Source organism: Manis pentadactyla, chromosome 2, assembly GCF_030020395.1.
Source record: "Manis pentadactyla isolate mManPen7 chromosome 2, mManPen7.hap1, whole genome shotgun sequence".
Classification (NCBI taxonomy): Eukaryota; Metazoa; Chordata; class Mammalia; order Pholidota; family Manidae; genus Manis; species Manis pentadactyla.
The window spans coordinates 76,452,997-76,576,229 of record NC_080020.1 but is presented as its reverse complement, the minus strand read 5'-3'; the positions used below and the strand labels follow the sequence as shown (position 1 = coordinate 76,576,229).

Below are 123,233 nucleotides of genomic sequence, written 5' to 3'. Positions count from 1 at the left end.
TGGAGCCTTCTGGAGGTAATTTTAGACTTAGATTTGGTCATGAATGTGGACCCCATGAAGGGATTAGTGTCCTTCTAAGAAGAGGGAGAGAACAGAGCTTTCTCTCTTTCTCTCCACCATATGAGGGCACAGCAAGGTGGCAGCCATCTGAGAGCCAGGAAAGGATCCCCAGTAAGAGCTGAACCTGCAGGCACGTTGAGCTTAGACTTGCCAGCCTCCAGAACCGTGTGAGAGAAATGTCTGTTGTGTAAGCTGCGCCTGTGGTATTTTGCTGTAGCAGCCCGAGCTCACTAAGACAGCAGGCATTTGAAAACACAGGAGAATGTTTACTAGACAGCCCGTTTGGATCAAAAACATCACTTCAGGATACAATGATGGCTTCAGAAATAAGGGAGAAAACGTTGTAGAATAGGCCATTATCCCTCTATTGTTCCTGTCACATTCCCTCACACCTCTCCTTCCAGCACTCCAATTATACAGATATATACCTTTTATTATGCCTCAACATGTCTTTTGCTTTCTACTTGTTTCTTCAATTTTTTTTGATGCTTCATTTTTGCCTATTCTTATTCACCTGCCTACCAGTGCATCAGTCCTGTCTTGTACTGTGTTCAGTCTGCAATAAAACCCACCCAATGATTTCTTAATTTCAAAGAGTGTATTTTTCCATTTCAAAACATCTGTTTGATTTTTTTTATATATTCCAGTGTTTTGCTTAATTATCAATCTTCCTCAATCTTAAATTCTCAATTAATGTGTTTTGCTTTATTTCTCAATTCCCTTTGACCAACTTTTTCTCCTAGACTTGAATCACTGATGGATTTTTCTCTCTGTGGGTTCTTAGTAAACCTAGTGTGTCCTGTGTATTGGCATGCCTCATAAATTTGGAATATTGTGGATTAAAAAAAAAAGAACTGTAGAGGCTCTGTTGATTTCTTTCAAAGAAGTCTAGTTGCATTCTTTTGTTTATTTTTTTGGCAGGCAGATATATCCTGCTGAGGTGTGATTTTGGCCTTTGTTAAGGCTAGACTATTAAATTTCTTACCTTAATTGACCTCACTCTGCAGACCTTACTGCCTGAGGGTTTCCCTCTTGCCTAGGTCATGTGCCTTCTGAGGTCTTGACTAAAATTTTGCAGTGTTTACAGACGCATCTCTTCTGGCAGGGCTTAAACTCTAACTCCTGTTTCCTCAGTACTGCAAACTTCTGGAATCTGCGATCAGCTTATTAGCTCTCCAGCTGCTGTTTTCGTCTGGTTTTACTGAGTCTCACGTGACCCAAGCACAGCTCGGGCTTAGTTCAGCAATCTGGGAAATGTGTACACAGGTTCTAGGCACCTTTTTTGTATTTCTGTCCTGCTGCAGAGATTTGCTCCTGGAGTGCTTTACCCTGACAAGGCTGCCACTTTCTACTTGGGCCCTATTTCCTCATGCTTGAATGTGGAAAACTACTTTTGAGAAAAAGCCAGGGGGAATGTGGAGCTTGTCATCTATGTTTCCTTCTCTCAAGGATTATAGCATCTGGATTGCCAACTCTCCAGTGTCAAGCAGTTGTTTCGTATATTTTACCTGGTTCCTCTAATAGTGAAGTCATAGTATTAATCCAATATAAGATACTTTGCCGTGGCTGGAACTGGTTCCCCTTTACTCTTTAATTTACTGTAATATAATTTCCATCTTACAACTCTGTTGAGACTTTCCAGTTCTTTCTAGGGTCACCAATGCCTTCCGTGGTGACTTCTTTTCACTCCTTATCCTCCTTTATCTCTTCGTAGAATGTGGCACAGGACCCCTCTCTGTCTTTGGCTGGCAGACCATATACTCCTGGAATTCCTTCTACCTCTGTGGCCACTTTTTCTCAATGTCCTTTGTCGACTTCATTCCCCTTTACCCAGCCTCAATGCTGGAGCTCCCAGGCCCTCTGCAGTCACAGATGCTCCTTTCTCTTCACTCCGTGAGCCCTCTGTGGGTGATGTCAGGCAAATATGACTACCACAGTATGCTGGGAACCTCCGAATTTTTATTTCCAGTACAGGCCCCACTTCTCAGCCTCACAACTTAGATCTAATGGCTTACCTAGGATCACCACTTGGATAACTCACAAGGATTACCAAATCTAGTATGTCTAAAATTGGACTATCTTTGTGCCATACGCTGACCTTCCCCCTCTTCCCAAATTCTTCATCTCAGCAAAGGACATAACTCTCCCCACCCTCCACACTGTATGTAACTCTTGCCAGACACTTGGGAATAACCTTGATTCTTCCCACTCATGTTAATACACCAGGTTTTGGTCAGACTTTCAGCCTGTGGGTGTCATATCTCTGTGCTGATTGGTGAACTTCGCTTTGTGTGGCCAAGTGCATAGTTCTGGAGCCCATTGGAGTCATGTTTAAGTTAAGGTGTTTGAGAGCATTGGGACCAAACCCTGAAATCTCACTGTATTGCAGCATAGGTGAAATACAGAGGTTCATAAGCAAGACCAAATTCATCAAATAAGATTAACTTATATTTTTCATGCTTTATTTTAGATTTTTAGAACATCTGTGATTAATTTTGAAATAATTTCTAGGAATATAAGAATTTGGAGGCTAAAGAGGTGGCATATAAGGTAAATTTTGTAAGGCTGGTCTTATGAAAAATAATTAACATCTCAAAGAACTGCTCTTGCAATTTGTGCAATTGCTATTAGCTGGATGAACTATCAATTTATGTTACACAGGCTGAATTTTAGGTCTTCTTTAGTCATGAATAATGGAGTTTTAGATTTATGCATGCTATCTAATCTATTAGGTGTTTTTAAAAATTAAAATACTTAAAAAAACATATTTTAGCTCATAAGTTTCTGAAGAAATGATCTAAATAAAATGATACTCTTATTTTTTGTAAACTTGCTTCAGAACCCCTAGACACAGCACAGTACCTTCTGACCCTGGGTGACCTGTGCAAGTCACTTACCTTCTCCGTCTTTATTTTCCCCATTTATAGAATGGTGCTGATAATAGTGCCTGCTGCATCAGTTGCTCTGTGGCTTAAATGACTCAGTATTTATAAAGTGCCTGGCACAGGGTAAACATGATAATTGTTTGTTAAATAAATTAAGTATCCCTGGCTTTTCCTTTTGAATTTCTCTATTACTCTGTGAAAGAACTAAGGAGTCAGGAACCCTGGATCTCACCTCAGAGGTATCCTTGTTTAGCTCTGTGGTCTTCGTACCACTTAATTTTTGTATCACTGAGCTTTGGCTCTGCATCTGTAATAGAATATTAAAAAACAAAATTCAACCAAGTAAATGTAAAGATGTAATTGGCTTTATTAAGTGATTCATGAATCTAGCAGCATCCCATTTAGCAAGCAGAGAGATGTTCTCTTGGACTGCAGAAACAGAAAGGTGTTTTAAAGGCATAGAGTGAGCAAAGAAAAGAAAATTATTAGCAAGAGATCTATTGTTTAAGACAAAGTCACCCTCTTAAGGGAACGGAAGGGGTCTATCAGTGAATTTCCTAGTGCTGACCAGGAAATGCCATGTCGACTGGTTTAAGATTATACTGTGGGGGGCAGAAGGCTGGAACTGCGGTTAGGTTGGGTGTTAAGTTCTGGAATGCTGACATAGGGCTGTTAGCATGAGAGACTCCATCTTTGTACCCGTGGTCTTCTTTTTAACAATAAAAAGTAAACACTTGTTGGGTACTTTCCCTCTGCTTCTGTGAAGCACCTGGCCTATATCATCTCATTTAACTCTCACAACTACACCTCTAGATAGGTGGTAAAATAATAATCTCCATTTTAATTGAGGCTTAGACTAGATGGTAACTCACCTGAAGTCACACAGCTAGTAAATGTGGCATCTGGGCAGCCTGCCTGTCTTCAGAGCTCAAGCTCTGGATTCAGAGCCTTGCTCCTAAATCTTTCCCAGTTGCTGCTTGTTCCTTACTTAAGAGATTCTAGACACTGAAAAGCATCCCAGACTTCAGTCAGGTCTCTGCCGGTGAAACCTGTCTTGCAGTTTCATCTGTGAGAGTCCATGAGATTGTGTCCCTGTTGAAGCAAGACACCTCCGTTGCCTCCTGGTGTAGACGAGTGTCCAGTCCACTTGGGCAGCTCACTGGTTCTCTCTGGGGATGAACAGTAGGAGCCTGGGGCAGCCTTTGTTCTTTGGCTTTTGGTTGTCCTCTGTCATTGCTTTCTTTCTAGGATGCATTTGCAATTATAACAAAGAATTCATGCAGACCTGTGTTGCCTCCTTAGCATTTTCTGCTCTAAATCATGTCCTAGTTTCCCTGGCTCAACCTCTCACAAAGCAGGTTTCCCTGTAGTTCTGGTATTTCAGAACTGATTCCTGTTGTTGATATAATTGTTATCCAGAATCCAGATGATCCTCTCAGTGGCCCTCAAGAGATATTTGTCTATATGTCATTTAATGTCTTTGTGACATTAATGGTGAGAAAAGCAGGCCAGGAAGGAAGGAACGGTCAAAAGGTGGCAGGGTGGAGTGTTTTCAGACCTGCAGAATCTTGTGATACTTCTTAACACCACCTTCTTAAACCTCATCTACCCCTCTACTCAGGACCAGTGGAATCATTAAATGTCAGTGCTAGAAAGGATCATAGACAACCTTCCAGCCACCTTAGAGATGAGGAAATTAAGACCGCTGGAGGCTAATTGTCTGTTCAAGGTCCCATGTCACCTTATCATTGGACCAGGACTGGCTCTCCTGACACCAGTGCTCTTAATTCTGTGTGATGTCATCACTTCCACACCAAGCTCGTGTGTGTAGCAGGTATGGATCGCAGACCACAGATTCAGGTGTGCAGTGGGTTGAACTGTGTCCCCTCAAATAGATGCTCAAGTCCTAACCCCTGGTATCTATGAATATAAACTTGTTTGGAAATGGTTCTTTCCAGATGTGACCATGTTAAAATAAGGTCATATTGGTTAGGGTGAGCCCTAACGCCAGTGCCTGGTGTCCTTACAAGAAGAGAGGGCACAAAGGGACACAGCAGAGCCAAGAAGGCCACATGATGATGAAGGTGGAGGCGTCAGTGGTACAGGGATGCTGAGGATTGCTGGAGAAGGGGAGCAGCATACACCACCCCAAGATAGGGCTCTTTGGCAGAAGGGTTATTTTAGTCTGATTATTCTTAAGCCAACAAAAATAGGAGCAGATCTGAAAACTAGGTGGAAGTTACCCTGTCGTAAGAGACATTTATGTTTATAAGGGGAATTTCCAGTTGTAAAGATGTCTCCCTCTCTGTACCAGGAAGAGGAGGACTAAATCTCTAGAAACTCTTAACCAATGGAGAAGGCAACTGATTTAAATCCGCAGTGCCAGCTGACCCTCGTTTACTGCCTTGTGCCTGGGAACCTCCCTAACCGGCTCCCTTCTCCCACATAACATCCTCTTTTGTTTTTAGCTGAACATGGTATTTAAGGGGGGGGGCTTGGACCATTTGGGGAAGTTACTCAGTTTGCCTGGGTCTCTCCCATCATATGGGAGAGCTTCTATTAACATATTATTAAGCTTCTATTTGATTTTCCCCTGTTAATATGTCTTTTTATTACAAGGTTTCACAGCCAAGAACCTAGAAGGGTAGAGGGAAATCAATTTTCCTTTCCTCTACTGGCAACCAACCGAAGCTAGAAGAGGCAAGGAAAAGAGATTTCCCTGAAATTTTCAAAGGGAGCAGAGTGCTGCTGTCACCTGCATTTTGTACTTTGCAGCTTCCAGAACTGAAAGAATACATGTCTGTTGTTCTGAGCCACCCACTCTGCGGTAATTCACTGTAGCAGTCCTAGGAAAATAATGCAAGGAGGCTGTTAAATATAACTTTATTTAATTCAACATGACGTTTGTTTTGTGCTTCGGTTCTTCCGGGGTGTAAACACTTAATCCCAGTGAATTTAGGCTCCCCCACCCCATAGGGCTGTGTCTAAGCTCCAACGTGTGCGCATCTGTCCAACCCCGTTGTCTGGGGACATGCCTTGCTCCTGTGCCCATGGCCTCTGCAGATCTGACGGCTCCGGCTTCCAGCCTCCGCAGGGCACGAACTCCGCAGACCGCAGCGTGCACTCTGGCGCCCCCAGTGGACGGGTTGTAGCATTGCTCCTGCGGGTGCTTTGTCATGACAGCTTTGCCAGGAGAGAAGCTTCAGGGCTTTTCTTCCCAAGACCCACTTTGTCTCCTCTCCATTTTTCCTCCACCTCTGCAGTCATTGAAAAAGAATTAGACCCATTTTCATCCATCCCATGTCTTGGCGCTCTTTCTATACTCTTTTTATTTATGCCCTGAGTCCTCTAACTTCCTAACTTAGACTTTTGGGATACAAACCCCCAAATACTTGCTGGCTTTTTCAGCTCCCTTCTTGCTACAGCCCTGCCTTGGGGCAAAGAACCCAGAATATTTGCTACAGGGGAAAGGGCAGGGAAAGTGGACGATGCTGGTCGGAAAATAAAGAATATTAGCCAGTTCATCAAAACTATTATCTGAATGAATGTAATATGGGACAAAAATATACTCCTGAAGCCAAAGACACATAGAAACTGATACCAGCAACTCCACTTTCTAGCTGTAACTAGGGCAAGCTATATTTTGTCTCTCTGAGTCTTTGCACTCTCCCTTACCAAAATAGGGAATTAGAAGACCTACCTTTTAGAGCTGCTATGAGGATTAAATTTAGTGAGATAATATATGCAACGCCATACCAACTCCATTTATCAAAGCACAAAGAGGACACCAAACAGCAAGTCAACACTGTCCCATAAATGATATAAGGCTGAGTTGATCCCTAGTTCTTTCCTAAGGAACCAGCATAAGACACCAGTTATTTAGCCTGAAGGTTCATTCTGAATGTGGCCTCCCATTACCGTGCAAGAAGCCACTGTGGAGAAGGCTGGCTCCTTGATTGTCTCTCTTGTGCTAAGGAACAGCTTGAGGATGGAAGTGGGTTTTCAGTTCTCCCCTATCATCATTATTTTCCAGCTTCAGGACACTTTGGTTTTTGTGCTTTCCTGGATTCAGATAAATACTCTGCAGATGGACAAGCACCTTATATTTTAATGTTCTTGACTTTTTAACTGGAACACTGCTGAACTCTTCTGGAGGAATAGAAATGCTTTAGTGTGTTTTCAGGAATTGGTGAAACCTGGGTAGAGCCACTGTTGATTTTTTACATATTTTCCTCTCTAAGAGGCTGTCATTCAGGTGCAGAGCCACTAGATGTCACAAATGGGAAAGTGTTCTGTCCTGATCTCTGGTTTCTCCTTCAAGAAGAGAGTGGTGACTATGATCTTCCTTAAAAAAAAAATTGCTTTAAAGGACAAATTTTTAGAGCAGTTTTAGGTTTATAAAAAAACAGAAAGTACAGAGTTTCCCATATATCCTTTGTCCCCACACATACATAACTTCCCCTTTAATAACGTCTCTCACCAGAATTGCAAACTTTTTGCCAAGAAAAACCTACACTGACACATTATCATCACCCATAGTTCATAGTTTATCTTACGGTTCACTCTTGCTGTGGTATGTTGTATGGATTTGAACAAATATGTAATGACATATAGTCATCATTACAATATCATTGTAATGGCCTGAATGTATATGAGCCCCCCAAATTCATATGTTGAAATCCTACTTTCCAAAGGCTATGGTGTTGGTAGGTGGGGCTTCTGGGAGGTGTTAGATCATAAGGCTGGAGCCCTTATGAATGGGACTACTGCTTACATAAAAGAGACTCCAGAGAGATCCCTGGCCCCTTCTGCCAGGTGAGCATACAGTGAGAATTCAGCCCCTCAGAAGGGAGATTAGCAGGAGAAAAAAACCAAGTTTAATTACCTACGTATGGGGAAGCCATAGACATGGGTTCCAATCATGGTCAGGGTCAGTGAGGAATATGTCATCCTGCACTGCAGAGAAGGGGGTAGGAGTCTGAGACTACAAAGGAAAAGGGAGGTCATTCACAGGAATATGAAAGGAGTTAACATTTGATAAACAAATGTTTGATGGGTCACACAGAAACACTGGCACACAGAGAGAAATTTTAACAAACTTAGCTACATCCCTCTCTGTCCACCCCTAGTTCACATTATAACATAGCTGTCTAAGGTGATAGTTCACCTCCTGGACTAGATCCTCCACCTAAATTTTTTCTATGCATTTGGGGGTGGGAAAAGTTGAAGACTTTCTGAGTCTTTTAGGCCTTATGGCTTTTAGCTCAAAATAATCTGCAAGTCACAATAGCACATTTTGGGGAGGCCTGCCCTTGGTTCCTATGGTGTCTTCACTTAGTAATAGTATTTAAGTTTCCTCCATATCTTTTCATGGCTTAGTAGCTCATTTTATTTTAGCATTGAATAATACTCCACTGTCTGGATGTACCAAAGTTTATTCATCTATTCACTTACTGAAGGACATATTGATTACTTCCAAATTTTGGCAATTATGAATAAAGCTGCTATAAACATCTGTGTGTAGGTTTTTGTGTAGACAATAGTTTGCAAAACACTTGCATAAATATCAAAGAACATGATTGCTAGATCATTGGTAAGAGCATGTTCAGTTTTGTAAGAAACTGCTAAACTGTCTTCCAAAGCGGCTTTACCACTTTCCATCCCCACCAGCAATGAATGAGAGTTCCTGTTGCTCCACATCCTTGCTAGCATTTGATTTTGTCACTATTTCAAATTTTGGCTGTTCTAATACATGTGTAGTGCTGTCTCATGGTTGTTTTAATGTGCATTTCCCTGATGCCATATGATGTACAGCATCTTTTTATATGCTTATTTTCATCCATATATTGTCTTTGGTGAGGAAAATAAAAAATTTGGGCCCATTTTTAATCAAGTTGTTTATTTTTTCATTATTGAGTTTAAAGAGCCCTTTATATACTTTGAATAAAAGTCCTTTATCAGATATGTCTTTCATAAGTATTTTCTCCAGCCTGTGGCTTGTCTTCTCATTCCTTTGACATGGTCTTTCACAGAGCAAAAATTTCAAACTATAATGAAGTCCAGCTTTGCAATTATTTCTTTAACAGATCATGTTTTTCATGTTGTATCTAAAAAGATATCACCATAACCAAGGTCATCTAGGTTTTCTCTAAACCAGTCAAGATCTCTAAAACAAAGAAGCCTGGGGAGGGGGCATGGAGTGGAGAAAGTGGCCTGGCTCTTTATCTAGTCCTTTGGTCCTACAAATGCTGAATAAGTCAAGAATATGTTTAAATGAGGACAAAAGGCTCTTTTCTCTAGAATGGCAACAGGGCAGCAGGTGGGGAAGGACTGAGACTCTCAGGGCTGATCCTGGCTACCGCTAGATATTGCCACCTTGTCCAAGAACACACCTTCCCAGGGGACTGGAACACATCCAATGACCAGGTGGTACATTTCAGTGCCATATGGGACAACTTTGAAGGGCAATTTTAACTGCTGAACTTCTACAGGATCAGCTGAAGCAGCTTACTAGGAGTGTGTCACAGCCTAACTTCTTCCCCAGCTAATCCTGCTTCCTTCTCCTGCTCTCCACAGGCAGGAGTCTCATGAATGGACATATTACACATTAACCTCTGCCTCAGGCACAGCTTCTTGGCAAACGTAACTTGTTCAGGGTGCATGGAAAGACAGAAGCTCATGAGTCACATTCAGGGTTCGCTTCAGCTCTTGAAGCAAAACTAGGTGTAAGAAGGCAGAGTGAGCAAAATGACTTATTATATTGAAGAATAGTATTGATAGCTCTTAGCTGATTATGGTTGGAGGTAGTAACTGGTTACAAGTGTGTAACTCTGGGAAGAAAATATGTTCCAAGCCCAGGGAAAATAGCCTTTGAAGCTGAAATAAGTCAAACAGAGAAATAAAGTGGGAGAGACTTGTTTATTGCTTACAAGCAGTCGTTCACTTCTGCTTGCCCATGTCTCTTGTGATCAGGCTGCAAAATGGGACCCCACCAGACATCTCTGGCCCAGATATACCCTTACTTCCCCCAGTCTTGTAATGAACTATTGATATGGAGATGGAGTACTTCTATCCACCCTTGGAAACACCTACTGATATGGAGATGCACTAAGGCCAGGTGAGAGATGCTGGAAATACTGTAATTTCACCCACAGTGTAAATGAATATTGTTACTCCACACTGGTGATGGTGGTGATGGTGATGCTGGTGATGGTGATAGAGGTGGTGGTTGTGAAGGTGGAGGTGATGGTGATGGAGGTTCCACACAGAACAATGGGCTCAGAAATCCAGTAGGGAATTGGTATTTTATAAAATTTTAGGTAATTAGGTGAATTATTAGTTATTTTTAAAATGCAGTTAAATGTCACTGCCCTGTTATTCTTTCTACAGCTTCCTCAGAAAAAAATTCCTTCTTTTCTTTCATTTTGCTCAAAGAGCAGTTGATATCAGTGTCATATCTAGGGATGGCTGGTGGGGAAGAGGGGAGAGCAATCTGCCCTGGGACCAGGCAAAAAAGAGTACATTGTCTGTGGAGGATTTAAAGACAATAATAAAACTGATTAAAGATCAGCCTGCTTTTCATAATCATCATGAATTGGCAATTATGTCAGAAACAAAATACCTTCTTTGCATGAGGCGTTCTCCCCCATAATTCATGCACCCTTTTCCACCTTGGTCTATTACAGCTTAGCATATGCCTTAATTATGGCACCAATCACCTTGTATTACATTGTTTACCCAGACTAGTAGTTCTTTAAGTCTAATTTAAGTGTAACTGATCTTAGCTCCCTCTTTGTTATCTCTGGTGATCTCTGTTATAATCCCTGGTCAAGAATAGTTACTGATAATATATAGTTGGATAAATAAAGGATATTAATTCAGTTCTTCATCTATGTGTTGAGGTAGCAGGTTATTACAGAGATAATAATGTGTTCTAGCTTCCAATCAATATCCTAAATCCATGTTATTATCATCCCCTCAAACTTTCCCTCAAATTTGATTTTCTTTTAATTTTCCAGTTATTAAATCAAAACTCCACTTCCTGGAACCAGCAGCCTATTGGAGTAGATGAAGTTGTTAGGAATTTTAGTAGAAAGATAGACATGAGCAGCCAGAAAAGGGGAAGATAAGGCTCAGAGAGAAAGCTGCCCAAACTCAGCCCAGGTAGGGGCACTGTGTGGAGGCAACAAACATTTTGCAGGGAAATAACTTCCCTCCCAATGAGATCCCAGCATGTGCACAATCAGACAGAACTAGGACCAGCCCAAATCACCTCAGCATGGGAAAGTACATGCTCACTGAGAGGCATGGCTACATAGATGGACCTGTGAATCCAATGAGCACCCCCTTGTCAGTCAAAGAGGCACCCCTGAGCCCAAATGCAATGTATAGGCCTCCCACCTTAAAGTTCAGGGCCTTTGTCTACCTTGACTCTGGCCTACTTTTCCCTTGGAGTGTATTCAGATAAAACTTTCCCTCTGCTTCACCTTTTGGTTTTTTGTTGTGCCTGGACTAGAAGAGAGAACAAACCCAACCCACAGCAAAGTCATGTGACACTAATAACTTAGATGTCACTACTCTGTGTCCTTACCTGCCTACACTGGACCACCAACCCCATTTATTTGTGTATTCGATCCTGTAATGGATCACTGTTCATGCAATGAATAAATATTGACTACCACGTGCCAGGTACTGGGCTGGCACCCCTGAAATCTCATCCAATCATGTCTGACAGTTCCAAGTGGATGTCTTAGCCATTATTACAAACAGATGTAACTAAACCACACACTTCTCTTGCTAAAATGGACCTCCTCTCATAATGAAACTTCAGTGCATGATTTCATAACAGTGTCTCTGACTGTGCATGAGTCTTTGCAAATGCAAACTCCTTCCAAGGGTGTGAAGAAGAGGGCTAAAAGGAAAGCAAAGTCTGTTGTCATTTGTCAGCCTTCATTTCTCCAATCTGCCCTTCACCTTATGGCCAGACTATCTTGGAATGTATGTGGATAAGTTTCCTTTGTGAATCTCATCAGTGGTTTCCTATTACTATGAAATAAACTCCAAATCCCAAGATATTTAAGGTTAGTTGAAGGAAAAATAACCACACAGATCAATGTCCCAGAACCAAAATGATTAACATATGGGACCTCTCAGGTTTTTGTTTCTCCTCACCAACTGAAGAGTGGTCTAGCTCATTTTTCCCCCTTTTTGAAGGGGAAGAAGTGGCCTACGCACAGATGCTGGTTTGTGGCACAGTTTGAGACTGTCCAGAGGCCTGGGCTTCAGTGTGTCCTCAGCCTATGATGCCGTGCCTGCTGCCAGGAGGCAGTGGTCCATCCAGAGGTGGCTGTTTATCTTATTCACACATAGTCTTGCATAGTTGGCTTTTGTGATTCAAATTTTTTACCATTCTTGGTAAGAAGTCTGGGCAAGGGAAGTGAAGGCAAGAGGCCAAAGAGGATGGCTAGGACTGGCAAAGGGGGTTTTTAAGGGAGTCGGCATGAGAAAGAACCAGAGCAGCTGCAGGTTGGTTGGGAAATGGACGGGGGAGAAATGGGATTTTGAGAAGCATTGCTCAAATAAAGAATCTGAGTTAACTGAAATTTCTTTTGGTTGCTGAACTGTTTTGTCTGCCATAGTGTTAGAAAAATCATTTTACACTCCATACTTCATATCTGAGTTTAACTAGCTAACTTGTTAATTAAGGTCTGCAAGTGTCTTTCAGGTCAGTGAGCACTGGGAGAAAAAATCCTTTCATCTTTGTACTCATCAGCCACTTGACCTTGAGAATGTTAACACATTCCTTAACTTCCACTTTGCATCCACAAACCAGGGTAGTACAGTGTCTGCTTCTTCGAATGGCTGTGAGGATTGATCAAAAAATCATGTATATATAAAGCTTTCTGCTCAGCATTTGGTATAGTGTGAATGCTAAATAAATGATAACCTACTGTTATTGTTTATGTTGTTAGATAGTGTAAATAAAGCAGAATCCTTGGAAGTCTCCAGGAAGAAATGATATGTCCTGGCAAGCTAGATGGACCAAGAAGAAACCCTGGGGCTTGTTGAATTACAGAGACTACAGTCAAAGGATTCTACTCCTTGCAGTGTTCCTTGAGTCTGTAGACACAGCATATTTCTTTTTCTAACTACTAACATGTCATATTTCCCCTAAGCAGCATTTTCCTATGTTAAGCCTTTCATACAGTTTTAACATTTTTCTGCATCTCTTTTGTGTAAGTTTGTTTCCTTTTTCCTTTCATATTCCATCTTGTTTGCTTACTCCTGTTCAATCCTATTTCTATGAAAAAGATTTAAGGATTGCAAAGCTTCTCCAAACTTGAATTTAAATCTTGCAAGTAAGTTTAACATATCTCTCTTCTTGCCCACCTGCCTTCCTGCCTCCCTGCCTTCCTACTCCCCACTCCACACCTTAGACGTTTCCCCAAGAACAACTTGCTCCTGGAGATTTCAGTTCTTTCTCCTTTAGGGGTGAAAAAGAATAGAGGCCTTTAACGAGTTGTATCTTTCTGTTTCATAAGGAAACAATGATAATATCAACAAAACCACTGCCTGAACAGCTAGTTGTAATCCTAAATCAAATGTGACTTCAAATAAAATTCAAACAAACACTGGGGCAAAAGTTCTTGGAGCCAGACTGGTCCAAAGGCACATGGTCTGTCTTTCCCGTGGTTTTCTCTCACTTTCTCCTAAAGCTTGCTCTTTCCTTGTTGTTTTACAGGGTTCTCCTCTCTCCCACCATTTTCAAAGGCTCAGTGTTCTTAACCTACGTTCTCAGGGGATACCAACACAAAAGCTTTCCACTGAAATCCATAAATGGATTTCCAGGAGAAAAACCCTTTAAAACGATCTTAAAGGGTGTGTGTGTGTGTGTGTGTGTGTGTGTGTGTGTGTGTGTGTGTGTGTGTGTGTGTATACATGCACATGTGCACAAACAGACATCGTTTCTGGGAAAAGAATCATATTTATTAGTAAAATCCCAAAGATGTCTCCAAAATTAGTCACAATCTATAGGACTTCAATGGTTCTTCCAAATACTTAATTTTGTTTATTTCTGTTTTTTTCCTGCTTCTCTCATTGCACTTATATTTTCTTTATACACTAATAGTTGTATGCTGCCATTTTAGATCTCAAAACAGAAATATTTCTTCCTTATCAGTATCATTTGAGAGGATTAGCTCCCACTTTGGGGCCTATGGAGTAGACATTCCAATTAAAATGATATTTTCAAACAGCATGGATGCATGGTGTTAAAAAAAGATACTTAAGCTTGGCTCCTCCTGTCCAGGAATTTATAATATAAAAGGAAGTTAGACATGTTAGGGGAAAAAAACAAACAAAAAAAGGAAAATGAAACATTCCTACTGCCAATCACAGCAATGCAGTCATATGTATGGGGAATTATTGGAAGGATAGATGAAGAGTTTCTAAATTTGTCTGGGGGAGTTAGCATAGAACTTTTGAAATAGATGATACTCAAATGTATCTTGAAAGGCCTTGGGGAATTTTTACTGGGAGAACTGGTGGGAACAGGCATTCTTGACAGTACTGGAGACAATGGTTAGTTTGGGTACATCTGGGGCCTGAAGTGAATGGATAGGTGTGGTGGGAACTGTGACTGGTGGGGACATTCGGGTCAGGGGAATCGTACTAAGTGAATGACTTAGGATTTCAGATCAAATTGTGTGTGTGTATCCGTGCATATATGCCTGCCTAGAGAAAATGTACTTCTGGTAGAAGGCTGCTCCAGTTGCTAAGGACTTCCAGGGTGTGGAAGATGGGAGGCTGAGCAAATAGAGACCATTTGAGGTCAGAGTCCAGCACCTAAGCCCTAGAAATGCAGGTCCAGGTCTGAAGTGGCAACACGGGGACAGCTTCCTTGGACATGAAAAAGGAGCTGAATCTGTGAGAAGTGGAAGAAGCCACAGCTGCTATGTACACTTTTCAATTCTATGAACACTTTAAAAGGCATCAATGAATATACAGCCTTAAACCCTTCTCAGTATGCTTATTTAAAACTGGGAACTTTCCTCTCATATTGTAAAGAAGAATCTAGAGCTTTGTGAAGAGCACTGTTAAGGGAGCACGTGGTTTAGGTCATGCAGTTATGTTCCAAGTGAAAGCCTATTATTCACTGGCAGAGGTTAAATGTAAAATGACTATTTTTAAAAAGGTGACTCACAAATAATTTCTTTGTACTTTAATAAATTGCAGGTTCATGGACACTTTATTCTGTGCATGTCTTTAGAGCCTTGGTAAAAAAGGGTTACATAATATTTTTACTGATTAAATACATTACTGATGGCAGAGCCTATAGACCAAAGAATGCAAGACTAAACATTATAAAGTTGTTTGTAAGTTACTGGCTCTCTGTGAAAGACCACACCTTTGTATCCTTTGCCTAGGGCTGCTTAGAAACAGTGTAGCTGTCAAATAAAATTACTAAATGGGCTTTTAATTTACTGTATATCAGAACCTGAGGATAGTATTGTAGGTATTTGAGAACTGGCTTGTGGAAAGAGCTAAAATTGGCTGTTACCACTGTTAAAGGGGTCATATTTGGTTTACTCTTTTACTTTGCAGAACTTAAGTATTTTTAAGGAGGTGTTGAAATAATATATCTGAATTAAATTTAGTGGGCAGAATAACTATGGAAATATTTTCACTCTGAAAATGCCTTTTATCTAAGCCCTTTCCACGATAAAACTAGAAAATTTATAGGCTGGTGTTTTATTTGCTTTGTTTTTGTTCTCTCCAGCAAGACATACCTACTAGCTATCTTTCTTTTTTTTTAAAATTTCTTATTAAGGTATTATTGATACACACTCTTATGAAGCTTTCACATGAAAAAACAATGTGGTTACTACATTTACCCATATTATCAAGTCCCCACTCATACCCCAATGCAGTCACTGTCCATCAGTGTAGTAAGATGCCACAGATTCACTATGTGCCTTCTCTGTGCTACACTGTTTTCCCCATGACCCACCCCCACATCTGTACTAAACATAATACCCCTCAATCCCCTTCACCCACCCTCCCCACCCCTCCCCTTTGGTAACCACTAGTTCTTTCTTGGAATCTCTGAGTCTCTGCTATTTTGTTCCTTCAGTTTTGCTTTGTTGTTATACTCCACAAATGAGGAAAATCATTTGGCACTTGTCTTTCTCTGCCTGGCTTATTTCACTGAGCATAATACCCTCTAGCTCTATCCATGTTGTTGTGAATGGTAGGATTTGTTTTTTTCTTATGGCTGAGTAGTCTTCCATTGTGTATATGTACCACATCTTCTTTATCCATTCATCTACTGATGGACACTTAGGTTGCTTCCGTATCTTGGCTATTTTAATAAGTGCTGTGATAAATATAGGGATGCATATGTCTTTTTGAATCTGAGAAGTTGTATTCTTTGGGTAAATTCCAAGGAGTGGGATTCCTGGGTCAAATGGTATTTCAAATTTTAGTTTTTTGAGGAACCTCCATATTGCTTTCCACAATGGTTGAACTAGCTTACATTCCCACCAGCAGTGTAGGAGGGTTCCCCTTTCTCTGCATCCTCGTCAGCATTTGTTGTTTTTAGTCTTTTCAATGCTGGTCATCCTTACTGGTGTGAGGTGTTATCTCATTGTGGTTTTAATTTGCATTTCCCTGATGATTAGTGCTGTGATTAGTGATGATTTTCCTGTGTCTGTTAGGCATCTGAATTTCTTCTTTGGAGAACTGTCTCTTCATATCCTTTGTCCATTTGTTAATCAGGTTATTTGTTTTTTGGGTGTTGAGGCATGTGAGTTCTTTATATATTTTGGATGTTAACCCCTTGTCAGATATGTCATTTACAAATATATTCTCCCATAGTGTAGGATGCCTTTTTGTTCTGTTGATGGTGTCCTTTGCTGTACAGAAACTTTTTAGTTTGATGTAGTCCTATGAGTTCATTTTTGCTTTTGTTTCCCTTGCTCGAGGAGATGCATACAGGAAGAAGTGCTCATGCTTATATTCAGGAGATTTTTGCCTATGTTGTCTTCTAAGAGTTTTATGGTTTCATGACTTACGTTCAGGTCTTTGATCCATTTCAAGTTTACTTTAGTATATGGGGTTAAACAATAATCCAGTTTCATTCTCTTGCATGTAGCTGTCCAGTTTTGCCAATACCAGCTGTTGAATAGACTGTCTAGCTGTCTTTCTTGATGGTATAGGCCTTCTTTCTTCCATTGTCACCCTTGATGATTTTGTCTAAGCATGTTGTTAATGCATAGGCTTAAATCAAGAAACTGTAGGGTCTTTCAAACAAGACAATACCTAATAACATTTATAGAAACAGTAGACTGAGAGACACCAAGAAGGGACTAGTGGTTACCAAGAGGGAGGGGGTGGGGAGGGTGAGCAGGTAGGGAAAATGGGATTAAAGGGCACTATAATTTACAATCACAACACAGGTAGGTCACTGGGATGGAAGTATAGCCAGGAGAAGACAATTAATGACTCTATAACATCTTACCACATTGATAGACAGTGACTACAATGGAGGAGGTGAGGTCTTGATAATATGGGTGAATGTTGAACCACTGTTTTGTGTATGTCAAACCATCATAAGATTGTATATCAATGATACCTTTAAAAAAAAAGAGAGAAAAAAGTAACATTTATAGGATGAAGTCAGAGAGTATAGGATCTGTTGGAGGTGAGAGTAGGTTTTTGAGGAAGCATCCACCTAAAAGTTGCTTCCCTCCTACCAGACCTGCAGCAGCTTGTGGAAATCATGACCCACCGCAGGGAAGGCCTCCCCCTGCTTTCCCTACTGCTCTGTAAGGACAGCTGTCTGCTGCTTCACGCTGGATATGACTGGCCTTGAGAAACCTTGAAAACACAGCGTGTTGTACCCATGAGTAATCTGCTAGATAAGGTCCTTGAAGGCTGGACACCTGGTCATGAAGGCCACATGCAAGCGTGTCTTTAATACTCATGTAACCATGCATTAGCACTGTCAGAGTATAAAAAGCACAGCTTTATGCAGAATAAAGTGGCTTCTTTTAAGCACCCTCCATGACTACTCCTTCTTTGCTTTTCACGTCGCCCCAAGACCTCAACGGCAACCCCAGACCCAACACCCACACAGCCACGGAGAGACAAGCCCCTGCCCACATGCTCCACGCTGTTCCCAGAGGGTGAACCTGCAGGTAGGGATTGGTGGACAATGAGCTTCTCCGACTCTGGCCCTGCAGGGCTCCAGACATACTGGATACAGTCTTTTCTCAGAAAAGCTGAGCTGTGTCAACAATGGATGAGAAGTATTTCTCCATTGTTGGTATATTATTCCTAACTCAAAGATCTGTTAAATTCAGGGCTGGCCAGTCTGGGACACAGAAGAGGAGAAGCAGACAATGTAGATCATAAGGTCCTAAATGAAGACACCCTGGACGTAACCTTTCTCCAAGCCTGTCTTCTTGAGGATCAGGAATGCTTTCATATCCAAGTCTGGAGGATTTGAACCTCACTTAGGTAGGTGTGTCTATGGGCAGTGAATGTGTGCTTGGGTAGTGGGCTGAAGAAGTGATCTTAACCACTGGCAGTGAAATTTCTGTTAGAGGAAAGTGCCTTTATTTAGGGAAATTATTTGTATAATAGATCAGGGTGAAAGATTAGAGCTTGGAGGCAGTCAGATAAAGAGATACTGGAGTAGTTGTACGTTAAGAATAGACAGGAATTTGGGGAGAAGAAAGCCAAAAGCAGAGAAGAAACAGAAGCATAGTTGAACAATAAAGACATTTAAAAATAGGCATTCCTAATGTTCAGTTCTAAGTTTTATGCTGCAGTCTACACATCTTGTCTCTCACAAAGACAGTCTAAGCAGTCGGCTAGGTAATCCAAGGCTTTGTGTAATTGCTAAAACAACCCTTTCTTTGGCCGTCAGAGCCATATGCAAATAATACAAGAATAAAAGTATGCATATCTGACATCTGTTCTTTACCCCTCTAAGCACAGTTTTAAGATGTTAAAATGTTAATCAGAATGTTAATCTAGGTATCCTGTGTAGGGCCTTAATAGAATTAAAGAATATTTAGAAGCTGCTCACAACCAAGCTTTTCTAGTTTTTATTTTCGTTTTTTGGTAATCTACTTGAAATCCTGTCTGGACTATTTAAAAGGTAATTTTACATGATGATTTAAAGTATTTCTAGCCTATCTTTTATACAGCAAATTATCAATGTAATTATTTTCAAAGCATTTTCTTAGTCTAATTTGACATCTTGTCATAACCAATTAACTTTGAATGCCGGTACTTTACCTTGATTTCTAAAGCTTTACATAATCTTTGCATATGCATTGTTGCTAAAAACATTTTGTTCAGAAACTTTACCAGTTAGCAATGTAATTCTTTCCAAAGATATCTCTTATTTAAATAGGAAATCACAATTCACTCTTATCCAGGGACTACTCATCAAGAAATACAGTTATTTTAAATTGTGGATAAATCCAGCTACATAAAATTATAGGACATTATATGCTTCAAAATATTATCACTTTCTCCTATCTAAATTTACTAACAGCAATACTGTTACCCTATATGTTAGAAGAACCCCCACTTGCTTGTTTAGAAAAGTTTTTCTCTAGAAACAAAGATGCTACCAATGCTAATCAAAGACAATTCCCCATGTCAGTGTCTAAAAACAAAGAATGTTAGCTCAAAAGCATCACTTAGCCAGTTGGCATGTGGCTTCTAAATAGCCAAACATATTATGTAAAGATGGTGTGACTCTGACAAATAAAAATTATCCAGTCTTTCAAAAATGTGATTAAATCTTGGTGCTTCCAGTTTTGATTTTCTAAATTCTCTCTTTTTTCTTAGCCTAACCTGGGAGTTATTTGAACATGTATCTCTGACTGCTGACCTTAATCCTATTTCTCCAGCATTCTGCTCAGCAGTTGTCCTGCATTATTATGAGGATTGTCACTGAAAGTTTAGAATTTACTTGTGAAATTTTAGGAGGCGTCCCTGTTCTCAACATTTAAAAAGTGTATATATGTGGGAAAAAAATTAAGTTCCTCTTCAGTGCTTATAGGGATATTGTTTATTTACAGTACATATTTCTTTAAGGTAATTATTGTTTGATGAAGCTATTTGTGCATTCCAAAGCTTTAGATTTTTGTTTCGGCAGAATGAATAAAAAAGATCGTTTAAAAACTTAAGTATTTTATTGCCGTAGCTAATGTACATCAGAATCCTGAAAATCAGTCATTTGACCTTTAAGATGAATTGCAAAGGTAAATTACCTTGGTGGAAGTCACAAAACCCCTCTTTTGGACATTGTATTTCTGATGGACAGTGATGGTACAGGTGCTCTCCTTGGATGCTTTTGCAGTACAGGTACAGAATTCCTTCCTGCAAGAATGGTGATAGAGCTTGGCTGCTTCAGCGTGTTCTGCTGGGCTGCAGAGAAAAAAATTATGAACTAGAAATTTTAAGTTTTGGCTTACAGCATTAGAGGATCAGGATTATCTTTAAATAAGCTTTTATCTCTCATAACCACAGTATTGTTATAGCTAAATAAAGGCCTGTGAGTTACTGATGATTAGGTAAGTTGAATTTATAGTCTCACTGGATCTCTTTTGTGGCTGGTTAGGAGGAAGTCATGAGGATCGGAAAGGGAGCACTGTGTCAGTTTGGCTGTTACGCTTCTTAGCTGGTCCTGCCTTACCTGGAAACCTGAAATGACCTCACCTGAGACAGGTATGCTGCAAGATGTTGCTGACTCCCCTCCTGCCCTATCCTTTCTATTTCTCATTGTTTGCAAACCTGTAACTATAGTTAGGTCTCAGCACACCTCATGGGAACCAATACCAAGTGTGATTTGAGAGGACAGTGCTGACATAGAAAGATTTGTAAGGCTTTGACAACCCATACAATCAAAAAACCTCCAAGGGATTAGTAAGTGTGGGAATTGATACCAGTGGGCCTAGACCAGGGAGGAAAGAACCTGATTTTAAGAGACGTTCATTCTCCCAGCTGCTGGGTACATTGGCCACTAAAAACCACATCTGAGATCCTCACTGGGAGTTGAGTTCTGCTGAAGGGACTTCTTGCAGCAGCCTGCATTCAGCGACTGGTCAGTTCAGGGACAGAAAAACCATCTCCTTCCCTTAATTCAGAACAACCTGAAGATCCACCTGAGCTCTCAAGGGCCTGTGGGGTAGGCTGAAGCCTGCATCACAAGTGCCTTACAGTTCAACCTCTCCCTCTGCTCAGCTCTGCTGCTTTTCCTCCCTCACAAGTGCTGTTTTGGTGAGCACTGCATTGCTCACTTCCTGCAGGCAAATCTGCTTCTCAGGGTCTGTTTCTAGGGGAAGTAGATCCAAGAGAGTCACTGCCAGGAGTAATCCACAGACACAGACTCTCAAAGCGACTGCTGGAGCGGGATCCGGTGTGCCGGCTTGAGGACCCACCGTGGCTCACAGGTGGAGCATGGAGAGCCCCATGCACTCTGTATCTCAATTGTGAAGACTTCCATTGGTGGTGGATTGTGATGCGTTTTAGTGAAAGAAATGCCCTAGTGGGTGCAATATCTCAGCAGTTTCGGAGAGTCAGGGAGAAATAGTAAAAATAAGGGCTGTGGAATGGGATGGCTATTGCCAGTGACCGCTGATACATCAGAGAAGACAAAGAAAAGCTGAGGGTGATTATCACCAATTAAAGGCAAAGTGTGAAAGCCAGAGGAGTTCTTGGAAGAAACTCTAACCTTCTGTTACTGTAAGGCTTAAAAAGCCAAGGAGCAGGCTCAGACTTAATCAGAAGGGTCAGAAGGGTAGCGAAGCTGCAGAGAAGGAATGCTGAAATCCCACTCCAGCAAGTCTATGTATCAAGGCCTGGGCTGCCACAGGGAAAGCATAGGATCCTGAGACTTACGTCTGATGCACTGAAGAACCTTAAGTCTCTGAACCCTCTGAGTCTGCATAAGTAACTCACTCCTCCCTATGCGAGGCCAGTGAGTGCTCTGCCCTATTTTTGAAGATGATGCAGAGGCCTCTGCCTTGTAAGAGGACAAGCACTCCACTTAGGATGTGCCCCCACCTCTGTCCCTGGAAACCAGATCAATTGCTAGCACTGAGTCACAATGTAACCTGCCCAGGAACTGCCAGGCTTACTAAGGGAGAAAAGACACTGTACTTGGAAGCTGGAGAACTCAGTCAACAGGCACCAACAGCGGCTGGGAGACCATGGCATGGACTAGGTTCTGAGGGTGCTGGATCAGGGGAATGGAACGTAAAGGTGGGTAAGAGAGAGTTTTTACTATGGGAACACTCTTCCGTGACACAGGAGTTAACGCCCTGAGCAGGACGTGGAAGATGGTACCCACCCTCTCTGAAGACAGCTCTTAGAAGCTGGGGAAAGCAATGGCCTAGAGCAAATGAAAGAAGTGCGAGAACTGCTGAAAAAGGTGGAAAAAGACAAGATAAAGGCTTGAAGTGGAAATGCTATATAGATACATTATGTAAGAGTAGAAAACACTGACTTGATTGAATTTGCAAAGAAAAACAAAGCAGAATGTACTGTATTCTATGAACTGCAGCCAGTAAGTGTATCCATCACCTTCTGAGCTACCCTTACTGGGGTATGGTTAATAGGTTTGTGGTGGTGGTGGTGGTGGTGGTGGTGGTTTGTTTTTCACTATGTGTGTCTCCTGAGAGAGGAAGTCGGGGCTGTGTGCTCCAGCCCCGTTCCCATCTGTGCCCTGGGAAGGGGCTTTCCTTCTCCCCTTACGGTGCGGAAGTGGTCTCTGTTCTGGATGGGCCAGACAGGAGGCTGGGCAGAGAACGGGGATGCAAACTATGGCAGATGGTTGATGGATAGGCAGTGAGATGAATGCTGGCCATTAGTAGCCTTCCAGGGCATCAATTTTGGGCTGACTCAGGCTTAAATCAGTCTTTCTGTTTTTTTCATGGCAGTCCCCAGTTCTCTCTCCTGTCACCCACTGACTCGTTTTTTTAAATCCAGGGGGCAGTAAAACCTCTCTGCAAGGGTACAGCTGAATCTCTCACCTTCCTGTAAGGCCAGAGTGCTGTCAGAAGACATGATTGGCTTTCTGTTTTAGACTCTGTACGTGGTGACTTGTGTCTGCCCCTCGGCACTTTGGGGAGAAGGGAAGCCCTCAGGGTGCACATGAACAAAGTCAGTGTTTGGGAGAGAAGATGAAAACGGATACTCCAAAATACTATTGCAATACATCCAAAACCTATCATTTGTTGTGTGTGAGGTGACAGGAAATAGTCTGAGGAATGCTGGAATACACAGCATTATCTGTCGAACCCAAGCAGGAGGCACGTCAGTCAGACCTGGAAGTTGGTCTGCTTTTAACATTCGTGGGCTCTTACCAGTTCCACTGGGACAAGTTCCACGCAGTTCCCCTCATTTATCTATCAAGCTGAGGAGCACCTGTAGTTTTGGAAATTTATCTATGACCCCAATTTCTTCCCATATTTACCAAGACTGACTCATAATAAATCACCCAAGAAAATTTGAACAAACATCACTGGTATTTTTCCCTTACACAATTTGCTTTTCATTAAAGCCTATATAAAGAGGAGAAACTCAATTATTTTAAGATAAAATGTTAGGTTAGGTGGAACTCTGCATATTTGCCAGCCATCTGGTTCAGTCACAAACTCCCCAGGGATCCTGAACATATTTGCAACTGAAAAGAATTTGAACTTGAATGATTTTTAAATTGGGACCTAAAATGTGGAAACCCAGGCTAGGCACAGATACTTAGCAAGGACGAATGAAGAGATCTGTTTTGAGCTTTGTACTCCACAATGTTGTCTTTTCTTCAAAGAGAACTGAAAAGGATGCAGACACGTGTTAATAATTGAATTAAAAACTTTTTCTCTAAAAATAATCATACTTGTAAAATATAGTTTGAATTATTCCCAAAAGTCTTTTACTTTGCTACCTTTCTCATTTGCCAGTTTACAGGAAAACACATTACCAGTAACTAAATTCTCACCTAAAGGAAATTCAAGATATTTTATAGATAAGCCTGCAGATCATGAAATAACAAACCTCACTTTAATGGGGGAATTACTTTCTTTACCACATCACACCCACCTCTTCAGGTATCCCCCCCTCACTTGTGGAGGACAGCAGTGAGCTATATATGAGCATATGTGCTATAGGAACTATGTGGGAGGTGGAGAACTGTGGACTATATCTGATCTCAGCAAACTTGAGATGTTTCTACATCAGAGATGTCATGCATCAGAACAGGTGACCAAGTCCTACATCAGAACACAGCCAGCTTTCAGTTTATAGTAGTTTATCTGGCGAACAACAATTTAGATTTTTAAAAAAACATTAGTAAGACCTCAGACCCCACTGCTCTCCCCTACCCTCTTTACCCAAACTGCATATACGTCCTCAAAGGAACTGCAGTCTATATCAGTGCAGCCCAGACAACAGTGTCCCAGGAATACCATTTGAAGACATCTCAGGCCCTTCAAGCATGTAACTGACTGTGAACAACTGTGAGACAGTTGACTCTAAATTTTAATCCTAGAGGGAGGAGATTGAACAATGAGAAAAAGCTACACTTGCTGCAAGAAGATTTGCTAAGCCAGGGAACAGTATTTCTGGTTCAGGTGTCACTAGTCTTATATTTTAAGAAACTTCAGCTGGTTCAGCGCATGCTGAGAATTTCCAAAGAAACACGTGTGACAAATTTTACATTGTATTGGGTTGTACAATTCTATAAATGTTTGTAAAACCATATTTGTGAAGAGTTTTGTAGTTTTTTGGAAAAATGCATTGTCAAGGACAGAATCATTGTCAAGCACATGGCTCTTAGAAATCTGGGTACAACTTCAGAGCTCAAATTGTGACCTTTAGACAGGAACAAATTGGGTTTTAAGTTGATCATCAATCTTTCAGACTGAAAAAGGAATAAGTTGCTTTGTACAGATGTGGGAAAGCTGGGGTCGCTATGGCCAGGATCCTTACTGAACTTAAACCACCTGATGTAACTGGCCTGTTGCTGGGCTGCCGCTTCCACACCCGTAGGCAATAAGTTATTATTGCGCTACATAGAGAGCTCGGCCCAGTGCTCTGTGCGGAGGCAGAGACGCTAGTGCTCGACCTACCGCCGGAGAACAAGCCGGGTAATAAACCCTTTCACCCCAAGAACGTTTTGCTGTCGATTCCTTTGGTCACACTTAATCCATAGCAAACTTGCCCGGGGCTGAAACCCATTGGCAAGACAACAGAGCATGGCATCTAGTAGGCTAAAGGGTAAAAATGATGAACGTCCAGTCTTGGGCCTGTGGACAAAATTGCTATTTGATACACTGTGTCTGCAAAGGAACTCACACCTGACAATGATGATGGTGACTGACGCTGAATGCGGCATTTACTGGGCAGTTACTAGTTCCAGCAACTCATAGGAGCACTTACATTAACTCATTTAATCAACCATCTTAACCAGTGGGGGAAATGCTTAGATGAGCTTATTTCTTTCTTAATCTTAAGGATTTATAAAAGGACTGCAGCAGATAAGAAATTAGGGTTGGATAAAATATCCAGGAAGGTGTCTTCCTGGAGACGGTCAAACTTGACTGAGCTCTGGAGAGGCAGCAAATTTCAGGAAGAGATGCTCATCCAGCTCCGGTGGACACTGAGGCAGGAGCTTGGCAGTGCTCATCTTTAGCAGATGTGATGAAGCTCCAGTGGGGATCATTCCAGTTTCTCTAGTTCCCTTTCTACTCTTATCATCCATCTTGTGATAGAAAATACAGGCAATTCTAAAAAAAAAAAGGCACTATTGCCTATCTTGGGCATGTAGAGAAACGTGTGGTATGTTCTTACAATGATTGGAAGTGAGTAGTCATGGCAAACAGTGTCTGGAAGAGTGAGAAGTGTTAAGTGTCCTTAAAGGTGAGATAATCCACATAGTAAAGAGTCATTGGATCCATAATTTAATCCAAAATGCCCATGACACTTCTTGATTCTTAGTTTTTATATATCTTTGCTGTGGAAACTTTAGAAGTGGGAGGAAAAATGATAACCCCATGGATATATTAGTGTATTTCCTTCCAGGTTTTACAAGACACATTAATTAATTGATTGCAGATAGTTGAGATCATAAAGACAGCACAATTCTTTTAAACTGAAATTTTTTGTATATTTGCATAAAAGGGAAAAGCTTTCATAGTCTCAGATTAATACTGTAAGCTTGTAAATTTTGGAGTTTTCTAAAGGCTTCTATATGAGAAGAGTCATTAATTATTTACATCCAAATAGGAGTAAAGTTTGTATTTTTAGTGTCTTATTTATCTTTGCAGTATTTCAAATAAGATTAGAGGGAGTTTTTTACATTACATTTCAAAATTAACTTGTGAAGTAAAGCTTTAGCTAACAAGAGCATTTCTATAGACCAGCGGACCTGTGATAGCTTTCTTCCATGACTCTCTAAAATATTAGGTAGGAGTCTCTAAATACTGCTCGAGCTGTATACTGGTTCTGAGTTTCTAAGTTTCCAAAGTACATCCTGAGCAGACTCTCTCACCAAACCCTCCTAAACCTGATGCCTGAACCTTCCTCTACTGACCTATGGTAACAACTAACTGCTGCTATATTTCTAGTGCACCTTTTCAGTTAATGTTCATTCTTTTTAATCCAGTCAAATAATAATCCAGGTTATTGTTCTTCACTTTAGAATCTAGAATTTTTCTTCCCAATGGAGATCAAAATAGAACTTCGTTCTTTCTTTTGCACAGGAAGTTTTCTGATAGGAAGCCTTCATGTTGTTAGCCACTAGTCCTTCCTTTGCGGGGGTCTAAAGCCAGGGAAGGAAGGGACAAGCCTTCCTGCCCACTACGGATGGCAGGCCATAGGCCGCTGTGCTCTGGGCAGGAGTAGAGAATTAAGGAAGCTGAAGGATGGCTCAAAGACATTTCCAGCTAATCTGTTATTGGGTTGGATTGTCCATGTCCTTCATGTGCATCTGAATGTGTTGTGGCAGACTCAAGTAGCTGTCCCAGACCAAGAGGGCAATTAGGAAATCACTTACAGTTTATTAATGATGTAGTTTATACATTTTATATTTTCCAGATTTGGTTAATCAATTATGTAATTTAGCAATCATTTAAATAAAATTTATAATAATGATCTAATTTGCATAAAATTATGACCTCTTTACATACACCATGGAAAATACAATATTATAAAAAAAAATTTAGCAGTGATTGTTTTTCCCCTGGGTATTTGGATTATGACTAATTTTCACTTTGTTTTTGTGCTTATCTGTTTTTTTCCAGTATTTTTACTATAAATATATATTAGGTCATGATCATTTTCAAACTACATATGTAGTGCTATGCTAACCTTTCCAGTGAGGATGGAGGATTATTAAAATCATGTGATATAGTCTATAAATATAAATCAAATTGTATTATATTATTAAAATAATAAATGCTGTTAGAAGCATAATTTAGATTATTGACCAAGAGTAAATGTAAAAGAAGGTTTAAATAATTATATATCAAAGATTTACATGGTAACAAAATTAACAATGAGGACATTTTGAGGTAGTGTGTATAGACAATTTATAATGGAATTTATACCTTCAAAAAAAATCATTTAATTATGAGAAAAAAACAACTTTTAATGTTGGTATTATGACCCCTCTTTTCAGACCAGGGAACTAAGGGCTGTTTTTCTATTTGACTTGTGAATCTATGTACAGACTATAATGCAGTAAGAGCTTAATAATACTTACAGAGAGCTTACTATCTGCCAGGAGATACTCCATCGTTTTCCATGAGGTTAAGTGTGGTGCAGTGATTGAGAACACAGCTCCTTGAACCAAATGCTCTGTTTAAATCTTTACTTTGCTACTCACAAGAAGCTCTATGGCTTCTGGCAAGTAATTTAACCTCGCTGGGCTTTTATTTTGTCATTGATATGATTTGCCCAGAGTCAGTATGTGGCAGAGCTAGATCTGAGTTCCGGCATCCTGGCTCTAGTGTTTGTGCTTATAACCTCTATATTGAACTGTGTGTGTGTTCACATTATAAATAGCCCAGTATCTTTCATTTGATGAGTGAATTAGTGATAGGTAACAAAGAATGCATGTTTCAAATACGTAGATGCCATGAAATGAATATGTTTTTGGAAAGAAGCAGTATTTATATATGGTGTACATTTAGACTTTTAAAAACTAGACAGTTGCCTCTGGTACTTGGTAAACTGATTTAATCAACCCAAAAAATCTTTATTGCGACAAGGGTAGAATTATTTCTCTTCTCTCCTGTCTTTCCTAGCTCTTTCTCTTTGTCTCCCTTCCACCCCTGCACCCAGTCCTCTTCTCTGTCTTGTCAGTATTTACCTTGGTCTGAGGGACCATGTTTGTAACGTAAAGCTCACATAGGCATAGACTGAAATTTCAAAAACCATTGACTTCAATGTGGAATTTAAATTCATACTTCAAAATATTTACCCAATTACTGTTATAGCCCTTGAGCTTTAGTACTTTAGTTGGGAAGAGTTTGATGTCAGGGTAGTATAAAAATGGTTTAAAGTTATACAAGGAATGACAATAATAGTGCAGACAGCAGATAAATAGCTTATTTGCTAATATAATGGGAACTATTTTGTGAAGAAAAAGAGCAAATCAAATGACTTAAATATTTATATTTGAAGGGTATTCTAAGTTCAATCAAATTCAAACCAATTATACTACTTTAAAAATTACTTTTAATTATGAGCTATAAATATCAATCTAATTACATATCAACTGAATGACTTTGGTTTTTCCTCCTAAATCTGTTCAGACTGGTTCATGTCAGAGTTAACCAGGGTTGCGGGGTGGCTTAAAAAATTCTTCTGTCCAGGTTTCAACCTTGACCATACTCTGGGGGAGAGAGCCCCAGGCCCCAGTGTCTTCCTCAAGCTCCCCAGGGGATTCCAGTATGTTGAGTACACCTGCCTAACAGATGACTGAATTTTCAGGTATACTGAACTGAAAGGTTGGCTTTTAAAAACCATTATTTGTAGCAGAATGGCAGAACTTGCTTCTCAGCCACTTGAAATTTGGCTCTCATTACAGAGCTAAGAATCTTCTCATGGAACAAGGATGTTCAATTTGGCAGAACTCAAGCACAGGAAGAACCACAAAGGACTGTATTTATCTTTTCTCTGGACTCACAGCAATCATTACACACAAATATGCTAATTTATCAGAATAATAAATGAGTGGTTCTGCAAGCTTTTTTTAGATTCACATGCAAGATTCTTAGCATCTTCAAAGAAGGGCCTTTCAAAGACTCTAAAACCTCAACCCGACTTGCTTTCTACATATATATGAGTTTTGCCAGGCAGAATTTCCATTAACCAAAATCAAAGGGAGAAACATTTTTTAAAAAACAAAACCCACAGAAATCCTCAGATATTTCAAGCTGCATGAAGAGCTGACACCTAGTTTCCTTTTTCAGAAAAGAAAAATAAGGGAATAAAACATTTTTAGAATTCTTTCGCCATTCAAGAATCTTACATTTGTTGTTAAAGCCAATAGTTTTTCATTTTTGGTTAATGGAGAATCTGAGCTTTCTCTCCATCCTGGGAGAATGAAAGAAATGTATCTTAGGCTGCAGTCAGGTTACCAACTCAATAAAGAGTCATCTTTTAATAGCTGAGGTACATGACGCTGAGCAGCCTCACTGGACAGAGGCTGATTTCCAGAAAGACATGGAAACACTCTCTGGACTGACCCAAGTTGTTTCAGATGATGAGTGGCTATGGAGCTGACAAAACCTTATTGTCCTGAAAGAAGTACAGAGGAAATAAATGAGATTAGTTTGCTTCTTAGTGGGAAAAAAATGTGTTCAATGACTTTCTTCCCTAAGATTGGGTTGTGCAACCTTCTGTCAGTTTCCTAAATATATCACCTGCAGAGAAACAGACTAGAACCATCTTCAGCTATGCCTCTAAATACTCCTAAATGGAGAGCCCAAGAAAGTGAGACAGGAAATAGCCTTTTCTTACATTTTTGGTGTCAAGTTCTTCTTAGTACATCCTTGTCTCCCTCATGTTACCCAAAAATCCTTTGCTTCCTTTACTCTCCTTGTACATCTGACCATCATGGACAGAGGTCATTCAACCTAAGAACAGTCTTAGTATTAAGTCTCATCACTTAGTAGGGAACAAGGACATCACATCTCAACAGTTTCGCTTCTTGCTTTTAAGGACTATGAAACCCTTCAACCCGTAGGACCCTTTTTGAGTCCCAACCAAGCTTTCTGTATGACCAGGCTATAGTCATATATGAAATTTGTTGGCGAAGTCGAAGATGATGTCCTGCATCTGTGTGAGAACTTAAACACTTAAAGAAGATGATTTAATTTCATGTTACCCTTGGATATTCTTCTCTGAGGTTGCTCATTATATTCCAAATTAAGTATGGGAAAAACTTTAAGTGCACTTTTCTCTTTGAATATCAATGACTCAAACTGTTCAAGGTGTATTTTCATTCAAGTCATTGTACCAGTAATAGACTCTGGTACCCAAGAATCCATTTCTGTATACCAGGAATATCCAGACACTATTTTCCACATTGTAAATTTAGAGAAGGGATGTGTAAGCTGGAAAATATGTTATTTTTATTGGAGTGTGAGGACTTTACTGTGAAAATAAAGATTTTTCTTTTAATTCAGTGCTAACTGAACATATGTATCTCAAGTACATTATTCTAATCAATGACATCACAGATTTCCAGGTTTGCTAACCTGGTGCTTTGAATCATACAAAAAGAGAGAAAAGACAATAGATTTTGGGATTATACTGTTGCTGATATAGCCGTGCAGTAAATATTTTTTTTCTTAGCTTTGCAAAAATAATAGAAAATGGCTGTTGCTATGTGTATACAATTTGAACTCCAGTATATCAGAACAAGGATGAGTTAAATGTCTTTTCTTGAAATTATGTATTTATAGAGTTTGACAGAAAGAATAATACCTAAGTTTCCACAACTCAGAAGAATCAAAAGATAATACGGTAACACAAAATTGACTTTTAATATTTACCATTCATTGTATCTTACAGAAAATGAAAACATTTTTTTTTTTTTTGTAATACAGATTGGTTCTTCTCCTCAGATATGTATTCACTAGGTGTTAAATGCCTTGAAATACTGATTTTCTTTTAATCAGGTGGCTTAGTGACTCTTGTATTTTTCATTTCTTTTGTCATACACCATTGCTGCTCTGGCAGTAGTGAGCTATGATACAGTTGACTTCTCAAAAAATTCTGTCGTTATCCATTGATAATTCTTGATGCATTCTATGCTGAAAACTGATAGGTAATTCCCATTTAATCTTCCCCTTTTTAGTGGTCAGCTACACCATGAAACCACTGTATTCTTTGGAGCACTGAAATCAAGAAACCCCATGGCTGCCAGCAACCAAATTGGAATCTCCTATGAGTCTATTTCTAATTGCCAAAATAAGAAGCGACTATATTATTGCATAAAATAAAACTTTAACAGGTACCTGCCCCCTTTCTATGTATGACAGAAAGTTTAAATTCACAAATACCATATTTGACTAAATATTACTTTGATAAAATGTGGCAGCAGTCATTAAAAGATGGCTTCCAGTGTTAATATGACTAGCTTGTTTTCATTCCGATCCTGTCTTCTAATATGCATCATTTTATTTGCATTTTCAAATGTAGACACCTCAGTGAAATTTGCGGATAAACTTTGTTCCTTATATGGGCCACAAGTGTTAATGGACAAAATGGTCAAAACAAGATTTCCTAACCCAGTCTCCCACCTCCTCACTCTGATGCTCTTCGAACCCAAACTTGAGGAGCAGTTTCTGTATTAGCCAATGTTATATTGACTTTCTACTAGGAACAGCATTAGGATATCCTTTTTTTTCCCACACATTCCCAGTAAGATATCTTGGGGAATGAAGTAGGAAAATAATGTTTGGTGGAAAAATGGCAAAATGAGAACATTAAAAAAAGAAACAAACTTATTCAAGTAGGTGTCCAAAGGGGGGAGTAAGGGGATTTTGATTCTTTGGGGGAGAGCAGAAGATAAAAATTCTGCCCAGTAGTATTCATTATGTCAAGTTTTTTTTTTTAAGCATGGAAAAATGGTGTGCAATTGGTATATATTTTATTCAGTTAACAGTCATTCCAGAGGTTTTGTTCAGCACCAGTTCCTACACTAGTAAATATTCAAAAGTTAAGAAATGCTACTATGCTTACTATTATAAAGGTAGAGTTCTGCAGCAATAGCTGAAAATTATATATCTAACTTCAGTAGAAATTTGTTCCCGTTTGCATTTCCAATAAAATTCTTGTAATGTAGTTAATAATCGTTCAAGTATGGGCTTCCTCCCATGAGTTAACCCCCGCATTTGAGGTGTCAAAGTCACTATTTTGGAGATCATCCCCTCCTGAAATAATATATTCATCTTAACTAAACCATGCAGGTATTTTTAATTTATAAGTTTGAGTTCTCTTTGTATCAGCAGTGTTTGAGTTAAACCCTATAATCTCTTTGGATTTATATTTTTGTACAATTTCCATATCGAACCTAATGTAAAAATGTGCATGCATACATTGTCATTCTTTAATATTAAAGCATCTGAAAATTTCCAGTTATGCTTTGATAAAAGAAATGATCTACTTTTATTTATAATACTTTATCTAGATAATGTATGAATATAATTATGGTTTCATGGATTTCCAGTTGTTCTATACCTTCCATACATGTAACTCTACATTTATAAATTTATTAGAATTATTACAGAGCTTTAAATGCAACCACAATAAATTCCGGAAACAGATTTATTTACTCATGTTCATGGGAGGAAAATCTACATAAAAACATTCATGAAAGCATACCAGCTATGTCATACTTGGATTATTATACTAAATCCCATTTATTAGAACTCATTGTGAAACAATGGGAAATCATAAAATGTAATTTGAATACAAATATTGGTCCCTGTGGGGTCTCAACAGTCATAAAAATATAGGAAAGCAGAGCTTTATTTAAGATTAGAGCTGCTAATGTAGAAAGCTGTTTTTCTGAAGCTGGCCTTCCCTTTCATTAAAGCCCTGAAGATTTTAGTGTAAACTCTTTGATGACAGCTTCAGCTTTTCATTGAAGCCTAATGAAGACCAGCAAGGAAAATGACATCATTGACCACATTTTCTACATGGAGGAAGGTTTAGAACTACTTTGTTGACGTTTTTTCCCAAACACAGGCACCGATTGGGCTTTCTAGTGTACATACAAATAGGAATAATAAGAATTTTGAAAGGTGGGTCCTTATTTCTTGGTTAGGCAGGTGTATAGTTATTCATACCTTTTGGGACTTAATTTTTTTCATGTAATGTAAATAAGAAGGAAATATTAAATAGTTTAAGATTATTCTTGTAGGACAGTAACATTTCATAGGCTAACATAAAATCAAGCTGCTAAAGTTTACAATTTTTCTGTCCAGCAGTTTATCTATATAACTGCCCTGAGTAGACGCTAAATGCTGCTTAGCAAATGGCCCTTAGAATTAAAATATAACTCAGTAAAGCTACTCAGAAGATTAAACAATTCTTCTCAGGCATGTGTCATTTTAATTAGAAGAAGGTAGGAGTTTCTCACTGGTTAAATATTGTCTGCTTATTTAAGTTTCGTACTTTATATAAATGGAATTATTAAGGAGTTTTAGCTGTGCTTGTTACCATGCATTGGAGTCCATAAAAATTATTATTATTTTTGTCAAAAAGGCAGGATTTTAAAGAGTAAAATATTCCATCTATTGGAAACTTGAAATACTAACTTTTAGAAAAGTATAGATTGTTTCCTTGTGAAACTGAGTTTCGTACAACCTCTCAGAATCTGTTTATGTAAAGAAGCCCGTATGTCAAATCTGTTGCTCTAATTTGCTTATTGCAGTGCATTTTGAAATTGTACAAATGTTTAAAATTTGTGCTTGTGGAAGCTGCTGCTCTGAGTAGCTTTACTCTCCTTAATTTAATCCCAGCAATCCTCAAGCTATTGCATGCCCCGTTCATGAAAGGATACTTCGTTGGGATGATGTAGACTAAACAGTTTCGCTTTAAAGCCTCCTTATGTAGCGCTTCCCTTAACATTATATTAATTTATAATATATATTGAATGATAGCTTTACAAAAACAAATTAATGAATTGGTCTTTATGAAAATGACTCTTTACAGTAAGTAAAAAAAGGTTATCACAGTTTTGGTAACTTGCATGAGTTCATATTGAAAAAAAAACCTTTCACATGTTCTTACTGACTTTAAAACTGATGTGCTCTTGGGGCGCACTCAGTTGTATGCTCTGAAGCAGTAAACACCATACAGCTTATGCTTTTTATCTGGGAAACCCACGAAGCGCACTGCGGCCTCAGTGGGACTGCAGCGCCTTCTTGGCCTAGAGATAGGGTAGCGGACGCTGCCATCGGCCAACCAGCCTGCGTCGCAGCGGTCATATCCCAGAAGTTGCCAGGCAGCGAATATCTGGCCCACTTTCGCAATCTGAGCACCATCATTGAGACAAGCCTGCACCGCTTCGTCATAGGTTAGCTTGGTGGGGTGGACCAGGTAGTAAAAACGGCCTATGGAGAGAAAGAGAGAGAGTTATTGTGCCTGTCTGCAGCTGAGCCACCGAGAGGGAAAGAGCCCCGAACGGAAGAGCTTCTCAGTCCATGAAGGGGTATATACAGCGATGTCAGTCAAACTTTGGGAACAGGATTGTCAATTAAACGTAGTGTCCCTAGGTCGTGCTCCACTAGTTTTTTTCCTTGCCCCTTAATATGTGTTCAGACATGCCTTTTGCTGGCTTTATAAAAGAAAGGAAAATGACAGATGCAGTTTCTGTTAGCTAATTAGTGACTAAAAGGGCCCCTCTGTAGCGCTAGCGGAGACAGAATTCCATGTTAAAAGCAAGAGCTATTTAAATTCTAGCTGAAGCAAGACTGAACCCCAGAACAAGTTTCTGGAGAGGCAAATTTGAATGTGAAAGGATCAAAAACCATTCCTGACATAAAAGTCCATTTAAAAAAATCAAAAGCCCTCAAGTCCTTTTCATTACAGGTATCAATAAGACATTATTCTTGTTCAAAGTCTACAGTATGAAAATGCAAAAAATACAGGAAGTCACTTGCCATAAATAATACGGGCTCAGAATGTGAACTCAGTCCGTTCACTCACGGAAAAGAAGATGAATGTTTTTCAGTGTCCTTCGGTGGGAGCCTGACACCTAACCGTTTCTTGATTTCATATGAAAGAGCAAGTTAGGCTCAACCACTTATCAAATGGTGCTAATTACTGGAATCCCTTCAACATGTATTAAATATGCATGAAGTGTATAAAATATAACAGCAACTGAGTGAAGTGATACACACTGATAGAAGATTTTCTCAGATTAGTTTCAGGTAGAACAGAGTCAGACTTTTATCTGATTATATATTATATAATGTGATGTCCCTCTGCCCCTCATTAGACATAGATTTTTGATCTTTGAAGTATAAATTAATGCTTGCCAGTTCTTTCTATACTAAGATGATGTAATCTGGAAGAAGGGTAGAGGCCAGTGGATCACTGGCTAGAGGGTTAGTTCTATCATCTCTACCAGCAGTTGGCAAGCTATAGGGCATGAGTCAAATGGCCTTTTATTAGAGCACAGCCACACCATCTGTTTAATACTGTCTGTGGCTGCTTCTGTGTTAACAGTATACAAAGCTACACTGAGTACCTGCAGCAGAGACCCTTTGGCCTACAAAGCCAGAAGTATTTACTATCTGGCCCTTTACACGAAGTTTGTTGATATCTGATCCATTGCTGTTTTTCCCCAAAGCATGCCACCATGGAACTAAGATATAAAATGATGGGGCCAAGGTTTGCCTCTTGGGTATGCAACCTGGGTAGTTACACAGGGCCCGATGCTTGACTTAATGCTTTGCTGTCACCATCTTAAAATTCTTAATAATTGGACAATTATTTAATTGCCCTCAATGAGGCGAGACAGGGTTGGGAGCGACATTGAATGAAACACATCAGTCATGAACACTGAGGCAACCTGGGTCTCTTCTGCTTTCACCTCCTATGTTATTGCTACTTATTTTTTCTAGCAAGGCTCTCTTTACCCTGAGCTTTCTCTTTACCAGAGAAATAAAGCTTACTCTTCAGCCTGAGTTCTGTTCTCCATCTATGGATATATTGACACTGTAATTTAGTGGAGAGCATGGCACAGAAGCCATCCGTACTTCAACTGGGAGACCTACATCCCAGGGCACACATATCTATGCCATGTAGCGGCCATATTATCTTCAGTGATAAGAAACAGAACCCATACAATATCACAGTTTAAACTATTTTGTAATAATGATTGGATGTAATAAAACCTAGGAATAGTGGAAATATGCACTTTTGCTTATTTGGATTTTTTTTCAATTATGATATTAATGAATTGTACATCTTTTCAAACTGGAGAAATACATCAAAGCTTTCTTCTTTTACTATTTTTTTTAAGTAGGTGAGATTAAAAGTCAAGTGTAGTGTTTGTAGTATGTATTAGTTTCTGGAATAGGAAAGAAATACTGTTAATATCTTACCATTGAAGTTGGATGTAAAACAGAAAACATCGTATCTGCTTTTATCTTTATCCCAAAACCCGTAATTCCTGACACCAGGCACTGTGTTCTGGCCTCCACAGGGCTCTCTGGGCTTCGTGATGGGGTACTGCACAGACCCATCGCTGAGCCAGCCAGCATTGCACCAGTCCAGCCCGCCCCGCCAGGCATCGTACAACTGGTCGAAGGAGGCAATCACAGCATCCTGGTCCAGACAAGCCTGCTGGGCCTCATGGAAATTGAGATTGTAGCGCCCCAGTCGTGGAAAATAAGGGAATACCACACCTGTCCAAAGGAGAAGTCAAAGGATCATTTGTGGCACGAAAAGCACCTACTAGGAGCAAATCCACTTGACGGGTGAAAAACATCATAGAATCTCCATCAGACGAAGCCCAACTTTTCAGTCAACTCATAACGATTTCTCAGGGTCCTGTTCCCCTTGAAACAGCCTGTCAGCTGTGAGCATCTCAGAATTAGCTATGTGGTCTGATCATCTCAGTGGTTTACCTCTTTTGCTAAGAGCCTTACAATTCTCCTTTCTAAATTGATCCATCTGCAGATTCTATTTTCTAAATAGCCCACCTTGAGAATGTACCTTCTGTCCCTAGTTACTGACCCTAATGTGGGGTCTAACTACTGGGTTCTTTTCACCTTGGAAAAATTCAACATTGAATACTATGAGTGGGAGGGGACACAGAAATAATGCTCAGGAAGTATTTATCAAAATACACAATGTTTTTTCTTGGCACTAGTTTTATATAATTAGTAATTAGTTTTATATAGTCTTTTAAATGTATAAACAAACATGTTAAAAACAGACACAAATGTAGACATACACTTCTTTTCACATGTGCTCCTAAAACTTACCCTGTACTTGCAGATAAGTAACTTTCACTTAGGGGGCTTTTTATTAGAAACTCTAAAGTGTTCCTTTGCATATGCAATAAAAACCTAATTAAGCAGTCTTACTTCATATTAATAAGACAATTCCTTACAGTGAGGCATACCCCCATAAAAAGAATCATGGGTTTCATACCTATTTCAACTTTTAGTGAGGCCCTTATTTTTTTCTGTCATTGAACAGTACAACCAAAGTAAGGGCCTTCATTTTAAAACATTTCCATTACTATTTTTTTAGCTTCTATATTCATATATTGCAAACTGAAACTAAACCTTTAAAAACATTTTTATTGCAAATAGAAAAAAATCTTCTTGAAGCTTGTCTTACAAGGAAGGTTCAGAATAGACCTCTGTTCATTAAATTAATGGCAAAAAAGTAAGTTTAAATATTTTAGAGAGCAAAACACTTAGTTTTGTAGTCAGTATGACTTGACACTTGACTTTGCCTGGGCAAATGCTATGGCTTTCCAAATGCATTCAGTTCAGTCAAATAATCATGGGAAGTGATTGAGCTGTCTCACAACTTTCTCAGTTTCTTTGGATAAGGATTACCTCATGAGACAGTGAAGTTACATCGTTTGCTAAGACTTGAAAGACTACTGCAGCAAGTGTCTCCTCCATAGTTGCTAAAAGACAATTAATTTGGGGTGATTGTTCAATGCCTTGCCTTGAACTTGTGGAACATAATTAAAAATAATTAATATTTTAGCATGTGGAATATAAAAAATTGTCCCAATGACACAGTAATTTGGCCGATTATAATACATGTGCTATTTTATGAGACTGCAGATTTATTCAAGGTGAATGTATAATTCACTAATAGTGTAACCAATACATAGGAAATGTTTTAGAAGTTGTCCTTGAAGACTCTGCAAGAACTTTCAATGGCCTCAATCAAGTTGCATCTACCGAAGGCCCCAGCAGGACACGTTTGTCCCTCCAGGGCAGTCCAGCTGGCATTGTCCCCTGGAGGCAGCAGTCCAGGAAGGCTTCCTGATCTCATCCTGCCTTCTCAGGTTTTTGGCTGAGGGATCTGTAAGCTGAATCAGAGCCAAAGGAAGGAGGAAAAGACTCTCTTGGTTGCGACTGCCCCCTGCAGCGATGGGGGAGGTGGGGCTGGAGATGGCTCTGTCCAAGATGGTCCAGGCCCCCAGCTAAGGTCCCAGCCTGTGCTGGGGAGGAAGTGCTGCGTGCTCCCTGTCCCCTCAGGCCCTCATCCTCTTTCCTCAGCAGCCCAGAAATGACAATGAAAAGGAATATGTTTAATTTATCCAGCAGAGATTTTCTTGGCAGCTCGACCTCAAGTGAGAGAAAATCTCAAAATATTTCAGTCTGGAGAGAGAAAGAAACCATTTGGGTTGGATTCTTATTCCCAAATGGCTCAAGATGGTAATGGTGGAGAATGTAGGATATTATAATTTATAACAATTTCAAAGACCCAGGCAACCTTCCATGTTTAAATTCACTGTAGTATATTTAATGGACTCTCATGGGCATTAGGAGAAATTTTCCTCTAGTAATTTGCCCTTAATAAGCCATTGAGTTTTGCTGAAACATTGTTGATTCAATTCCAAATCCAGTGCAATAGATTTTTTACTTGAGTTCCTTTCTAATTTAACATAATTTCAGGCAACAATTTCTTGAAGTCAAAGCAAGTCCCTACATTAACATTTCACTGTTTTTCTATTGTAAAAGTAAATGTTTAATTTATTGTTCTATTAACTCAAAAGATTTACTTAAAGTTTCATTAATCTTTGGTGATTCTGGAAATAACACATTCCAAGTAAATCCAAGTCAGTATCTATGTCTTAGTCAGGGTTTAAAAGTTTCATTGTATTATGCACATTTGGTGCAACAATCAGATGTTTCTTCCACTCAGATGTTTTCAACAACCAGAGTTTCTTACAAACAGACATTTCTGGAACTACATGTTTGTTATTATTTTATTTATTTACTTACTTTACTTTCAGCTAAGATGTTAAGCTTTCAACATCTAGGATTATAAATGCAGAAGCCTTGGCTCTGTGGAGAAAGCAAAATTCCTACAACTGAATTACGGAGTAAATAGTGATTGCTTTCATTCAGCGTTATAAAAACCCAAGAAAAGTTAAACTTTCATGGGTGAGAAAAAAGAGTGTATGATTATTTTATTGATATGGCCAAAGTATAATCAAAAGTTCTTTATTTTTCCATGAAAGGTTGGTATGCATCACTACAAAGGGGATTAATAAGGATGAGACATTATATGAAAAAGAATAATACCAAATGATGTGAGTAGTTTAGTCAGTCAAAATATGTTTCAAAAACACATTCTGTGATTTATAATTGTATGGTCTAGTTCATTCTAGACCATAGCTGAAAAGCTAAAAGTAAATTTCAATAACTCCATAAAGTAAATGTTTTTAGTAAAAAAAAAAAGGCAGAGACTATCAGCATAATTTTACCTTCCCAGTGCCTTTTACAGTGCCTGTCAGTGCTGGTACATATCTGAAATAATTGTTCTGTTTCAGAAAGTTTTCAGACTATATTTTTGTGTATTTGGTCTCATTTTCACCAATGAAACACTAATACAATGGAAGACTGGAAGCACAAATATCACGTTTTTCATATCATTATTTATATATTAGTTGATTGCTGAGATGAATTATGTAGCCTAAGCTGCTCATGAATTTCTAGTGATACTCTTGTTACATTCGTATAAGGCTTGCCTCTGGTTAGGTGCTATTTCTAGCAGTGTGGGCAATAGGTACTAATCATAGGGCCCTATTCCAAGAATCTATGTGAAAAAAAATTGTGTTCTACAGCTAATTCCAACTCACATGTAAGTCACTCTTCCAAAAGGATTTACACATTTTTTTTTTATTAGTATGAGTCAATAAACAGTCCTTAAGTCACAACTAAGAGCAAGGCACTGTGCTCAGTTCTCTAGGAAACAACAGGTTTGAAGTGTAGCCTATTCCTGTGAAGAGTTTATGACTTTATGTATACACCATATATATAAAAATCTGAATCTAAGACAGAATAAAATCTTGTAATATAAATATAAAACCATATAATTTGAGCATCCTGAAGAATGATATTTTTCTATGTGGAAAAATTATTCTGGAGAACACAGTACTTAATCTGTATTAAAGGAGCAATATAATTAAACACACTGTGATTACTGTTGGAAATGAAGCTTAATCATGATATTTAAAATGATACACTTCCCTGGTTTACTTACACACATTAGAAGATTGACAGGAGCTTAAGTGAAACTGGCCTGATGGTAGATGATCACATGTAAGAATGTAATTGATAATGAAAAACATTGGAAACTGAAATTAGAGCTAATAAATGATAACCACAATTTCATTTTAAAATAAATATAGGGAGACAGTAAATAAGGCATATGAAATATTCAAGTTTAGGAAGTATTTTGGCATATAAACATAAAATCTTAGAAGAAAAAGTAACTGAACAGATAATATACTTCAACCTGTTACTTACTGATGAGGAAGCTATGGTACAATAAAGGTAAGTAACTTGCCCCAGTTACAAAATTTACACTGCCAGAGCGGGGACTAACCCAAGCACCTTAATACAATTAGCTCAAGGCTCTGTCCATTGCCTGATGCCCTTTTGATAAAGGAAACTGGTTTTCAATTAATATCTAATGACTGTCTTCTCTAATCAGCTATTTCTCTCATCCTGAATAATGCCAATGTTCATGGATATTAATGTGAATCAATAAAAACTGAAAGCAACAGGTGCATGCAATCAGGAGCTGAGAACTACAACTAAGAGAGACAAGAGGTCACAAAAATGCACTTTAAGACATCATGCAATTTATTAGGTACATAAAGCTAATAAATCTCCATACATATGATGGGATTCTATGGGATTTAGAAGGTAAAATCTTCAGTGATGAGCTAACCAACAGATATTTTTCCAAAGGCACAAGTCTGTCTTAGGAAGTGAAACGAGCTTCCAGTAAGCACATACTTATAGTTCATGTGCATAAGGAAGGATGAATTTTATCAATGCAGCCAAAATTCATCCTTCAGTGTAAAAAAAACACTGAAATTCATGAATGTAAGATGTTTTGAGATACATGAGAAACCAAGGAGAAGAATTTCCTTATATGTGGGTCAGACAGAATTTTGGACAGAGGGGACACAGGACGGCAAGGATACTTTTTATTGTTTAGTTTCCTACACATTTTGGTTTTTGAGCCTACTGAATATATTATACATTTAATAAATAAAATTTCTCCTAAAATGCCTTGACCATTTAATATTCAATATCTAAGAGACTCTGGGTCATTAAAAAAATTTACTACTTTACAAGAATATTTGAATATATCTGGAGGTTAATTTTTTGTTAAAGTGTTCCAGTTACTTCACAGCAACAATTACATGTATTCTAGTTAACAGATGTCTTTCACAAAACTTGGCTTTATTTTGAAACTGAGATAATTTTAGAAGCACAATAAAAAAGCATCCACTCTGAATTTCTCAATACCCATGCAGTGAGATTTAAATGGTGAACAGCATAAGGCAGTTTCTGAATGTTGTTAATTCAGTTCCACTGCACGTTTCTCCTAGTTGCAAACAGCTTCAATTTTGCATATAACCATTGTGTGTACATTTCAAATAGAAAGCTGGAATCAAAGAAAGACTGCAAAATACAAAAGACCAGAAAAACATGGTATGCATGGATTTTTGATTTCTCACATCACCACTATGGTAACTACTAGACATTACTCGGCATGAAAAAAAGCAATGATTAGTTATCACTTCTAAGTCTCATATGATTTATAGATACCCACCTTGTAAATCTAACGCTACCACAGTGGTATCGTCTTCTAATCCTTCAATCACCTCACACTTATATCTCCCATAATCCTCCAGGGTGAGGTCTGTGATCACCAGGGAAGCATCATTCTCACTGCCTCCCTTGAGAAACACTCTCTCCTGGTAGCCTCCGTAGGCTTTCTTGTGGTATCCCATGGAAACAAAAACATCCACTTCCTTGAGGTAATCTGAAGTTAGCTTGGTCCACTTGATTCGGATTTTGTGGGTTCCTGAGCCAAATGCTGTAGGGTCTCGAAAAAATTTACATGGCAGTGTAACATTGCCACCTCTGTGTGAGAACACCTTGGCTTGTTCTGCTTCCACAAGTAGATGGGGACCATTTTCTGCTATAATTAAAAAAGGAAAAAAAAAAAAGAGAAGAACCATTAATATGTTTTTAGACTGTTTTATAAAATGAAGTTTGCTACCTATACAGGGTATCTGACAAAGAGTAGCCCGCAGTGATGAGCTTCTCTGTACTGTTGAATAGTCATCTCCTTTGAACCACAGTGGAGGCATACTGCTAACTCCTAGGGGATCTCTGCAAGGCAGTCATGTCTTTTAAACCACTAAAAGAAGAAAGGATGTGTATTATAATCATTGAGAAGTATTAGTTATAAGACTCCAGTCATCTCAAATGTGATAATTTCATAATAAATTCTATTTATTTTTCTTTTACATTTAAATATAAAAAATGTACAACTAAGACCAAGAGAAGTGACAGAGTTCCATGACTAAATTCATCAATATAAACTGAAAATAATTCATGGTAAGTAAACTTATCTCTTTCCAGCTCAGCCTTCAAATACAATGAATCTTTATCACAAGAAAAGTAATGATGAACTTTCATTGTATGGTTCTGGCCAAAGGACTTAAAATATCCCACACATTTATGGCTTCTATTCAAATTTACACCTGTGATATGTAATTCTGGAGCATTTTCAAGCAACATGTATGTAATTTACTTTTGCACAGTGGGTAGCTATCAGAAAGGTGTTTTTAGCAAATGCTTTCACAAGAATTCCAGATTTTGAAATATACCCCTCAAAACTTGAATGTTAAAAGTATATCCAAAAGTATATTTATTTTCTGATTAACCAAGTAATTATCTGTTTCCTTGTTCCCTTGAATCTCCTCTCCTCACTCTTTCTTTGCTTTCTGCTATGTCTCTGTTCTACAGTTATCTGATCGCTTCCACCTTTCCTCTCCTTGCCCTCTTGCTTCCCTCCTCCCTACCCCAAGGCCTTAGTTGCCTTCTAGAGAGCACTGCGATATTCCAAGCCTGCCAAGTCCGCAGGCCTGCCGCTCTCTAGAGAGCCCGCTGTTATTTTCAGATCTTGGCTTTCTCTGGGGTTTCCCTGGTTAGCTCATTGTGCTTTTGACCTTGACAAGGGCTCTTGAGGATGTGCAAGTTTTAAAAATGAGAAAGCAATATCAGAACTCCTTGACTAACTCACCTTCTCGTCCGTGCACAGCTTTCAAAGACTGCCAGAGCTGCCTATCATGGAGCTCTGCAACCCGTCCTGCCTTCAGCCAGTGGGTACTGAAGAAACCTTGGCTATGAATCATTTAAGAACCACAAGTAACCAGGAAGAGTAGTCACTCACCTCAAGACAGATTTCATAACTTAGTCATTTAATGGCATATACAAGATTCAGATTTTAAAACAAAAAAGTGTCCAAAAAAAAAAAGACACAGTGGTTCTATTTTTGTCATAGAGCAATACAAATTAATATTTTTAAATGAATGTCTTTCATTTATAAGTCAGCCCCAATCCTCAGAAATGGAAAAGTTTTACAAAGCATTAGTGCCCTCACTTGCAATGATTATAAAATGAGAGGATAACAGCTTAATTGAAATGAATCACAAACCTAGCTTATTTAGCATTTCCTTCAGATTCTATTCTTTATCTTCTTATTTAGAATCACGGAATTGTAAGAAATGAAAAGTAAATCTCTCCAACTCTACCCAACATATAACTTTCCCCTTATATCTCCCCAGTGACTACATCCAATGTCTTCTTTGTGGGAGGAAGAGAAGGTGCTGATGATTAAGTTTGCTCAATAAAGCTTTAGGGTACTAGGGAACATGCTCCACCCAGTACCTGGGGGTGGGGGACACCAGCGAGCTGGGCCTTCCCATGCTGGGGTTTGAATTTAGACATGACACAGAACTACAAGAGGCTCAAGTTTCATGATTCTTTCAAGTTTTGTAGAGTCAAAACTAATGCCGAAATGACCTGGCATAGGCATAGTAGTTAGGAACAAGGGCTTTAATGTGATAGAGACCTTGTTCTCATTTCCCCTCCTCAGTTTACTAGCTCTAAGTAAACTTAGAGCAAGTTGTGCAGCCTCTAAGCTCCATTTTCCTTTTATGTGTATTAGGGATAACAATATTGGCCATACATAGCTGACTAATAGACACGTAAAGCACTTAGAAGAATGTCTGATCACAAGTAAGTGTGCACTCAGTGCTAGCTATTCTTATGGCAGAGATTTTCAAAAGTATTTCTCAAATGATATCACCTGATATTGAGTATTATTTTGGCATAGGGTAACTCTCCATGGTTTCACTTACTTAGAAAGTTTTCAATCATGTGGGGTGAAAAATACATAAAATGCCACCTGTATTATACAGGAGACTTGGAAACCACTGTGTGGTCTAGCATAACCGTAAGGTGTTCCAGAGTGAGTACAAGGTCTGAGTGTTTTTATCAATTAAAGAGTTAAAGCACAGATTAAAACTCGTGTACAGGGGACTAAGACTTCTAACTATTTTCTGTGGTTGACTATCATCTTGTAGTATTTTAGAACTATAGGATTCTGATTCTTTTAGGTCTTATTTACTTATACTGTAGCACTGCGAGTGGATGATGATTTAGATAGTATAATAATGAGAATTGAACAGACACCAAAAATTCACTGGCTTCCCACAAAATAGTTTTTCTAACAAGCCTGCAGGAAAGTATAAAATTCTACCATTGTTGTTTCTTTTGGGGTGGGGAGCTGCAGCATTGAGGTAATTGATCGTGGAAGTCCCTGAGTAAAATTCAGAGAATCTTAAGAAAGGTATGTGATGTGTAACAAACACACTGCGTGACAGAGAGCTGTTAATGTCCATTACCCTAAACCCCAACATGCCTTGAGAACAATGTTTTTTGTTAGATTGCTTGTTTTTACAAGTTGACCCTGCAGATTATACAGTACTGAGCATTGCTGGTGGGAGCAGCCTGTTGCAGAACAAGTAAGACATAGGAAGGAGCCCTGGCCAGTGAACCAGGAGCTCTGGATTTTTGATTGACAGGTCTACCCCATGAGAACATGGAGTTTAAGATTCTGATCAGGCCTGCAATGGCAGGTAGTCATGACAGCAGTCAGCCAGGAAACACTAAGCTGGAGAGTGGAGAGGTCAGGGACAAAAAGCAAAAAGGGAATCTTCGAGAGTGCTGGTGACACACTTTGCACCATCTTGCCTAGAATACGTCTTGAATCTGATCATTGGATGAAAAATTTGGATCAGTATGAAATGAATGTTTAAATAAAAACTGACTGACAGGCCATTGCAAAACAAATAAAATGCAAAAGATAAAAATAAGCCTTGATTATCAGACAGAGAGTATTGCTTATTTTCCTCTTTTTAAAAGAAATATGAAATAAATCAAACTGCATGACATACATGTGTTCATTTTGGCAGGATTGTATTTTTCAAAAGCTCAATTTGTAAGTTACAGGAATTTCACATGTCTATTAGTGAGTGTCAATGACAATGACTTGAAAGATTTGATGCCCTTCAAAGACCACAGTTTTCTCCAGGGAAAACAGCAGGCCTCATTATTATTTTACAAATTCTGCTGTGAAATCCAGAGGACATCACTCAATTTCACCAAATTATGAAAGCAATGGTGTGACTGAACCACTGACCTTCTTTTGCTCTGTAATTCAGATGAAGTATTTTAAACAATGGGACAAAACCACTTTATTGCAGAAAAACAATTCAGAAGTATTATTACCTACTGTTCTGAGTTCTTTTAAAAGTGCAACCTTTTCTTTTGTTTGACAGTTCATTGTTAAAGACATATAGGTCACAGGAAAAAGGAGACGGTGCTATGGATCAAAGTATGACTTTTTAAAATTGTGGATGATGCAAAATGACCAATAAAATGTTAAAAACACAAAACAAAATTGGGGTATATTTAAGATGACTAAAGAAAGTGCTAAATAAGGCCATTAAAAAAAACCAATCTCCTCCTAAGAAAAAAACTACCACCATTTGAAGTTTTTTTTTTTAATGTGGTACAATACACATAACATAAAACTTGCCATTTTAACCACTTTTAAGTGTATAATGCAGTGGCATTAATGACTTTTCAGTGTTGTGTAGCCACCAGCATCTATTTCCCAAAGTATTTTATCCCTCCAAACAGAAAGCCAATTCTGCCCTGACATTCCTAACTGCTAGGCAGGCTCAATTGTCAACTCTAGGTCAAAGCATCTGAAAACACTGCCCAAGGTTTTAAAAATATGGCTCCTTAGTGTTCTGACATTTGTTGTCACTTTGGTGGGCTTGGATGTGTAAGGCTCTTTCTTGTGAAGCGATTGCTGTTGTTTCTCACTATGTGTGACCCTGCCTTTTGGTCTCAGAAGCTACAAGAACGTAGCATTCCCCACACCTGCCCCAGCCTCCTGCCAGGGCCTACCTTCTCTCTAACCATTGCACAGTCTTTGTCCCTTGCTATTTCCAATCAATTTACAGCTGAAACAAATTGCTTAGAATTGTGTTTTCACAATTTCCTTAAATGGCATGTGTCCTTTCTGCATTGAGACCTGCATTATCTGATGTGACATGTTATGGAGCATTCTTACAGGTGTTTACCGTATTTATCTTCCTTCTTTGCCTTAGAGCTAAATTGATTCTGTAACCAAAAACCACCCAACACCAAAATACGTTGGTGACATTGATCATGAATGTTATTGTCATATCCAAGTCTCAGGGTAAAAAATAAAGGTAAATACTATCACTATTTTAGAGCCTATATGTTGATCTATGGGAATATTAATTTTATTTTTTAGGGACAGTAGAGCTGTTTTTCCCCAGAGGGTGTCTTAGACAAAACTTTGTCACATAAACCTGATAAAAGGTGAGTTTTTCTATTTGAAATGGGCAATAAGAACCCCCAAGTATCTCGAGAGGGTCCATTGAACAGTGTTAAAAATCACTATTCTGAGAAATAAACCTGCAACTGTGTTAATATCCTGAAAATATTCTGCCTTTTCTTATTTCTTTTTCTCCATCTCTTTTCACCAGGAAGAAGTAAAGTGTGATGAGGATGTTTAGCTCTGTTCTGCTAAGTTCTTTGTGAACTTTTGTTTTTCCAAATTCATTATTATTTAATCTATCTTCACAACAGTTACTGTTTATGGTTGAGCATATGGACTGTTCTTACACTGTGTCACCCAACCTTCTGTACCTCATTTCCTCCTAAGTAAAATGAAGTTAAGCTACTTTCTTCCCAGGGTTCTTGTGAGGTTTAAATGAGGTGATCTGTTGAGAATTCAGCCTTGTGTCTGCATACCTTGAGTGGCCAGTAAATGTTGGCTCTTAATAACAAGCATTTACTGAGTGTCTAAAGTGTGCTATGTATGCAAACCAGCTTCTATCATCTACATTGTCTTCTTTCCTGTGCTCTTTCAGAAAACAGTTCCTAGAAAGTATTGGTTCCTGAGAAATTCACATCCTATCAACTTCTGATGATTCTTCTAATCTACTGGTTCTTCACAGAGGTGCATTTCAAGACTCTACCATATTAAAGCCTTCAAAAAAAAAAGGTATTATCTTTATAATCCAATTTCTTCCTGTGCCCTCCTCAATTTTCTTGGGAATTCCATACAGTCCTCATCTGGGGGAGGGGAGGAGTAGAATGCATTCATTTGCAACTGCCTCCCCTGCTTGCTCTTTTAACTCTTTTTAAGAATCATCATCCAAAACTCTAGGAAAAGTGTCTCCAGAGCTCATGACCAAACTCTTTTTTCATTGTGATTTGCTTTCTTCCGGCACATAGTTGTATCAGTTGAATGAAATAAAACAGGGGCCTTTTTAAACCACTACTTCACTCAGAAGCTTTCAAGAAAAGGCTTAGATGGAGGCTGTGTGGTTTAGGGGCATAAGGATCAGCCTGCCTGAGCTTGAATCTCAGCTTTACCACTTAATAACCGTAAGAGCAGGGCAAGCTTCTGGAGCTCTCTCAGCTCCAGTGAGCATCACCACCTTTGTATATAGTGTTGTGGTGAGGACTGAATGCGATGGCCAAGATAATGCATGCCCTATTGTGCATCACACATAGAAGTGGTTTTAAATGTTAATATTAATTCATAATATTATTGCCATCAGAAAGTCCAATATAACTGCTCCCAGAACCAGAGAAAATCTTAGTATCTTTGTCAACTCAGAGTTGTCTGCTCTGGTTAATAACCTTCAGAATTTTAGTTGGTCTACATTATCAAAGATTTATGGATAAAGAAATACCACCTGTCCTATTATTTTAGACTTAGAGAAAAACAAATGGGGGTGCCAGAGTCATAGAGAGATTAAGGAAAGTAAAATGGAAAGTAAAATTTGAACATGTCATTAACATGGTGAATGACACACTTAATTTAAACATATTTTCCAGGATTTTAACTGTAATGCAGGCTTCTTTCAAAGGGCATGGGGAAACTGAAACATTAGCATGAGTCATTCTTCTTCATTAGGCTGTAATTAATCACACACTCCTTAATTAGGAATATGTCTTTATGTGGTAAAAGGGTAGAGCTCAAAACTACTTGTCTCTGCTCAGATCATTTCCATTTTGTGGTGAATGTTAAGTCAAGTTATCCATAATTTTCAGAAAGGACACTACTGGTTTTACACACTGATATGGTTAATGTCTGCCCTGAGAGTGGAAGACATCAAGATAATACTGTCACAGAGTTAATCTTTGAGGAAAAAGGGATCTTTTGATTCTTTACTTAATAAACAATCATGAGTTGATGCCTATACTGTGTCAAGTATTAAGGTTAGTGCTGAAACAAAATGAAAGGTAAACTGAGCACAAATGCCCAGTGGGTGAAGCTGAGGCAGGAGAAGGGAGCACCATGGTTCTAGGAACAGCAGGGAGTGGAAAGGACCGTCCTATTGCTACGCACACATGCTCCATTCTGAAGGGGAGCAGGAGCCCACTGATGTTCTCCAACGGGAGTGCAGGCTGAAGAGCATCAAGTCTCTGGATTTTTCAAGTGATGCTACGAATGCAGATTTTATGTAACTACCTCCTGTTTTTAAATGTTTGCAATTAATTTGAATTTTTAGGAAGTAATATGAGAAAAAATTTACTGCACATCAGGATTTGGGCTCTGGGAAGCAAATATGTGACTCTGCATCCTCCTTCACCCCACCTGCTAGATTGGAGTCTCCAAAGCTCACATCAGCACCATCTCCTGGCCTCTGCATTTCCTCCTTCCCCAAGAGATCGTGTCTAGTCTGGCTATAAATACCACTAATGGAATGATGATTCCACAACTTTCCAGCAGAGGACTCTTTTCCTTAGCATCCAACTACCTGCTGGTCATACATGAAACTCCAGACATGGCCTAATTCCCCCACCCCCTGCCCAAACCTTTTCTTCTCCCAATCACCCTCAATTTAGTTTGTGCCTCCCCATCATCCGTCCATTTGTCAAGCCACACTCTAGGTGATGTATTTGATGTGTCCCTTTCCTTTAATCTCTACATACACTCTATCAGCCAGTGCTGCCATTTCTACCTCCATCATTTCTTTTCCAAACTGGTTCATCTCCATCCATCTCCACTACTACCATCCTTGTCGGCACCACCACAATTGCTCACCTAACCTACCTCAAGATCCTCCTAAATTCTCCTCTGCTTTACTCGTGGCCCACCATAATCCACTATTCTTGCGATCTTTTGTAATTTATATTATGTCACCCCCTTATTCAAAACCTTTTAGCCATTTTCAGGTACTTTTAGAATAAAGTGTGAGCCAAAGATAAAGTACTACAGCCTCACTCCTGTCTACCCTTCCAATCTCATCTTAGACCGCACCCTCTGCACTGCCCGGCTGCATCTCCTCCGGCTTCTTCCTGGTTTGAATCCGTGTTTATTCCCATCTCAGAGAATAGGCGCTTCCCACGCTTCCTACCTGGAATGCCCTGCCCTGGTTGCTGATGCGCCTGGCTCCTGCTCACTATTCAGATCTCGGCTTGCAGACCCCTCCCTGACTCTCTAATAACGGGGTTCACCCCATGGCTCCTGGGGGTTCTCTCATATTTTTTCCTTTAAAAAGTGTTTTTACACTTTTTATTTTTCATATGCTCATTTCTAAGTTTATTCAATTTTGTATTTAGGCCAAATAAATAGTTATAAGAAAAGAGGTTGGAGTTCATGAAGCTTGGTTCTGGAGCATACTTCATTTTAATATATTGTGGGCAGTCTATAAAAAATTGTTCCTTTATTCATCTTTTAAAATAAGTTATTCTGTTCACATGGAAACATCTCAATGAAGTTTTAAACATCTAATCAGCATTCAGTATCTTAAGCTAATTAGGACCCCTTGTTAATGATTGTGTGACAAAGACAAAGCAAAGTGAGGACATAAAAATGATCATATGCAGATTTTGGAGATTTAGAACCTACCAGCACTAATTTATGACATACAACATATGAGAAATTAATAATTGTTCATGACTCACAATATATTAATGGAGAAAAACTTTAAAATTTATTTCTCTATTCTTAAAAGAGAAAAAAAGAAAAAAATGGTGGGGGGCAGCCTTGTGTGAAAGTGTTCATTATTCTAGCAACATTATAGTCACACAGAAAATATGTAGTCATACAACTAAGAAAATATAACCAAGTCATATAATGAAGAAAATAAGAAATTTATGTAATGCATATTGCAATTTGTAAGGAAACCTGCCTGGATTTGACTTCCATGTCTTCCATTTCACCTGTGTTATCATCAGGAACTCTGAGCCAAACAGTCAGAGGTCATTTCTAGGGCTTTCCAGGAACAAGGCAAAGCAAGTACCATTTGCAAACAGAATAATCTAAAAGTGGAAATCTCCTCACTTCTAGGATATGTTTTCAGTGGTGTTTTTATTTTAAAATTGCAAGCAATTCTTAGAAGCAGGATTCTCCTTTTTTCCCACCTCCTTCACTGAATTGACACACTCAACAGTAGTCAATGCTCCCTGTTCTAACATGTTTTGTGATTGTATATATGACAGACTATGGCCTTTCTGGCAATGTGTTCTTATCCTTAAGATGCCTGGTCACTTTTGAGTGGACACTGTTTAGAAAGGTAGGAAGAATTCTTTAACTTACATTGCTCAATACACTTGGAGCATAATCTGAGCAAGTAACACACTACTCAGAGCTTATGTGTGTGGTATTTAGTCTCTAAGTAAGCACTCAAGTCAAGTGATCAATATGTTTAATTAAAACAAGACTTAAATGGTTACTGTTTGTACCAACTACTTGATAATCATCTTTGAGGGCACCCAAGCTTAGTGCTACTGTATTATGGCATTACAAAATACGTAAAATATTTTTGAAGTAATTTTAGAGAACTTTTAGATATCTATCTTAGTGCTGTCAAGTCTTTATTTTGAAATAAAAATATTTCTAGACAAAAATTTCCTTCCACTGGACGTTATCAATTTGATACCTCTTACTTCAATATTTTAGCTTCTTATTATTTTGGTAGATTTTTGTATTCCAAAAGATTCTCCTAAAACAGTAATTTTCCACTTTTCATTTAAAAACAAAGAGCCAAAGCAAAAAGGAAATTGAAAGCTATTCTTTTGTGATCTCTTATAAAAACAGAGAAACATAGCATGTTGAAATTACTTTAACATTAAGCCATTAAGCTATAGGTCAGCTGAAATAACCAAAAACATTGATTCCTGCAAAGTTGCAACCAGAGGGAAAGTCTTCTCTATTTAGATAATTTTTCTGGTTATTTGGGAAAGTTTCCAAGTGATCATTGGCTTCCTGCAAAATCTGCAGATTTAAACACCCAGGAGAGACAGAGAAAGCAATGACTTTCTCTTGTTTTTGTGAAGTTGTTGCTACCTGATCAGATTAAGTAAAGGATTTATACTTGGAAACATTCTGAAATTTATTGTTGTAATAGATTCTTTATAAAATAACATATACTTCAGCGTCCTGGGTTACTCAATAACAAATTTAGAATGTTCTTAAGATGTATATGGTAGGTTTTAATCTAAGAGATAAAAACTTTAGTGACTATGGATACAAAGTTCTAAATACTAAGATCTTTTTGTTTGGTAACTAGTTCCTTTTTTCTCCATACTTCCATCTCTGCTAAGCACATACTTTATTCTTTCTTGTCACCTTTGTGGCTCTGATACTATTGTGAGTAAGCTCACTGAGGAGATGGTCTGTCCTCCCTTGGAGAATAACCCAGTGTTTTGAATGAAAGAGACCAATGTTCAACACATGTCTGAATGAGCAGGTTTTCTCAAAAGGACACAAATGCAAAGCCTAGGTCGTGGGCTAGCAGATGCAAAGTTGGTATGAAATAATTTTATTTCTGAATACAGATTAAGACATTTATTGAAATTGTATACCATTCTATAATCATTTTATTCCTTGCCTTTTCTCTTTATAACCATTGTGCATGTATGTGTATATGCATAACTATGTGTGTGAGTGTGTATCTAGTGGAGCAACTATAGAGTTGAAGAAAGAATTTGACATGTTTGACTTATACCTATAATTTAAAGAAACTGATTTTTTAATGTTTCTGTTTGAATACATAAAATTAGCAACACATAATGCTATCTTTTTTCTGTAACATTCCATAATTTTCAATCATAGCAGTTAAAATAGTTAATAGTTCTATATTTATAGTAATGTCTATGTATCTCACTAGAGATACACACATACTAATGTGTGTTCACTACTCACATAGTAATTCTAGTATCTCACTAGACTGTAAGCTTGGTGAAGACAAAGACCTGATGTTTTGCTCCGCATTCTATCCCCAACACTTGCTTACAGTAAGTGTATGCTATAGACTGACTGTTTCTGTCCCCTCAAAATTCATATGTTGAAGCCTGATCCCCAATATGGTGATATATGGGAAGTAGGTCAGTGGGTGGAGGAGCCCCATGAACAGTTTAGTGCCCTTATAAAATAAACCCAGGAGAGGTCTCTCGTCCTCTTCTGCCATATGCAACACAGGGAAAAGACAGCCATCAATGAACTAGGAAGCCAGCTCTCGTCAGACACTGAGGCTACCAATGCAATGACCTTTTCCCAGCTTCCAAAATGGAAAGAAATAAATTCTGTTGTCTATACGCCACCCAGTCTATAGTATTCTGTTTCAGCAGCCCAAGAAAGTGTATACATGTATGTATGCAGTGCATGAGTTTTTTACATATGTATATATTTGCTTATATATATTTCCTTCTCTTTGGGGCTTATTTATTATATTCATTTGATGATATTAGTTGATCAAATGATAAGCTTTTGTTTGATTTAGTAGGTACCTATTATATTTGGCTTTGTGTCCTATGGTAAAGTAATGAGAGATTTTAGAATTGGTCATCTAAAACTCATGATGTGGCTAATTTTTATAATCTCATGATGAAATTCTCTAATACTTTATAGCCAATATTTTCTAGTTAGAATTACCAACAGTGTACATTTATCTGAATGCAATTTGGAAAATGTACTTGATATTTGTGGAGTTTGCATTAGTAGCTGCAAATTGCATCCTCGGCCTTAAAAAGACAAAGATGAATTAATTTAACTTTCATAACAGATTAATAGAATCCAGATGAGTTTTAAATGGAAGAGAGAAAATTAAGCTGGAATAACACTTATCTAATTCTCCATCACACTTTGGCTCTGTAGATGGTTTGTGATCATACATTATTAAACTCACTCCGCTCCTTCTGATCCCTTCTGCACCAGCATATCCCGACTCTGCAGATCTTACATAAGGAGCAGGATAACATTGCAGTGACCAAGTGTAAACTGAATACTCCTCAAAGCTGCATGCATGCATTAGGAAGACTGCTGCATCCTGCCTCTGAGGGACTCTCACCAAGTGTAAGATGCTGTGCGCAGTGTGGGAACTAAGCATGTTTGCTATCCAAACTCGTAATCCTCTTCGTTGTCTCCTGCCTTTCATTCCATGAACTGAAAAAATTTCTCTGAGATTTGAAAAGATGACTAGGACTTGATTAGGAAAAGTACCTGTATTTGGGTCCTGGATTTATTCAACAAACATGTATTGATTACCTACTATGTGTTGGGTACTGGTTTAGGTATTAGATACATCAAAGATCCCTGCCTGTGTGGAGCTGACTTAAGTTCTTGTGGCAGAAATGGACCAAACAGTGTATGTAAAAATGCATAAGGGTGTAACCAGTGCTACAGAGACAAAGGAAAGAAGATAGGAGAGAGATCAAGTGCTAGAGAAGGGGCAGTGCAGCAGTCAGGGTGAGCTCACTAAGGTGAGACATGAGCCCAGATTTGGAAAAGGGGAGATTAGCCAAGAGATGCTCCTCATCAGCCATGCAACCTGAGGCAAGCAACATAACGGTCTTCATTTCCTCATTTGTACCATGGGATATTGATCTAGATGATTTATACTAGGATCCTTCTAAGGTCTTAAATTCTGTAAACTTTGATGTGGCTTATGTAAACATTAGGAATGAAAGCAGATAATGTTTATTAAGCCCACACAATGTGCCAGGAGTTGCTAAACATCATGGGTGCCACAGGATTTAAGAAATGCTCATTATGATAGTGCTAATTTGGAAGTATCTCATTACTCTCATTCACTTTTTCAACAGACGTACATCAAACACCTACTATGTGCCAGACACTACTCTATAGCTGTCTGATGAGAAAAGGGAGGCATGTTAAGGTGAGTCAGAAGAGTTGTTTGGGATGCAAAAGGGAAGAGGAACCAACCACAGTGAGTGGGGAGTGTCCAGTTCTCCAGGGGTTATAAATACACATTGTTTTTTCTACCCATAGAGAAGAACTGACAATTCTTATTTGTCAGCTTTGTAACACTACAGCTATAGAGTAGTGCCTGACCCAGAGCTGATGCTTGATATATGTTGAATAAATGAATGAGTGTAATGAGAAACTTCCAAATTATCACTATCATAATGAACACTGTTCTCATAAAGCAATCTAATTGTTTTATCTTTTGAGAAAGTGACAATAAATTTTACTTATTAAGTAGAAGGGAACAGTTTTCATTTCTGAGATTTCCTTTGATTATTCCTTTAAAAATCCAAAGTTGATTATCTGTGTTCACCTAGTAAGTATATTTAGAAAAATATTTCTAAAGTTTGGAAAGCTTAGGTTTCTACAAGGGAAGTGAAAGTGATCAGATAACATTTAATACTATGGAGGAAATTTAAGATTGTAAAATTAAAGAGGGCAAAGGAGAAAACTTCTTAACTGTTACTGGCAAGTTATTAATTAGTTCATTAGAACTAAGGTAAATATGGTCCTGTTAGCAAAGGAACTTGAAAAGCATGAGCTTTGCCACCACCATTTGTGCTCCCTTTTCTTTTTAAATATCATGTCTTCCATGACAGCGACAAAGTAATAAACATGATGAGAACAACTATCATGTACTAGGAGTTTACTGTGTGCCAGGCTCAGTACTAAGCACTTTTCCATATTACTTAATTTATTATCTAATTCCATATTATCTAATTTCTCACAAAGCTCTATGAAATAAACAGTGATTATGCCCACTGTTATAGATAAGGTAACTGAGACCTGAAGAGATTAAGTAAATTGTCCAAGGTCTAAGCCAGTAAGTGGCATGGAGAGAAAAATTCTTGAACTTGTTACCAAGAAAACCTGCACTTGAACACCAGAGACAGGAGCACTGGCTCTCCGACCTGATGAGGTCAAGCAGCTATGAATTCAGTATAACTCTTCTGCTTTTTCCATTGGTTAATGGGTAAATGGTCAGAAAGTTTCTCTGCTGTTTATATAAGTCTTTTTAAAAATTGTATTTTAAAAACTTATATATTCATCATCTTTGAACTTCTACTGGTAATTGCAAGTCTACCCAAATACTTTTTGGACTTGATCCAAATATTTTTGAAAACTGTGCTTTTGTGTGATTTGGTACTTCATCTAAAATTCTTCCCAGAATTCTGGAAACTCCATATAAAAGTCTCAGGTTTCAATGAATTTAGAAGTTGCTTGACTAGGCGCATCAGGAAATGAGGAATGTAACCCAGTAGATGAGAGTGTTTCAGAGAAGGTATTCACAGCAGCTGTGTCTTTGTACGTATTTGAGGAAATTACTATCCCCTGCACAGAGGACAGTATATGACATACAAACTAGGATCCCATTGGCACATTTTTAGCAGGCTCTGGACAAGTGAGGTTTGCTTTCTTGTGTAACAAAATTGATTCAATAAAAAAATTAAAGGGAATGAATAAGAACATGTGCAATTTTATCAAAGGCTATGTCTTTCTCCACTGGAAGCTGGGAAAGTTTCCTTTTTTATAACCAAAAATATGCTTTTCACTAGAAACACAGTCTCTTTTCTTTCTTTCCTTTATTTCTTTTAACACCAGATTACATTTTTTTGTGCCTATTATCTCTACAGAATCCCCCGTAACAAAATTGGGAGGAAGCATTCAGAAAAAAAATATGTAACTCTTATGCGTGAGACCCAAGAATGTATTATCAAAGTGTTGAACATCTTTATCAAGGCAGAGACAATTTAAGAATGATATGCGTTATTCCCCCAATATTATTTAGACCTTTGAGTACAAAAATAGGAACTTGGTGAAAAATGGAAGATAGAAAAATGTTTTTTTTTTAGTAACGTGAATTTTAAACAATTCTCTATCATTGCTCCTATTGCTTATCAGTACTATTCAGGAACTTGAAATACAGACTACTAATTTAATTATCTGACTGCAGAATTATTTTAAAATGTCACAAAGGTTTCCGCATCCTGAAATTCCTTCTAGACCATGTTTGATAAATAAAAGTTTTAAATATGAGAAAATAATTCAGTATTTCTAAGTAATGAAGTTGTCTATTTAAATGATATCTACTATGTTACGTGGTTTATTTTTGCTTTGTAAAAGACGACTGAAATTATGGCAGGCTGTTGGGAAGTGTTTGTCTGAAGCACTGAAGAATATGAAATTTTAATCTGAATGCTATCATAAAGGAAAAACAAAACTTTTATTGGATTAAAAAGTAACAAGAACAGATATTTGGAGCAATTTTAAAGTAAATTCTGGTTTGTGGACATAGCATCATAATACTGACCCAAATCACATTTCAGTATTAACATCCATAAGCAAAATGTAGGCCTTGGAGTTTTATTACTTGAAAGCTTTGAGTAACTTTCTAAGAATATGAATTTACAATTAAAATGAAGTGGACTATCAAGGCATTTTTTAAAACAATTGGATAGTGTCTGAAAAAAATCTGATACCTCATGTCAGAAATTTCTGTGCACTAAATTTCGTCAGAGCATGTGGTCATGGAAGGGCTGGAGCTACAGAAGTTTTTCTTGCTGAGAAAACTTGAGTCTCACAGGCTCCCCAGAAGTAATTTTTTAAATGTTAATACACTTTTAAAATAATATTTTCATTCTCAGGGTACAATTTAGACAAAGTAGTTTATACATGGTAAATAATATAACAGGAATCTGTCTAATAATAGCTTGAAACCACAACTAAAGTTCATTTTACATCATATCTAAAACTGTTATTTTTAATAATGACAAGGTATTACTATTCTGGCTGAAGTGAATTCTGTGACTAGACATTAAAAAGATGTTATTCGGCATCAGTAAATCTCTATGTGTATAGTTTTTGGAAAACAGCTTTGATTCTACTATACACGTTAAAGGAAACAGCCGAGTCAGCAGCTTGCATAGTAATATTTATGATTATATAATTCCTTTTCACGGTCCAACAGTGAAAAATATAAAGCTGTTGCAAGCAAAGAAAATTGAAAGAGATATGTCTAAAGTAGCTCGACATTGTCAATTCAGAGTTCTATTTGGATAGTCATAATACCTACAGGAAAAATACTTCTAGCCAGACTTATACTATCATTTGACCTTCACAAGTCATACTTTTCAACAGTGGATGCAGTTTTCTGAGACTATACTTTTGACCTTGAAGATACAAATTGATGTTTTATGTCTCTTAGCAAAGTTATAAATGCCTCTGGTCCCCAAACTGAGGTCATCTAAAATTTATATCATCATATGTTTAAACTGTTAAGTTCTATAATTCTTATTTTAATTATTCAGCATACAAGGGCAAAGAGAGAAGCTACAGCTCTTTTAGAACTATCTTTTTCTCACTGCATTAAGCCTCTTCGCTTTCTTAAAGAAGAATGTCCCTCATCTGAAGCTGGGACTCAGGAAATAGCTGCATTGTACTGCAGCCTCCAATCTTGCTACAGCTCTCAGGCTTGGGATTCAGCTGAGCTGAAAATAAATATGCAGGGGCAATATACAGTCTATGAGAATTACTGAAGGAGATGGTTAATAGGGTAAGTTATTTTTTCCAGAACCTTAGCTTGTCTGACTTTCATTTTCATATTGGTTTTCTTAATGATTACTCTAACAGAATGACCTTACATCATCGTTAGTTTTGCTTCTTATTTCTCCCCTCTTTTGCTTTGCATTTAAATAAACTTTATGCCCTCTATTCTACTTAGAAGATGACAACTATACTAAAAAGCCTTGAACAATTACATCAACTCTCTGCAGTTGGATATTCTTAAGCCATTCCACTTTAATTGTCCCCAGTTTCTAACTCTACTCGGATGCAATAGCATTCGAAAGTCAGGGAGCATGTTCACCAATTAGCAGAAAGGAAAGAAAAGTTAATGCAGCAGAACTAAGATTAAGAAACACTAACCTCAACTCTGAGTAACTTGAAATTAACTTGACTTTCACAAGAGAACCTGTGTTTTCTTACCTTGGATGTGAATAACTCTGTCATGATCTAGAGTATAGTTCTCTGAATGATGATCAGCCCGGCAGATTGAAATCAGCACCAGAAGAAGTAGACTCTTCATCTTTATATCCCAAAGAATCTTCTTCACTGTGAGAGCATCACATACAAAGAGGCTTGTGAGATTTGGAAACCTTTGGCGTGTTGCACTGCACAATTTATTACCGCCTTATCATCACAGAATGGGTCTGTAAAAATTTTTAACCCAATCTGTTCAGAAAGTTACTGTAGCTGTCTTGGGAGCTGAAGACTGCAGCTTTGAAGAACTCCAGTTTCCCTTCTGTAGCCAGAGTCCAAACAGTATTTAACTCTATCTTTGCAGAATTGTAAATCTAGAAATCTAAAGAAGCATAGTTTCAATGTAGAGAGTTATAGCAAGTTAGAGAGATGGGACAAGGATATAGACTTTTAAAAACATGTTTAAACCTCTGAATTTGAAGCATAAATTATGAAACAACAATTTCATGTATCTGTAAATGAATAGTTATCACCCAGTCTAATAAGGAACTGAACCATGGCAAATAAAGAATATTTGCATGCAACTTGATATCATCATTCATTTTACATGTAGCTTCCTGAGCAGGTTAGATTTGTCTGTTCTAAAGAGAAAAGAGGAAGAAAAAAAAAAAGCCCGATGAAGCAGAAGCAGCACATTTGTTACAAATTCACTTACCATCTTAAACACTGCCTGGGTCTATGGTGAATGGTGGAGAATTATGGACAAACTAGGTTAGAGTTGGGCACACTATCACTGCAGTCATCCTGATTGATTTTTCATTCATTTCTACCTGAAATGCTGACGCACCAAGTTAGAGTGCCAGGTAGGGTCTCTGCAGTCAGCAGAGCCACGGCTGCAGGGAATGTCCCTGCCAGCCTCACAGGGCAATTAGGCAAATGAAGAGCTGAAAGGAGCAGGCATAGCTCTGGTCCTAAGTGAAAGAGGCAGAACCGTCAACTTGGCTGTCCTTTATTGCGAGACTGTTTGATAAAAGGGGACACATTCCTCCCAAACTTTGTCATTGGAAGAACCAAACTGTGATTGCAAGTGATACAAACCTTATGACCTTTGCATTATTTGCCAAGCAAAAATTTCAGTGTAGCTCCTCTGTTTTAATGTGGAAGCTAAGGCAAATATTAACAAGGACTTTCTTTTTCTCTCATGCGCACAGCAGCCTAACAACACTTGGCTATTTTTAAAACTGAAATGGCACAGTACTGACTTCTCACACTAATTTGTTTTTTCCAGGAAAGCCTAACTCCCTGGAATACTTATTAAAGCGCTCTGAGTCTGTTCCTGGAGGTCCTTGCAGGCCAGCCTGTATTCCAGAGCTTGTGCGCTGTTCACAGAAGTCCTCAAGTCTCTCTAGGGACTGAGCCCCTCCCTGCACTCTCTCTCTAAAACTCATCATAGTCGCCAGGCTAAGACTTCAGTCGTTCATGGTTAGTTTAACCCCTTTCTTTTTCTTCATTAGGTGACAGAAAGAAGATGGTGGTAGACAATTTGCTACATTGATTTCCACATCAATGTGGCCATCCACAGTGTAATTTATAGGGAGCCATATACTCCTCCCACAAGGTCAGAGGTGTGCATCCTTCCACTACACCCTGCTTTTTTAAATTCATTTTTTCCTAAATATATTACATATATTTATATACCTTCTTTAATTCCACTTAACAATATTGAAAATTATACCACTGCATGCTTATTCCATTGAGTTAAGGTATTAACTTTCAAGCAACCAGATCTTAAACTGCAAACATCCTGGCAGGGATAAACAATAATAATGGTTTAAGTTTATTGAAAGTCTATGATTTGCAAGTGCTATGCTAAACATACCATGAGGCAAATATTTCCATTTTTCCTGACACAGTTACCTTGTTGAAGGTGACACATCTAGTAAGTGACATCATTTGTATTTGCCTCCAAGCAAAAGCAAACCCCCTCCCTATGCTGAGTTGCACTTATCTTTCTGAAAGAGAAACTTAATTTGTTATGTTGACTTTTTTATTTAGGCTCTTTAACTCGAACCTACTATAAGCTTAAAACTGACTTGTGTATTATGTGAATATCAACTTTTTTCCCAAGACTCTCACATGAGAAGTGAGAGAGCACTTTTCTAGCATGACTGTGCCCTGTCTCGTTTAGACCACCACCCTGGTTCCATGAACACTGCCATGGTGGCCCATGTGTGCAGGTGCAGGGGCACTCATGCACACACCATCTTCAGTTTTAAAAAGTCAAAGATGTCACACATTTTCAGCGATTTGTGAACAGAACAGAGGTACCCCACACTGACATTAATGTAGTCTAGGGAGAAGAGAGTGGAAATTACCTGTTAGCCTGGCAGCCTAACAACTCGCTCACCAAAAGATGTGACACTGAAAAAGCAAACTTTAAGGGCATGATCTCCACGTGTTTGAGCAAACTGTAAGCAGAGCACGAGATCCTGCATACTAGACTGGGGGCCTTGAGGACAAGAGCTGTGCCAGTAGTCTGTACCCTTGGTCCTCAGTGGAGAAGAATGTTTCAGATGTAGTAGGTGGACATGTGAGTGAGAGAATCTTCATCCTGTTTATTCGCATTTTGTAAGGATGTCTGTTCTGAGTATCTAGGTGTGTTAGGTAAACTTTATTGGTTTTTGATATGAGTACAAATGAGGAAATTTGGAGAGCTTTTATACAACCAGCTATTAGCCATCGGCACTCTTAGTTCACCTGCAACTCCCACGGAAGGACTATACAGCCTCCCATGCCTTGCAGCATGACGCCACAGCCAGCTCCAAGGTGAGTTCAAACGGAAATGTCCATGTTCATAGTCAAAGACATAATTTGCCCCTAACTTTATGGTTCTACTTTGGTGATAACTGAAGCAGGACACTCTACCCAACATAAAAGTCTAATAGTTGATAGACAGAAATATATACTAATACAAACAGTCTAATACCAAAATGGTCAATTGTGATTCTTGAACTCCTACTATGTTAAAATTATTGTATTAGTTAATGTTAATGTGGAAATCAAATCAAGTGGAAGGCAAGCATGATATTTTCTGTGCTTTGAGAATATTCACATATTCACATATTTCCTAAACTACTATTCCATGCTAAGCACTGTCCTTGAAGCTTCACCCACTTAACTGTTATTTCTCAGAGAAAACTCCATTGAAGTGCGTACATGAGTATACACATTTTACCCTTCTGGAAGTGGAATCAGACTGGTGAAGTCCCACCAGGTAAAATAAGGAGCTGGGGGTCTGGGCAGTGTGCCCTCAGAGCCTGCACTCTCCACCACCATTCCTGGTGCCCCGTGTGCCTGGGGAATGCCCTCAGCTCTCCTGGCCAGCACTCACAACGCTTTCAAAGCTTCACACGAGCTGGAATGCTTCTCCTCAACCCTCTTGCACCATGCTGTAAGCATAGATCTTATTTATTACAGCTTTGTTTGCACAGACATACTTGAATTCAAAGTCTGAAAGCTTTCCTGTGTGCCTAGCACCCAGAACTGTCCTGTGTGCCCAGAGGAAGAATGAATGAAAAATTGGATCTGGGAGAAACAGTTAATAGGACTAAAGAGCCCAGACCTAGGGGAGTTGAGCACTGATTAAAGAGCTACATATGTCATGAGATGGAGCGTGAGAGGTGACTGAAGACTAATGAAGTGAACCAGATTTCAATTTAGCACTTGAAATTCAGTTTAAAAATTACGAGAATTAAGACAAAGATCGCTAAATATTGAATGAGCAAAGACACCATAGAATCTCATTTGACAGAATTACTTTGAAATAGTCTTCTCCTTAGTATCTTGTAAATCAGCTTTAGTTACAGGCAGAAGAGGGTCGTCCACGGTCAAAGTTTCTTAGAAGTTGGTCAGTGGTGCAGGGAAATAAAAAAAAGAAAAAGAAAAGGGGGGACTGCAAAAGTGTACTTTTTCATTAGGTTAAATTAATTCAATTTAAAAGATTGTTCTTTTTTGAAGTAACTTTTCTTGTTTTTTTTGCTGCATTGGTTTCATGAAATTATAAATTTTAGACTTCAAATTGTAGATTTTTTTTTTATACTTAGCCACTTTTTTTTAATGGCAACCTTATGCAGGCCTCTCAAGTGTTTTATTGTTGTTGGTTGGCTCTGTTTTCTGTTTTGAGTTCCAGGTACCTAAAATACAGCCGTCAGACCCCAGACCCAAGACATGGCTAAGGAACCCAGACTAATGATGCCCTCGGATTGTTCAGTGTGTGCGGGACGGCTAGTTCTTCACCTAAGCTCCAGGACTTACTGCACTCAACGAGGCAGAATACAGAACCATTCGAAATACACCAACGCTCAAGGGAGAAGCCAAGACTGAAAAATATCTTTGTTCAACTGCACAATAACTCCCCTCAAAAGTGAGTCTGTATAAACTTCCAGTGAACACGGCATCCCCTGGCATCTTAAACTGTTTTATGAAAGCGTCAACTACTGAAGCACGACAGAGCACTTTTGACACCCTGAGTTAGACATCTGGCCACAGACTGTCTCATCTTCGTGGCTTTCTGATCTGCCCATGGTTAGTCTGCTCCTTCCTGGGGTCCTTATGGCTCTCAGAATAATCTGCATTTAAAAATTTATGAGTCGTTTCTTTTTTTTTTCTCCTCTGTATTTTGAAATCACCTACTTTCTTTCCATTTCTTTCCCTAAATTTTCCATCATCATTTTATCATTTGTTTTTTATACTTCTATTTGATTCATATCCTATAAACCTTATCCATCTACTCATTTTTCTTTTTTTTTCTGTATTTTAGTACATTTATGACATTTTTTGATATTTGACATGATCATATGATTTGTCATCCAAACCAGGGTACAAAGTGAAAAGGAGAATTATCTCTAACTATATGGGAAAACAGTAGCATGGAAATGGGGGCTGTCCTAGGGAGATGGGGAGATACGGTATGAATGTAATGGAGGAAAGGCAGAATTTAGTTTCATTCCTTGCTCTGCGATTTTCTTGTGTGATCTTGAGAGAAGTCATTCAGTTGCTTCAGGGGTCAAGTTTTTTATCCGGGAATTGGAATAATTGATGATAAGTGTCAAAGACTTACACATATTAGTTGTTATTTAATTTTTTCTTATTGGTGATATCAAGACCTCTATCCTACTCATTGAATTTTAGGACTGTTCTCTTCAGCAAACAAATTAAGAATTTTTAAAGGGATGATATCAACAATGCTTGTTTGAGTAGTAATTCAATTCACTTACTGCTTTTGGCTGATTATTCACGGCCAGCTCTCTCTCAGAGAGTATTGATAGAGTTGGGGACAAACTCCGTGATCCTTCACTGAACCAAAGTGCATTTCCTCGGGCTCCTCATCTGAGCCTGATATAGTACATGCATGAGGTTAGACCTTTCCCCTAAACCTTTATGGAAAGATTTATGAGAAGATTCTACCGTGGTTTTGTTTATTTGTTTATAGGTTTTCTAAAAGAAACATAAAAGGCATATATGAATAAAAACACAAATTGTATTTGGTATTTATAATGCTCAATACTAAATGCATTTATTAAATACCTTGGCTGTGTGGGGCAAAGCAGTGCATGTACTGTACCCAATAAGTAGAGGGACTTGGACTTTTCTAGTTTAGGGCTAATAGTCTGGCATTGCTGAGCAAATACATGAATAAAGCACATATAGCAGCATTCAACACTTCTAGGTCATAAACCCTAACCTTATGAGAAACCCTAACCTGAAAGTGATGCTTGAAAGTTGTAGACATTTCATTCAAAATTTATTTGCATGCAATACCCTCAATTTGAATTGTGTTCTCTATCCCAGTTCACATGGATACTGGGGATGGATTGACAAATATAAAAAAGTAGTACTGCATATTTATTTTACATCTTCTTGGATTCATTCTTCTACTATGAAAAGAGTCTCCAATCTTGTGATAGGTACTTTTCAGCCAGGAATCTCTTCAAAGGGGATAATACCAGTGGACAGGTAGTTGTCAAAATCTGCTCAGATGAAAGGAAGGACAGAATGTAAGTTGTAACTACAGTAAAAATGGGCTTTCTTGTTATTGTGGGTTCCTTCTGCCTTCAACATGCAGCCACATCATACAGGTAGGATGGCATGTGTACACAGAAACACCAATTTGTTCTGACATTACCTATTTAAAAACCTCTTTTTCCTTAAGCATTTACACAGGCAGTCAATAAGGCTCTCTTCCCAGGTCATGAAGAGGAAATTCCAGACTTGCTGTCAATGTATTTCAATATTCTAGCTCTAACTTTGGTAGATAATCCACAATTTGTTGAAGGAAACATGGTATGATGGATGGACAAGGAGACTTACGGCTCAAAGCCCTAGAGTGTGGTAGGAATTGATACAGTAGCTTCAGCATGTTTCAAGGGCTCTGCTTCTATGTCACCTGCAGGTGTTCTGTCCCCTCAAACATTCTTCAGTTCCATGAGAGGGAACATGCTTTCTGTGATCAATAGGCTGTTTCTTAACCAGAGAGTTGTGAGTAAGTCAGTCAATACATGTTATGCCACACATTTTGATGTTAGTGATGTTGAAAGAAAACAAACCTCTTATCTTTCCTTCTATTTAGTTTTGGGGAACTTACCCTGCTTTCATTGCCCTGAAGACCATATACTTACCATGAACATTAAAAATTAGACTCTAACCAATATGCATATTCCACTGCCACTCTATTAAAAATGCATCCTTCATGGACTGCAGAAGAAAACATGCTTTTTCTATCATTAAAAATCACCAAAAATCAAATCACCTTGTGAAAAGTTCTTAAAAGATGATTAACTCTGTCATAGTATAAAAGGCAATGCTGTCACTTTTCAGGCTATCTCATAATTTCCTTATAGGGTAATATGCTAAATGTTGCCATAAATACATTGGCATTATAATAATAGTCAAATCATGCAAATAAAGAGTCCACATGCTAGAGGTACTTTTGGCTAAAGTGAAAAGTTCACTAAAATTTTCTTTGCTTCTGGCCTAGAATAATTCCCTCAAAAAATAAACAATAAAGCATGTACATATGCTAACATTGTTCTGAAAAATGAAAAGTTTTCTCTAAAGAGTGAATAGGATAGTGTAGAGTGCAGTTGATAAGCAGACTTGTACAGGAAAGATGTCATTTTATAGATTCATTCTTGATTTCATAATCAAAAATCTCAGTAGCATCAATAGCAAAGCATTATATTGAACAATATAAAATTAGACTTTAAAAATATTTTTTCATAGTTTATAGAATAAACAATGACTTTTTTTCATTATCAGTAATAGTAAATGATTTTTTAACACTGATAAGGAATTTGGCACTAAATTAATAAGTCTACAAAGGTAGACATATTCCCTAGTGAACTGCAATTCAAATAGAAATCAAACACAGGCATTTTAAAAAGATTGGAAGGCCCCTTTTAACCAAAAATGTGTAGTGAACAATTTTTTTATGAAACATTATAAAAGAATATTAAGAGCTTAGATCACTATCTTAATGTTTCCTAACAAATAACAAATCCAAAGCACAAATGCAATTAAAATAAAATAACCTCTATTTTTTATTACTCTTTTACATTATTTTAAAACCATTGAAATACCTTTTGGCTTTATATTTTAATGTGCAATCTGAATAAAATTGACAAGCATTGATGACTGCTTTTGACTGTAGGTTACATTAAAACGAGCTTAGAATCTCATTGCATATAACTAAGTGAATACAAACCTCTTAGTTACAGGCCTTATACTTTGAAACAAAAGTTTTTAAAATAAAATATTTCTAGGTAGGGATTATATGGATAGAAAACTGATCATAACATCACCTTCAATTAAATTACTTGCTAAAGTATTTCTAATTGAGTTAGTGAAACAGTATTTTAAGACCCCCTTTCATTTAAAATTCTCTCATTTCTTATTAAAGTTCAAAATTCCAACAGCTGTCAGTTAAACACTGTATTAACACTGGATCTAAAAATAAAACTGCAAATCAGCTATCTACAAGACAGCTTTGGAGGAATCACAGATGTGACAGTAACCAGTTTTCTCCATAAAGCAAAATCCAACTCTAATTTCACCAGCGCACACCACAGGTAATTCTAAACTAGTTAACAAACAACAAGAATCCAGCAACTCACATATATTTTAAATGGTGATCAGACTCTGAGAAGATGTAGAAAGATTTAAAAAATATATCAATTCTGATTTTTTTACTAAATACAGCAGAGTTTTATGATCAACGATTTACTGAGGTATCTGATTTTACTAAGTCAGGATTAAAACAAAAATAATTCCATTAATAATCTTTAGCAGCAGAAACTTCTCTCTCTCTGCTTGATGCCATCCCCACCTCTTTTGGCTGTCACTTTTAGGATACCTTCCAAGCCCCTGAAGCAGGTTTGCTATTGGTCGACATCCTATGTCAAAGCATGATCTCATCAGAATTCAGTTCATTGGCTTATGAGTAACAAAGTCTGTTCCAGCCCAAAGGCTGTCTACACAGCACGATAAGGGAGAACACAATATTCTCCAATTAAGTTGACAAATATTAAATTGAGTTTCCAAACTGATTTTGTGATGCAAGGTCTAGTCCAAGAATTCATCTTAATAGGTTTTTAAGTTATACTAATCTTTGAAAGTGTCTTTTAATCTTTTAAAGGTAAATAATGCTCATTTACATCTTCTTTAGCTGAGGAAATTGCTCATTCTGAAAACAACTAAAATTGTTTAACCAACCTTTGTAGACATGGAAGCTTAGTCAGTCAGTCAGAACTGACTATTCTAGAGTCCAAAAACTTCTACGTAATTTGTAGCTTTCTTTTATAAAGAACAATGTAATTTAAAACTTTTTTGTGTTATAGAAGTATTCGGCCTGCCATTAGCTCAGAACTAAATAATCATCTGTAGGATAAAACACAAAAATATAGGCAAGTATCATCATGAGAAGTAGGGAAAGTAGGGAGACCTAAATCTCAGAGAGTTGTCAATGTTCTAAATGCCATACAATATCACCCCACCCCTTGCAGATTCTCCCTTTCAACCTGGTTCCAAATTGCCATTAGAGTCATCAATACAAAGTTCCCCAAAGTATTTTCCATTTCAAACTAGACTGTGGTTTTGTAAAATATTATGGGCAGTCTCAAGTCCCAGCTGGCGAAATCAGTGTAGAGGTGATAGAGTTCTGGGTGGGTACTGTCGAAGTTACAAAGACAGGAGCAAGCACAAAAACTAAGCTTCTCGCTTCAAAATTTTCATAAAATGCAGTGGTTTTTCCATAAACAACTACATAAAAGACCCAAATTCTCACCAATGCTGGGCAAATGACAGCTGAGGATTTGTTGTGTGTTAATGACCTTTGAATAATCTCTTTCACCTTGTTAACTTTAGTAGGTACTCAGATATATTAATATTTGGATGATAAATGTAGTCCTGAGAATACACTAGCTAGAAAGGAAGATAAATTATCATATTGTCCAACTCTGAAAAAGGAACTGCAATTCGAAAGCTGTAGAAAACCGTCACCTACAGAGCTGTCAGTCATCACGCTCAGATGCTGGTAGTAACTGCACGCCTGAATTGATTTTTTAGGGCACACTGTACTGCAAATCCTGAGGAAGCACTAAAGATGGTTCAGGAGAAAGAGAATGTCATTGATTCAGAGACTGGCTTCTTAAGAGGTGTGCTTTTGTTGACGATTGGTCAAAAGGCAAAAGCCCCCCTCTACTGAGAAGCAAGCAGGAGAGAAAGGACAAGAGAACAAGGAGGAGGAGCAGCCAGAGGAATAGAGAATTGGGGGGTGGGGGGAAAGACAGGGAGAAGAAGGAACAGAAGGAGGAGGAGGGAAAGGAGGAGGGAGAAGAGGAAGGAGAAGAACAATGCAGCAGTGGGGAAGAGGAGGAGGAGGGTGTTCCTCGTGTTGATGGACACCTGAAAAAGGCAGTTAGCAGCACAGCCACTAGAAATGGGACATGACTTGAAGGACAGATATCACAACACAGAAAAAGCCACCAGATAGGCTAAGTGAACAATATGAGCAGAACCAGGGAGGGAAAGCCCAGCCTTACATATCTCGAAGGCACCTAAAATATGTACTGTGCCAATTATGTAACTACAATTCAAGTAGTTACCCCTATGCACCACTTTATGCCAGGCAAGCAGAAAGAAGGCTCAGCTTCAGATCCCAAAGCAGTCACCCTTCGGGGAGCCTGTGAACAGTAACACTTAGGATGCTAAATGCACAGAGGCATACTCCGGACACTACTGGAGAAGGACAGGTTCTCCAGTGTGTGAAGGGAGTGGCGCCCCCTGGAGCTGTGCAATGCAGCTGCGTTGGCAGGCACCCAGCCCTGCCGGGAGGGGAGGTGATAGGAATGGCTTCACAAGGAAGGCAATTGTTCAGCTGCATCTGCTAGACAAAAAGGTGATAGAGAAGTAGGGAAGGACATTGCTGTTTATTAGAAAAGCAAGAGCGGAAGGAAATGACCCCTAGGCTATTCATATGACCACATGCAGTTCCAAGTGACTGCAGGGTAGGAAAATCAGCATGATATCAGAATAAGCTGGAGATAAGGCCAGACAGGCAGGCAGGGCCAGGGACAACACACATCACACTTGTTTGCATTTTTCTAGATGTCTACTAACCCAAGTACCACCACCACAGTGAGTTATTTACCTTATCACTACATATCTGATAATACCCTAAAAATAGAAGTGTGTTAGAACACACTGCAAAAAGGGATTGTCTTAACCATGCCACGTATACTTGTTTACTAAGGAAGATGCAACACATAACACATTTTAAAATGGTTTCCCATTTTTTTCTACAAAGTAAAATGCAAACATTTCAAAATGTTAACAGGTTAACTTAAAGTATTGGATTTTCATTCAATTTTCAGGAAGGCCAGATTAACATAGGTATTACTATAAATTCAATGATCAGTATAATCATGAAATGCATCAAAAATTTGTATAATTTATTTTCATATTGGATTATATCAAAAGACTGTCAAGCCAGTGGTTCTAGGAATATTTTATGGGATTCAAGAGCAGCGTCCAGGCCATTGTGTGGATACATAATTACAGGCATACCTCACGGATATTGCAAGTTCAGTTCCAGACCACCAAACTAAAGCAAATATTGCAATAAGTGAGTCAAATGAATTTTTTTTTAGTTTCCCAGTGTATATAAAAGTTATGTTGAAGCCAGAGACTGGTAAGATTCCTCAAGGGAGGAACAACCTAAGACAGGCACAGTCGCAGGGGGGTCATCAGGTGAGAAATTGGGGATCAACAGAGGTGAGGCTTAGAACCTCACCCCCCCGTTCTGAGAGAAATCTTCTGCATCTGTGGATGTTTTATTGCCCTTGTCTAGCTTGGATTAACACATAGTCTACAGGCACACACCTGATCATCTACATTTGCTCTCTTACAACACTAAACTATGTTTTCTACCTTTATCTTGTATCTACCTACCACTTCAGCATTTTATTAAAAATAATAATAATAAAGAGAGAAATGTGGTATCCACATATAAATCAAGTATAAAAATCAAATGAGTATTCATATTTGAACTGACTGTTTATAGTTCATAATGCATGAGCAAAACCGAAGATTTCTGTGATGACTGCCCTTGTACTGTTCACCATGTAAGAACTTATTCACTATGTAGAATTTGTTCTCCATGTAAGAACTTGTTTGTTATGCCTCAGAAGATTGGAGACTGATGAAAATTAGGCTTGGGGTGGATTAATGATTGTGCATTGAGCATTGACTCCCCTATACAGAATTTTATTGTTGTTAACAACCATTTGATCAATAAATATGAGAGATGCCCTCACAAAAAAAAGAAAGAAAAAAAAAGTTATGTTGATACTACACTGTGATCCATTAAGTGTGCAATAGCAGTTATATCTAAACCAATAATGTACATGCCTTAATTAAAAAATACTTGATTGCTGAAAAATGCTAACCATCATCCAAGCTTCCAGTGAGTTATAATCCTTTTTGCTGGTGGAGGGTCTTGCTTCTATGTTGATGCTAAATGATCAGTGTGGTGGCTGCTGAAGGTTGGGGTGGTGGTGGCAATTTCTTAAATTAAGACACCAATGAACTTTGCCACATCAATTGACTCTTTCACAGTTTCTCTGTAACATGTGATGCCGTTTGATAGTATTTTACCCACAGTAGGACATCCTTCAAAATGGAGTCAATCCTCTCTAACCCTGCCACAGCTTTATCAACTAGGTTTATGGAATATTCTAAATCCTTTGTCATGTCAACAGTCTTGACAGCATCTTTACCAGGAGTAGATTCCACCTTAAGAAACCATATTCTTTTTGCATCCATAAGCAGCAGCCCCTCATCCATCCGTTTTGTTATGAGATTGCAGCAGTTCAGTCACACCTCCAGGCTCCACTTCTGATTCTAGTTCTCTTGTTATTTCTACTTCTGCCATGACTTCCTCCACTGAAATCCTGAACCCCTCCCAGTCACCCATGAGGGTTGGAATCAACTTCTTTCAAACTCCTATTAATGTTGATTTTTTGACCTCCTCCCATGAATCATGAATGTCCTTGATGGTTTGTAGAATGGTGAACACTTTCCAGATTTTTTTTTTACAATAAAGTGAGTCAAATGAATTTTTTTTACTTCTTACAGATACATCAGAGGAATCACTATCTATGGCAGCTCTAGTGCTGTGAACTTATTTTTTTAAATAATAAAACTTGAAAATTGAAATTGCTCCTTGATCCATGGGCTTCAGAATGGCTATTGTGTTAGCAGGTATGGAGGACACATTGACCTGCTTGTCCATCTCCCTCAGAGCTCTTGGATGACCAGGTGCATTGTCATTGAGCAGTCATATTTGACAAGAATAATTTTTCTGAACAGTACGTCTCAACAGTGGACTTAAAATATTCAGTAAACCATGTTGTAAACAGATGTGTTGTCATCCAGGCTTTGTCATTCACTCATAGAGCATAAGCAGAGTAGACTTAGCATAATTCTGAAGGGCTCTAGGATTTTAGGAATGGACAATGAATACTGGCTTCAACTTAAAGTCACCAACTGCATTAGCCCCTAACAAGAGAGTCAGCCTGTCTCTTGAGGCTTTGAAGCCAGCATTGACTTCTCTCCTCTGGCAGGGAAAGTTCTAGAGGGCATCTTCTTCCAATACTAAGCTGTTTTGTCTACACTGAAAATCTCACCTTCATTAATTATCTTTGCTAGATTTTCTGGATAGCTCACTGTAGTGTCTCCATCAGTACTTGTTGCTTTATTTTGCCATTTTATACTACGGAGACAGCTTTTTTCCTTAAACCTCATGAACCAACATCTGTTAACTTCAAATTTGTCTTCTGCAGCTTCCTCACCAACAATTCTTACAACTGAAGAGTGTCAGGGCAGGGCCTTGCTCTGCATTAGGCTTTGTTTTAAGGGAATGTTGTGGCTGGTGTGATCTTCTAACCAGACCCCTAAAACTTTCTCCAGTAATAAGGTTGTTCACTTTCTTATCATTAATGTGTTCACTGGAGTAGCACTTTTCATTTCCTTCAAGAACTTGTCTTTGCATTAACGCTTGGCTAACTATTTGGTACAAGGGGCCTAGCCTTCACCTGTCCTGACTTTGGCCACGCCTTCCTCACTGAGCTTAATCATGCCCAGCTTTTGATTCAAAGCAGGAGATGTGTAACTCTTCCTTTCCCTGGAACACTCAGAAGCCGTTGTGGGGTTATTAATTGGTGTAATTTCAATATTGCTGTGTCTCAGGAAATAGAGAGGCCTGAGAAGAGGAAGAAAGATGGGGGAATGATCCTCTGGTGGAGCAGTCAGAGCACATACAACATTTATCGATTAAGTTCACCACCTTAAATGGGTGCAGTTTGTGGCATTCCAAAACAATTATAATAGTAACATCAAAGATCACTGATTACAGATCACCATAACAAAATAATAATGGGAAAAGTTTGAACTATTGGGGGCATTACCAAAATGTGACACAGAGACATGAAGTGAGCAAATGTTTTTGGAAAAATGGCACCGACATATTGCTTGAGGCAGGGTTGGTACAAACCTTCAATTTGTAAAAAATGCAAAATCTGTGAAGTGCAATAAAACAGAGCACAATGAAATGAGGTATGCCTGTGCTGGAACACAAGTTCCAAGGGGGTAAAAACTCCTCTATGGCACACAGTAGGAGTTCAGTGGAGCTCATTTTGTACTGTGCACTGCAGGATGAAGGGCAGCCCCATTACTGTGTCATACACAACTTACACAACCATTTCCTGTACCCCTCTAGACAGTAGACAGACTGCTTATGCAGGTTACTTACCTACGGAACAAATAATTACATTTCATACAAATGTGGAAAACAATCATAGAGTTTTCCAACAATTAATGAAGCACCTAAAAGTGTTTGATTCCATGCTAATGTTACACAAATTTAAATCCCCTGAGGACAAAAGCCATATTTTATTAGTCTTTATGCCTCTGGCATTTAGGGAGTTTTCAGTGAGTGTTCACTGAATAAATAAAGATGACTAGCATTTCTGTAGTTCTAAACGCAGCTGAAATGAGGGTGAACTAGAGTTAACTAAAGTAGTTACTGAAGTCAGTTATTCCATTTTTGTGTTGACTGCTATGACCATTTTATGGCTTGCTTCAAACTCAACCTGTCATAGGTAAACCTTTCAGGTTTGCTCCTCATTTGAAAAGCATAATCTATTCTGACATAAAACGACCATTTTCAGCAAGAGCATAAGACTCTCTATACTTTCCTGCAAGAATGTGCACACGAGTTCTTAAAGTCCATTTGTAGAACATAAAGCATACAAGCTTTTAAGTCATTTACATGGGCTCCCATTGCTATCTGTCCACCCCTTCTACCTCCATTGCCAATCTTATTCATAAGATATGCTCACAATGATGGAGAATACAGTGCAAGCCTCTGAAGGTTTAATGTGAATGGAATTGATTTTTCATCAGCATTTCCTACTTTATTATTTTGTTTCTTCAGCTTGATACTCTAGCGATTATTTGAAATTACTCTACTATCAATGGCAAAGTCAAAACAAAAATATAGATGTAAACAGTCAGATAGGTTGGGCAGGAGAAGATAGTAAAGCAGGTGGGGTGCAAAATGAAGCAAAACAAAAGAAGGTCATTTAAATTTCAGGAAGTTCAGGAGCAGCATAAGGTTGACTTTCCCCACATCTGGAAGGGTGTGTCGTTTTTTTTTCATTCCTGAATTTCAAGAGAATTTCACACTGTAAAGAAGCTATTGCCAAAAGAAGAAATTAATAGGGTAAGTTGGCTGTTTGAAAGTTAGGTAGTTAAGGTGACAGGTATTTTGGAATATAAAAAAGAGGACATGTACTTAAAATAGTGAAATGTGTACAACAAAACTGTATAAAAAGGGCAACTGGTTATTAAAAAGAAAATAAAAGAGGAAAAGAGGAAAAGACAATGATCTTATTGAATCAACAGTGATTTGGTTTAGTCAAAATCAATTTTTAACAACTACACAACTGGCAAATATTCTCTCAGTATGTAACATATGGTGTAAGGATGCATCTTCTGTTTCTTCCATGAGAAGAATAGCAAGGTCCTCAGTTAGAAAATTCTTGACTACCATTTGTAGTGATAGTTTAGGAAAGTCTTTGCAAAATAGCCCTTTCAGCAAAAGCATAAATATCTGTTTAGTCATATGCAAAGGCAGAAAAAATAGCTGCTTACTGGCACCATATTCAAGGGATTTACTGAACAATATTTTAGAGGCAAGTATACAAAATACTATCCATATCTCCAATTATCTCACACTATTATATAATCTAAGCCAGGAATGACCTCTTCAAATCCCACTGGATTACAATTGGTGTCATACTAATGTGTTAGACACTCAACTTCCCCAACTAGAATGCAATCACCTTGATCAGAGCAATGCCCACATTATGTTATTAGTCCTTTAATGTTTTGTAACATGCAATTCTTTAATCTACATCATGGAAAGTAAACAAAGGAGAAAGCACTGGGAAGATTGATTAACTTTTTATTTGTGCTCTTTGGAGCTAGAATATCTAAATTCTGGAAATTCATTTATGTAGAATACTCCCAGTTACTGCTCTTCAACTGAAACAGCAAAAGGCTGTTTTTACTCCCTTGTTTGTTTTTAAGGTACAAGCATTGGCTAAATAAGAATTTCTAAGTCACAGAATTGGCCAAATGGGACAAAGCACATTTTCTCTCATATCCCTCCATTCCTTCCTTTATTGCCATTCTTTCTTCTTTTTCTCTTTAGCGCACCCTGGTGTCTGGGGCATTTCAGCTGCTCCTGGATCTGCATTTCCAGGCCCCTCCCACATCCTGACACAGGTGTTAGCTGTCTTCTGACCTTTTCTTACCTTGAAACCAACACTTCCTTGGTCTTGGTCTTCTGATACTCTTTTGCTCCTCTACTAATGCTTTTGAGTCAGAGGTTTATCTTCTAGGGTGAACATTTGAGGCATTGGGAGAAATATTTTGCCCAAGAAGTCATCCCAAGGCCCAGTGATTCACACCAACCCTCTTGGCGGGCAGTTCTGAGGCAGACGCTGCATTCATCTCCATAGAGCAGCATAGTTCCTGCCATTCTTTATTTGGTTCTCTTCATAAGTTAAACTTTTCAATAATCACAATGGATCTGGCATGAGTTCACTGGCACAGTCTTCACTTTAAGTACTCATGCTCATTTGTAAAATGAAGCTGCTTCAAAATGCTAGCATAACTGGCAAATCAAACTTTCTCCAATAATAAAATGCACATGAAAAGCAAATGGTTGTTGACCTCTTTTGTGGGCACCCATGATTTTGGATAATTTCCTGGGACGGTATTTGCCAAATGCAGCTTTGAGTCTTTTTTCTTTCTTTCTTTCTTTTTTACTTTTTTAAATGGAAGACATTAATATAGATTGAGGAGACAATAGCACTAGAAAACGATGCATTCAGGGTAACGGTGGGCAGAAGCAGGAAACGTCTATCACCTTCTCCTTATGTACAGTGAGAAACAGCTACTGATAACCAACCAAGATCCCTAAGCCAAAAAATCTAAGCTGAAGGCCATGAAAACATTCACTCGCCAGCCAGTGCTCACTTGGCCAATAGCTGATGAAGCTCAGAAGCACCACGGGGAGCTTAAATTCAATTTTCTGTGTCCGGGTTTAAGTACAATTGTCAGAACAGACATTATATTTACACAGCCAAACATGCCACTTAGAATGAGCCTGCCTGGCAGATTCTCAAAGTCCACCACAGGCATACTGAAGACTTTCTTTAAATATGCTCAGCCCACTAGCCAACCACACCAATTATTAGGCCCTTGTCTGTAGCAGATTTTCTTTTCTCATGACAAAACTGATTTCACCATCCTTCTTATTTGGTATGGGTTGGTGGGTCAGGAGAGTTTGGAGTCACTGGATTTAACCACAATGAAAACTGAACATTCTGGGCACCTAATGGTGAGGGTTTTCACTGTCAAACCAGTTAGTAGGCACAGCCAGTATGTAATGAAAATCGCAGTTATGGTCATTTGAGTAGGGAAGATCACTACTATAGGCAGCCTGTTCAGTGTTTCTCTGGAGGGGATAGCTGCCTAAATGGATATTTTTCAGGGCAATAAAGGGCCTCACAATAGACATGGTTTTTTTCCCCTGACTGGCCAAGAAGAGGAAAAAGGAAAAGGGAATCTTTGCAAAATAACAGAGTGGTCAGTCACAAAAGCAACTTCAGCTACTTTAGTATTTTGCCTAAGGCAAGCTGTAATGCTGGGGGCAGTCCTGACAGAGCACAAAGAGGGGACTTCAGACCTGAAAGTGGAACCAAATATGCAGACTAAGGCTAGGTAATGGCCAATTGTTCCAGAAATACTGGGAGTTCTTTACTACATATGGCCAGATATTTTAAATTTATTATACACGTATTTTAATATAGACTGTAGTATGTTTTGTAAGCAACTAGATACATAGAATTTTTCCCTCTTAAAGGTGAGAGATAGAAAATTCTATATGAATAAACAAAAAACACTGAATTGCTATTCATTCTTTCTTAGCTTCAAAGTTAAAGGACTAAAGTTGTTTTACATTTACAGTATTATTAGTCCACTACTTTCTTCAAAGAACTATTTTTTTAAAAGACCACCCAGAAGTTTCAACTAATTGAGGAAGCAATCTCCAGCTTAAAAGAAAGGCTGCATGGGACACATTCCTGGCACCAGTACTCTGTCATATCTATTTGGGCCAAAGGACAAATCTTAAATTTTGAAAATAACTTAGTCTTTTCCTTTTGCCCCTAAAACACCCAAAGAAAATAGTTACGAATCTCCAATACCTTCTTCAGAGAAATTGTTTCATAATGTGAGTTTTAGAAACACCATGAAAAAATGAACCACCCAAGGAGATCATAAGAGCCAAAGCCACAGATGCAGAAACAGGTTTTTAGTAGTGTGATGAATTTGTGAGTTTGGGGAAAGTGTAAGATGTTATTCAAAGTAGAGCATGTAGGCCATGGAATTCTCATTAGCTATTCCGTCATGGGAGAAACATCTGTAAAAGGAGACTAAAATGTTTTATGAAAAAATACTTGGGGAATACACTACAACTTACAATAGGAACAATGTTGGGTAATTTATAATTAGAGCCAAGGTAATGCTATTTTCATAGGTACCCTTGTAACATTTTAGGGTTTATTACTATGCATTTTATAAGTCTAAAAAGTTAACATGTTTTTCTTTTCAGAGATTTAGGTCTTTGACCTATCCCTGAATTAATTTTTCTCTCCTAAATTATGTTATTTGTGTGCCTTTGATTTTCTCCTCTTAGGGAAAAAATATCTGATATAATTTGGGTGTTGATAATGAAGTTGAAAACTATTCATATAACTATTTATTAGATATTCAGGCATGTTAATATTATCAATCACCAAATAAATCCTTTAATGCTATCCAGCTTATTTTAGTAAAATAATTCACATATTTTTATTATCACAAGTTTAATATTGGATGTGTGTGCTATTTTAAAGAAAATACAAAAATAAATAAAAGCAAAAATATGAAAATAAAACTATCTAGAACTTCTGCTTGTGATCAAGATAGAGTAAGAGGGGTGGGATTTACCTTCCTGTCTAAAATAACCCCCCCCAAAAATGGACAAAATATATAAAAACAGTACTCAAGAAACTGGACATCAGGCAAAGAAAGAGAGTAACTGCTGACTAACCAGGAAATGAGAGGTGAGGCATATGATTGGCTCACCTTATTGCCTAAAGAAAGTTTACAGGCTGCAGTGCAGGAAGATGGATCCTCTGCAAAGCCTGATGGAAAATGTGAGTTGACAGGACCAGCCTGGAGTATTCTGAAAATCCAAGGGAGATAGAGGTTACAGGGCAGAATAATCCAGAGGGGAGGAGAGAGTATCACAAAGAGAGAACTTCAGAGATTTACAGAATTTGCCCCTGATATATTAATTGAGGACTGATCAGGACTCAAGAGGAATCTTGAGTCCAGGGAAAGAATCATCCCAAAGAATTAGCATTCATGTAGTACTGGCAATAGTACTTGCTTCCAACAGCTAGAATGGAAAACCTCATAATTTATAGGGCACTGGTTTGGAGTCTTAAAAAACATCTCTGTTCAGTAGTGGGGGAAAGGAACACTAAACTAATGCAGCTCTGGTACCATATAAAAAAGCTTAAAAGAATGATCTGAAAGAATTAAACTGTTTCTAAGTACCTTAACCACAACCACAAAGTACAATATTTGTGTTAGTAAAAACATTCAGCACTAAATAAGACAAAACTCAAATGTATGGCATCCAATAAAAAGCTAGTAGGCATGAAATAAGCAGGAAAAAAAACAATGAAGAGAAAAATCATTCAATAGACTAATTCAGATATTATACTGATGACAGAATTAATAGATACAGATGATAGATATTGTAGATGAAAAGATTAAAATGCATGAGGGTTCAAATCTCCATGTTTTGACCAGCACTTGTTTTTGTCTATCTTTTTAATTCTAGCTATCCTGGAAGGTATGAAATGGTATCTCATTTTGGTTTTTATTTTCATTTCCCTAATGACTAATGCTGTTGAGCATATTTACATGTGCTTTTTGGTCATTTGTATATCTTCTTGGAAGAAATGCTTATTCAAATCCTTTGCCTATTCTTAAATTGGGTTATATTTTTATTATTGAGTTGTAAGAGTTCTTTATATATTCTAGATTCCAGATTCTTAAGGTCTAGATAAATATTGTGTTGTCTTTTAATTTTATTAATATTGTTCTTCAAAACACAAGGGGTTTTCATTTTGATGAAGTCCAATTTATCAGTTTGTTTCTTTGGTTGCTTTTGCTTTTGGTGTCAAATCTAAGAAACCACTGCCTAATCCAAGGTCATGAATATTGACACCTATGTTTTTCTTCTAAGGGTTTTAATAGTTTCAGTCCTTACATTTGGTCTTTGACCTATACTGAATTAATTTTTGTGTCTGAATTAATAATTGGGGTAGTCAGTACAACTTAGTTCTTTTTATGTAGCTTTCTAGATGTCCCTGCATCAATTGTTGAAAATAGTTTATTTTCTCCTAAGGATCCTGCTCCTTTATCTTCAGTGTATGTTGAAGACATTTTGCCTATATTTTGATTTATTGTGTTTTTTATGTATAGAAATTATGAACATTTATGTAACTAAATATATTAGTATTTTCTTCTGCTATTATTATTCACCAATATTTTCCTCTAGTAATATTTTATGAAGATAAAATAAATACCAACTTTTCATTATTTTAAATGATGCTTTATATATACTATAGTGGTAGATTCTCAGAACAACAAACATTATGAGGCAAATAGTATCAATCACTCTATATTAAAATGGATAATGACACTTAAGGCTCAAGTAATTTGCACAAGGTACATAGCTGGTACACAGTAAAATCTGAAATGGGATTTAAATCCAGGCCCACCTGACTCCATAGGGCAAGCTCCAAAATAATTGAAATAACTTAAATTTGAATTTCATCAGTATGGATACAAAAAGCGTCCCCCAAACTTTTCTTACACAGTACTTTATACATGGTACTCAATTCAATTTAAGGGTTAGCATCTCTTGATTAAGTGGAAATATAAGATTTTTAGTATAGAATATGCTGTTTCAAAATTTTTAAAGCATGTTAAATAAATTTTCAATCCCCATGTAAAGTACTAGGTATGAAAAAATCAAATTCACTGGTATGTGTAAATATGAACCAATGATAAAAAAGAGAGAATGTTAAGTCAGTAAAAAGTGAACTTTGTTAAGAGTATAAAGTTAAGGTTTTAGAACCCATGAATTAATGAAACCAAACAAATGTAAAATATTCAGTGCAATGTAGCTTACCACCAATAAACTATTGAAAGAGTTGTTTTTTCTTTTTGAGGGAATATGTTCCTTCTGTCCTCCATGTCCTTCCATACTCTTCCTTGAAGAAACTTCCAATCTCTGTTTACAATTTGTATGTCAGTCTACAACAAAGGCTTTTTGTATGCAAAAGTAAAGACTGGCTAGTTTGTTTTTATCTCTTACCACATTTCAGTTGGCTCTTTAACCAGTTAGTAAACTGTCAAAGACAGATAACTTTGAAGGAGATTATTTATTACCTAGTGTGTCCATAATTTTTTTGGTGACTTTATCTGGTAACTACTATTATTAGTGTAATTTACATAGAGTCTGCTCATGTTGAATGAAACTTCTCTAGCACTTAAGGAGCTAATCTCCAATTCACATTGTAAATTTCAAGGCTATTGGTGCCTTTGTTTTACTTCTAGAAGAAATCCTATGGGCTGTGTTAAGAGTTGCTCTCCTCCTGAGCAATCTTCTTTAATCGGAGGATCATAAGTATTACACAGTAATTAAAGTAACATAATTACAATGCAATTATATCAAATCTCAACTTCACAGGCAGTGAATACACTGTAAGGCATTTTGTATATGCTTAGATAATTTTCAATTGTACATCAGGGCACAGATGAAGGGAAATGTTTTTTTAGTCCATTCAAATTTAAGTTTTCTGTATTGTTCACCCATGCACCAAAAATTCAGATTTGCAATTCATAGGAACATTCTATTACATAAATGAAATATATAAACAAAGAAGTAATTCCTGGTATGTTTAATAATAAAGCAATCCTGTTTCAGAGTTTAGGATAATAGGCTTAATTAACAATCAATTAAAAATTTGGTAATAACAGGAGCATAATTCAAGCTACATTAAGAACAGAAGACTGGAAATACTTCTATGTAAGTTGAAACACATGCTTTATTTAAAACTACACTTACCTACTGCTACACTGCATAGAAACCACGATTTTTAAAAAGTGGGATTGCCTGGCATTCCAGGCATTGCAGATACCTCATCCATGAATGTCCATCTCCCCTCCCATCACTGAGGTGGCAGTTACTAACCTACAGCATATACTAGTCAGCATTAAGAATAATTGTTATTCAGAAGTCCCAGATTGCTCAACCTCTCATCCTTAGCATGGATATTGTCCTGCTGGTGCAGACAAGGAGGCAGGGAGGGCAGGGAGGGTGCATTTTTTTTCAAAGACTGTATAGTAATGTAACCAATTACAGTAAATTGATTTTTTCCCTTTAATGTTCAGATCTCAAGTTCTTCAAGCTATTATGTTTTACATTTGGGCAATTAATGCGTTACCAATAAAAATAACAGACTAAGGTAGGTTTCAATGTTTGGTATGACCTAGTAGTTTAAGGCTGCAGATATTTAAGATGATACAATGCTCTTTTCATTCCACTGTGTGAAAATTAATTTGAAATACTAACATATGTAATGAAATAAAGTCACGGTAAGAGTACAGATGATCAATGCCTTCTTTTTCCAAAAGTTTTTTCAACTCTGCAGCGATTTATCTTCCATTCCTTTGGTGCACCAGCTATTTCTTTAATAAAAGGAGACCTTTCTGGTGACAAGGACAGTAACTTATTCATTTCTATAATTCTGTGAGCACTATCCATCATGAGATGTGCTTTCAAGTTATGTTAATATAAATGAGATTTTTCTTCCTTTTAGTCTTAGTTTCAAGACTCAAAGCTTGTACATGGGCCATAAAGCTAATACTAAGAGTAATTGCAGAATGGCTTAGAAGCTGGAAGAAATAAAATGATCTGCAGAGTTTGGAATAATGTGACCAAAATAACAAAATTTTACAGAACAAAACATGATATTTTTCATTTAGGAATAAATTGCCCACATATGAGCTAAGGAAGATAATAAACATTCAGTGTAGCTTCACAAGGCAAAACTAGAACAAATGGATGGAAGTTAAAGAAGCCAAATTTGCACAATGTCAGGAAGAATTTTCTGGCAAGTCCTCTAAAAGTGAAATGAATTGCCTTGTGAAAAACATAGTGCTTTCTGCCACTCCAGGTGTTGAGGTATGTCAACAAACATCTGTAAATTATATTACACAAGGGAGTCCTATAGTGGGTGGGACTCTGGAACAGATTAGGTCCTTTGAACTCTAATTCCAAATCCAACCTTTCAGGTCAGAACTCTGAAGGACATCAGATGAATAAAAATATCTATTAACAAGGAGGCCATAAATTAATGAAAGAAAGACATTTCAACAGTTATTTACAGTATAAATATACCGAAGAGTTTGGTAAATAAAGTAATGATGATACAAATCAAATATTAGGAAAGAATTGAGAGAAAAGTGACTAATTGCAGCTAGTGGCACAATGTAATGTTGCCTAGAGGAGAAGTGTTATATTGATGATTCCAGCATATTTCACTTGGGAGAGATAAAGTGGTACATGTGCAAAGAGTTAGAGAAGAACTGCACAGATGTTTGGGAAGAGACAGTAGATATTCTGGAGATTTTAATTATCAAAATCTCTCTGATCAAATTGTATTTACTTTAGCTTCTAAGACCTGCTTTTTATGCCTTAAACAAATAGTCATAAAATTATAAAATACCCAGTATAAGCCAAAGACTTCTCAAATGTTCTATTTCTTTCTTCTTTGTAATTTAAAGTAACGTTAGATAGTGATGAAGTCACAAAGCTAGGAAGATTCTTTCCTCGCAAAGAAAAGAAAGAATAAGTCATATACTTAGTTTAAGCCTGCTCGCAAGATCATTGGGTCCCTGCTTCAGTTCAAATAATTGTCAAAGACATGTGGCATTTTATACTTTCAGCATTACTTTACTTATTTAGTCCCATCTTTGAATGATCCATTTTAGAACTTTTTTGGGTAACAGGCACTTGCATTTTCCACTTTCTGAAAAATGAGGTCTCCCAGCTAATAATAAATAAACAAATAAATAACATAGTGATAAAAATGGATATGAACCTCCAAAACGGGCTTCCAGAATTTTTCCTAGATAGCAAAGAGAAGGCATGGCAACTGAAAACAGACTGCAGGAACTGAGTTGCTACTAAAGTTTATCTCAGTCCAGCTTCTTCAGGGAACCGGGCACACGGATAATCCGTCTGGGCTGGAAGACTTGGCTTTCTCAGAGAAAGCGGGCCAAGCAGATGAGATCCACCCAGAACATAGCCAAGCCAACCTGCTGATTTTGGCATTTCCTACATTAGAAAGAAAAGCAAAATTTCAACTTGCTAATTTTGCTGCTTGTTAGACTATTGTTCCTAGAAGCTTTTAATAGCCTCATGATTTGTTTTTGTTAGTAGTTTTTCTATGCCATGACTGGGCATGGATTTTTTACTTTTTGTGTTGGGGTATTTTGCCTGTTGGGGCTTTGCAGTGCTTCTTGAATCTGTGACATGGATGGTCACAGTATGATTTCTAAAAAAGTGTTTCTGCCCCTTTGCTGTTTCTCCTGGGAGGCCAGTGTCTATATCCATGTGTCTTTCATCCCCACCCCTCCCCACCCAGTATCCCTCTTACTTTTCTCTCAGGTTTCAGTCTGGGTTTTGTTTTGTTTTCTTTTCTTTTCAGACTCTTTTCCAGTTTATGAATCACCTTCTCAATTTTCTAAATTTTTCATAAATTCATGTATTGAGTTCTTAATTTTAATTATGTTATTTTCTCAGTTTTAGAATCTCCATCTGAATCTTTTTTTTTTTTTTTGTAATTTCCAGTTGTTTGGTAAAATTCTCTTGAAATCTAATTTCTTAAACATACTACTCACATAAAATCTGTATCTGATAACTCTAACATTTAAATCTTTTCTTGATCTGTTTCTACTTTTTGCTTTATTATCTTGGTTTTTCTGTCATTTGATCCTGTCCACTGATAGGCTGGGCAATTAGATGAGAGGTGAGCTGGAAAGGTAAGCTACAGCTGGTCACTGAGAACCATGCAAATGATATTAAATAATTTGGACTTAATTTTCACAGCTATAGAAAGGCACTGAAGGGCTTAAGCAGGCAAACATTTTCAGATTTACACTTGGAAAGAGCATTTCAGCTTCAGTGTGGGAGAATGCATTAGGGAGCAACAAGACTGGAGACTGTGGGCAAGGTTTGCAGGGACTCAGACAAGACAGGATGATGATGAAAGGTAAGGTTTATGCCAATGGAGATAGAAAAGGGTGTATATATTCAAGAGATACTTAGGGGATAGAATCAACATGAAGACTCCCATCTTTCTGTTTCTGGAAACTGAGCTGAAAGAAAATGGTGCCATTTACAAATGGTGCCTAGATCCAATTGGGGAAATTCAAATTCAGGAGAAAGAAAAGTTGTTCATTTGGGACCTGTGCAGTTTGAGACGTTTGTGAGACCTCCTAGTTATGAGATGCCTGCAGTTTGGATGCTCAGGAGAAATCTCTGGGACAGATATATGGGCCTGGGATTCACCTGCACACGGGTTAGAGGGGTGTGATGCAAGTGGCTGCAGCAAGGGTGCAGGGAGAATGCACAGAGTGAGACCAGGGCAGACCGCCCAGGGCAGCAGGCTTCCCTTAAAGGCCTGGAATGGGAGGCTGAGATGCAGTAATCAAAGTTGTCTATGGGAAACTAGGAGAGTGTGCGGTCACAGAAGCCCAGAGTAGAGGTGGTTGTGAAGGGAACATGGTCAGCAGCAGTGAATGTCACTAAGAAAACAACTGAAAGGAAATCATTGGTGACCCAGTGATGCGCATTCTAGGGGGCTAGTTGAGGGAGAAAGCACACTGCGGTGAGTTTAGGAGGGGATGGCATGAAGAGAGAGCATAGGAAGTTCATGAAGTTTGGCTCTTTTGGGGAGTAGAATCATTGGTAGATAGAATGAATATGAGATTAGGGAAAATTTTATATTTTTAAGACAAAAGGATTTGACCATGATTAAATGCCAAAAGAGGAAATAACCGGAGAGGTAGAAGTTGAATACACAGAGAGGAAAAGCCTGATTAATATAGAATGCCTCTGGAAGACTAGAGGAAATGGAATCTAGAGCTCAGCTTGCAATGTCTGCCTTGGACAATGAGAGGTAAAGGATAACTTCTTCCTAATAGGAGGGAAAGAAGAGAGACTACATGTAAGGTGCCTGTAGTCAGGGACTAGTATGGGAGGCAGGTCAGTTGGGAGGGTTCTTTACAGATGGCCTTTATTTTCTATGAATTAGGGGAGCTTAGATAGATATCTGCTAAAGAGAGTTTGAGTAGCAAAAAAATTTTAAGAAATATGGTAGAACTGCCACACAACATTAGAGATCCAGCTGAAGCCAGCTACCATGAAGCTGTACAGTGGCCCCATCCAGCAGAGTGATACAAACTTTTCCTAACAGTTCCCACCAGTTTGGAGCAAGTGTGAAGGAAGCAGAAAGTTAAATTTATCCTGAAAAGTATTTTTGGCTAGCAGATTCCTCTGCAGACGACAGGACAAGGACATAATAATGCTGATAAGCATGATGGACAACAGAGAAGAAAATGAAGATGAAAGGGAGCAAATAAGTAGAAGGAACATAGGAAGTTTGGGGTGGAGATTCCAGATCAATTCAGTGAACCAAGAGTCTATAACTCCAAATGTTCTAGTTTGTGTGACTGGGATTATGATGATTTTTAACTTCCATTGAGGAGACTAGTTTGTTTGAGACAGTCTTTGGTTTATACCCATTTTGCTGGAATAATTAGTAAGGCACCCCATTCCACTTCCAAAAGTGTTCTGACTTGGATAATAAATTACATGGTCGTGGTACCTATACAGAGATGATGTGGACCAGGCTTGGTAGAAGGAAGAGAACTACTTCAATTTCAGACATGTTAAGTACAGGTTGTTTATGAGAAATTCAGGTTGAAAGGTCAAGTAAACTGAACATCTAAATTCACACATAAAACAGAAATTAGTATAGTACTAAGTGACTTACGATTTAGTAATTACCTCAAGAATGATGAACTAATTTGCTAATAATACGTTGAACTAGAAAGTATTTGCATTAAATACTTGACATCCCTTTTTTAGTATTAAAATATATGGCACTTCTGGGTAAAATGGAAAAAAATTGATTTAATCATGCAAGGAATAATTTTAATATTGACAAAATTGTCAATCTGGTACAGCATGTTCACGGACTGAGTTAAACTGGGTTATACATCAAAACACCACAAGGTGGCAGCACAACTACAATATGACGTAATAACATGGGAAAAGATCCCTTTCAGATACTCTGCGGTTCAAATATCTGAGCGTTTATACCTATTGGACATTATATATATTTTCTGAAAGTACATTCTTTCATTGAAACAGTTATTTGTTTTGTCATCATTGCCAATGTGAAAAAGTAAAAATTAAAAGGTTTAATTTTTTATGTACATTATTTTAAAACATGTTAGGCTAAAACCCACAATCACTGGTATACATTTATGGCATCCTTAAGGTAGCTATTAGTATATAGGGTATATAATGGTATATAATAGGTAGTTATAAATGTTTTATGAATTTAAATCTTTATTGGTATATTGTAGTTAGATCATTTTTACAGTATCTTTTAATACATTTTTCTCATTAGTGAAAATAAATCGAGTAGCTTCATTTGTTGACCTTTGGAAGCAGAGTATTCAGGAGTCTCATGGAGAAATGCTTGTTTGCCATATTCTAGTTACACTAACTTTAAGTACAGGGTAAGGTTGTCAGATTTAGTCACTGAAAATAGAGAATACCCACTTAAATTTGAACTTCAGATAAACAACAAATAATCTCTTTAGTCTAAATGTGGACTATGCAATATTTTGGACATGCTTTTACTAAAAATTATTCAATTATTTATTGTATTTTGTGTGGCAACTCTAATGGGGGTAGGGTTGGGGAGAAGAGGGAGAAGAAATAGGGAAAAAAGAAAAAACAAGTTGTTGGGAAAACCAAAGAAATCCAGGATTCTGGGCTCCAAATCTGACCTAAGATTCAGAGGTTTTCAGGATCAAGGAACTACGAAAAGAATATAAATGGACTCGAAATAGGCTGCAATCTGTGGTCAACTCATTTATATGTTAAGCCAAACAACAAGGGCTAAGGTTAATCAAGTACAAATTACTGTCTACACCACAATTGATTACTGATTTAACAAAATCCAAGAACATATATTTAAAGCTAGCTCAGTATTGAACAAAATTGAGCAGATAGCTGCAATTCAGACATTTTAGGGTCTGAACCAGGTTTAGGGCTATCATTATGAAAGGTTGTTATAATAGAGTATCAAGGTTCCGAAATGCCATTTTAATGTCATTTAATCCCACAAATGTGTCTGGCACCTTCTATATACAGAGGACTGATTAAGACTGTGAGATGTAAGGATTAATAAAACTCTGATATTATCCAATCAGGTGGACACTCATAGTTGATAAAATAAAAGTTAAAATCATGCATAAATAATGGCCAAACTCATTCTTACCAATTCTTTCCTGTGTTTCAGTTCTTAGTCAACTGGTTTTTCCTTTTTTCTTCCCTAGGATGATCTCCTTCCCTCTTCCAAAACAATTTTCAATCATTTTAATACCAAAGACTTTCAAATTTCCATTTCCAGCCAGGACTTCTCTCCTTTGCTTAAAATATGTACATTCAACTTGTACGGGCTTCTAGCTTTCCCATGCGTACTTCCAAAATTAGATTCTCTATTTTTTTCAGAAACTTTCATTCTCCCTTTATTTTCAGTATTAGTCAACTGCATTCCTCTTCACGTTATCCCCTGCCCTTGAGCCAGTCACACTATCCTCGACTTCTCTCCTGTTACTAGATCACACCTATACTGCTCCAGGGCCTTGCTAAACTCATTTCTTGATTCCAGTCTGAACTTCCTTAAAAGTAGAGGTTTATTGAATTATCTATATATTCTATTTAGTTATTAATTTTGTACTAATTATTATTTAAATCTGAGAAGAGTTTATGAATTTAACAACACTGTAAGATAGGAAGAAGACTGGTAAGGAAACAAAGATGGAGTCAGGGAACAGCCTGGGTTTGAGAGGTGTTCAGACTCTGAAATACAGGTGCTTGGGTTAGGAGCCGCGAACTCCCTGAAACCCCACATTCAGCACTGTCCTGGGCACTGACAACAGCAGACAGCATTTGCAGGTCACCTACTGAACATCCCCTATTCGTATCTCCAAGCTAGGTGAGTAATGCACCTAGGCCAATGATCCCTCTCCTCTGGGCTGCAGGGCAGAAACAGAATGAAACCAATTCTTTAAGTCTGGGTTGTCAGTCCTAGCAATTCAGAAAGTGGGGAGCACATTTTTGTAAGAAAAAATCAGTATCTTCAGGAGCATCCAACTATGGTGGTGTAATCAAAGGAGTACAATCAAAGAGAACATAAATAAATCTGAAATAACTAATAAAACACGACTACCATGCCATATGTTAATTAAACATAAAAATAGGAAGGAATTTAAACAAATGACTCTGATTAGTGTTACTCATATAAAGCCACTGCAAATTTTAACATCTCTCTTACCAGCCCTGTTCCCTGCTCTCCGCGTTAGTTTTCCAGAATCTGTAATCAGCATAGATGTTGAAATTTCTCTGTAACCAACTGTATTAAATACCCGAGCACCTATTTTTTAAAATGTTGTATTTGATCCATATTTTCAAAAGGATGGCTAATCCTGTGCTTGCCCTATGCATATCTTGTCTTCTTCCTTCAACCTCTTGATTTAAAGTCGTCCTTAGATGGTCTCTCCCTCTAGACCTGGAAATGTGGGGTGGCATGAGGACTCCCACAGTAGAACATAAGAAGCTTTCTAAGTGTTCTACCTGTGCAGGGGCAGCAATCCAAGTGTGTAACGAAGGGCTGGGAGGACCTCAGCACAGGTTTGGCACAGTTAACAGGAGTCTTAAAGGGATGGGCTTTGGATATCCCTTGGGGTGTGGGAGGGGCAGAGAGGGGGAGTGGTGGAAGGACAGGTTGATCAGGCTCAACTAAAGGAGTTGATGGGTAACAGGACCCAAGGTCCTTAAAGTTTCTGGAAACAGGCCTTGAGGGAATGCCTCTGGCCGCACACATGGAGTGGAGACAACAGAGACTGAAGACCATGAAGCCTAAATCAACTTAATTACACCTTTTGGTGTAAGGATGAGAAGGACTCCAGATGGTTGAAATTCTTTTTATAGAAAACAAAACATTTACTTAAGAGGATAAAAGGTTTGAAATGTAAATGCATGAACAAAACTCATTCACACTTAAGTGTAATCAGTCAAGAACTCAACAAACCAGAGAAGTATTAGACCCTCTAGGGGGTTAGGGGTGGAGAGCAGAGGTCTCAGTTTACAAGGTAGAGGGGGGGCGGAGAAAGTGCAGAAGAAAGAAACCAGGAGACTAGGAAGGCAAACCTCACCTACTCGGCAAATTTTACTAGTGATTCATGATGTGCATCCATCTGTCTTCCCCGCTAGCTTTTGAACTCCTTGAGCCAATTACTCTGTAACACCTAGCATGGTGCCCATTGCAAATGGTTAGCATTAAATCATTTTGTGCTCAATTTGAATTTTAGTTGCAAACTGGCGGACAGCACCTGTGTGCAGATGAATTTTTGCTTTTCCTGTCCATCCAAGGGAACCCCAGCCATTCAGGGTTCTGGAGTGTCAGAGCTGCCCTCCCAAGCTCATTGCTCACACAACCAAGGAAGTGCTCTTACCCACTCAGCTAGGAGGTGGCAAACAAGGAAAATGGTTCTAAAGACTCAGGCTCAAATTCTCTTACTATGAAGACTATGAGGTGAGAATTTGGGGTGATTTCTGCTATACAAAGTGTACCTCAGGATCTTGCAACACTTGTAGCATTTTAGGTTTGCTTCGTTTAGCAAATAGCCTCCTGTCTTCTAGCAATACCTTCGTCTCAGGTATCCTCCCCCCCAACGGCACCTATTAAGCTATAAAACAATGAGTAGAAACTAAAAATAGCCCAGAAACATTTGGTATTTTAAACAAATCCTGGCTTTATCTGAACAAAGCCAAGAACTCTGGAATACCAGCAAGCCCCTCCCCCTAGCCCACCCCCTCCCGACACAGGTCACTATCACTGGGCAAAGCCATCATGTGGAACTACCAAAATAAAATCAGGAACCCAGCAGCATCAGACCATTTGAGGGAGCTTGGCTGGTTGTCTCTTGTGAAGTTTCTTCTTGTCTAGTATCATTAAATCATCTGAAATCATAAAATGTCTTGTTGCAGCTTTCTAATCCATGACTAAAATTTCTACTTTCAGAAAAAAAGTCTTCTTCTTACAGGCAGTCTCACATTAGCACCCACTAGAATGAGTATGTGATTCATTCTAAATCTTAGGGATGGTCAGATGAAATTAGCAGAATGGTTTCTTTCTGGTGGACAATGACTTCTGAGAAATCAAAATTAAGATAATATAGTTTATTTCATATGATTGATAGTGTTTCCAGCCATTACCTTTCATCAATTCAGGCCATAATTTTGTAGTATTAATGAAAAGGACTTAATGGGCAGTCCACCCCCTCACTTACTTCACTGTGGAGGTCTCACTGCTATTCACAAAACCAAAGTTCCCTCAGTAGGAAACTTCCATTCCACACCATCCACACCAGCAGGTCTAACTCTGTTTGTGGCTTAGATCTCTAGAGTTCAGCAAGTAACAAACAAATGTTTTTTTTTCTACTGAGGCATTTTACCTTCCAATCTGAATTTCATACTTTGTCTTCATTAATGCTCATGTGCTGAACACTACTGCCATTAAGTCATATATCTTGCAAAGAGCCAATTGGAGTAATAATTCATTCATTTCCTTGAAAAATTTTTTCCAAATTCTCAGTGCAATATTCTCATGGATTAATCTTTTATGATGTCCTGATGCTTCTTTCAAACAGTGCCTTTCCTTGTAATTGTTCTTGTCTGGGATTTTTTTCTATTATGTCAATTGAATGAAAGTAATGGTCCTTCTTCAAAACTGCATAAAAGCAACAGGTATAGAAGAAGAGGTTCTTCAACTAATTATTAGCATTTGACAGCAATATTTTGTAAAATATGCCTCACTCTCCCAAAATAATTTTGACTACTATCCTTTACATTTATTTGAAAAATATCTAAAGAATATGTAACAATCTGTGCAAGTATATGTGTGCTAACCTTTTAAGCTAGTATTTACTTACTCATTGAAGCTCAATAACAATAAATACTACAGAAATTTATTTCTGTTTGATAAGCAGTGATTCAGGATTCAAACTCTCCCCACCTTTTCTCGACATAAATCAGGACATCTCTATAAAAAACAAATCCTGTATTAGAAGCGAGTTATGGTTATTAACCATGGAGACAGAAAGTTGATGGTAAATTACCCACTAAAGCGTAAACTGATTTTAAATGCAATTTAATCAACTGTTATATAGTGCCTTCATTTTTAATTTAAATAAAACTGACTTGCTGTATTTTCTACACTGAGCACCTACCCCAAAGCCTGTTGTGTATTTAGTGTTCAAAGTCACCAGAACGGAAGTTACAGAAATTTTTATTAAGAGGCTGGTGAGAAAGCCTTCTTTGACTCGCCCACTAGGTGGCACCCAGGGACCGTGCTTCAAACATCGAATCATCACAGACCCTACTTTCACGGTGTAAATAAAGAGCAGCATTATTAATTTATACCATCGAGTCCGCTCTACAGCTAATATTTGTTTAACCAGCTGTTTCCTCTAGTCTTCCTTAAACACTATTGATTAAAATCTCAAATATATTCAGGTTTTCATCCCTCCCCATTTTCCCTCAACAGCATTTTGCTACCTTTAAATTAGAGACTAAGTACACTTAAATAACACGGACTAAGTACTGTAGTTACTAATAATGAATCCAGGATGTGGGAATATTAACTAAAGGCAACAGAAGATTATAATGTAAAAGTTATTTGCAAATTTTCTTTGTATTTCACTGGAATTTTAATTGGGGGAGTACCACTATCTTAAAAATGTAATCTGGAAAATAAAACATGCACCGGGGCCAAAGGAAATGAAAACTAGTACCAGTTTTTTTCTAGAAAAGGGAGTTATTTTCTGAATATGACTCATGTTCATCATTACAAAGGCAAAATGCAGTGCAACCTTAAGATTCAAAGGCTTCAATTATTCAGAAAATATCAATATTCCACATCCAAGATGTTAAGAAGCAGGACTGTTTAGTTGACTGTGTACTTCTGAAGTCTCCTCCTGCATACTCCGATGTATTTACACTGGATGTGTTACTTGCTCCCAAAGGAAAGAAAAGGAAGTGAAACCACTAGGGACATAATGAATTGATTCTTCTCTGTGAAAGTCTCCTCAGTGCTTCTAAACTACAGTGTCAGTCATTCCTCTGAGAGACAGGGACTTAGTTAAGATAAATGGCTCACTTTATAAGAACATGATGTCCCCTCTTTTCTGTTTCTCACAGAAAGCCTAGGACCACTGGACACTCCTGTTTTGAATACTGGCCTCTGGGTACATTTTCCCTGGGGCCAGTGGTCTCCCGAGCCTGTTGGTTTTCTCTTGTTCCCTGAATTAAGTTTAAGTAAAATTACTTCTTCTTATCTAGTTTTCCTATTTTCAGGCTGTTTCCAATCTTGTGAAGATGTTATCAGAAAATGTAAATTCATTCTCTTAGCTTAAACAATTAAGTTATTAAAAACAGCCCCAAAGAAATTAAAGATTAAAGCTTAAGTGCCAATAAACCTTTGGCATACATTCTGTTTTACTGCGTAAAAGGAAAAATTCTTTATTAGTAGAAATAACTAGAACTGAAGTTAAAAACTGATGTAAGGATTAAGAAATATCACACTAAAAGTTATCCAAAGAGAACTACTATGATATATCTTTGACAGAATAATATTCCCACTTTATGATTCCATTAAAATATTGGTCACTGAAATGTGTATAAAATTACTGCAAATTGAGTACACTGCAATAATCAAATAGAAATGGTTGCCAGAAACTACATTTGTAATAAATATTACATTTCACTTAGAAATTAATTCACAAGCTTTATTTCTTAAGAACCGTTAGCTTCCAAGAAGCCAGCCAGTTTGTTTGATTTTATGACATCACACTGGAACATGTACAGGAACACTTTCCACCGTAAAAATTCCCAAATGTCCTGGCCACTTTGTGTATTTTTCCAGTGATAAATGAAAATAAAATAAGTTATTTTGAAAATAATAAGCCATTTTATTTTGAACATAACGGTCATATTCAATAGAAGAAAACAACTTCATTTAAGGCCAAACGGGTTCAGATTTGCTTAATTCAGATTTGGTGAGCAGTCTCAACGCATAAATAATTCCTTTATGCAACTCTAATAAGTAATCTTAACACCTATGCCTTTAAATTTTTTTCAGCACATTAAAATTATCCATCAACATTTTATATATAAAACCCATCAACATCATTCTATATATGATCTTAATTTTACAATTGACTGAAGAAGGCTGAGCCAAAATTGGTAACATCTCAAAGATTCTCAATCTAATAGGTATTACCTATGGTTACAGGAACTTTCTTTTTCACGTAAAGCTATATACTCTCTAAAACAAACTTATAAATCTGGAATGGACATTCCCATTCCTCAGCATTTCCTTCAGCCTAGACTATCCTCTTTCCATCTCAGGTGCTATAAAACTGTTGAAATACAGACGGAAAAGCCACCGCTTGGAAACCATGCACCTACCAGATTTATAGCAGCACTAGCAAAAGCCAGGATACTAGATCATCTTTGCCCTGATTCTAGACTGAGCTTGTTTATTGCAATACAGTATTTCATCTGACAATATGAAACTTAAAAAAAGTTGAGATGTCATGTTAAAGTAGAAAAAAAATTAAAGAAAACTCGTTTTAATGTATACATATATCATGATATGTATTGCTCTCTGAGATCTTTAAAGCACCAAGGTTGGAGTAAAAGAGTAAGAAACTTAGGGAACTTTTACCTTGTCCTGAAATCCACAAGTTCTGATGCTTTCAAGTCTTGCTGAGGTCGGAGTCTGGAGATCAAGTGAAGCTAGGGCTCTTCCCTCTCACCTTAAGTTTGTCTCTGGGCAAGTGTGTGTGTGCATGTGTGTGAAAGTGTGTGTGCAGAATGTCTCTTTGTGGCGCTGGATGGCAGAGGTCCTGGTCCTGAGAAGAAGGAGGCACTTTCTCACCAAGAGCAGAAGAAAAGCAAAGCGTCACCAGGAAAGGTCTCCTCCCAGATCCCCTAATTACAGCCTAACGTGCACTTCATGCAAACTTCAGGGAGGGAGGGAGGGGCAGCTCTGTGCCCAGACCTTGTGAAACAGCAGCCTGTTACAGGACTTTCCCCTCTGCTCGGATCCCTGAGTATTCCGCTCCGGGTTCAGGGAAAGCGGCAACTGCGCCCACAAGCCCCCACTCCCACCACTCCTCCTGCACCCTCTCCACTCCTGGGTCTCTAGCGGGGACGGTCAAGGGGTCAGTAGAAGATCTGTGGGGCAGTGGTGTTAGGCAAACACGCCACGACTGTGAATTGTTGCTTAATTTTTAGCCTCTGCTTAACTAAAAGGAAAATCCAAGGGTTAGGAGAGGTCCTGGTTTTCCGCCTCCCTCTCTCCAAAGTAGATCCAAGGTAACTAGGTAAAGAGGTGTTATGACAACAGCAGATGGGCTTCCTAGAGCGGAGGTCCCCGTCCGCCCAAATTGCCAGAAGTGTATTTCCTAGTTTAATGGACTCAGTATCGATACTGGGTTTGAATCTCTGTTAACAAACAATCGCTTTTGGATAACAGCTCAGAGAACCTGGATTTATTTATAGAGTGAGGAATGCGAGGGGCAGACGAGATGGGTGGGGTTGGTTTACGGATCCCTACCCGGGATTGGAACCAGATGGGCATGGCCGCGCGCGGACACGCGCGCGCGCACACACCCCCGCCCCTAAAATAACCACTGGGGAAGATGCTGGGACACGCGGGAAAACGCCTCCTGAACAAATAGACATTTATTTATAACTCCTGGGAGAGTATATAGGTCCATTGATTCCCGCCTTGAGTAACCAAGGGTTTTGGAGAGGAAATGGCTTCATATTTCAATAACAGAGCCACCTTTGATGGATCCTAGGAGGGGAAAAAAGAAACACACCGCAGGAAGCTAACGGCTGTGAAGCAGTCGGAGGAGGGAGCGGGGCTGGCCCAGGGCTGAGGACGAGCAAACAGGCTGGAGGGGCCCCGAGCAAGGGAGGAGGCGAGACGCAGGCCGGGGGGCGAGGGTGCAGGGCCCCGGGGCGCGGGCCGAGGGCGTCCGGGCTTCGCGGCCGCGCCCCCGGCTGTCGCCCGCCGGCCTGCTGGCAGCGCAGGCCGGACTGCGGGCTGCTCACCGCCGCCGCGGCCCTCCTGGGGCGCCGGGGGCAGGGGGCCGGTGGGCGGGCGGGGGCGGCAAGTGGGGCGCGGACGCAGGTGAAACCGGGGGCCGGCGAGGCAGGGACGCTGGTGGGGCGGCTGGCCCGCGGGGCAGCTGAGCCGGTGGCGCCGGGGCACAGGTGGGGCCGGGCACGCGGCCTGGGCTGCGCGGGAGGCGGCGAGCGGCGCTATTGTCCTAGAGATAAAGCCTGAACCGCGGCGGCCGCTTCCTCTTTGGGAACGCGGGAAAAGATCTTTAAAAAAAAATAAAAACCTTCCTCCCAGCTTTTCCCTGACGTATTTCACTGGTTCCTGCCCTCAGGATCGCCCTTGCCTTTCGGGCCTTTGGTAAATTAACACGTGTTTCTTGTAAAGATTTTATTCCAAAAGCAAACACCTACAATCCCTCACTAAATAAAGACAGTTATATTTGAAATGAAATAATTGAAACTGAGTTCTCCGATAGTTAATTCAACACCTTTCTTGTACAATAATTCCAGAACCTGGACAAGACGCCTATTTTCATTTCCCACAGGGAACAGGCTGCTAAAGGTCTTGCAATTTTATGTCGTTAATTTCGTGGCGTTTGAGACAGCTGTTACACTGTTTGGCCCCACATCAACTGCCAGTAAAAATAAGATACATCCCTGTTTTTCAAGTATGAAAAGAGTTTTTATGCTATTCCTTATAAATGTTCAGGATGGTGTATTTTCAGAAACATAATTAGATTTAAAAATAAATATTCGACAATTTTTACATTAAAGCTCCATAAGGTGGTATGTGGCTGTGAAATCATATAAAGATAGTTTAAATACTGATCCTGTTCCCTCAGCTTAAAAACTTAATTTCTGGGCGTTTCCTGGGGGTGTAAATCAGATCTGCTGGCCCATGGATGGCATTTGTTTACCTACTTTGATACTCTAATTCCAGAAGAGTCTTAAGAGAATGCTGTGCATCGATCAGCCTCACAAGACCATCTGTTTTGCAATTTGGTCAGGCCACAGTTAGTTACACTAGAATTTTATTTTTTCAATTTCAGGTATAACCCCACCAGTTGAGCTAGGCTTCCAGAAATAATGACAACTACTTACTTCTGCTGTTCCTGACAAGAGTTATCTTGTCAATCCTTCCCTTGCCTATTTCCTACCTCCCCTTCCCAGTTGCCTAGTTACTAGTCTTTGTTAAAAGATGTACAGTATTTTTAACCACAAATACTTAATCTGTCAGTAGTGTGTGTTTTAAGTGTTACTCGGACTTATTTGAATTGACCTTATATACAGTTCCACTAATTTTTGGGTTCACATGGTTTACTAGTTATTTAAAAAGTACATTGGAATTAGTTTATGAGTCTTTTAAAAAGACTTTTATGTTGAGTTAATTAACATTCAGCTTAATAGTGTTTTTTAGAGGTATACATTACTTTTATCAGTCATTTAATTATGGATTAGGGCACAGCCATTATAATAAGCTTTGGTTAAAAAAAAATCAAATGAGTAAGTAAATATTAAATCTAGTTTAATGACTAAATGATTTTACAAAGTTGTAAGTTGTAAAAAACATCAGAAGACCCAAATATCTTTTCAAAAGTAAACCTTATCAAAAGAGTATTCCATATATGAAGAGTCCCTCAATTATTAACATTAGTAATTCATGTGGAAACTTGTGTCTTTCATTACATACATATTGAGGTGTTTCGGTTTTGGGTTTGCTTTGAAGAAGGCAGAGAGACCAGCTTTTTTAAGTTTCTAGAAAAACAAATATTTTCTTCAATATTAATTTTAAAAATAACGTTAAGTTCTTAAAATTTGGGTCTGGCTCCACTTTGAAATTTCCTGACTAGTGCTAGAGATACAAAACCTAAAAATCAAAGTTGAAAATCAAGGCCAGTTCTAGAAAAACACGCATTTAGAGATAATAGAGAACTATCTATAGAGAGATATCTGTATCTGTCTATAGAGTGAGATCTCAGCACATTTTGAAAAGATTTTGTTTAGCATAATGCAAAAGTATTTTTTTAAGAATGAAAATCATATTGGGATGATGTTACAAAGTGTAACTTTGCAGTCCTTTGCTGATTTTAAGACAATTTGAGTAATTGGGTTAAAGCAGATAAAATGAAATATTCAATCAACCATTTTGAGCTACCAAAAAAAGGAATTTCATCCGGCTTGACCTAATACAGACTTAATTATGTGAACGATATAAACACAGCAGGAACATTCCCAACATTTAAAAAATATCGATCTAAAATATCATAAATATTTAACACATAACATATTTACAAGTAGAATGGTATTCCTCCTAGCATATTACACTTTTAATGAAATACACATTTGTATTCAAATGGAGATTATCTAAATTCATCTCTTCAAACTCTGAAAGAGGCTGCTCTTATTAGCCCCTGAATTCCAGAGAAATCTTCCCCCGGTGAGTTTGTGTTGCCTGGAATTTTCCCCTCAGGCTAATAGTATACCTGGTTGAACATCTGCTAGGATAAAGGTGCAGCTAGGTGCACTTTGAGGTACCCTGGGGGGAGGAAAGCCATTTGACCTTTCCTTGTCTGAGGGCTCAGAACTTCATTAAAGCATCCCTTAGGACTGTGGGCATAACCACGGGAAAGACATCATTTGTAATTAAGTCCTTCCCACTGGCTATATTCCTGATGAACTCCAAGATTAAAATACAAATTCAATATTCTAAATGGTCACAAAGCATTTGATAAAAGGTTATTTTGCTTTTAATGCAATGGGGGGGGGGTGACTTTCCAAGGGCTTACTTTTTGTACTCTCTCTCCCAGAATGTGTCCTGCAGAGACACTCTTCAAAAGGGCAAATGAAATAATTAGGCAATAAATTGTTCAAATGTTAAGAGCAGAGCTGTTCCAGAAGCTAGTGAGGCCATATGAATACCATACCAAGTGATGAATGTCCGCAGCTCCTGAGACAGGTGCCTGCAGGAGCTCTTACTTATCTGTTGGACTGGGTTTCGCCTCACAACACCTTTTTGTCATCTACTGTTCTCTCAGTGTGTTTCTTTTGTCTAGAATGCCCAAAGTCTTTCTTTGTTTTTTCAGTAAATTGATGTCTATTTCATTATTAACCATATTCTACTCATTACAGTGAGACCCAGAGTGCATCCCATCTGCTTTGTCATGTTCTTTCTCACTATCCCAATATTAGGAAATGTCTTCCTCCCTCATGATCCCATATTGCTGTTAAAACCACCCACTTGCTACTATTATAGTTCCTTGGATTATATTTGTAATTTCATGTATTTAGTTTTTTTTATCAGCTGTACCATAAACTTTCTGAAGGATGATATTGTATTTCTGCATTTTCAGATTCTAGCATATGCCTTGCTAATAGCAGCTGATCAAGAAATATTTATTGCTTCTGTTGAAGATAATGGAATTGTTTATATTCTGGGGAGGAAATAAATACAAATGAGGAAAGCTAGTTATCGAACAAACCAGTTCAGAGTATTTTGCATCTAATAGCCAATGGCATAATAATAAATCATCAAAGGTTGATTAATAATTTGTATCATTGTTATTGATCTCATAGAATTAAAAGAAACATAATGCATATTCTTCTTCCATGCTTGGCTGATGAGTGATTGTATAAATGATAATCAACAAAGATAAAATATTTTACTTTTGTGAAACTAGGTTTAGTGACAAAATATGGTTTTTATCTTAGAATTACAATATTAACTGTTTGAATATTGATTTTTTTCTTGTATTTATATAGTCACTTTCAATTTAAATCAGTGATTGCTATCAGTAAATGTAGTCCTCATTGTATTTTCTTCTTGCCCTTTTTTCTTATAACCTTCAGAGAAAAGTATGTCAAGTTTAATTGGGCTAGAGTGATTTATGTATAATCCTTCTTAGGGTAAAACAGGTGAATTAGCTAATGCATAAAGGTTGGCATAGGGCAACGTACTCAAGAGAGACTGAAGTGTAGGGCTTTGGTTACTTGGAAGTGAAGGAGAACAGTCTAGAGTTGTCAGAAGGATGGAAGAAAGACAAAAGTATATTGTATCAGAAGCCTATGAAGAATTTCGAAAGGGAGAGATTAGTCAAGTGACAAGCTTAGGGACAGTTCTAATAGAAGGCTAGAAGAGAGTACTACTATCAAAGCTTAGAACAATATTCCTCTGATAAATTTTATTTACTTGGTTTGGAATGAAAATCTGGATGTTTCTGAAATTTTATACATAAGTCTATGCTAAACTTGGTAGGTAAAATCTAATTTTTCCCTAATATCTCCAGAAATTCAGAATTAATTCTCTTCATACATCTAAGGTTTAGGCAGGCACTAGGTAGTATTTAAAAGATTAGATAAGGTATCTATCTATATCTATATATAGATAAATACACATATACCTTTTTTTTTTTTGCACTGAGGTCATTAGAAACCTCACTTGTAGTTTATTTTAAGCATTGAGGAAGTAAAAGAATTTTGGAGAGAGCCTTTGAACTGTGATGTGGAAATAGCTTTACATGCGTTTATCTTGAATACTTCCTTTCAAAGACTAGCTCAGTAAATTGATTCTACTGTAAATAGGAAATTTGCACTTCTTCCTTGACCACAATCCAGTTGTTCCAATATTTGGCTAAATTAAAGCATGAAAGGTTAAACTGAAAGGAAGACTATGGCAAATGGAGAAAAGAAAAAGGAAGTATTTCTCTATTTTGTGTCTAATTGCTACTAAGCCTTGTTGCTGAACGCACCATAATTCTTCAGTAATCCTGTCCTAAATGTCAACTACATAATGCTTGCTAGTTGCAAATATGTGGTGGTGCATCTCTTGTGAGCTTAAAGGTAGGTAATTTGGGAACATAAAACTTCTAAACTGTAAAGTTGAAGTGACTGTCTCAGTTTGTACATAGAAAGAATTACCAGTACTTCAGAATCTGGTGATCTCTAGGCAGTTTTTTCCTATTTATGTTCTCTACTCTAAGCTCTCCTTACCCTCTTCCAATAACACTTAAACAGAAGTAGAAAGTTCTTAGAATAAAAGTACCCTAGAATGATCTAACTCAATCCTTTACTTTCTGGATAAGTAGACTGAGTCTCCTGAGATTAAAGAATGGTCCCAAAGTCATGCCAGTATCCTGGGAAATTTCCCAGCCACCCAGATCTGTAAATTCAAGTCCTAAGGATGTGGTGGTAATTAATGCATTTCATCAGGGACATAGCTAGGAATTAATTATATGTTCTTGTTTATTGCCTTATATCTCTATTATAGAACTTTGCACAGTTCAACTCCTTAGTCAGGTATAAACTATCTCTCTCATTATACTAATGAGCACATTGCTTGTTCATGTCTAAAATGTTCCAGTGTTGCCTCTTTCCCCACCCCAAGCAGAGCACCTTCTACACACAGGGGTAGAGAAAATTTTCCTGAATTGAATCACATCAAAGCCATAAAGGAAGTAGGTAAGTAGGAAAACATTGGAAAGTGATTTCTAGTTGCACATTTCAGGTTTATCTTTTATTAAAAAAATAGGAATACATTTTGACTGGGACCCAACTTGACTAATTTTATGGCTTTGGTCCTTTCCTCTTCCCTCTGAGTTCTTCCCTTCAGTATCTTAATGCTTTTTCCACACAAATGACCAATCTTTCCTATAAGCTGGAAATGACCATGGCAGACTCTAGAAGGAAGTCTGAAGTGCTTCTTACACCAACCACATCTTTTCCATTTTGAATATCCTTTTCTTGCGGGAACCCTACTCTTTAGTAGTAGCATCCTGATTGCCTTCCAGGTATCTCCTTCACAGGGTTCCATTTCTACATGCCCATAATACTATTTCCTTGCATTGTAGCTCTGAACATTGCATTTCTTTCAGCAAAAACTTTTTGGACAAGGCTTGCTATATAGCTAAGCTCTAAAAACCTGAGATGTGTATTTGTTTTGTGACCTAGATGTTAAAATCTACATTGCTTTTCTATCCTCGGCCTGAGTGTGGCATTCGTTACTCTTTGAGTTAATTAAGTTGTTTGGAGGCAGTAGAAACCCTCTTTGGATCAAGCTGAGTGAGTATAGTTGTTCATCGGACTCTGGCAAACTCCTAAAATACATTTTTTGATTACTTAAATTACTATGCATGAACCTTCCTCAAACAAACAGGTCTCTGCTGAGTGGAATTTTGTACTCCAATTACACAGTCACTATGCTCCATTTCTGTGTATCTAGACACAAAATAATTGACAAATATTTGTGGAGCAAAAAATATACTTGATCATTTTGCACTGTGGTTTAATCACTTTGTGGATTTTCTTGTGGGTACTAGTCTTTGTGTTATTTGAGTATTACTTATTATTTGAATTTTACTATTAAAGTAGTGTGCAGAGAGTTCAGAAACTCCTTCCCTCAACTGGAATATCTATAAAAACAAAAGCAAAACAAAACAAACTGTGTGTATTGCCTTACTGAATTTATATTTTGATGAAAATTCTTACTTTTTTAGAGTTGTTTTAGGTTCAGAGGAAAATTGAGAGGAAGGTATAGAAATTTCCCAAATACTGTCCCCGCCTACACTGCATACCCTCCCCCATTATTAACATCCTCACTAGAGTGTTACATTTACTACAAATGATGAACCTTCATTGACACACCCTTATCACTCAAAGTCCCTAGTCACTCTGGGGATATACATTCTATGAGCTTGGACAAATGTACAATGATATATATTCACCATTTTAATGTCAAATAAAATAATTCTACTGCCCTAAAAATCCTCTGTTCACCACTTATTCATCCCTCCTTCCACCTGACCTCTAGCAAACACTGACTGCGTTTCCATTTTTAATGTCTTTCGATAATTTAAGAAGCTAATGGTGAGCTTCTGTGAGATCCCATCCTGAATGAAAATTTACAGTCCTGGAAATCACTTAGAAAACACAAAGAAGCACAAATTTAGGAGCTTAAAATACATGCTGTTTATTTCAAAATATGTTCTAATATTGTCTAGCTTTAATACAGAAGGGGGTAAATGAAAGTTTTAAGATAAAATTAGTGCATTGGGAATATATTCATGGCCCTTTAATAAGAGTAAAGCTTGATTTCTGCCTATTGGACTATCATGCATGCTGCTTCACTACTACTGATTTTTAATAATTAACCTTTGAATCTTTATTAATGTTGGTATTATTTTCTATTTTATAATTTTGCCATTAAAAATCACAAATTATTTTTAATCAACTACATAATTTAAGGTGGAATTAAGGTTCATAGCATTATTTTCATTTCAATGTAAAATACATATGTCATTTTGTAACTACCCTTTTAAAAGCTAACTATTAAAATGACATCTTTCTACCACTTTTTAAACATAATTAAATTTGAAGCATATTTTGTCTCACTGATTCTTCAAAGTTCTGGCTGTCAAAAGATAGCATTTTCCTTCAGGGCTTAAAGAAAAAAATGACTTAAATAATATAATACTTAATTTTAATACCTGTAATCTTTCCGTATGCTGATATTATCAAAGAATAAGAAACATAATAAACCCATGGCTGTAATTTCCATTCTTTGCTTGACCTCTAGAACAAAATTAATTAGATGTAATCCATCTTTATTGTTTTGACTCCATGACTATTTTAGTTAAAATTTGTGTTGTTTTCACTCTAAAACAGCAGCAAATTTTACCTCGAACTATGGATTGGGCGTCCACAATGGTAGATTGACTAATCAATGAAATAAAATAACAAGAATTTGTTTTTAATGATTTGAGTCCTCTACTTTGTGTTCTTATATAAAAATATTCACTAGCAATTACTGAGGCTATTTTCATTATTCACTTTTAATGCAGAAAATGGAAATAATAATTCATAGAATAAAAGCACACACACACACACATATATATATATATATATGTTAGAAACTGGATAAGAATGCATTACAGTACTTCTATATAGTTTCGAGACCACATGATTGGATGGACTTCTATATAGAAGTCTTTGCATTCTCTCAATCAACAGAACACATTTTCTGTTAAGAAGAGGCTTATACCTGTGAATCTCTGATGCTTGGAAAAGTTACAATAGGGGAATAATTTTAGAACTCTAATTGCCTTGCCAGATAAATTTCTCTCGGTTTTTTTCAGAGACATCATATGATTTTCTCTTCCTAAGAAGTGTTTACCAGCTTATTGGTAAAAGGGACTGTGATCACTTGTATTTTGTTTGTACAGGAGGAATAGTTTTTGGGGAAAACCACCCACTTGATCTGTCAAGATACTGGAAGACTTCTAGTTCTGATTCTGCTCTTTGAATTTTAATTTCTACAAAATTATACTTTAAACTGGGTTAAGCTATTATAGCTATAATATACAAGATTACTACTTATCAAGTGCTAACCATTCTTAGAAATTAACGGTTATATATGAACAACAATCAGAAAAGGGCCTCATTTAAGTACTCTTTTGCTCATTTATTTTTTTAGGGTGTATTTCACATGAGGAATGACACACTATGGACACAAAAATAGGTTTAGAAGTAAATGGAACCTAAACTTTTCCTATTATTATAGCTTCAGTTTCCTTGTATACTTCCTTCTCATACTTAACCCCTTCACATTGTATTTTTGTAACTTTTAAGCTACCCTAAGGCAGCAACTAAATGCATTTTGTTCACTGCTATATCTTCAGTGACTGGCATGTAGTTACTGAAAATATTTGACAAATGTTTGAAAAATGGTTTATTTTGAAAAATAAAAATAAAAAAAGCAAAAACTCCATAACTAAAATTAGATTTCATGTTCAGAGTATCCTCAATTGAATATTTGAATGACATTGACACTTGAGGGAAAAATGCTTTCCTACCCTAGTTTACACATTCCTCCTCACAAACCCTCTTCCAGATCTATTAATAAGAAATGGTATTGAATTTATTTGAGTTGGGGTGATTCTACTTACAAACAGAGTGAGTGGCCACGTCAGTGGTATAATTTGAGGGGCAGCAAGAGGACTGTCTATTCAAAAATAGTTCCCACTGGCTGCCAGTATTCCACAGTATTTGGAATCCCCATCACTGGAATTGTTTTGCTGTTGTTAAGGTGTCTCTGGGAGGCCCATTTTAAACTTATTTATTCTGATTGTTAAACAAACAAAATGACATATTACCGTGTTTATGGGGCAGGACTTGGAATTAGGAGTTACTATGTGAAAGGTAACCTTTGATCAGCAAAATAACATATGAGATGCTATCATTTTGTTGACTAGACAGAGATTTTCCACCTGAAAATTTAAGAAAGTGGAAAAGAAAAAGAAACCTACTAAGAAATAGAAAGTACTCCTTTAAGGAGGATAAACAGGTAAGAAATTAAACATTATCAGATATAAGATTATATGTACAAAATTTAAGAAAAATAAAATATTCCCAAATCATGGAAGAACTTGTGGAACATAGAAGTTCAATGTATTATTTATGCATTTGAATTTTGGAATGTGTAAGATGACAGGGCCAGTCTGATGAGCAGCGATGGGTGGGATAGACATGGAGATGAAAAAGGGAAGTTCCCTAACAATTTAGAGGCCATCTAAGCTATAAGACTTTGTCAGAAGAGACATGCTGGCTTACGGAATCACCATCACTCACTCATCTAAGTGAGGAAGCAGAGAGGTGGGGTTGGGAGTCGTGCAAATTTTACCTATTTTACTTAAGACTGACTGATGTTGTGATTTATAATATGAAATATCTATTTGGTCCTTGTCCCCATTTCTGGCACAGAGCTCCTAAAACCTGGAATTTCCTAAGAGGTGTCTTTGGCTGTGTTAATGCGGTGATTTTTTGGACCACGGCTAAGGATGGGGGCTGTTTGCCTGGAGTACCAACCATGTCATTTAGAGAGTTAGAATTTTCAGTCTCCCCTACTGACCTCCTGAGGGGAGGAGGGAGGGAGGCTGGAGGTTGAATCAGTCATGATTATGTAATGAAGCCTCTGTAAAAACTGAAAAGGAGAGAGGGTGGGTTGTTTCCAGGTTGGTGAACACATGGAGATAAACGGAGTGATGTGAGCCTGGAGAGGGCATGGTAGCTCCATGCCCTTCCCCGTACCTTGTCTTACCCATCTCTTCCATGTGGCTGTTCCTGATATCCTTTCATAATAAACCATAATCTTGTAAGTAAAACATTTCTCTGAGTTCTGTGAGCCACTCTAGCAAATTAATAAAACCCAGGGAGGGGTTTGTGAGAATCTCTGATTTATAGTCAGTTGGTCAGAAGCACAGGTAACAGTCTGGGCTTGTGACTTGCATCAGAAGTAGGGGTAAGGAGGGATAGCCTTGTAAGACTGAACCCTTAACCTGTGGAATCTGATGCTCTTTCTGGGTAGACAGTGTCAGAACTAAGTTGAATTCAGTTAAACTGTAGGACACCCAGTTGATGTCCTCAGCACTGCATAGTGCTATGGGGCAAACCTCACCCCGCCCACACACATTTTGGCATTGGGAGCTGTTTGTTGGTGTGGGAAAAACCTCCTCATATTTAGTAACCAGGAGTGAAGTGTTCTGTGTGGGTGTGGAAATAATGTGAGTAAAAGAGAAACACAGGAGGAAGGACTGGGCTTTCCCCGCCTTCCCCTGGGAGACTGAACTGAGTTATTCCTGTTTGCTGATGTTCTTGCTCTGAGTTTACCTTTTCCATTTTCTTCTTCCTCTTTGGTACAGGTGGTGACGTGTTCAGCAGTGGCCAGAGGGCAAACTCAGGAAAGACGAAAGGAAAGTAATACATGAGTTATTCCCATAATAAATACTCAGCTCCTGAATTATTAAGAATTTGAGTCAATTTCTACTTGTTTTTTTTAACCAGCTTTTCCTCCTCTGAGTAAATGAATGCTGTATATGTGGAGGAGAAGCCAAAGGATTAACCAGTCATGGGATATAGACTGTGACTGTATTTAAGTCCATTAACCTTTGTAAACCAAAATTTCATCTGCTATAAAATGAAGATAAAAAAATGGCTTCTCACTGCTGGGTCATGTGAGGGTTAAAGGAGCTAAAGGGTGAAGAGCGCACACCCAAGCTGTGCTCACGAAGTGCTCGATAAACGTCCCCTGCTTTTCCTCAGGAGAACGGACCCCTGATCAGGCTGGAATGACCTTCAAGTTAAAGATGACCTAGACATTTTTGAGATGTATTTGGAGATACCAGTTTTGATGACTTTCCAGGCAGTATAATATGGGTAATTATATAAAACAGAAACCCCTGAGAGCTCTCATTCACATCAGGAGATATCAGCTTCCCTGTCACAAGTGTGGGGAAAGGAAACCTTTGATCTTTGATGAAAGTGTTATTCGACTGAGCCTGTTTTCCTTCTAGAAGATTTGAAATAGGTAGTTTATGTGTCATATGAAGTTAATGCTAAGTAATAGCTAAGTTATTAGAGAAATGCTATGAACTATAATCTTGGAGAATTTTAAATACTACTTGCTGGATAACTTACAAACAAGTCATGCTGGACAGAATAATTAAATGCTCACCTTTTGAATTTCACTCCTGCACAGGATTACACACTTTTTTTTGAGGGGGTGTCTAAACTCTGTCAGTTTCAAAACTAACTTCTAAACTCTGTTTCAAAATTTTACTAGAGAGTCTTCTGATAATAGCTTCTTTCCTTCAGCAGTGTAAAATCTGATGGTAGCTTCTTTCCTTCCCTTTCACTACTCAAACCATTTAAGTCTGGCTTCTGCCTCATCTGCTTTCCAGTTTCACTGGAGGTACTAATGACTTCTATGGTGTCAACTCTAAAACCAGCAGGTATTATTAGATCCTTATTTGCTACTTTTAATACTGTCACAAGTTTTCCAAATTATTTATCCTTTTAGTTTTCATGATGATATTCTTCCCTTGTTTTCCTAAATCTTTGACCACAGCTTCTTGGTCCATTTTGCAAATATTTCTTCTGCCATTCCGTTAGTGCTTTCCAAGATTCAGTCCTGATCAATTGCTCTTTTCCCTTTATATATTCTTCTTAGATGATCTCACTTATTTACCATTTATGTGTCAATTGCTCCTAAATCTGGATGTCCAGAGTTTAGACTCTAATTTTCAGACATATGTCTGACTGTGTGTCCAAAGTGAACATCCCCACCTAAAGCGACCCCGTCACAGATACGCTCCTTCTCCTGACCTCCTGTCACGGCTCATGGGGTCGCCACAGGCCCTTTCACCTGCACAAGAAAGCTTAGGAATCATTTTCAACTGCTCTCGCATCATCCCCCATATCAAACAAAGTTCAATCAGATTGACTTCCTAATATTCCTTTTTTTTAATTTAAATGCTTCAGTCTTTACTGATATGAGTCATCATGTCTGTATTATTTCAATAAGGCTTCTAAATGTTCTCCATTCTTAGCCTTTTAATAATAATGATAATAATAAACCCTTAAGTAGCACTGACTACATGCTAATCTCTATTCTATGTGTTTTACTTATATTAATTCATTTAATTTCCAAGACAAGCCCCCAAAGTAGATACTTTATCTGCTTTTTACAGATGAGATCATTAAGGCACAGAGAGGTTAAACAACTTGTCCAAGATCACAGAGCTGGTAATGAGCAGAGGTAAGATGCAAACCCAGGCAGTTAGGCTCCGGAGTCCACCCTCCTTGCTGTTACCAAAACAATCTATGTACAAGGAAAATTAACTATGTTATTTCCCTGAAGCCCTTAGCCCATAAGAATAAAGCTTAGTCTCTTCAATGTGGCATAAAAGTTTTGGTCACTACCTGTTCCTACAGCTTCACTTGTAACTTTCCATTGACACTACATTCTAGTCACACTTGCCATGAGTGATAGTCCTACCAAATGTATGACTATTTGTATAAATGCATTTGGTGTAATAGAGTTATACTGTATTACACTTTATACTTGTGCTGTACTCTAGCAATGAACTCAGTAGCAATATTTAATTCTGTCTGCATAAGCACCATGCAGGTTGGCATTCATTTGCTCTATTCCAACACTGATAAATTTCTTAAATATACAGTTTTCAAGTGCAATAACAGTTTAGTCAGTTTGTTAAAAGGGTATTGTATTGTGCCAGAGAGAATTCTAAGATGACCTTCTCCTCAAATTCCTGGCTCATGGTATGCATACACCTCCTGGTTTTTCAAGCAAACATTAATCTAACTACTGCTATAAAGGGATTTTGCAGATGTAATTAAAATACCAAATCAGTTGACATAATAGGGAAATTATCTTGGTGGGCCTGACCTAATCACATGAGTCCTTTAAAAGCAGAGTTTTTTCTAGTTATTCACAGAAGAGGAAGTCAAGAGATTAAAAGCATGAGAAAGAGCTGATGTGCTATTGCTGGCTTAAAGATGGAGGAGGCCTTTTGGCAAGGAATCAGAACAGTCTCTAGGAGGTGAAGCCAGTCCCTGGCTATAGCCAGCAAACAGAAACCTCAGTCCCACAATTGCAAGGGACTGTATTGTACCAACATAGGAATGAACTTGGAAGCTCTTTTAAAAATAACAAGATCATGTCGTCTGTGAGTGGATAGTTTTACTTTTTCTTTTCTAATCTGACCATTATGTATTTCCTTTCTTGCCTAATTTCCCTGACTAGAACCTCCAGTACAATGTTGAGTAGAAGTGGCGAGAGTAGAATCTTTGTCTTGCTCCTGAATTTAAGGGGAAAACCTCTGGTCTTTCACCATTAAGTATAATATTAACTTTGAGTTTTTGTGGATGCCTTTTATCAGGTCAAAGATGTTTCTTCTAATCTTAGTTTCTTTAGTTTTTTTTTTAAATCCCAGAAGTGTGTTGAAGTTTCTCAATTTTCCTACATTGATTGAGATTGTCATGTGTTTTTGTTACTTACTGTATTGATATGCTATAATACATTAATTTGTTTTGACATTTTAAGGCTATTTGTTCACTCCTGGGATATACCCCACTTGGTTATGGTGTATAATCTTTTTTATATGTTGTTGGATTCAGTCTGCTAATATTACATTGAGGATTGTAGTGATTTATAAGGAACATTGGCCTGTAATTCTCTTTTGATATTTTTCTGGTTTTGGTATTATGACAAAATAGGCAACAATAGAATTAAGTAAGATATCAGTAACAGGATAAAGTTTAGGAAATTCACAAATATATGGAAATGAAGCTAAAAAGTCCTAAATAAATGGTCAAAGATGAAACCACAAGCAAAATTTAATTAAAGATGAATGAAAACAAAAACACAACATACTTATATGATGTAGCTAAAGCAGTGCTTAAAGGGAAATTCAGTACTGTAAACACATAAATTAAAAAAGAAAAAGATTGCAAATCAATAATCTAATATTTTGCTCTAAGAAACTACAAAAAGAACTATATCTAAACCAAAACCAAACAGAAGGAATAAGAAAAGAACAGAAATAAATCAAAGAATAAATAATTTAAAGAGAATCAACAAAACTAAAAATTGTTTTCTTGAAAAGATCAACAAAATTGATAAATCCTTAGTTAGTGACAAATAAAAAGAGAGAAAAGACTCAGATTACTGACATCAGGATGAAAGAGAGACATCACTACTGAATTTACAGAAATAGAAAGAATTATAAGTGACTACTGTAAACAACTATATGCCAACAAATTAGATGACTTACATGAAATGGACAAAACTACAAAAACTAACTCAAGAAGAAACAGAAAATCTGAACCAACCATAACAAGTACAGAATTTAAATGCCTAATTTTAAAACTTTCCACGAAGAAAAGCTTAAGCCTGCATGGCTTTTCTGGTAAACTGTACCAAATTTTTAAGGAAGAATTACTACCAATCCTTCAAAAACTCTTCCAAAATATAGAAGACACACTGTTTAGTATCTTTCCTGGGCTTATCCTATATTCTCTGTCACATGCAGCCACTGAAGTCACTGCTCACTTAGCTTAATGATCAGCTAATGATTATACAGAAATTTCCTTGATTATCTTTAACCAGTAACTCTTCATTCTTTGCTGAGGATCTCTAAATCTCAAAGCTTTAGTGCTTTGGTAGTCTACAACTCTGCCTTAGTCTTTACTTCTTTCCGTGGTAGGACCTCAAGGTTAGCCAGAAATGAGACAAAGGCCTTTGTGGGTATGCACAGAGCCCTGCACATGCACATGGCCTTTTAGATGTCCAGGAATATATTAGAGGTTTCAAAACCAACTTATTCCTCAGAGACTTCCTTTAAATTTTTTGGCCTGACTCTTTTTCTCCCCAACTGTTATCACCATTTGTTATTTCAGGCAGTTCAAAGTTAGTAATGCTGGCCGAGTGAGTTTTGAGTCAAGTTATGACAAGCCCTGTGAATTGGAAGGTTGCTGGCAAATAAGAAAAATTATGACAATTCTTTTGGGGTGGGTTTCTTTTTAAGGAATTTCAAACCCAGCTGACATTCTCCACTTGCTGTTAAGCTGTTGGCTTTCAGTTTTTATGGCTGCAAGGCTTCTGCAGAGCTTCAGTGGTAGAGGGATTATGGGTGAGAAATAGGGCAAGCTAAAATGCTACAAAGCTCACTGTCCTTCAAAAATTAAGCCATTGTTCTCGAATAAACACTCTTTGGGTTCTTGCAAGGCTCTAGTTAATTTTCAGAGTTCTGGGAAAGTTCATTTTTACAAATTTTGTCAATGTTCTCATTACTTTTATGGAGGAATGGATTTTTAGACGTCCTTACCCCACCATTTCAGAAACCTGGCTCCTGATCAATATTTTTATAGTCTCCTTTTCTGACCTTAAGTAGGCATGTTATTTAGCATGTATGAAACTTAATTTCCTCATCTGTAAAGTGATGACTATAATGTATACTGGATCAGGTGGTTGTAGATGTTAAATGAGAAGTTATTGCCCACTCTACCTGGAATATAATAGGCTCTTAAGAAAGGTTGAATCTCCCCTCCCTCTTTTGTACTTCTGGCTCATTTTCACCATTAAAAACCTTTTCAAAGTCCAGTCCTTTTAATATTCATACTTATTAAAATCTACTACTTTGCTTATCTTTCACAGCCTTCCATATTCTAAACCCAATTTACCTTTCCATATTTAGACCTCCTTATGCTCTGGCATTAATGCTTAGCTTCAACCAAGCTGTTCCATTCACTTTTCCTTAGATTGAAAATGATGTCGGGATTTGTTTTCATGTATTTATCTGCTTATTTCCAGATCTGCTTTCCCTTTAGCACTGACCTCTCACTGGTGCCGTGCAGACTACTTTTTCCCCTCAAGCCCAAACCAGAGCAGAATTAGTGAATCAAGGCATTTCTAACATGAGTGAAAGGCAGAAGCAATTAGCTCTGCTAGCAGAGATTTCTGAGTCTCCTACATCTTATTTAAACAGCGGTCAAACTTTTCTCTGTCCTCATCTGATACACTGATACACCTTTCAGGACCTTAAGTCCTACCTTCTTATTTAACTCTTTATTCATGCCTGTTTGAAGCTCAGTCCATTTTTGCATGTAATTACATTCAATTTATTTAACTATTTTATCTTTTGGTCTGTTTAATTGCTTTATAACTAAAGCTTTCACAAGGTATGTATATCAGCATGTCAGTATAATGTTACATTGGGTTGAATCACAAATATCAGAAGAAAATAGAATTTTTAAAGGTTTGAGGGTAAAAAAAGTAAAGTTTCAGAGAGGGGTTAATAAATGGAGTTTTTATGCGATTTGTTTCTGCATAATTTTGCCCACAGTTTCTAAATTAAAAGTGAGTTATATTTTAATAATGTCATTCAGAAAACTTTAACTTTAGACAGTGTATCTTAAATGCCTGCTGTAAAAGATTAGGAAATTAATTGAATACACATTTTCCTACCTCCTATTAAACAATTTGGCCTTAGTTTTGTCAGGCATATTACTATTTTTTACATTTTCAAGGTTTATAGTGTATACATTCTTAAGCTGTCCTTTTAAACTGAGCAACACGATCTCTACATCCCTTTAAGGTGAAAAATATATTTTGCAGCATTTGTTCTATGGATGCATAGCATATTTCATTGAGGGGCTATCCCTTAGTTTATCTAATCTATGTCCTATTATAGGATATGTATGATATTTTCCATGTTTCTTTTTTATAAGCAATATTCTAGTGATGATTCTTCTAGTCAAATTTTTGCTCACATACTTAATGTTTTCCTTTCTTCCATGCCAAAGTTTCTGAAGAAAAAAGAAAGAAAAGTTTAAAAATTTAATTCAAGGCAATTACTGGCTATCACGTTGATCAAGCACACAGGACTTTCAATTAGTGTATACTAAACCTACTGTAGTTCACCCATAAAATGGAAATGTAATGTCTTTTTCCACAGGGTTTTAAAAGTTGCATTTAGATAACATCTGAAGAAGGTATGCTATCAAACATTGCTGTATATTACTAATTTAATTGTTGAGGCAGTTTTATGAAACCACTGCCACCACTGAACAGCTTTTATGCTTTATTACCTTTTGACATAAATGACTGCTTACAAAAACTGAAAACACTATGAAAATGTCAGAACAGTCCTGGGTTCTGCACATCCCAGGCTTTATAGACTCTCTAGCAGATCATGAGGTTTCAAAGTGTGATATCATTAGGAATTCCTAACACATATCTTTTTGGAACAATACATTCTCATGACTTATTGAAATATTTCATTTGCTGACTATTGTATCCTAAATTATAAATCTAGAGATTTAATACACAGATTATTGTTTCCATAATTGCAGTATAATCCTACTGATTATAGTGATGGCATTTTGTGTACTTAAGAAAAAAATAGTCAGAGGTTCTGCATATACACTGTAAACACAGATGTTAAAATAATCACTGTTAGCTAGTTAATATGTTTCATAATATTTCCAAATAATATACTGAAACATATGACTTCACAAAATGGGTTAAGATTAGAGGAGTTTATTTTAAGACTCTACCTGAGTGTATGCTTAGGTTAAAGGAGAGGCAGTGTGTCTTAATAATACAAAATGCTGCCATTTATACTTGCCTAATTATAAAAGGCTCTTCACTGGGTCTGCTGAGTGGAGTGGAGTGCCTGTATGTCGCTTAAGTCTCCACACCATTAGCTTTCCTCTTCTATTTAGAAGTGTTTAACAGAAAAGCAAATGCTACTGTAAATATGCCATAGCTTTGCAAGGCATAGACAGTTCAACAAACATTTATTAAGATCCTACTATGTGGCAGGCACTGTGCTAAGTGCTAGGGTCTCAAGACCACTGCTTAGTGGGTTTTGTCTTTGATGAGTTTACAGTTTAAAGGGAGAAATAAACACATAAACAAGTTATTTACATATAATGGTTTTAAATTAATATTCAGTCAGGAGCATTTGCAGTGTTTTGGGGAACAGTATATTGACCCTGTCTGGTAAGGTAAAGTGGTGCTTGACCTGAGTCTTTCAAGATGAAAGCTAGCCATGCAGAGGGCCATCTACACAGCTGGAAGAAGTGAACGATTTCAAACTGGTTTTATCTAGTTCCACCTTGGCTGGTGTGCCGAGAGAAGCTGTGCAAGGTATTTGCTGAAGTCCAGCCCAGATTGCTCTGACTTGCTCTCCTGCCGTTTTATAATTCATCTGCCTAGAGAGGTGCCTTGCTATAATTTGTGTACTAAGAATGGTGCCTTTTGGTATTTGCTCACTCAAAGGGGGCACTTCTCTGCAATTTATACAAAATTACTGTATTTTTAGCCTTGACCTACTAGTCAAGGGTGAGACTTTCTCTTCCTATCATCTTCAGTTTAAGTTTTCTAAGTATCTAATAGTCCCTTACTCTCTCTTGTGGAAGCTTCCAAGTATCTTGAGCTTCACACCTGTGAGCTGTCAACAGCTAACAGACTGAGAAGTGGATGGAGAGGGTTGGTCTGCATCTGCGCTCTGGGTTGTCCCTCTGTGGTCTGGATAAAGTCAGCACAAACCAAAAGAAATAGGGGCAACTGGCTGACCACTCAAGGGGCTGGTTCTCAAAGGGAACAACTGCACCCTGGGTTAGCTGCCAGAGAAGTTAGCTTCCAGGGCTCATGACTTCTCAACTATCTTCTGTTTTCTATGTACTGCCTATCATTTAACTCCTTCTGCATAACTGGTTGTTTCTATAGACTCAGCCAGTAGGAAACTTCCCCTGCCACAGCCTCTGAATCTCTCTCTCTCATGTCATTCTCGGGCTTTGTGTATGTTTCTGCAGTAGGTGATTCACATCGACCTGTCCCTGCAGGCTTGGGAGAGTCAAGAGGTCCCTGGGGGAAACTGCAAGAATTTGCTATGTTCAGAGAGGGTGTGTATGTAAGGAAAAACAAGGATGAAAATTTGGATATATTTTATTACCACATGTGTATATGCTGGAAATCACTTACAAAAGAACATTTTTGGGAATACCTAGGAGAGTGGCCAGGACATATAGTCACCTAGTTTAACTGGAATGAAGGATTCATGTAAAACTAGTCTCTGAGAAACAGGTCTTGTCCTGGTCATGACCAGTGTCCCAGGACATTATCAGAATTCCAATGAGCAAAGAGATTAGCTTGGTCAGCCACTATCTTTGAAGTTGTTAGGCAAACACTAACCCCATTGATAACAAAGGATTAATGGTAAGTAGTTTAAATTTCTTATCTTCTGCTTCAGGGAGACATAAGGAAGCCCTATGTGTATTCAAAAGCCTTTAAATTTCTTATTGGGTATCTCTGAGGCTCTCCAAAGAAGAGGTTGCCTCCTGAGAAACATGGCTTTGAGCAGAAATTGTGTGATTTTTCGTCCCAAGGCAGAAAAGTCCTCTCTAACTTAGAAGCTGGACACGAAAATCTGATCCCTAGACAAGAAAACCAGCACTAACTGTTCAGCAGCAATCAGTTGGTAAGTGAAATAGACATTTCAGAAAGGAAAAGTGCCAGGAGAGAATTATCCGGACAAATTGGGAGGACGAGTTAATTTGATCAGGGCTCCTGTAAGAGGTGGATATGGAGAGGTTAGCATGACCCAGAGAGACTGAGCAGATATTGCTCCTACAACTAGGTGGGTTCAAAGTAAATGTGGACAAGGAGACCCAAAGCTATCAGACACTCTGCCACCAGCCTGTGCACCACATCACGGTGCTTCACCGGCGTAGGCTGAGGGCCACTAGCAGCACACTTACCTGGGCTACTCTAAAATGCCTGATTCCTAGACGCCACCATGGGTTTACAGCACTGATATCTCAGAGTGAGACTCGAGAGTCTGACTATTTTGTAATCACTCAAAGGAATTTCTAGGTCCATTACCAATTAATAATCACTGACTTATAGAATTCTATGTACTGTATGCAGTACTGACAGGCAAACATATAGGAGTCTGCACAAAGAAGCTACAGATGTAGACTTTTAAGATGTAGAAAACCCATGGTATGCAATATCTCTTCATGGGAGAACTATGGAAATATATTGTTTCTTCAAAAGAAGAGTGCTCTGCCGAGCCAAACTGCTTCTCATTTAGGTTATTCCACTTTGTTAAAAAAACAAAATTAATGGAAAGTTTTCATATATGAACTGGGAAGGGATAGATGAACAGGATGGGGGGAAAATCAGGTGTTCATAAAGGAGACTGTTTATAATTAAAATGATAAATGTTGATAAATAAATTGCACAGAGTAATGGTGTTCTGGTAAATGCTGAATCACTAGCTCTTTGGGAAAAAGTCCTAACTTACATAATTTGCTGATTTTTGTTGTGGAAATACTTCTACATTCATCAGTTTCAAGCTACCAATTATTAACAACAGGCTAGGAAGTCCTAAAATTTTAATAAACAAGTTCTTATGAATTAATACCAACCAGCTCCTCTGATTTCATATGTAAACAATTCTATGTCTATTTTCTCAAAGCTAACTTTGTATCTTATTTATTATATTAAACAATACATAGTTTCTTCTACATGCCCCAGCTAACAGTCATGTGTCCATGTACTTTTTTCTCCTTCTGCTGCTCTTTGTGCATCATTACCACTTTGATATGTTAATCAATTGCTTTTTGATTCCAATTGTTTTTCTAGAAGTATATATCCTTTATATTATATTTATAATGTGTTTTGAAAAGGAATAACCTTATAATAATAATGGAAAACTAACAACTCCTAGATAAAGTAAGTTAAAATCATTTTTTAGGAGTATTTATAAAACTAAATGGCATCAGTATATCATATACCATCTGACTCATTTTTTTAAATTTTGGTATCATTAATATACAATCACATGAGCAACTGTGTTTACTAGACTCCCCCCATTATCAAGTCTCCACCACATACCCCATTACAGTCACTGTCCATCATTGTAGTAAGGTGCTATAGAGTCACTACCTGTCTTCTCTGTGCTGTACTTCCTTCCCCGTGCCCTTCCCCACATTATGTGTGCTAATCATAATGCCCCTTATTCCCCTTCTCCTTCCCTTCCCACCCTCTCTCCCTTTGGCAACTGTTACCATTCTTGGGTTCTGTGAGTCTGCTGTTGTTTTGTTCCTTCAGTTTTTGCTTTGTTCTTAAGCTCCACAGATGAGTGAAATCATTTGGTACTTGTCTTTCACTGCCTGGCTTATTTCACTGAGCATAATACCCTCTAGCTCCATCCATGTTGTTGCAAATGGTAGGATTTGCTTTCTTCTTATGGCTGAATAATATTGCATTGTGTATATGTACCACCTCTTCTTTATCCATTCACCTACTGTTGGACACTTAGGTTGCTTCCATTTCTCGGCTATTGTAAATAGTGCTGCGATAAACATAGGCGTGCATATGTCTTTTTCAAACTGGGATCCTGCATTCTTAGGGCAAATTCCTAGAAGTGGAATTCCTGGGTCAAATGGTATTTCTGATTTGACTCATTTTTAAAAAATTTTCTCTTTAGTGAAATAATTTGGTTCATAGACTTGGAGGATAGGGAGGTAGCTGACTCAATTGCTAGAAAACTCCAAATAAGTGTGCTTGATATTCACTGAGAAATGGAAGCTGATGTGCTCTGGCAGCCAATGGGTCTGGCAGGAAATACTTGCATAGCTTTCTGAAAAGAGAGGAAAGGCATGGGAGAAATATGGGGAGTTCTTTTAACAGTCCTAAGATATCTACATAAAACTTTAGAGGAGAAATTGGAGAGAAAGACAGATTTTCAGAAAGCTCCCCTTGATGATTCTGATTTATTAATAAGTAATCATGTAGGGTCTTCACTTCCTGTCTCTCCTAACTCACCCTCTCTTAAGAAGTACTTTGATAGGATATAGGAAGTACCTGCCTGTATATTGGACTTGAGTTATGATTAATTCGTATCTACCTGAAAATGTTATTTGTAGAGGAAATTAGGAATTAGGAATTTAATTTTTCAATGTGCCATTAAATTGTTCTTTTAGTGAGTAGTTCAACTAAAGTAATGTGGCCTAATTAGGAGGGAAGAATATTGTGTAACATTGGCTTAAAATGCTAAACATCTAGGTTCTATGTTGTTATGGACTGAATTGTGTCCCCTACTGCCCGAATTCATGTTTTGACGTCTTAACCTCCAGTGTGACTGCATTTGAAGACAGGGCCTGTGTGGATAAAATGAGAGTTCCTGTGGCCAGGATTCTCACCTGGCCCTGCTTGACTAGCTCACTGCACACCTGTGGTCAATACATGGCTATTGACTATATAAAGAGCTCCACCCAGTGCTCTGGGTGCAACATGGTGGTAGGGCTGCAAGGCTGCAGGAGAGGAGAGCAGAGCAGAGGCTGGAGTGGTGGCAGTGCCAAGGACAGAGGCCCAGAGGAGGGTTGTGCAGAACGACTGTGCAGAGAGGCCTGGAGGACGGCTATGTGGGACGGCTGTGCGAACAGAGGGGCCTAGAGGCAGAGACCGGCTGTATGCAGACTCGCTCTGAGTGAACGGGATTTTAGTCACTGACCTGCCACCTGGAAATAAAGTTGAGTATAACCCTTTCACCCCAAGAATGTTTTGCTGTCATTTTCTTTGGTCACATTGAATCCATAGCGAACTTGCCCGGAGTTGAAACCCATTGGCAAGACAGCCTGTAAGAAGGTAATTAACGTAAATGCAGCCATAAGGGGGGGCCCTAATTTGATAAGGCTTCTGTCCTTATAAGAAGAGGATGGGATATCAGATGTGTGTATGTGTGTGTGTGTGTGTGTGTGTGTGTGTGTGCACAGAGGAGAGGCTTCACCAGAACCCAGCCTTTTGGCACTTGGATTTCCTGCTGCTAAAATAGTGAAAAAAGTAATTTCTGTTGCTCAAGCCACACAGTCTGTGGTATTTTTTATGGTAGCCTGAGCGGACTAATACATATGTGTTATAAAGTGATGCATTTGATTACATCAAGCATATAAAATAATTAAAAACAGGCCAAGTGTTCTTTTAACAACCACTACAATAACAGTAAGTGCTTACCTTATAAAATTCCTCTTCTTCTTTTTTTATTTTTTGCTCAAGCATAATCTTAATTTCTCTGGTAGTGTCAAACTATTTAATCTTCTCAAGGCTATTAAGTTGGAAATCACATTATTTTTTCCTTGTGTTACAAAATGGGAAACTAGAGGCACAAGAGTATTAGGAATTTGTTTAATGGCATAGACCAAGTAAGTGACTTCTTTGTACCATTATCTGCTTGAGTTCAAATTCTTATTCCCTGTGCTGTAAGAATAATTCATTTGTGAAGTAGGATTATTAGTACATCTATAACATTTTATTTTGCTAAAAGAAAATTGTTTGCCCAAATTGCTTGTCATTCTCCTCCAGGAAGTTACCATTTTTTCATGTTATTCCAAGGTAGATGGGAATGAAAGGCAATATTAGAAATTCACCTAGGGTCCTATAAATCCATCCCTCCTAATCTCTATGCCCAGTTTAGACATAATGAGCCCCTGTAACTGATAAGGATGTGTTGCATATACCAAGAGTGTAAAGAAGGGTTGAGAACCACTGGTTAATATCATTAGATTTTTATATTAACAGTGGGGAACCTGAATAAAACTCCAGCTCAGAAATCCTGCCTCTTTGATGGAGCATGCAGTAGACTATGCAGAGACACTGTTATTTTGAACAACAGTTTTGAACATCCAGCATTACCAGGTGCTAGGAGCAAATCAGAACAAATAAATCAAAATACGTCTTCATTGAGTTTCCATCATAATTAGTGAGAAAATTCTAATATATGTTGAAGAAAATTCTAATATACATTGAGATGGAAATCATTTAAGGCAGGACTGTATTGTCCAATCATCTGTATTTTTTATTTTAAATATAAATTTTACTCTTCCAAAAATAATTTAAGATGGGTTTTAAAATAAACATGCAATCACTATGATAGGTTCTCATGAATATTCTTATCTGTGGGAGCATTAGGGATAAGAAGTGAAGTCAGGTCACAGAGTCAAGGGAAGTAGTTCTGGTGAGTTCTGCCCACCAGGGATGAGATGGCCTGTAGATGTGCACACATTCGGCTGGCTCCGGGAGTCTTGGTATTTCAAGGAGAGAATGATCTAATAGCTTGCATAGATTTCCTCACAGGCATTATTCACTTTTTCACTTTGTAGTAGGTTTCATTGTGCAAACTCTGGTTAACATTCTGCTGTAGAACAGAAATAGTTGATTTCTGAGAATGAATAATGATGGATCTGTAGGGTTTCATCGATTTACTCCTGTGCAGCTTTGCTTTGTCGCCCTGAACTTTACCCTACAGCTGGTGTTGCAGGATTCCCCTTGTTCTGGAAAGGGAGGCTTCATGAAAAGGAGGAAAGGGATGGCCACTGCCCTACTTTTTTTTAAGTATCTGTACCTAATATATATATATATCCTGACTAAAACAAAGAGTGACTTCGGGGGTCATCAGGCTCCTTCCTGTTTTTGCTGTATTTGGTCTCTTCCCACATTTTTCCCTGCGGCTCCTCGGCTCCCTTGGATCCCTCTTGTGCATCTGCTTGAACTCTGAACCTCCTCCCATCAGCGTCCTCTTGTAGTAGTCGTGCTGTTGTCTCTGACAGTATAAAATGTTGAGCATCTCTGAGGAGATTCTCCTTTACTTTTACTCGTAGAAAAACTACCCAGAGGTTAATTTTTAGTTCCAATAATTAGAATTCGATTTATTAAAGTTCAAGTTCAAAAACTAAGTACTTCCTTAAGAATAAGTTATTTTTAGCTTAAAAATCTTAGTATTGGAATTTTTAAGTCTAATCTAACAACTTTTAGCTATCATTGTTAAGTACCCTTGGAATAATATTTGGTGCCATTTCAAACTTAGTTAATTAATAAACACCTTCAAATATATTTAACTGAAGTTATAAATTAAATATGGTCAATATTCTTCTTAAATATTTCAATTGTCCAAAAGGAAAGAAATGCCCAAAATAAAGAGATCATCTTTTCTGCATAGTATTTCCAATTAATAAGACAAATGCGTGCATACATTCAGTTTTATTAATATTTCCATAAAATAGCACAGCTCTGAACTCTGTCCTGTGACTCCTCATCCCAAGAGACTGCAGCTTTCTGCTTTGGTTCTAAATGGCTGCCATGTGCTGCTGAGAATTTCCTTGGTGGAAAAGTCAACCATATGGATGGCCCTCAGTACGGTTCCCTTCTTCAGTTTGTGCCTGCTTTTTGGTCCTCTCTATTGCTTTTCAAATAGTTGTTTTTTTATAATTTGTCCAAAGCTTTAATTGTTTTCTATGGGAGGATTAGTCTCGTATCAACTATGTTGTCATTACCTGAGCTGGACCTCTTGAACCAGAGGCTCTTGGTCTGTTAACCTTTCAATGAATATAAAAGTAAAGGCTGAGGAAATAAAGATATCACAGATAATTATGTAATGACAAATGATATCTTCTTTCAGAGGCAAAACTGGAAATTTTACAGGCAGAATTCATATGTATCTTGTGTCATACCAATAAGTACACTGTTTAAAATTCTGTTTTGCTGCCAGCAAAGCTATTGGCCTACTAGCAAAACTAAAGAGAGGCTGCCTTTTCATTTGTGTGACCAGCAATGCTCTGGAGTTGGCAGTGGGGCAGAGTTGGTCTTCCAAAACTGTGCCCTGGGACTGATGTGTTCTGTCTTTTAGCCTGTGAAAAATAACAGATATGCCTTTAGCAAACGGAGACACTTAGGCAGACTTCAATGACTGGATATTCTCACAGGTAAGTTTATACCTGTGAGAGAGTTTGTCATTACTCTATCTAAAATTTATATTCCATCAAAATGTTTCATTAAATACTATGAATAAAAAGTAGCAAGAAACAAACACAGAAATGATGGTGGAGGAAAAGCATTACACACAAAATGTATCTGAGAAAAAGGAACAAAGAAAAGTAGGAAGATGGGATAACTTTGACACAAAAGAGTAGTTCATCCCTTTTGTGAACTAATTTCAGAAACCATTTCAGCAATGAAAACTCATTGCTAAGATTTTTGTGATTAACAAACCTTCTTGTTAAGACTTTGATAAAATATTTGAAATGCTTAAGTGCACTTCCTGAGTGTGGATTCCTTTTTAATGTGTTTCATATTCTCCCTGAACACTTTTGCCTTGAGGATTAACCTATGTTTACATAGGTTATGCTGTTTACTGATTGATTTTAAAGGCACTTTATTACACAGATAATGTAGTACTTTCAATGACAATCAGATCTGTCTAGAATCCCCTACCTAAACATATAGATTTGAATCATCACCCATGCACGGAGGGTAGACCTTGATAATGAATAGTTAACTGCTTCTCTGTTAGGCTTACATATAGATATACAATCTTCAGCAGCAAAGGCAGCCAGTATTGATCAGAATTTTCAGTCAACATATAACATGTTATCCTAGCCTTAGGTCTTCCTCAGTTTAACATCAAACATTTATTTTATTTAAACATCTATGTAATACCCAACATTCTCCTTTCATATATTTTATGGCAGTAGCTTCAGGCAATACACATTTGACATTTGCAAGCATTAAGCATATTATTATTATTTTTTCCTACTGGAGATGAATAAAGTGAGAGGCCTTTCATCCTGAGTGTCTCAGCTTTAAGAGAAGTCAGCATTGCTGATGATTGCTGAGAAGCCGGAGCAGCAAG

At 37.8% G+C, this 123,233-nt stretch overlaps 1 protein-coding gene across 2 annotated transcripts; it reads right to left on the bottom strand.

The window, feature by feature from the left end:
- Positions 1-32,790: 32,790 nt before the first annotated feature.
- HAPLN1 (hyaluronan and proteoglycan link protein 1) lies at positions 32,791-95,042 on the bottom strand. Of its 2 annotated transcripts, none has more exons than XM_036914223.2 (5): positions 94,781-95,042; positions 59,379-59,504; positions 42,324-42,695; positions 36,596-36,898; positions 32,791-34,597 (listed from the first exon to the last, which is right to left on the bottom strand). In XM_036914223.2, exons 2-5 carry the CDS (start codon positions 59,476-59,478, stop codon positions 34,308-34,310), a joined length of 1,065 nt encoding a protein of 354 aa, XP_036770118.2. In that variant the 5' UTR covers positions 59,479-59,504; positions 94,781-95,042; the 3' UTR covers positions 32,791-34,307. The 2 variants fall into 2 exon arrangements, with proteins under 2 accessions (XP_036770118.2, XP_036770117.2); XM_036914222.2 differs by lacking the exon at positions 94,781-95,042 and adding an exon at positions 60,088-60,277.
- Between the last annotated feature and the right edge of the window lie 28,191 nt (positions 95,043-123,233).

What these genes read in the sequence shown, in the direction of transcription:
- HAPLN1 (XM_036914223.2), bottom strand. Translation starts at nt 59,478, where the DNA reads ATGAAGAGTCTACTTCTTCTGGTGCTGATTTCAATCTGCCGGGCTGAT. An exon ending in CAGAGTTATTCACATCCAAG is followed by an intron (nt 42,696 to 59,378) that starts GTAAGAAAACAC and finishes TTTTAATTATAG; the next exon opens with CAGAAAATGGTCCCCATCTA. An exon ending in GGTAGCGTTAGATTTACAAG is followed by an intron (nt 36,899 to 42,323) that starts GTGGGTATCTAT and finishes TCCTTTGGACAG; the next exon opens with GTGTGGTATTCCCTTATTTT.